We start from the raw sequence: 143,784 nt of genomic DNA on the forward strand, positions 1-143,784 counted from the left end.
CAGGATCAGATCAGCATTTCTACATCATCCAAGCAAGGAGTTTTCAATTGTGGTTACTGGCACTTGTGTAAGAGCGTGCAGTGATAAAATGAGCCTTTGTTTTAAACATACCAACTTCTTATTCTCTTTCAACCTCAGAACATTTTTTTTCCTGATGGGTCATTGTTACAGTGCTACATGGATTAGCTTCTGTCTGAATAAAATGCAGTAGTTTTTTTTAATTATACACCACAAACTGCATACGTACATAGAAAGAGGAATGTGGCTCATGACTGTCTTAGTGGCCTCCAGACCTTCACTATGGTTTTTCTGACTAAATCATAACAAAGAACAGGAAAAAGAAAGAACAATGTCCAACCTATAGACAAATCCTGATTCTATTCTGAACTAGATACAGAATTTTTGCCCCCAAATACAGGGCTAAAATGATATTGCTGTATTTTGGTTCGCTCTTCTGATGGGACTGTTTTAATACTACATGGTAGAATGGGGATGGGACTCAATGGAGTGCAATTTAGATGGGACTCTGAACAACCTGGTCTACTGGAAAGTGCCTCTGTCTACATCAGGGAGGTTGGAACTAGGTGGTCTTTAAGGTCCCTTCCAACTCCAAACCATTCCATTATTCTATGCTACAAATATTTTCTGCACACAGAGGAGCTCTAACATAAAATCCACATCTGATTCAGTAACAAGGAAGGAAAGGAAATTGATAGCTCAAAAAAAGAAACACTTCTGAACATGTTCAGGTTTTAATCTTTGATTTGCAGTGTGTCTGGCCCCTGTTAAGAGCAACAGGAGGATTTGCTGGGAAGGCGTGTAAGGACGGTGGAAGGTGCAAGGTCCCAGTGAAAGCAGAGCCCATCTCCCAGCTCATTGATATCTCACCCTGATCACTTTTCCAGTGACAGTGAGTACAGCTCTGTCTTATCTCATGACACTGCACAGAAGGCATTAAAACTACTAGTCTTCAATGGGAAAAAATGCAGTAGGCAGAGTGCAATTCATATCCATTTCTCTTTTTGTCTGCTCTTGGGAGACAACCTCAGAAAGAAAATTGCAAATGGATCCCTATGCCTACTCATGTATGTTCCTGAAGCTGGAAACCTGATTTACAATGATTACTTTCAACAGTATCAATAATCTCTTGTCTTGTTCTCTGAGATTTTCTAGTCTCCTTTCCACAGGGCTGTATTATAAGGAGGTTTTGAGTTTTCTAAATACAACCATAGAATGGTTTGGGTTGGACAAGACCTTAAAGATCATCTATTCCCATCCCCCATTCCATGGGCAGGGACACCCTCCACTAGACCAGGTTGCTCCAAGCCCCATCCAATCTGTCCTTGAACACTTCACAGATGGGGCAGCCACGACTTCTCTGAGCAACCTGTGCCAGTGCCTCACTACCCTCACAGTAAAGAATTTCTTCCCAATAGCTAATCTAAATCTACTCTCTTTCTGTTTAAATAACGTAATAATAACATAGAGACTTTGGAATTCATTTCTACTCAATAGGTGTCATTTTGGTCTCCCTCTAGTTGCTTCTGCCAACACATTCAAATATAAAATCCATAGAAATTACATGCAATATGCTAACTGTCACATATATTTTATCTCAACCATTAATTTCTGTGTAGTAAATTGTATACTCCAACAGAATATTCAAGTGTGCACAATTTAGAAATTGCAGTATCGTATGATACGGCCACATGAAATGGCAACATTTGGGACACTTATCAGACAAAACCAATAAATGGTTTAAAATATGTAGTTACACATTTAAATATAATACAGAACATCATATATATAAAACTAGACCTAATAGAATAACAAAAATTTCTCCTCTTTATATACACACATGCATTCCCTACAGTTTCCATAAAATTAACTGTATAAAAACTAAAATTCTCATTGAGTGGCAGTGGGGATTTTAAAAAGGTTTTAATGATTTTGCTGAATCAGAAAATTCTCCTTTAATGTAAAAACAACACATGGATAAAAGTGTGTCAAACAAAAATTCGCCGTTAAGATTTTATTTTAATACTTAAGGTCATGATTTTGAAGTACAGAATACATTTTCCTTGAAAATATCACTTTGATAACAAATTGCAAATTGGTTCTAATAAAAGACCACAGAAACATGTTGAAAAAAGAAGTGAGCAGCAAAAAATAAACATAAAACATATGCTATCTCCCTTACAAGCATTCAAGCCTTTCTGTTAAGGACCTGCATATCGCTTTCAGATATAATTGGGTGTTTATTTTCATTTGGGTTACATGTAGTGCTACTTAGACTTGTTATCAGTCTGTTCACAACACTTAATTTAGTGTACTAGTCTGACTTCTCTGCCACATGACAACTACCTCAGTTAAACTGGCAGCTGATGCAATCTGAAACAGTTCCAATACTGCCAAGTACTACAGGTTCTAAGTGATCAGTAGGGTCCAGGAGCTGTACATGAGGGAAGGGTTGTCCTCTCTTTAGCAGCCTCTGCTGCCAGGCAATCAGTTACATTTGCAGGCTGGGATTTGTCCCAGGGCACAGCATGTGGCATCCTGGTCTCTACTCTTCCTTTTCTGCTCGGTAATCTTCTCCCATGGACCCCTTTCTTATGGGGCTCCTACTTTGGCACAATCCACTGCCTCATTCAGTCCTAAAACCCAAAGATTTGACTCACTATCCCACAGGCATCACTGAAGAGCCTAAGGAGTATTTGCTGACTGAGGACAGGGGACCATGTCTAACAACTTCAGCAGCATTCCTCACTATATTTCAGTGGTACTGGTATACTGTCAGCCACCAGTGAGCATTCCTGTTGCACAGACACATACAGGTGCAAAATCTGAATGCAGAAGTGAATTAGAACTTAAAGACTGGTTGATACCACAGCAAAGAATGTTACAATAATGGGATTGGTTTTTTGAGAATAATTTGTTGAACTTTCAAAACTGTACATAACTCAAGAAATCATTATTCTGGAATAATAAGTGGCATTAGAACTTTAGCGGTATTTATTATAAATGTATAAGGTACATGTGTCTACATTTTAATGTATTTATATAATGTAAGCTACTTCATATACATATTAAAATGACACAGATATACTCAGCTATACAGGTAGATAGACAAGAAGGATAAAAAGCACAATACTGCAACTCTACATGTTTTCAGAATCTGGAAAGATTTTTGTTCAGATTTTGCAAGACAGGCATGTTTTCCATTAACCTAAATACTGTTAGCTCCAACAGAAAACACACTGCTAAGAAAATTATTTCATCATGCACCATTCAAAACCATCATCCTACACATCTGCTTAGGGACCTGTGTATTGTAACCTGTTAATGTTAAAATACCAGCCTAATTACTTTTTAGAGTTATTTGTTTGTTCTGGAAAACTAATCCACAGATTCATGTTAATTCATAGACAGTAAATCTGAGATCCACGTGACAGTCTTGAACCAGAGCATATTAAAGTCAGCGAAAGTTCATTGACATCAAAGGATTTCAGATCAGTAACTAAAATAAGGTATTATTTTAGTAATAAATATTTTAGTATTTTAACACAGCATGGAATAACACTTTTGTTAGCCCTTTGTTCATCTTGGTGGATGAGGGGAGGAAATTGTCTCTCTCTTTTTCTCTTTCTTGCTCTTTCTCTTTTTCTTCTTATTCCTCCTTGTGTGTTTCTTCAACCCAACTGTTGTGAAAATCCAGTGACATCTGAAAACAAAATGTTTAATTTTTCCAACTCAATTCTTTAAATACAAAGTTAAGGACAAAAGTTAAGGACTTTGTGTTAGGGGGTTACACTTCTTTGGCTTGTTTTACTGCAGATGTAAAGGACATTTTGCATCTAAACCAGTTAGGTTTTACCTAGAATTTGAGTACCCCTTCACAGGATACAGCATTATTGCCTGAGAACCAAGCAAAGTCATTCCTTTGAGGTATCCAGAATACTTTTATTTCCAACATGCAGTGAATAGTCCTGAGACTATTCCAACATGCAGTGAATAGTCCTATTTTGAGTCACGTGAAATGAATGGCATCAGTCTATAAACAACCTCCCCAGCAAGTAGCGACACTTTGTGAACTGAGCCAACTCCACCCTCCTCCCCATGATCCTCTTTTTCATCCATTTCTTGCCTTTCTATTGGAAGGAGTTTCAATATAGGGAGTCTGATAGAGACTTTGTTCCTTTCTGCTGGAAGGAGTTCCAATATAGAGAGTCTGACAGAGACTTTGTTCTTGTGCATGCCCAGTCACTGTGCCTGGGAGGAGCATTTGCTTGACCATTGGACTGGTCTATAGTGGACACTCATTGCTGTTTTCCCTGGATACTTAAAGACATTGACAAGGTCTCTTCTCAAGGCTGAACAGGCCCAGGTTCCTCAGCCTTTCCTCATAAGAGAGATGTTCCAGCCCCTTAATCATCTCTGTAGCCCTCTGCTGGGCTCACTCCAGGAGCTCCGTGTCTATCTTGTCCTTAAGGAACCCAGAACTGGACAGAAATACTGTTTGTGGAAACACTCCTAGAGCTCCAATCATAATGCTCTTTCTCGTGTTCTTTTGGTGGGAATCAGAGGGGGCTTTTAGTCTAAGCATATAAGATAAAAGCAGGCTACCATGAGCACAACTTGCCTCCATTGAAATGGATTGGAGTTGTGTTATGAAGTAGAAGTAGAAATACCTCAATAGAAGTAGAAATACTTCAAATATTACAAGCTCCCAAGCATCTTGATGGTACAATCTAAATTCCAGCTGATACCAAGTGTTGTGTTACCCTTAAACAAACACCCTTGGCTGATTGGAATTCCTCATAGGCTGCAAAGCAGAAGAGTTCAGACACCAAGGGCTGAATTTCTCTGCAACAACACACCTAAAGAGATATTTGTATATTTAAAGCAAAACCATAGCCCTCATTAAATCCTCAGCAATTCCAAGGAAAACATTTGAGTTTATGCAATCCTGACATTATACTCCACTATACAATGCAAAGAGGGTCCAAAAATATCTAAAATAATGAAAATATTAGCTACAAGGTCCAGAGTGGATCTTGTAGCCTACATTCAGATGTTTGTAGTGTAGCCCGGGTGACTTTTAGGTCCAGGAATATTTCTCAGCACAGATTTGGCACAGTGCAGCCCTTTCCTAATACCATCCTGCAAAAATTGTTGATTGTAAAAGAAGAATAATATTTTACCCTTTTGTATTCATCTTACAACTGGTAAAATTGCCCTTGGCCTTCAAAGAAGTCTCTTTGCTTTGAACACGTGAGTAGATATACTGCCTTTTCTATCCTCTTTCAGTGGCTCAGTTGTCTGACAATCCTGTATTCCTAAATAGCATTGAATATCTAAACCACTGTCTTTCAAAACTCATAAATTTAGGTTTTTTCAATAACTCCCTCTGTGAAGAAACAAATATTCTCCTAATTACCTCTTCTGATGCATTAACATCCAGTTATTAAAATTATTAGAAATGCCTCTACCTGAATTAAGGTGTAAACGAGACCAGATGCCAAAGTCAATAGTATGGATTTTATGTCATGGTAAATGTGAGGCAGAGAAAGAGAGAAAGAAACAGGAAAAAGGACAAGGGGGGAAGAAAGAGACAGAGAGAGATGAAATTAGAAAATGTATCACCACTGTGGAACCCAGCAGCATCCCGTCAATCTGATTCTTCTGGTCTTCTTGGTGGTGAGGGTCCCACAAAACATGGAGTCCAGTGGATTAATATATGTTCAGGAGATGCCAGGCACCACTCCTGGAGAGGGAGGGAAGCTTTGCAGCCTCTTGAGACAGGCTCTGGAATTGTTGCATCACTTGGATCACATGCAATCCTCTGGTGGTGGAAGGTCCCAGGAATGGGGGGGGCTTGGAGAGGGGCTTCGGGGGTTGCAGCAGTTTGACAAAAAGTCGTTCTACGATTTTGACAACGTTTAAGACATTACTGGCATTTCAGTCCATCACACCACCCCCCGGCTTAAACATTGGAACAACTGTTGCTTTCCTAGGGCCCTTAGTTCATGTGTTGTCCACAGGGGTGATATGTGCTCAGCAGACAGAGGAGAAAAGAGAGAACCAGCAGAAGTATTAATGCAAGTAATCACACAGCATACAAAAGCTATCCCAATCATCAAGAATGTAAACTCAATTGCAATCACCAACCCAATCCTCGTTAGCCATTGCCCCACGCCGTGAGTCCCGGGGACTGGAGTATGGACATCAGTCAGGAACTGGGGTTCCTCAATTGATCCTGTTGCATTATGAATGGTAATACAACATTCAATTTCAGTATTTCAATTTCAATTTCAATACAATATTCAATTTCCATATACACTTTGTTCTTTTAACAATAACATATCTAATGCTGAATAATTTGTAAGCCCATTTTTGACACTTGTTGGACTTGCAAGTTAAGCTCTTCGAATGTATACCGGGTCCAATGACCAAGGGAACCCCAGAGCTATCTTTTGCCCCACTGTATGATAATCTAGGGCATGTATATCACTGATCCATTCTCAGCTTTGTCCAGGAGAACTTAGTTTTCACTGTGTCCTTCTCGCAAAGTGAATAATGAAAGACATGTTTTGAGCAAATGGATGGGAGCACTATACTTTTAGACTAGCATGTTGAATCAGAAGCATCCTCAAGCTAAATTAAGTGGTGCAGTATAGCTCCTTGTCTTGCAAGTCCAAATGTAGTTTTAGGATACAAAGTTTTATACAAAATACAAAAAAATTATCATGCAAAAGGTTTTCATACAAATGCATATACAAAGCAAAACTGTGGATTTACTGTTGGTGAGGTTATAACTAAAATTAATTCACTTTCAAATTTAGTTGTATTATCCCAGGTTGCTTCTTCTGTTTTTTTCTCTGGGCAAATTACCTTCATCACATTCCTTTACAATTACTGCTACAGTAAGTTGCACCCACAGCTGAGAAGTATGTGTGGTACAGAATGTACTACAGTTACCATACAGATTAGCATAAATAAAAGTATTGATGTAAAGTTAAAACCATCTTAGGACACATGGTAGGAAACTTAATAGCACATAATACAAGTATTTCAAGAAATGGTTACAAGTTTTGAGAGCCGGTAAAAGGTTTTCTTGTATTTTATCCATGTCCCATTTGCAGTTTAGAGCTGCAGCTTCTTCTGGTTCAGGAAGGGAATATTTTCCCTTATTTTGTTAAGAGCATTTATTTCACTCATCGATATATCTGGAAAATGTAGCCAAATCATCATAATGAATCCAAAGCCTTTTGAGGAAGAACTGGGAAGGTTAATACATATTTGTATGATTTCAAATATGTATAAATTCTTATACCAACTCCCAAGTTAAATTTCACTGAATTTTTAAATTTTCAGTTTGTTGAAACAAAATTATATCCCATAAGGTAAGAGTAAAAGCTTTTTCCACTCTTTTGTTTTGTAAAAAGACGAAATTAATTTAGCAAAATTAAACCAACAGTACATAAAATCCTTATATAGTCCTGCTGGTATTTTTCTCCCTACAAATCATTCTTGATGAAAACATAAACAAGGCACAAGAATTAATAAACTGATAATACAAGCAATTATGATGGCAATTAAAAGTTTTGTTGGTTCCACACAGCTCCATCTCGTCTGTTGGCAGGTTCCTATAAAAGATAAGTGAAAATTCAGCCCAATACGGACCAATTATTAAAAGGAAGGCTGGCATAATGCTACTAAAGCAGTACCTTGAGTTTGAAATGCTGACAATCACAAGGGTGACAGATCCTAAGGGAAAAGTCATTATCACATCTTGGCTGTTTTCAGCCTTCTCCTGCAGATCTGCTGGCAGATCCCCCAGTCTGGAATGGTTCCTTTCATCTACAGTGGGGGGGTGTTGGTTGTTTGCTGAGGCAGTTATAGATAAGTTTTGCTTATATATTTCCTGCTGACATCAGAGTACAATCCAAAACTTATCAAATTATTAAATGCATGGTATGACACCTTTCACCAGATAGGAATCTATACCTCCTCTTGACAGAGGCTGAACACTGAGTTAAAAGAAATGACCACCAATAAGGAAAATACAGTGATTCTTTCATCTGCCTAGGGCCCACAATGCAAATCACTGCTGTGTCCACGTGTGATGCTTACCAGGCTCCAAAAGGTGCCCTTCCAGCAGTGGGGAAATGCTGATCAAAAAAATACACCAACCAGCCAGTTCCACGGCTTTCATGTCTTGGAAGCTGTAAGCCACTAATACTTAGATTTCCAGGTCTTACTGTGAGTCTGTATGGGTTTTTCAGTTTTGAAGAGTGTGACTAACTGGTAAATGATCTCCTGTGGCCTCAGAAAGCAAACTGAAATCAACATGTAGGGGATTTAGACCATTTCCATAAATACATTTAAAAACAAAATTGACGTGAGTTTTCAAACAGGCCTTGAATGAAAAAAATATTTTGAAGGCCTGTACAATCTCTTCAGCTGATATCTTCTCCATATGTGCCTGAACTGCACTCCAGCCAAGAAGCTCTCTGAGAGCTCAAGCTGCTCTGACGGAATCTTGCAATGGGCCTCTGAACTGGATGGAGAGCACAGCTAAAATTCCTGGCTAGGAAATACATCACTTAAAAACAAATGTGGTCCAGGAAAAAAGTCATGGAAAGCACTGAAAACAGTCATATGGGAGTGCGAGATGTCAGCAAATGTCTTTCTTTTTACCCAAAAACCTGGAAGTCAGCATGACTGAATGTCTCATGCCTGCTTTCTTATCAGAAATGTTTTTTTCTGGACAATTATGTGAAAAAGTACTATACCAAATTTAAAAAAAAAAAACCTACAAAAAAAACCAAAAAAAACCAAACAAACAAACAAACAAAAAAAAACAAGCCTACTCTCACTGTGCTAAATCACTGAATCAACTGCAAATTCATCATTGAATGTACTCCCAAGCCAGGACCCCACCAGGTTTGAATGTTCAGCAATCACAGTCATATTTATAATGGGCATTGCGGAAACAAGGGAACTTTGTTTTACACAACTGGGTTGTTACTGATCCCCTACATCCCATGATATGAATTTGAAATTATTTACCTACAATTTATTCATTTGAAAGAAAAATAGCCTCAGGATAGAACTTCATCCACTGTAAACTCTTCTTTCCTGCCCTTAAAAAAAAGCAAGCTCAGAATGGGCCTGCAGAAAGCAGGCCAGAAGTACATATGCCACAGATAACACATTTCCCTCCCCATTCCAAGAAATTTTCTTCATTCTTTAAAGCTGCTCTGCTGTCCATAGAGTATTACTCTGGCAAGTTAAAGGACTCTACACTGACTTCTGCAGAGCTGTTTCAGTCATCCTACCGGGAATTGGATTTTTTTTGTCCGTAAGACCCCAAGGGAGTAAACATTGGCACCTCTGGCATTGACTTAACCTTCTGGATCCCCCTGAGGCTGGGTCTGCACATGAGGTGGACAAGAAGCCAACAGAATGGAGAGCATAAAGGAAACAGTCCTCTCTCTGTTCTACCAGAATTTCCCTAATCTTCAAAGGGGACATTGTCCTGTCAAGGGATCACAGCCCCATGGGTTGTGCTTCTGCGATCTGACTCCTTCTGCCTCACAGGGTACCAGGATTAGCACACATCCTACTCACCCCTCCAGGGCCAGGGCCCCCCACTCCTCTCAGCACCTTCAAACTGCTCTGCAGTGGAGGAAGGAGCTGATAAAACAGATCTATTAGTTGCTATGCACATGATTTATTCAGCTCCTCCAAGTCCTAAAGCAGATCACCATCCTCAGCTGCTAAGACAAGGAGAAATAGCTGGGAATGGGAATGGATTAGCTGGGACAGGGTTGGGCTTGTGTGAGGCATCAGTCAATGCCTCCCATTCTGCTCCTCCAGCTCCAGAGAAAACTGATGCAGCCTAGATCAGGTTAAAGCACATGCTAATAACTGCAGGTGAACATGTCCATACCACGAAGCAGGGTGCAATAATGGAGACATCAATGTATGAGCTGTCTGTTCTTAATTCAGCAGGTTTTTCTTGCCTGAATTACGTTTTTTGAAGGTCGTGACTCAACAGAGCGATTTTAATACAAGTTCCCAGCAAACTCTTCCTGGTTCCTGCTGTCTGCTGCCATACTCCACACGTAGTTCATATCCACTAGTTTAAGGTGTTGGGAATAGCTGTTTCAGGTCAAGCAGGTCAGGGAGTTTATAGCTTTTTTCTAAAATCTGTTCAGTCAATCCAGCTTCTTTGTATCAGCAGAATGAGTCTTTAAAGCTGCTTCAGTATCATCCTGAGAAGGAAGAAGGTCAGTTGTTAATAGCCATCAAAGTCTCAAAAAAAAGTTTACAGTGACAATTTTGACTGAAAATGAAGCAGGTTTCTTACACAAGGAACAAAAATTGTTTTGGGAAAAGTGAACAATGCATTTGTCAAACCACACATAAGGCACACATGCATGTGCCTTTCCAGGGATTATGTGAGGTGTTTTAATGAAGTGTAGTTTGGAATACTCAAAATTTTCCAAAAGAGGGGAGGAACTGGAAAAGTGTTCAGTTGAAACCTTTACAGGCAGACGGAAGAGAAGAAAATGGATTTTATCAAATCAAGAGGGCACATTTTATAGCTTCCTTCCAGATTCAGTTGATAATTATAATGAGTTTGCACAGTTCAAGGCAATCAAAGGCCACTGTAACTCATAATCAGTCCAGGAAAATGCTTTTCTTAGTGCAATTTGGACAATATGCTTGCAGTTCACCTATTTCTTTCATGTACTATATAGTTTACATACAGGATCATTTTCCTAATGCCATCTGTACATTTTGACTGTAAACTCCCTCCTACATAAAGACCACCTATATCCTGCCTACCGCAATTTCATGAGCTATTTATTTCTTAAAGAAAAAAAACAAAACCGCCCGTTTCATAGAATGGTTTAGGTTTGAAGAGACCTTAAAGATCATCTAGTTTCACCCCCTGCCATAGGCAAAGGACACCTTTCACTACACCAAGTTGCTCAGACCTCTGTCCAACCTGGCCTTAAACACTTCCAGGAATGGGGCAACCACAGCTTCTCTGAGCAACATGTGCCAGGGCCTCACCACCCTCACAGGGAAGAATTTCTTCCCAATAGCCAATCTAAACCCACTCTCTGTCAGTTTGAAGCCATTCCCCCTTGTTCTCTCACTACAGGTCCTTGTAAATAGTCTCTCTCCATCTTTCTTAGAGGCTCTCTTCAGGTACTGGAAAGCCACAATTAGGTCACCCCAAAGTCTTCTCCAGACTGAGCAAATCCAATTCTCTTGGCCTTTCTTTATAGGAAAGGAATTCCTTCATCCCTCTAATCATCTTAGTGACCTCTTCAGGACTCGCTCCAAAGGTCGGTGTCCTTCCTGTGCTGGGGACTCCAGAGCTGGAGGTAGCACTGCAGGTGAGGTCTCACCAGAGCAGCAAAATCCCCTCCCTTACCTGTTGCCCACACTGTTTTGGATGTAGCCCAGGATACAATTCGCTTTCTGACCAGCAAACGTGGCCAGGTCATGTCCAGCCTCTCATCCACCAGCACCCCAAGTCCTTCTTGGTAGGGCTGCTCTTGACCTGTTCAACCCCCAGCACGATATGTAAGTGTGTTATCATAGCTGTACATGTGTTTTCCAATCTGTGAAAGCCTGAAGACAGCACAGCACTGTACAGATGTAATTAAGAAGGTGTCCTTTCCCTACAGTGGAAAACCAACGCTCTGCAAAGATTCAAATCTCATTTGCTTTTTTTTTTTCAGCTTTTAAGATTGCAGTCCTGGAAGACTGAGTTGCCTGAATGGCATGAACGAAAACATGATTTTTTTAACCCTCCCCACCATTGGTCTGACTCTAGATACGGCCAGTAGCAATCCAAAGCTATCTAGTAGCTGTTTAGAAACCTGCATGCCATGAGTTAGTGGCCCCATGCCAGGCACTTGGTCAGGTATTGCTTACCAGTGATCCCTGAAGGACAAAGTGATGGCGCATTGATGAGGAAACACCTGAAGCTTGTTCAACTGCAGGACCTGCTTGTTGGATAAACAGAGGACTTTGCACTCACAGCCCTGAACTTTGGATCTTCTCACATCTGGGCATTTGTTCAGATGTGGTAGTCTTTGTCAATATTTGAATTTTTACCATGTCTACCAACCATTCCATTTCTCTGTTACATTGCATATGGATCAGGGTGAATTTAAAGGCGCACTCATGATCCATCCACAGTACAGGCTTTTCAGTGCTATTCCAGCACTGAGTGCACCTCTAACACTAATTTGGCTTCTGATTTAGATTAAAATAACACAACAGGCACACATTTCAGCCTATTTCCAGCCTAAGGATACAGGCACGTCCTCCCTGACTACACTGGGAGTGATAATGTCAACATGGCCAGGCTCCTGGGTGAGGCACAGAGACACCATCATCTCCACTTTACCAACAGGAAGCCGAGGCATGAAGAAATGAAGACCTGGACCCACAGAGACTGAAGCACAAATGGTTGATAGATGCCTTCTGCTTGTGACAAACCAGCCTGAAGCTTTTACCACACCCCCTGCCCTGGATGTAGCCATGCTCCTGTCCCCAGCTGCTCTCCTTCTCCCCTCTTCAAAGCCTGACAACCACTCATGTCTGCCAGAATAACTGCATGTGTAACCTCCCGCTCACACAGCTCATGGAAATCAGCAAAGGCGAGCAAGGATGTGCTACTCACAGTGCTGAAGATCCAGGAAACCAAGTCAGAGAGCAGTGACCCTGGCAGAGCAGAGGTGATGGCAATCACTGGTGGAGGGTACAAGGTACTGAGGGGGTGTGAGGCATGGTTATTGGAAGGGACTCATCTTGCTCAGCACAACTACCCTCTACACCAGCTCCAGACTGAGCAAAGCAGAGACCACCTGCAGCAAAGGGGTAAAACATCCCCAGCCTCCACCCTGCCTGATTCACCTCTGCTGAGGCCTACCAAGAAACACCTTTGAGGTCTGTGGGTGAAGGCACTACTGCAACACCTGCAGTGAATCTGGCCTCCTGAGGACTTTCTCTTCTTCCCCTTCCCTCCTCCCAGAATGCTCTGCTGCTTAGAATTTCACCCAGGGTCCAGTCCCATGCCCCAGGGTCACATGGGGAAGGAGCATGGGACATAATCCTGACTCCCCTAAACCCCAGGCTGTTGTCCCTCCTTCTGCTTGTAGCAGTAAGAGCAGGGGAGAAATCTACTGATCTGCTGCTAATCTCCCAAGAGTCTCCTCCAAACCACATGATACTGCCTCTCACTTCACAAAAATCTTCCAACCCGGCAAAAGGGAGACTTCTCCGACATTTCTGACATTTACAGTCAGAAGCAGTGCGGTTTCTCATAGGTGGAGGCACAGTCAAACACTTGGCATGCTGCCTTTCTGGCCTTCCCAAGACCTGTGGGAAGCACCTCAGGAAATGCAGAGCACCTGGTGCTAATGACATAATTGCACTGGCCAAGGGGGCCACACATCCGCAGCACAAAATCTTCATAGGGTGCATATACTTTTGTGTCAAGCATGGCAGGTACGATCCCTCTCCCTGCTTTCAGCAGCAAAACATCAGATGTCACACACACAGATTCTTGGACAGAAAGTGAATTTATCTCTTGTTGCCAGTCCTACTAGAAACAAATAATCAGCATTCCAAGACTTTTGCAGTTCCTGCAGCCTCTCTCCAAGAGTCTTGCTTTCTGTTACTGCTCACTGCCCTGTTCAAAGGTCACAGAAAGAAGTCTATTAAAGAACTGGAGTTCAAATCCATGTCTCTTAAATATCAAATCGGCTATAATCCTATAATTAATTTATTCTATGGAACAAAAATGTTATGCATCTTATTTTATTATTTGGAAGTAGAGCATTCTGGTTTTTATATTTCATCATAGACATCAGTTCCATAAATAGTTTCTACATGTGACTAATCCTACACAGCATCTGAACTCAGACTACTAAAACACGACTGCAAGATCAGGGCCTAGATTTGTTCTCAATCATTCTTTTAAGAAATTATTTAGCTTCTGAACAGCTAAGCCACATCTCAGAAGGTTTTTAGGAGGAAACCCAGAGGTCTGACAGATCCTGGACACATACTTGCCCTCTCTTCTTTTCAAAGTCTCCCAACATGCTATGCTAAAGCAACAGTATATTAGCCCCAGAGAAAACGAGTGAAAATAGTCAGAAATATGAGCACATGGATCAGTGGTACCCCTAAGTAAAAAATGTAAATTTCTCTTTATATCTGCTCCTAGAGTACATTATTCTTTTCAGTTGTCGTAATTTGTTACACTTGTTGGACTACATTTGGAAGAAGAACTGTCATGTGAGGTAAAATTACGTGCAGTACAGTCAACTGAGTGAGCACAACCAGCAGCAAGCCTGGATTACTGTACAGTTTCGTCATAAGTAGCGAAGAGTGAATAACGTAGCTACAAAACTGGATCAAACCCAATTTCTGTGATATACCATCTATCCATCTACAGTCCTGCACTGCTGTCTGCAGCCACCTGATAATATTTAGATTTCTCAACCCACAGGCTCACATCAACATTAACAACACTTGGAGTGTACAGTGGCAGACAGATGTGTTTTTTCCCATAAATATTATCATGTTAAAATAATCAAAATATTCCTCTTTTTCAAGATGATGTTTGCTCTTTTTCCAGCTTTTCTTTTACTTTCTGCCTTATCTCACTTCTCAGCTGTCTTTGCTAACTGAAGTTGAGTGTCAGAGAGAAAATGCCACATTTTAATAACCTGGAAGAATTGTAATATGCTGACAAATAAGAGTGTTTTAAAAGTCATTCAGGGTGTCTTAGCTGCATATAGAAATAGTTTTAAATTTAGGTAATTATAGTTACAGCATTAAAATTTGGTTTTAATTGAATATATCCCCTAACATCTATTACCAGGGAAACATAGATATATTTTCTAGTATGCAAAAATTGCCTTAGGGGTTGTTGAAACAAATGAGTTTAACTCAGGTGTGCTCCAGGCACTACATCCTGGCAAGGCACCCTGTCTCTTCTGACATGCAATAATTTTGTAAGCTGTGGTAACTAGTTCATATGACTGATCCCTCAGCTCTTTTGGAATGAATTTCTTTGCTGGTGATTGTAAAGCAGGGAGTTAACATGGTGTTTGCAGAGACAGAGTTGCTGCTAGACTAGGAATGTTATAGGATAATCATAAAAATCTTTTCTCAGACAAAAAATGTCCTGCATTAAGAAGATAAAATAGGCATGGAAAAGTGGTTTGGAAAGAATTGCCTATTTTATAGTAACAAGATAAATTAAGAGTACCTACTGGCTGTCAAAGAGCAAATAAGGCACCTCAGAATATCAAGTCTGCCGTGAAGGGAGCAGCTCAGCTGCACCATTTACCATAATGCCTCTAAGAGCTGGTGTAACTTGAGTGTAAGTCAAATGTAGACTATGAGTGACCAATGGGTGCCTTGACACTGGTTTTGCAGATCTTGTCCCTCTGTTGCTAGGAGGCAGCACATTGGTCAGTGGGTGTTGATCACAGTGTAGGTGCACAATGCAAAACAAACTGCTACTCCTTAGGAAGAACAAGGCTGACTGCAGAACAGCCCTGCAGCACTGGGAACATTGCAATGGTTGGGAACAGAGCTATCTAAGGAGGCCATCCTTTCCCAAATCAGGCATTAGGTATGCTGTTGGGAGCTCAGTGGGAGTCAGGGGGATTCTAGGTGTTAGAAGGGTAAGATGCCAGGTACTGTCAGCAGTACCTCACCTCTGTGTAAGGCAGCAGCTCCCAGCTCTCACTGTGTTCAAAAGTCAGCAGAGGAAGGAGCTATGAGGTGCTGTCCTACAAAGATACCTTTCTTGAGCTGCTGCAGCATCAAGATCCTGGCCCTACCTCTGCCCTGCTCCTTGGTAATTTCTAATCCACCCACAAACTGCCTTGGGAACTCATGCTTCCGACACTAACCTTGGCTCAGCACCAAATTTGTAAAAATTTCAATACTGCTAGTATAATATAAAGATTTGGTAGGCTTTGATGTGAAATAAAGAACGAGCCTGAAAAGATACATAATCTAGAGAAATTTATTCAGGGTGATTGTCATGTTCTGAAAGATTTAGCATTGTTTCATTAGCAGCACATGGGCCAGGTCCTGCCTTCTGCCATCCTGCTAAAGTCCTCATGATGCAGAGGGGGAATAGCTTTACCTTAAGAGACAAATGCTTCCTTCAGTACATCATAGTGCCTAGTAATAGTCCCTTAGGAGGAAGGGGTTGAGCTAGAGACATATCTTACACAGGCACCTGGCCAGAAGAAATGTCACCTGGAGGAAACCAAAAAGAAGGATTCCAAAAGTGGGATCCAGCCCCATAGCTGATGAGGTTAGGCAACCTGAACTAAGCACTTGCAGTTCCCCAGATACCAATGACACACACAAAAAAATCATAGAATCATAGAATGGTTTGGGTTGGACAGGACCTCAAAGATCATCTAGTTCAAATCCCCCTGCCATGGGCAGGGACACCTTCCACGAGACAAGGTTGCTACAAGCTCCATCCAACCTGGTCTTGAACACTTCCAGGGATGGGGCATCCACAGCTTCACTGGGCAACTTGTGCCGGGGCCTCACCACCCTCATGGAAAGAATTTCTTCCTAATATCCAGTCTAAACCTACTCTCTTTCAGTTTAGAGCCATTACCCCTTGTCCTATCACTCAATGCCCTTTTCCAAAGTCCCTCTCTAGCTCTCTTGAAGCCCCTTTAGGTGCTGGAAGGAGCTCAAAGGTCTCCCTGAAGCCTTCTCCAGGCTGAACAACTGCAACTATCTCTCAGCTGGTCTTCATTGGAGAGATGCTCCAGCCCTCAGATCATCTTTGTGGCCTCCTCTGGACTTGCTCCATTTAATTGCCAGAGTAAAGGTATTAGAGAATGCATTTGAAATTTAAACTGTACTGCAGGGATTAGTCAAATAGGGAAACATGGAGAGAAAGGGACCCGTGACTTTTTCAATATCTAAAGTGCTTTCTGCACAAACTGCTTCAAGGAAATTATTTGTAACAGTACAACTAATCCCTGCTGCCAGTATGTGTCCTAGCAAGTGTTAGCATAGCAAAATGCTAGTGAAAGCATAAAGATCAAAGACACAGCAATGTTAAAAACTGCTTTTAAAAAGAGACAAATTACGTTCCTTGGCATCATTTTTTGTCTTCAATATATTGCCCTATGTGGAAAAGCCACTGCACAGAGAAAGGAGATTTATGGCTGTATGGGAGAAAGCACAGGACAAATTGTAGAGGTAAATTAAGAGATGTTGCCAGAGATAGCAGAGTTTAAAATCATACTGTATGAATCTGTGCAGAACTGTGCTTGAATTTTCATGTAGCCAGACTGACATCTTGTGTTTGTGCAGAACATTTAAACATGCATCTGAGGGAAATTAACTTGTAAATTCTTACAGCATTGTAAAGTTATACACTTTTCTTTCAGCAGAACAGTACAGACGAACATGAATATAGATTGGCCGAAATAAAATTGAAAAACCTGACTAATCTTCACTTCTCCAGCCTTAATGAGACACTATCCTCACAACAGTTTTAATCCAGGAATCTTTTGGTTTTTTCAGCCTACAAGGCAAAGAGGGTGGAGAGATCAAGGATGATGTTAGAGCAAGGGCAAGGAAGGATTGCTGGAAATCTGTACAAGAAAGGTTAGATGAAAGAGTATGTGCAGAGACAGTCGAAGGGCTCATCCATACTGTGCCATGGGAGCTGGCCCAGATTTACAAGACACTGGCAGCCAAGACAGCAGCACGTGAAGCCTCCTAACTCCATTGACTGCAGGGCTGGGGAATCTAGGCATAGTGTCAAGCTCACCCATTTGCTCAGTTCTGGTCTTGGAGCTATGTCGTGTCCAGCCAGCCACCCAACACCAGGGGGCTCCAGATGAGCTCTGCAATCTTTGCACTGCACTCCATGGTGTAGGCTCACTCCAAGCCACTGTTATAGGAAGTCTTCCAGGGGCAAAGAGGAGTTAGGAGATGGGGTTAAATAAAATGGTGAAAATCGAAAAGAAGGAAGACAAAATCTGCCAGAAGAAAAGCTAATCATCTCCTTCCTGCTTTCCATATGTCTATGAAGAAAAGTTCTCAGGGTCTGACACTCAACACAGTGCTGAACGTGCCCTGTATCTGCAACATGAATTCTTAAAGCACTGGAGAAAAACTAATGCTCCTATTATGGATAAGTCACAGTTGCTAATGCTGAAAATACTGTGCACTCCCAAAGAACAATTCAAAGCGAGAACATACCTAAAGCTGTAAAGTATCCAAAGTCATCATCTCTCTCTCCATGGGATGAAGAAGGAGTGAGACGTGTCTCCTAACCCAGGACACTTGGGTGGGTGACCCAAACTAAAGGCCAAATGTTCCAACAGTACTTGCAAGACCTTGCAAGCCTGATCCCAGGCCAAATACTTCCTCTGTACATGCTCAGGCTTGCCCACACCCAGGAGCTGGAAGTTCAGTGTGGATGTAGCCCCCCAAAGACAAGTGGCACAAGCAGAACATTCTGCCAATAAAAGCTAGACTTCTTTCCTCTCTGTTTTTAACATGAAAGAATAGAAGGGGAGGAATTAAGGTCACCAGGCTAGGAGAGGTATTTCTGAGGGCAGAATGGAGCCACATGCCCAAGCACATCAAATTACTACAGCTGAAGTTACAGAGAAACAGCTTGAGACAGCCTGGAGCAATAAATTCAGCCAAGTGTCTCCCACACAGTTCCACTCATGTACCTCAAACAGAGCCTGCATGCAATGTCCTTGCTGTCCCAGCTGGGATCTGCTTTTTGTCAACAGCTGACATTCACGCCAAATCGTAGAGTTTAATACTTATCCCTAAACACATAAAACTTGCTCATAAAAAATGAGCAGGAGCTATTTGGTTCCTATTACTGGGGCATCGATAGGCAGCAGTGGGAGTTCACATCTCTGAGCCCCAGGTTGTTCCCATCCTCCCCGACATGCTGCTTCCATGCTATTTCACAGACACCTGCCTAGATGGGAAATGTTCGGTCTTCCAGTCTGTCAAGTCAACACATTTCACGTCTGGTAACAACAACAGAAAATAATTGTGAGCAGTGACAATGTAATTAATAACTAATTTCTGGACCACTTGGTTCCAATAACAGCAGCTGGCACACAGGTGTGTGCTTACACAAATCCTCCCCGCAAGCCTTCACAGCTCACCGTATTCAGAGGTATCAAATGACTGCAGATGGCATCAGCTCATCGTTAACTATGGTTGCAAGAAATTCTTGAGGTGTTAACCAAGTTTAGGGATGTACATATTGTATGTATTGAGATCTCTGAACTTCTTTAAAACCGGAGCAGCCATCCCAACCACAGCTGTCAGCACTGGTGCTGCTGAAGCCTAGATGAGGTCATGCTCACAGCACTTCTTCATCCTAGGGCTTGAAGCAGCATAGGATAAATAGTCCTGAAGTATTATTGAAGTTGCTTGGAACTATAGATGCAAACACAGCAAGGTTTTCTGAGTGAGACAATACCTTACATTAGACCTATGCTATAGCTGGAATAAACAGGAAGGCTACGAGGCACACAGCTGAAGACTTTTCTGAGCCAAAAGGGGCTTGTGTGTCCCAAAGCTTGTCCAGGTTTTCCCACATGCATGAGCTAGCCCAACAGTGCATCATACTTCTCCCTAGAAACCTTCCCTCACTTAGGAGAGACCATCATAGCCACACAATTACTGCTAGTGGCACAAACACAACTCAAGATCTGAAAAATCAGACGAGCTAGCAGACACACAGGCTCTTTTTCAGAAAGATGACTCCAAAAGAATCTTCTACGCATCTTTCTCTTGCAGTGTTTTCAGTTATTGTAACAGGGAATAGAACCTCTCACCACAGGCACCATCTTGCCTAATTAGGCCAGTTTGTGGTAAAGCTTTGTCTTCTTTGGCTCCCTTGTTAAATACTACAGCACCATGTGGTAGAGATCATCATTTTTAACTGTCTAAACCCATACTATAATTATCTGCAAAAAGACAATGTTATTGAGAACTGGCCGTGTCAGTAAGGCCAGTGCCTGTACCTTCCCTAGGAGGCAAAACAGTCCAAGGAAGAGGACAAAGCCTGGTAAGTCTGAACTTGGGAATCGCTGGCTCTCAGGGCTTCAGGAAAGAGTTTAGATAGGCTTTGCAGGCTATGAGAAGCAAGCTAATGGCTGCTGCATCCAACACTTGTCAAGTCTGATTGTTGTGCAGTATTGCCTCAGTGAATTCTATGTTTTCTTTGAGACACCACAAGCTGTACCTGAGACCCTAAGTGATGGCATACTGGATTTTTGATCAATGAATCATCCAACCAGGTGAGGCTATCCTCTTCCTTATGAATCATCTGATCAGATGAGGTTATCCTCTTCCTTGTACTATAAACATGTACACATTTTTCCTTAGATGGACTTGCAGAACTTAATCTCACATTGGGTCTGGACAAGCGAAGAGGCAAAACGAGGATCTTCAGCTTCCTCCTGCATCAAAATATTATGTGTTCTTGGGGAGATCCACCAGCATCACCTCCACGCAGCTGAAGGAAATACTTTCAGGGCTGTATTCTTTACAAGCAAGGCCTTAGGAGTCAGCCACAGCCTCCTCTACACCCCCCAGGTAAGTGGCATTGATATTTGAGTAGGTTTCCAGCAGCATACACATGGTGTTAATTATGCAGCACACACTGCTATTAATGACCGTCAAAACCCTTATTGAATTTTCATTCTCTGTCCAGGAGTATTCAAATCTCTCCAGCAGCAACCCATTAATGAATCTTAGGAGGCTGTGGTGTACTTAGGATGCTCTGGTGAACCTGTGAAAAGAAGCAATTCACTTCTGAACTTGGCACTAGGCACAGCGTGTCTTGTAAATGTCAATTTATGTATGTGTAAGCATCTGACACTACTCAGCAACACATGGCTGAGGCCAAGAATTTGACTGACTCTGGCTGATTTGCAAGCCTAAAAATATTCTCTTTTATCAATATTCATTTTTCCGTGTTTATTTGCATTCTAACAAAATTCTGTGCAGGCAGTGGTTTCATGGACAATCCACAACAGCTCTGTGGAGATCAAGTACGTGATGACCTGCCATGTGATGACACAGTTAGCATCACTGCATAAGAAGTAGCCCATATATGGGCATATTTTGATTTTTACTGTTTGTCTGTTCTAATTCAACTGGAATTAGAGACATTTTAATCTCTTTCATTGTTTTGTCTTCATTTACATGCAGTGCCCAAAGGCCATTGGCAAGCAAAGTGATGGCTAAATAAGTCAAATGCATTGTTATTACTACTGTAGTTCATATCATGGGCCCAATTTTCTTCCCATTGACGTCAATAGTAAATCTTCCAGTACTTTCAGTGAGAGCCAAAAATCTATAATCATACCCTGTTATATTTTATACCAGCAGTATTGTGGGCTCCAGATGAAAATTGTAGCATTTATTACAATATAGGAAACACAGGGGGCTTTAAAATAAGTTTTGATGATAAATGCATGCATTTACATGACAAGCTTCTTCATTATTCATCAGAACATGACAAAGGTGAGTGCCAAAATAAAATCTTCAGAAATACGAAGGAAAAAGTGCAAATTTCTAAACTTCTGACTTTTCTTAGTACAACCTGATAATAGTGCAGCATGATAAATTAGTAGAATACTCAAATGAAACCATAAGTTTGCAGCTTGGATATCCCAATTTTTTCATTTCATCCATGCACACAGAATAAGTTTCTCACCCAATAGGCATCCCAAAACTGGGGAAGGGGGAAGACAGGATCAGCTCATCAGGCAAACCCAGAAGTCAGATCTTCCTCTGACTTCTCTCCATTTTCAACTTACTTTTATACTATTTCTTTGAGTTTAGGTGGAGGTTGAGTGAATCTAGTCATAAATACTTCATTGGGTATTTGTTCTTGGCATCTATCTTTCTTGGTGGACAGACACAGCACAGTCTTTGAACTATGAAGTGTCACCATGTTCCCCTTCCTGCAGGATGTTTGTGGAGGGAGGCTGTAGCACCTTCATGTTATTCCACCCTCTGTTGCATCCCCCATAACAGGTGCTTATCAGTATTTTGGGGAACTTTCATAGGGCATCGTGACCATGCTCCATCCAGGAAGCAGCAGCTGGGTCTCCTCTGTAATTCTCATTCTCCTTTAACTTTTATTCCTATCCATTATTCCACAAGCCACATCATGCTTTTAACAGGTAAAACTCAACAGAATAAAGATTATTTGGCATTATATAGGTGTATAACAAGCTTAACAAACTCAGTTATTGTGATCCATTTAGGATGTGCTTATCCCAAGTATTGCTTATATTCTGTGAATGTGATGTGAATCACAAAATGAATTGTGAATCCCAAAGAATTTAAGTGACTTCAGCCTGGAGAAGATAAGGCTTCCTGGGTGACCTAATTGCACGCTTCCAGTACCTGAAGAGCCTAGAAGAAAGATGGAGAGAAACTACTTACAAGTGCATGTACAGGAGAAGGGGGAATGGCTTCAGACAAAGAATAGGTTTAGATTGGATATTAGGAAGAAATTCTTTGTTGTGAGAGTGGTGAAACACTGGAACAGGTTATCCAATGGAATTGTGGATGCCCCAACCCCGAAAGTGTTCAAGGCCCGCAAGGCTTGGAGCGACCTGGTCTAGTGGAAGGTGTCCCTGACCATGGTAGAAGGGTTGGAATGAGATGATCTATAAGGTTCCTTCCAATTCAAACCATTCTATGATTCTATGACTTGCTTAAATGAAATTAAAGAGAAACTTGAACCCATTCAAGTCCTATGCTACCCATCCTATGGACCACCTTACCGTAGCCTCTAAATTACAAGTGATATCAACTCTAGCATGTAACAAGAGTTGGACTCGTGTTCTGGAAAGCATATCTATAAAATTAATATACTTCTGCTGATATTAAGAGTCATAAAACTTTTTTCTTCCTGAGGTAGATATTTGTCCTTATTTCTGCCCCTTCTGAGTACTGCAAAGTCATATCCTTTAAGGAACAATGAGTGCAACTCTGCTCAGCATCATGTTTCAGTATGTTTTACTGTTCTGCATCATGAGACAATATGTTCCAAAACCAAGGCCATGATCTTGTCTCTCCAGACACCCTCTGGAAGACAAGAAATGAAAAAGATTAACTAGAAACAGAATTTTAAGAACGTGTGCTTACATAAATACAACACAAAACACGGTTTGGCTGGTGGAAAGTTATCGTGACAAGAAGTCAAGGAGAATTCAGCTTGGATTTCGAGATCAGAAGCCTGCAGAGCTGGCAGATGGACAAATATGTCTTGTGAACTCAACAAAATGCCATAAAAGCTGCTGTTACGTAGACGCGAAACTATATCATGCCATATTTTCTGTGCTGTTGTTCACAGTATGAGCTCAATAGTGTAGAAGGCTTTTCAGCATGTATTTTGTACTTTTTTTTATTTCTTGTAAAAAAAAAAAAAAGGCAGAGAAAGGAGAAATATTGTGCATGTAAATTTTTAATTTATCCTTTCAATGTTAGGGAATAAATTCACACTTTCACAGTTGCAGGTTTTGGGCCAGAGATTTTCTTTCTGCATGGCTGAACTTTTAGGACAGCTGCATATCCGAAAACCCACTGCAGACGGATACCAGCAGTGGGCAGAGATGGAAAATTACATCTGAAAGGGTCATGTACTACTGGCACAACATCAGACCCATGAGAAAGTCAGAAAAATAAGCCCAAGTGTTAATAAAAGATAAAAAAATAACAGGAGAAAGCACAGACATTTACCCCAAAAGCTGTATTGACCTTGAGGCCAACTCCTCTATTAGGAGCACTTCAGTTTTATGTCAGTGAGAGATGGGGGGGTGGAAGAAATAAATATTTATTTGTATTAACATGCAAAGTATGTTGATGACATTTACATCCTTTTTTTCTTTATGAAAACAGTAGGAAACCACAGTACACACTCTTCAGCTTATGGTAACTGCAAGTAGACTATAAATGGCAATAAACATGAAGTTAGGGGCTTAGTCACAGGGTCTTATGGCAGATGCTTAGAGCAAGAGACATTTCAAATACTGCATAGTCTGGGAGAGATGGAGTTCCCAGCTCCCACACCAAGAGTAAAGGTTTGCTGTTTTTACAAACTAATCAAACTCCAGTAATTTTTTATAAAGATAGCACAGCAATACGGTAAATTATGTGGAGGTTTTCTTCTGCAAGTAAGCACAAATTGCTACACACTACAAGTAACCCCAAATTTTAAGTACTGTTTCAGGTACTTACAGTACCAGTAGTTCATTAGACTAAAGAACATTGGGATAATAATAGTCAAAGATAATCTGTCTTTTGAGAAGAAGGAAAAATAATCACTGGACTCAGCCTACAGACACCTAATGTTTTATTACATTTTAATCAAAGCCTAATTAGTCATAAGATAACTTTAAACAGACTTCAGCAATAAAATGGTTGTCTCAGGCTTGTCTTATGCAATGAAGAGAAAAATAATAAGGTATTTTTTAATGGAAAACAGTTTTGTTTGAGTTAAAGAACATTTATAAAATTAGCTGCCAAATCACAGTCTTTGCAAAGGAAAAATATTTTAATTGGCTTTGAAATTTTTTCTGATGAGGCAAATTTGTTATCTTTTCCATCCACACATCTAAAAGCATCCTCTGACTGAAAAGAGTTCTTCAGGTACTATGTTAGTGCTGTCATTATTATTCTTAATAAAATATCTGGACTATTGTTGTAGCTCTATAAAGTGTTTTCCTGATGGCACACAAATCTTGTCAGCAAGTGTACTTTAGTCCTTTCTTAGCTGGCGTGCAATAAAGATAAATAAGTAGGGAATTATACATGTGACTTTATTTAATATTCTTGGTAAATTATTTATTATGTCTGTGGCTATACACTGCCTTTGCTCTGTCTCCCACTCTTCACTTTGCACAATTTAGAGATTAATGGTTGAAAAGGAAAACACCCATGCCAGTTAGAACAAAAAGTTCTGGGACTCAATACAGCCGGGCACGATGCCAAATTCGAGGAGGTGCCAGTAAACCAATGCAAAATGTTACTGATCTGCTCTCACCATGCCAGATCAGGATTTCATCTTGTACAAACTATGCAGAGTCAAACACAGTCAGCATCTGGCTCAGGAGTCATCAGGATGCTGGTGGTTCACCAAGTCTGATCCAGTGTCTCAGCTTGCTCCTAAGGAAGCACCATGATGGTAGGTGTGATACTCTACTCACAGGTTTTTGAATCCTCAAGATGAATAAAAATTCCTCTGGTATATTTTTTTTGTGAGATGAGCTCTGTGCTGGATAGATTCTATCTATGAATAATTTATGTCTGCTTAAGTGACTTAAACCTTAAGTATATGGTTTTATTCTTTGCTTCCAGCACAGGGGCTGGATCCAGGAGCTCCAGACGACTGAGAGGCACAGGGATCTACCAACACAGCTGATAAATACAGTGTTATGTGAATCAAAGCAAGAGATTTCTTCTGCAGCCTAGGGACAACCAAGTCTCAGTGGGTTTGCAAAGGGTGAGGGATGACAATTTCTGCAGCCAACAGTATATCTACAAGTGACAGTCAGCTGGGACTGTTCAGTTTGGAAAAGAGATGTCTGAAAGTGAATGTGATAGAGGCCCACAAAACCATGGTATGATATGGTAGGTTTGCTTTCTCTTCCAGTGTAAGTATAGAGCATTAAATGAACCTCTTACAATCCAGGTTTTGAGCAAACTAATGGGTGTGTTTTGCCACACCATAGATCTGTTTCCTGCAGGAGGCAGATGCTGTGGATGCTAAAATTTTACATGAAGCAATGGGCAGCTAAAGCAAATGCATAGATCAAGGGTTTTCTAAATTTTACATGAATCTCATAGGATTCAGAAAGTTGGAGGCTGAGAAAATATTAGGGAGAAACACCATACATATGAGCTTCTCTTCACGCTTTTCTCCAGGCTCTTTAGACTCCATCAGAGCCAGAAAAACTGAGAAAGCTTCATCTATGGCTTGACCATGTTGTTACTGCCATAACTACCACTTCTGATCTGGAAAATAAAACTCCCTTCTGCAATTAGTGGTGCAACCCATCTCTGCCCGGTTGCAGCATCTGGGGCAGGTGAGCACAAGGTTAAAATTCCTCTCTACTATCCTACCTTGCTTATCTGAATTTAATAAAACTCCACTAAATCAGAAGCAGTACTAGTGAGGATAGTAAAAATCTAAATCTTAAAGCTTTAATATTATTATTCATGATGAATCATCAAATAGACACCTGTAAGAGACAGTTTCAGTGGAACAATGTGATACATTTCAATGACCTGCTGATACTGGCATGTAATCTATTTTATTTTCTACCAGATAGGACACTCTGATAAGACTCTTCACCTGTTTGGCAGCAAACATAATTGGATATCTAAACAATTATTGGTACATACACCTTCTTCCATTGCCTTGCTGAGGCCTTCAGCAATACCTGTCACATTGTTTTTTACATATCATCAGTAGGTCAATAAAAGTTTGTTTTTCAAGCACAGTGTTGGGCACCTCTGTTCTGTGAGAGCTGCTAGCTGCAGCTGCCAAGGGAGTCTTTAGGATGGTAGTTTTTGCCCTAAAAATGTGCAGCTTAAATGCAGTGGAAAAGGGGATGTGAAAAGGTATTAAAAATTAACATTGTCAATGGTATACAGACAGAACATTCAAGGTTTATAGATTTCTTTTATTTAATGTAAAACTGAAACCTCTCTAAATCAAAATCATCAACGGAAGTTATTTTCTAATGAAAAGGTATTGTGGTGTACCCCAAGGTTCAATACTGGGCCCAGTATTGTTTAAGTTATTCATCAATGACTTGAATGAAGGGGCAGACGCCTCCTCAGCAAGTTCCTCGATGACAGAGCTCAAAGGAGCAGCCAAACCCAAGAGTGCTGTGCAGCCCTTCAGAAGGACCTCAACAGGCTGGTGAGATGGGCAGAGAAGAATTGTCTGAAGTTCAGCAAAGGCAAATGAAGAGTCCTGCATCTGAGGAGCTCCATACACCAGTGCAGGCTGCTGGAAAGCAGCTCTGCAGAGACGAACAGGGGGGTCCTGGTTGACAACAAGCTGAGTTGAGGCCAAGAAGGCAAAATGGGATCCTAGGGTGCATTAGGAAGAGCACTGCCAGCAGGTCAAGGGAGATGATTCTGCCTCTCTTCTCAGCCCTAGTGAGGCACGTCTGGAGTGCTGTGTCCGGTTCTGGGCTCCTCAGTACAAGAGAGACATGGACCTCCTGGAACTGGTCCAGCAGAGGACTACAAACATGTTTAAGGGACTGGAGCATCTCTCCTACAAGGACAGGCTGAGGGAGCTGGGCCTGTTCAGCCCGGAAAAGAGACAGCTGAGAGGGGAGCTCATCAATGTCTGTCAGTATCTGCAGAGAGGGTGTCAGAGGATGGATCAGGTTCTGCTCAGTGGTGCTGAGCAATGGGGTGAGGCAAAGGGTAGAAGCTGATGCACAGAAAGCTCCACCTAAACATGAGGAAGAACTTCTTTAATGTGCCGGTGATCACACATTGGAACAGATTGCCCAGAGAGGCTGTGGATTCTCCCTCACTGGAGATATTCAAAAACTGTCTGGATGCAATCCTGTGCCATGTGCTCTAGGATGACCTTGCTTGAGCAGGGAGGCTGGACCAGATGATCCCCTGTGAGCCTTTCCAACATTACCCACTCTGTGATTCTGTAGGCATCATTTGCTAGGGCCCCAGTACAGCAAAAGGTTTTTGCAGGTGGTTAATACATGTTTGCTGAAGGTTCCTCTGTGCAACACAAAGCACAGCTACTTGGTTGGGATGAGCAATAAACCTTCTCTACAGCAGGAGACATTGTGATAAACTGCAGACAAAGTCAAAGACACTATTACATCTGCAGGATACCACTGCGTGGTTTTTATTCAACCTGTGTGAGATGAACACTTAATTCGCAAAAGCAAATCCTCTTCTTATGCACATGTAAGTGAAATGTGGAACTTCTTTGCAGTCTTTCATGTACTGCAAATGAGATGTGGATCAGAATACTTGCAGAACTGAATCATAATTCAGAGGTATTGAGATTGGCCAGAAAATCTTATGACTGGAACTTCCTAAATCAGGTGCTTGATTTTGCAATTGATGTCTTACGACTTTTATAAACAACAGGAAATGCTTCAGGGAACTTGTTTAGTTGATTTGGACTCTTTGCCATTTTCATAAGAAATATGAAATATAAATTGCTTTCTTGTAAGCCTGCAGAATTTTCTGCCTGTTCAGCTGATGCTAAATTCTAGATCCACCCAGACATATCCTGGTTTCAAGTTTGTTTCACTCATCAGTTCTGAAACCATCCATGCCTCTTTGCACTGAACCTTGTGTGATGGCACTGGGCCTGAGGAGCTGCAGCACCCTCACAGGGCAACCGAAAGAACAAAACACTTCCAGGCTTCTCTGGTGGATGTTTAGCATATCTTCAGGGCTCTCACTACATCCTTACTGTACTTTTGTGCTGGTTTGAACACGTCTGGAGGTCAGGCGCCCTCCAAAGCCACTCTTCCAGTGCCCTCCTCAACTGGACGATCAAGAAAAGAACAGGTAGAGGTCACAATTACTGTCACAGGCAAAACAGATTTGACTTAGGGAAATTAGTTAAATTTATTACCAATCAAAATCAGAGCAGAATAATGAGAAGTAAAACAACTCTTAGAAACGCCTTCCCCCCACACCTCCCTCCTTCCTGGGCTTAACTTGATTTCACATGCTCTACCTTCTCTTCAGCAGCACAGGGGGATGTGGGGAATGGGGGTTACATCAGTTCATCACACGTTGTTTCTGCCACCACTTCCTCCTCAAGGAGAGGAGTCCTTACCTTGCTCCAGCATGGGGTCCCTCCTATGGGAGACAGTCCTCCATCAACTTTTCCAGTGTGAGTCCTTCACACAGGCTGCAGTTCCTCATGAACTGCTCCAGTGTGGAACCCATTTTTCCGTGGGGTGCAGTCCTTGAGGAACAGACTGCTTCAGCATGTATCCCACACAGAGTCACAAGTCCTGCCAGCAAACCTGTTCCAGCATGGTCTCCTCTCTCCACAGATCCACAGGTTTTGTCAGGAGCCTGCTCCAGCGTGGGATTCCCATGGGGTCACAGACTTCTTTTAGGCATGCACCTGCTCTGGCATGGAGTTTTTCAGGGGCTGCAGATGACTCTCTGCTCCTCTGCAGTCCCCCCTGGGCTGCAGGGGCACAGATGCCTCACTATGGGGTGCAAGGAATCTCTGCTATGGCACCTGGAATACATCCTACCCCTCCTACTTCACTAGCCTTGATGCCTGCAGGGCTGTTTCTCTCACATATTCTCACTTCCCTCTTCTCTTGTCCAATTATGTCTGCACAATAACTTTTTTCCCCTTCTTAAATATCCCAGGGGTGACACCACCATCCCCGATGGGGTTGCCCTTGGCCAGCAGCAGGTCTGTGTTGGAGCCAGTGGCATTGGCTCTGTTGGGCATGGGGGAAGCTTCCAGCAGCTTCTCACAGAAGCCACCCCTGTAGCTCCCACCACTTCCAAAACCTTACCATGCAAATTCAGTACAACTTTGTCTTTTGTTATGAAGTGTCCCACCCCAACTCACCGCAGTGCAGGGGCAGCTCATAGCACGGAAGTGAACGCAGTGTAACATGCAGGCAGAAACAGGGAGAAGAGCAGCATTGAAATTATAAGAGCCAGCAGCTTTCCAAAGACAGGCCAAGGAATAATAGAAAAATAGAAATGAAATATAGTCTTTCTCAGAAGACATAACTCAAACAAAGAACAAGCAAAGGCCTTTTATATGAGTTTGAATGCACAAGGGTGTAGCACTTTCTGTTGGAAAACCCTAGTCTGTGCAAATTTTGTTGTGATTTTATGTCTGCTGTTCATGAGTTGTCAATCCCTTGCTTTGGTAGGGTGACAAAAACAAAGGAGGATAAAGATTAAACCAGGTAGAAGGGGAGCAGAAGTACTAGGGGTGAAAAATTAGAATAAAGGGTAGGCCACTCTGAGGGACCAGGTATGCATGTGGGACTGAATATATCAGCAAGCAAAGCAGCACAGGAGGTACAAATCAGAGACATTGATGCTGAGGCCCCCATTAGTGAGGTATTAATGAGTTAAGAGGGCTGCAAGTTGGCTGAGCTTTCTTAACTAGGGAACTTACTGCCCCAGAAGCATGGTCTAGAGTGGAGTCTCTCCATGACACCTCTTGCAGAGGAAGTAGGTTCAAACCCCATGAGGCAGAGAGGTGCATCAAGAATACACGTGCCCTTGTTATCAGATGCCTGCATGAAAGGCACTAGCGCTGCCAACAAGCCCACCTCCACAAGTTCTACAGGCTGGCTCCCTCATTTCCTTGGTTCCTGTTAGAGGCAGTCCTGGTAGGAATATGTTGCTACAATTTTGTTGAAATTTCCACAAAACACCTTCTGAGTTTTTTCAGCTCGGAAAACAAATCAAAGAACTTTGCGTTCAGCACAACCCAAATGATGTTGGCTTCTGACTCCTCACTTTGCTTCACTGAACCATACACTCCAATATAATCCCTCTAACGTCATGAAACTCTTAGAACAAGGCCAGATCTCTTTGTTGTATAACCACCTCAGTAGCTAGTAATGGAGGCAACTTCACAATCCACTCGAAATGAACAGCATCAGTGTCCTCTACTTACTTCAGAAAACTGTAATTTGCCTCCTGTGCATCATCTGCTCAGGGATGTATGTGGTTCAGCCCTGATTAATATCTGAAGAGAATCTTGTAACTTAGCAGAAACCCAGATCAGCTCTACTTAGAAATATGTGGATGAACTACTCTAAACATTGTATAAACAAAAGCAGCATTCTTACAGATTTGAGGCAAGAACTCTTGGTAACATATTTTTGTAGGAATTTAAATCTTCAGTTATTCCTGGAATTCTTACAGCACTGCCAATAAAATTCACAATTCGACAAATATCAAATTATGCCTATTAATTAAAGACTACAGGTCATTCTGTTGGTATCCTCAGTTTAAAGAGTTGAACTAAAACATTTACTTTGGATGCCTTTTTTGAAGCTTGTTTTCCAACATAAGCAATCAACTGCTAACAAATCTGAACAGCATTTTAAACAAAAGTGAAGAAAAGAAAATAAACAGTTTAACAAAAAATAAATGAATGCCCAATCATAGAGAGGAAAGTCCCTACTTTAACTAAATACAGTAAATAAAATACCAACCAGAGAATCATAGAATTTTGGGGGTTAGAAGGGATCTTAAAGATTCTCTGGATCAAACCCCCTGCCATGGGCAGGGACACCTTTCACTAGACCAGGTTTCTTCAAGTCCCATCCAACCTGGCCTTAAACACTCCGAGGAATGGGGCTGCCACAGCTTCTCCAGGCAACCTGGGCCAGTGTCTCACCACCCTCACAGGGAAGAATTTCTTCCCAACAGCCAATCTAAACCCACTTTCTGTCAGTTTGAAGCCATTCCCTCTTGTTCTCGCTCTACAGGTCCTTGTAAATAGTCTCTCTCCATCTTTCTTGCAGGCTCTCTTCAGATACTGGAAGACCACAATTAAATCACCCCTAAGCCTTCTCCAGGCTGAGCAAATCCCAGTTTTCTCATTTCCTTTCCTCATTCCTTTTCTCATCTTCCTTTTCTTATAGGAAAGATGCTGCATCCCTTTAATCATCTTGGTGGTCTCCTCTGGACTCACTCCAACAGGTCCATGTCCTTCCTGTACTGGGAACCCCAGAGCTGGATGCAGTACTCCAGGTGGGGTCTCACCAGAGCAGAGCAGAGGGAAAGAATCCCCTCCCTCCCCTGCTGCCCACACTGCTTTGGATGCAGCCCAGGACACGGGGGGTTTCTGGGCTGCAAGTCCACATTGCTGGCTCATTCCCAGTCTCTCACCCACCAGTACTCTCAGATCCTTCTCAGCAGGACTGCTCTCTATCTGTTCAACCCCCAGCCTGTAGTAATACCAGCAATTGCCCTGACCAAGGTGCAGGACCTTGCACTTGGTCTTCTTAAACTGCATGAGATTCCCATGGTCCCACTTCTCAAGCTTGTTCGGGTCCTTCTGGATGACATCCCATCCTTTAGGTGTATCACCTCACCACTCAGCTTGGTGTCATCTTCAAATTTGTTGGGGATGCACTTCATCCCTTTGTCTTTGTCATTGATGAAGATATTAAATAGCAGTGGATGAAGATACTAAATAATGGACCTCTGAGGGGCACTACTTGTCACAGATATCCATCATGACTCTGAGCTGTTGACAACAAGCACAAATACTAGCAAAGAGGGAAAGGCATTAGTTCAGCATCCCCTCTGCAGTGGGCAGGATAAGACAGTGCTACCTCTATTTTGCAGATGTTATAAAGTGCAATGCAGCTGTATGCATTTTTGAAATTCAAATGGTGCCACCAGAGTAGAGGTGAATGTCCAGAACTGTCTGTATCCTCATTGTTGGGCTGACTGTGCTACTATTTAAGATTCACGGCACTGTCAAAGACCCCTAGAGAAAGAGGACCTTACTGTTCATAGAGATAGGTATTTGCAGCCATGCTGCTGCCCACCAGTAGCCAAAACCTGAGCATGTCCTGGCATGGAACTCACTGCTTATTCAGCCAACGTGGCATCTTCCAAAACCACTGTGTAGGATCAAAGGCATGAGGGGAAGGTGCAGCTGTAAGCACACATCCTCTCAAGAACTAGAATAATGCTGTCAAATTCTTTCCCTTAAATGACTAAGAGCTACCAGAACTTATGGCTCCTATTAAATATGCACTGATTTGGGACCCAGAAATATGTATCAAACCTCACCAACTATCAAACTTAACTACCTGTACATGTGATTTTGAATACTGTTGGGCATGACTTTTTCATTTGTCCTGGGAAAGCTATTGCTAATTTATTACAGATTACATGCTGATGTTTACCTGGCAGCAGTCCCACTACCTCTGTTGACTTTGTTTCAAAGGGAGACCAGGTTATCATCCCTGCAGCCAGGAAGTGGGTACCTAAAGACAGCAGATTATATTTCCCAAATGGCCCCTAAAAAGCAGGTGCACCTTGAGTGCCTGCATATAGAAAGACATTACCTGGCAGCACTGGGTTCCTCTGCCACACTGTCCTGTCTCTCACCATAGCCAAAACCAGAAGTCTTGCAAAGAGCAGAAGTAGGTGCTTTAAGATATCCATTTTTAAACAGAGTGAATCACCCAATTGATTTTAAACTAAGATTGTTACTTTAGCTTTTTAAAATTCTTGGGGGGTTTCTTCTGAGTTTAATGAACTTTGCAGTGCTTTTACAGAGTAAGTGTTTAACATGTGTTGACCATACAACCAGCAGGATAAGGTCCACTGAAGAAAATTATTTAAAGTTCCATAAATCAGAGGAGAATTTACAGTGTTCTTCTCTAATTGCTGGGAATAGTTTGAATGCAAGAGGAGAACAAAAATACATTAAAATAAAAAGCATATTTTAATATATTGCAAACAAAAACTCTACTGTATTATTGTAGTGACATCAATCTACTCTCTCTCAGATTCCATGTGAGTCCTAAACCCAGATGTTATATGTGGTAGTTACTGCAAGTTGATTGAGCCTATTGAGTGAAAATGAATAGGGAGGTACAGAAGAGCATCCCACAGCATGCTTGCACAATCCTAATGTCCAGATCAGAAATAAAATTACCAGGCTTCTTACAGCTTGTCATAAATTCTTTCCTATAAGAACGTACATAAGACCTATATAGGTGAAGACTGCTGGGGTTTCAAGAGATTCATGAAGAATGTTTCTTGTAATGCCAAGGTAACCTACAAAATACACACGTGAGAATTAAAAATCTGCTGAAGTAGCACAGCATCACTGGAATAGGTACAATCACCCATCCTAAAACAACTGTTGTTCCATTAGCATCTGGAAGCTTAACCAGAACTTAAACTCCGGAAAAGCCTGACTGCAAAACGAGCAAAATAAATAAATCTTCAGACTAGGAGCACGGTGGAGAAATAAATCTCCATTGCTTACAAGTGTTAAAAATCAAAATGACATTCCACATCCAATGCTTTTGCTTGGAAATCTGTCATGAGACAAAGCTTCACATTTTTTACAGATTAATTTATTACTCATTTTGCAATCACTTGCTGCATGCCACATGCAGTGTTCTATGACATAAGCTAACTAATTACAAGGTCCTGAAGTAGAAATACCCAAGTCCAGCACGAAATAAACTTCCGTCTTCTCTTGCACTTTAAAGCAAGATTTGGAAAACAGAAACGGAATACACCAAACCTGGATTTCTGCAAGACATCAGAGGACTTTCAAACTTATATCCAGAGCTTCCATATGTGAAGGTTTAAAGCCTGCCCAGCTTTTGAGATATCTTAATTATCTCATCAATGCCCTCAGAGGTCACCCTTCACACTGCAAAAATATTGCCCAATGAAACATGGCTGGCAGGTTTTATTCATAAGAAAGTTGGATATGAGGTCTAAGGGAGTGCTGGACATCAGGATCCATGACACAAATGTGTGCAGGGCTTACATAATGCTTGCATTCTCCTGACTTTTGTTTACCTCTGATTGGTATAAGTAGTTACATCTCTTCATAATAAATCACTGTGTGAGGTTTGAAAAGGCTAATGAATCTTACTTAAACTCCTCTGTCTGGTGCTTCCTCCCCTCTCTCATGCTGGTGCTAGGACAGGATGCAGACTCAAAGCACCAGAACTACACTTGTCACCCAGATACCAGAATGACAAAAGGTCATTTTCAAAAATAGGAGGAGTATGCTGCAAGCACAAAGAAGGCCTAACACCAGCTGCAAACGTAGCAAAGACAACAGTCTGAGCAGTGTGGCTCTAGAGAATGCAGCATCATGGAGCAGCTGCACCAAAACCTCTGCATCAGACAGGGTTGAGAGAAGCACGAAGATCAAGAAAAGGAAAATGCCTTGTGACTTGGCAACTGCACCTAGTAACATTTATGCTCTCAACTGTCTGCCCATTTGCCAAAAATCCATCTAAGAAAAAAACCACACTGGCTATTTTCCCTGAATGATGATTTGTCCTCTAATGGATATCTGTTGTGGAGAGCAAGATGGTTGGTGGAACGTGAGATCCATTTAAGGAGCGAATTGTGTGAAGATGACACATGGGAAAAAGCAAATGGAAACTGTATTGCGACCGTGGGTATGCACTGGTCCCTACTGGTCCTGTCTCTAACACAGCAGAGGCCAATGCCCTGTCACAGTGCAGTGCATCATTTGCAAAACTCATGCTGCTTTAAGCATGAACATAATCTAGTTGAAGGCCTCCCTGCCTGTGGCAAGGTGGTTGGAACTAGATGATCCTTAAGGCCTTTTCCAACCCAAACCATCCTGTAATTCTATGATCCTATGATAACTTAAACCACCAGAAGATACAAGTGCAGTGACTATACTTGTAACAAGTATAGTTGAATTTTAGAGACAGGAATGATTCTCCAGGTGAATTTTTCATTTTACCTGTCACATTTTGCCTGTTCAAACATTCTGCCAAACACAGCATCAGGATATCTGGTGGTACAGTTTGAGGATGTGTGGGTTATTGTGCCATCTTAAAGGCCAAAACTATTAAAGGGATAATATCTGTGTATTCTGCAGAACAACAGGGCAGTTTGTTTAGGGAAATACGTGTTGAATCTGGAATTCTGTGCCTTGCAATGCACCAATGTTTTCTTCAGAAACAACCAACTAGACATGTGATCATGTAATTCTACATTTCCTTTTTTTCTTCTTTTCATTTAATTTTTTTCGTGGAAACTTTTTGGTACAACTTTTCAGTCGTCTCTAATGAGCACAACATTTAGAACATGAATGCAAATAAACTCACTCTTCCTTCCCACCTCAAAACCACAAAGCACAGCTGGACCCCACAGCTGCTGTCATTTCCACTGATTCGTCTGCAAGGGCTTTGAGCAGATGGCAATGAATGCAGAAGCACTAGACAGGGATGATAGCATGAGCACTAAAAGAAGTGGATGCTCTCAGCTCCTCGCAAAGTGGAGTGGACATGCTGTTTGGCTGGCAATTTCTTCAGACAGGGACTCATCTTAAACTATAAAAATCCATAGAAGGGACTGACTTACAGAACAACGCTAGTAGTATTGGTATACTGATACTAAGATGTGAGTGAAAACACACAGGAGTTTCCAGTACATAGTGAGAATTAAAACAGTGGAGTGCCTTCCTCTAGCAAGTAACAGCTTGTTGTTTTAAGTCTTGAAGGGACAAATTGAAATTCATCCAGTAATGTCTAAAGAAAAACGTTTACATCTTTTTCAAATGTTCCAGCTAACTTAGCATGTGTTACTTATCTGTTTCTCTTCCATAAATCTCATTCTCTGAGTGCTGAGATCAATGTCCCAACCACTGGGACCAGAAACCATCAACAACTGTCCAGCTGCAAGCTTTTTTTCTCACTTGCATGCTTGGTTCTACCTAGCAATATGAAAGGGCTTGGAAAGTGAAGGCTTTTTTGTAGGTGCAATGCTCAGGTAAGAACATGCTCTCAGCTACCAGACAGGGTGCTAAAACAATTGAAAAACAGTTGAGTTTCCTTCCATCATCATTAGCAGCTACTCAGGAAAAAGTGCAGCTCCCATTTTTGAAGACTGCAGGCATAGATTTCCAAACATCTGACACTGTGAAGCAGTAAAAAAATGCTTCACGCCAATCTATCCTAATGGATATACAGAAAAACCATACTTAGTAGAAATTAACTTCTCTACTCTATTTAACAGATATATTCTGCACCGTCAGAGTTGTCAGAACTTCCAGGGCTGAACGATAAGCCAGGTGTCCTAGACAGAGGACTTGAGAAAGTGAGCAAAAGCAATGAGGCAAGTCCCCACACCACGAGGGAATTCTGTTGAAGAATTTATGGGAGGCTTCAACTTCTGGGAGAGTCAAGATAAGGTAGAAAAGACAGTAATAGTTGTGTTTTACAGGCAGATCTTATCAGACATTGGGTAGTGTTTGAGGAGAAGGGCTGGGCCAGTGGTTAAGTCCTACGGAAAAATCTAGGTGAGGTTAAGACATGAAATAAACTTTTGGAAAACTACTATCCAGTAACTGTAATCCCAGAAAACAGTGAGGAAATCCTACAAAACTTGCCTCTCAGGTACAGAGAACATAAGAGCTACGCCAACACTAGTGTTCCACGAAGGGCGTGCATGATACTGACCTTTATTTCCTTATTCCCATTCAAATCTCCCACACCATTCTTCATGCATAAAAGCCCATGCAATCCTAGCAAAAATAGGATATATTTATACAATTTAGAAATCTTTGTCTCAAGATACCCAAGAGATCAAGTGAAAATTTGAGCAATATAACTCTCTCTATACACTTCAATGTAACTAAATCTGGCCTTGCTTGATTAAAAACAATCACATTGTGCAATCATCTGGCTCCATGGCTTTTGAAACACAGGATGCCGTGCTACATGAGGGACAGGATGATTCTGAGCTCTAACTGGTCAAATCAAGCAACATCGTTTGCTGTTACAAGAGCACCTTCTACTGCCTGTGTAATGACACTGTGTTAGGAATGCTAAATCTTAAGGCAGGTCCCCTTGAACCTTCAGCCTGATCAGTGCCCTCCTAGGAACTTTTAAAGGACGATCTCTTATAGCCTGGCAAAGGAAATTATGTAGATTTCAGAGTACTCGTGTTTTAAAAAATAAATATTCTTTGAGCTTCAAATCAAAATCCCATATATTTCTATGCTTATACTCTCTGACCCATACAGATGCTTTCCCTGCTTTGTAATAGACTGCACTTATTTTTAATTTCTAGGTTGTATTTGAGTTTAAGTATAAACATTAGGACTATTTCCAGTTTTGCTGGAGGGGGGGTATGACATAACTCACAAACCACCCATCAATAAAGCAGTAATTTTAATTACAGTATGTTTCCAATGTTTAGGCATTTGAATTCTACACTCTCAAAGAACAACAGTGTACTGGTAAATTAGACACTAAAGGAACTCTAAACACTGTTTATCAAAACGCTACTACAACCATCAGATACATTTAGTCATTACAGATTTATTTGCTAGAGAATACTGGAACTTTTCCTTCCTTTTTTTTTTTTCTTTTTTTGTTTTTTTGGTCCTATATCCTCTTGATAAGTTTGCCCAAATTGATATTGAGTACCCTCACCTAAATATCTCTTTCAGGGGAAAGATATCCATTCATTAGCTGCATGTTAATTATTACATTAATCAATTTAATTGCAACATGACACCAGAAAGAAGCTCTGACCTTAATAAACCTTATGGACACTAAGAGAGATGACTCAGCAATTGCAATGCAGAACAATGGGCCATAGAAATCATCCATTAAATCATTCCATTCAATCCTTTGTGCCTTGCAAAAGACTTGTGAGCATCATGTTATTCCCAGCCTTTCCAAGAGTTAGTAACCTAGTTCTCCATTAATGGAACTAATGGAACCATTGCCACCAAAAACAGTGCATGTACCATGGGTAGTTTTACTAATGGTTAACACCCTTGCTGTTCCTTCAATCACTGAATTATTGTCACTAGGTAAAAGAGAGTTTGTATCCTCTTCAAAACCTGTTCAGGTGTTCTACTGTAGCTCATAACTTCCTCCAGTTTCATCCTGATGTATTTCTGCCTCTACTCTTGACATTTCCTGTGCAAGATCTCTCGAGTACACACACACACACATACCCACAAAGCAATTCTCCCCAAATACACCTGCTTTTCCCTTGTAATTTGTTCCTTAAGCATCCCCTCACCCACACAGGGTGACATCTTCCATGGGGAGGCTGATTTCAGCCCCCAGGGACATCAGACTTGCCAAATCTGCAAAGCCTGACTTTTCTATAGGGGACTGTGGGGAACTGCCAGACATTACTGAGCAGCAACCAAAGGCAGAGGAAGAGGATGCTGGGGTTTAGAAGAAGGGCCCAGCATCCTGAATCAGGAGACTTTATGAGGTAGCTCTTGAAGACAGATTTCCACTCATAGGAAATAATACTTTTAAAGACACTGATTTAATGGAATCATAGAGTATCCTGAGCTGGAAGGGATCCACAAGGATTATCAAGACCAACTCCTGGCCCTTCACAGGACAGGCCAAAGGATTCCACCATGTGCCTGAGAACATTTGTACAAACACTTCTTGAACGCTGGCAGGCTTGGTGCCATGACCACTTCTGTGGTGGAGAAACTTTGCCTTACCAAACGTTTTAGGAAACATTTCCACTATGTAACAGTGTCCCACGCTCTATGAGAAGGCTAACAAAATAATTTTCTGAAATGAATATTCAGCAGAAATCGTAGCACCTCGTTTTTGCATAATACTTTCCCTAAGCAAAATTCAGCACAGTTTAGCTTTTCTCATTTTTCTCATTTGGTGTTGTCTGGACAACACCAAATGCTTGTACTTAGGCTAATTCTGATTCATTTTGACACCATGATAAACTTGGCATTGGTTTTGGATACACACCAGTGGGGACAGGTGGAATTTCAATAATAACTCTTGTTTCCCTGGCTGTGTTACAAAACTAACCAGCAGAATCCAAGTAGATGAAGCAAAAGCGTGCTGAGGTAAATTGTATTTATAGAGCTTGAACTTTTTAATTATTATTGAATATATATCTTAAATCCTACAGACAACACTAGTTTTACCACTTTTCATTTCATTAGTCCAGCAGAATAGTGATCTGTTTTTACAACACTTATTTTCTTTACCTACTTCTAAAATCACGTTGCAAGAGCCTGGATATAACAAGAATTTTACAGAATATTTGTGATATAAAAAAATTTGAGGAATTCCTGCAGTTTGTTTATTTTTTTTTTTAAATTAACTGCAGTATAAAGCCAGTCACACTTGACTTCAAATTTTTCCCCATATGCTCTTATTAAGAAATGCTGCTGCACTACAGTGGTATGAAATGGATAAGAGTGATCATTTGGGGCCATTTCCCACACTGAGGGAAATGGCTGAATAATTTCACTATTTAACATGACTGTCATAACTAGCCAAGATGTAACACAGTCACATAATTGCTTCAAGTATAGACTTTCCGAGATTTCTAAGAGTTTGGCTGGGTGTTCTTAAAAATAGTTTCACTCCCTGCTCCCATGAGCAGCTTAGCAATACCAGCTAGTGACAGCTCTGCTCGGTCTATTTTTGCCCTTGTGTGTTTGGGCGTTCTGTGTTGACAACTGTAGCATGCTTGTACTACAAACCCTGCTTTGAACGAGGGCTTAAATCTGTTCAAGTTTTCTCATGTGAAAGGAATGTTGGCATGGCTAGAGAGAAAAAAAAGAAACCCTTTAAAAAAATCTTCCTGCATGAAGAAAGGAACTTTTTCTGCCCAGTAAATGTGATGTGAATAGAACAGAAGGACTAATTGTTTTCCTCTTGTTCTGGCCCATATATTGTGAATTGGTGTGATTGTATTTAACTGTGACCTATTCAAATAGGCAGCAAATAATGAAGCACTAAATTACAGTTTTATTTGGGAAGGAATTTCTGTACAGTCCTTGCTGTAGATTTTAACATGTACTCCTCAAGTGGAATGTGGTTTTTTTTGGAGATTATCCCTTAAGACATAATATACATACATGCACACACTCTGAGACAATTCAAAGGTAGGTGCCCTAAGTGGCAGACATGATAACAATCTTTCACTACAGGATACACTGCGAGGAGTAATCTTATTTCTCTGTGTCTTTGATGGAAACAACAAGGAGTCACAGACTTGGACTGAAATGAAAGCTGTTTGGGACAGGCATTTTGAATAGTCCTTTCTGGTTTCAAGAAAAATATAGATGTGGAGTAGAAAACTTAGAAAACTATGGAGCCTGGATCATGGATATCTTTAAGGACACACCATGTAGGCGTTTGTCAGGAATGACCACAGTGACACTGATCCTGCCTTGGATGGGAGGATGGATCCCCTTAGGGGATGGAATTGGGTGTAATGATAGATTTGAGCATCTTTGCTATTTCCTCATAAGAAAACAGGTCAGAGAAGAGACCTCTAGAGGCCTGTCCAAGACTCATCTGTGTCAAAGGCTCCATGTAGTTGGTTAGAGCATGGTGCTAATAACACCAAGGTCATGGATTTGATCCCTGTATGGGCCATTCACTCGAGGATCCCTGTGGGTTCCTTCCAACTCAGAATATTCCGTGATTCTGTGAATCATGTCAGCAGTGTGTGCAGCCCTTCCTCACTACTCCCTCCACCCTCCATGGCTCCTGTGCACCCACATTTCCAGGCTGTGAACCAGAGAGAGTCCAAAGCTGTCCTTTCCTGTACAACAGCAGTGATGGACCCACTCTCCTACTATCAGGAAGGGAAGGCTGGGGTACTTGCCCTGGATGGAAGTTGCTCAGGCCTTTGACAGGTAATTTTGGGAGAGTGGCTGACCAGAAAATAAAATATTTTCTTTGATCCCTTATATGAACTGAAAGACAGGGCAATGTAAAGGGAATATTCTTACATATCTGCTGAGTTCTTATGTTCTTGTCCAGGCATCTGCTCTTGTCCGCATCTAGAGACAGGGATTGAATTCGATCCAGGGAGTTAACAGTTCCTTCAAGCAAGGCCAGAGGCAGCTTATTAGGTAGCAGTGCCATGCTACCTCCATCCAAATAGAGGTATGGTCTTATGTGTTACAGGGGTGGCAGTGAAGACCACAGGCTGCCTGCCCACATGCTGACATGCAGTGCCCACATGCCAATCCCACCACTGCAGTGGAGGAGGGAGAGTGGTCAGCGTAGACCTCCAGGGGCAAAAATGACCCATCAGCCAAAGCAGCAACTCTCCCTGTCCCACTTGCTGGGAAGTTCCCCCTTGGTGGATCCTGTCTGTGGGGTGCTGCTTAAAGTGGGAAAGGAAGCAATACTGCAAAGCTCCTGTCCCTCAAAGCCAAGGGGCGAGCTCGGTGCCATGATGGTTCTCCATGGCAGAGGACATGGAGCAGCAGGCCCGCACCCCAGCTGCATGTGGCATCAGAGGCAGGCTGGTGGGAATGATAAAGATGGGGAGAAGAAAGTTCCCACACTGGCTGCTCCTCCATTTACTTGAGTGCTTCAGCCCAAGCTTGTGACATGGAACAGGGATAGGATCTGCACCGCACTCCTGCTGGCAGGGCACCTTTCCTGTGGTCATCACACACCACGTTCAGGTGAGAAGATCTCCATGCAGCATCTGTGCAGAGATGTCTATGGGGGCTGCATGAGCTTAGTCCACCAGGAGGGAGCTGGGTGCCCACGCTGCATGGCATATAGACTCACCAGATAGATCCCTTCTCTGGGGCTATGAGTTAAAGGTCCCAACTCCTCCATAATCCTCAAGCACTCCCTTCCCACTCCATCAGTTTTGCAGGTGAAGGGTACAAACACATAAAAAGCTGCACACTGGACAGGAGAGTGGTTGATGTGAGTGGCAGGGAGCAGAGATCTTCCAGAGGAATGCAACCCACACCATGATCCACAGTATCCCCATCAAGACCTGGCATGCAGCTGATGAGGAGCTGCTGGTTTGGTTTCCTCTAAAGCAATGCCCATTCACACATACCACAACCACTCCATATGTTGGCTCAATGCATGGTAAAACAGAGCCAAGCAGTTAATTTAAAAATCCCTCTACAGACCAAGGACAAATCGGTAGCGTAGATGCAGCCCTAATGCACAAGATTCCTTTGAATCTTGTTTTCTATCATACTTTTGCTTTTCTTTCTGTGAATTCCTCAGAGCAAACACATAAAGCAAGATGTCAATAAGGATCATGTGAAACTTATCTGTTTTGTTTGGAGCAAACTGTCAGAAGCTGTTATATCATTAACAATGCAGAAAAATACATCAAGAACTCCAGACAAACTGCTTTTATTGCAAAGATATCCATTAACCTTATGGCTGGTTTGGGGTTTTATTTAATTTTAGAGTACATTAATTTAGTCCTTCTTCTTCTTCCTTTACATGCACATTAGGCATTTTAAGTAACACTAAAAATAAATTCTAGTCCTAGAGTGAGGAATTTAAAAGTTAAGGAATATAAAATTTAAATTCACCTAGGCAATTTTAATTCAATACCCTTGATAATCTATTAAAAAGACTGTTATTCTGTCTTCTGTATCTTCTTCCCTCAATGTGGTTTTTTATGTAAACCATCAAATTTTTGCCATTAACAAATATTTATCCATAAAAATCCTTTAAGCAAGCATTTTCAGGTATTTTGGAAAATCTCAGCACTGAGATTTCTGTCAATACTGAATGCATGCACATCGTATATATTAGTAACCTGAGTGCTTCGTTAATATATAACTTTTTTTGCCAGGAGGAAAAAGAGAAATCTCTGTTGAAATATCAAAAATGTATTTCATTGCCTGCTTGTCTAAATAGCTTTCCATTTCTAGAAGTCTTTTCAAGCCAGCTGTTGCTAATCAATAGCCAAATATTTGAGGATGTTTGCCTCAGGAATGAGAAGTAGAGACAGACCTGGAAAAGTGCTGAGTGATGAGCCATGCATAATTTTTTGCTTTTAGTTAAATCATTAATGTTTATTACCTGCATTACTGACATTTCCAAAAGTATCACTCATATTCCAACATCACTGTGACACTAGAACAAATATTTGAAAAAAGAACTTTTAGATGAATTCATTTTACTGAAATGTCATAAGGTTAAAAGATATATGGAGAACCAAACATTTCAATTCATGTTGTGAATTGGCCAAAACAATCAAGTTCTGTTGTTTTCACATCTTCTTATTAAGTTCTTCCAATCTCTCTCAAAATAAGTAAAAATCTGCACTGTAGCTAGTAATCAAAGAGGTACATCAAGCTTCCTGGTATATTAAAATAGTGATGCAGGATATTTGAGATGGAGAGTGCCTAATATTGCATTCAAAAGACGTGTAGATGTGCCACTTGGGGATATTGTTTAGTGGTGAACACAGTGGTGCTGTGATAACAGTTGTACTCGATGCACTTAGGGGTCTTTTCCAATCTAAGTGATTCTATGACTCCATTCCTTCCTTGATTATTCATCCACTCTTCTTTTCTCAGCAGCCAGGCTGGCTGACCACTGGAAATCTTCAGCTTCTTGTCTCTTGTTATGGCTACCACTGCCAGCCCCTGCCACTGTGACCAGAACAGAAGTCCTTAGCTGAATTCAGCTGTTTTGCTGAATACCTTGCTGAGAATTTCCATCTTTACCTCATCAAAACCTGGGGCTTCAAAAGATACACCCCCTGGTCATTTCTGAGCTGTTGCCTTCCTTCTTTGCCTGCACTGCACGATACTACGCTTGCACTAAAAACAGAGCTTTGACTAACTTCTTAACTTATAATTTTATCTCAGTGAAATCCTCTTAGAACTAGAGAAAAGTCAAATTGTTTGTACTTTTGTGTTGTGAAAATGTAGTAGGGAAACTGTCAATAAAATGTTCATTTTTTAAAGATTTCAATGGATTTTTGGACGCAGCTTATGTTGCATGGGAATAGTTCGAATGGAGGGTTTACAAATTATATATAGTGTGTGAAGAAAGATGACTCTTCTTATTGTCATTAAAAAATGCTTTTGCCATCACAACAGTCCTTATAAAGTAACTGCATTTTTACGCTTTTTATTCTCTTGGGAAAACCACTCCCTCACTTGCTCCATCTGCACCTGCCCAGATCCAGAAATTGCACTGGAAATAAGACATTTAGTAGGTGTTTTATTTTTGTTGCTCAGGTATTTTGCCTCTCAGTCTGGCACACCTGTGAATGCTGGGAAGACACTGTGATCAACTGTGTGCAGGGCAATAAATTCCTGACATCTTTCACTGGTTATCTGTGCAGTTGGTTAAAATACTGCACTTCCACAGTTTCCATTCAATGTCCCTTAGGCACAACACTGCTGGTAAGTAATGCAGTGCCTAGGTTGGTAAAAAACTGGAGCAAGAAAGTCACAAAAAATGGAAGGTCTGACAAGGCCTTTAAAGCCAATAATTTGCAAGGAAAAGTGTCTTTGCTTAAATAAATTCTACGCACATTAACTGACACATCTAAGGCATTCTAGGATGACCTTCTACTCAGATGCCTGGTTTCTTGTTTGTTCATTTTTGGAGGGAAAAAGAAGTTTAGTTAGATCCAAATTTAACAGTAAGATTTTTGACACCATGAAGTATTTATGTCTGATTTCAGCCACATGTTTTGTGTAGTTTCTTTTTTTTTTTCCAGAACTACCAGTTCAAAAAGCTGTGGAAAGGAGTATCATAGCACTTATTTTAATTCCTCTGTGTTTCTGTATCTGAAACTTCGATGAAGTTCTTAATGATGGAAAGGTAACTGGTTTATACACCATAATCAGGTGTATAAAGATTGCATCCTTAGCACAGATAAGGGAAAAGGGTCTTCAGAAATGAACACTAACATCAATATTAACTAGAAAACTCACGTCTTCTCATTATAACTCCATACATTGCTTTTTTTAAGGTCTTAGGCAAATCCTGTCTCCTCTCATCATCTTTCTCCGTAAGCTGTCACCTAAGTGCAAGAGTTAACTATGTGCCTGGTGGGTAGTGAAAAAGAATTGATGAGCAAAACCTTCCCCCTCATTTTATACCTTCATAAAAGGTTCTGATTTGCACCATTTCCAGTGAAAGGAGAATGGATGGTACTTTAAAGAATTACATCGAGGCAAAATATTGTATTTGGCATTTAAATTCAAAGTTGATAGCAGTTTCAGAAATGCCTGAACTAGACAGTCAGTGCCAAGGGCTACATTTTTCATATTCCATAATGTTCTTCAGTAATTGCTCCAAGACTTATACAGAGAAAACAGTGCACAGTGAAGGCTGTTACTAATTTTTTGATCAAAATCATAAGATTCGCCTTTCTGATTTTTTTAAGTTTCAAAGCTGTTCTTGCTTTGGTTTCTGCCTTAAGAGTTCTCGATGCAAAGCACCACTTACATGTTTGCCACAGCTTCTGAGGCTTGTACACATGTGAGTAATAACAATCAAGATGCAATAAATTTCCTGAGGATTAATGGCTGGCTGGGAGGAGACAAAGGTCAGCAACACAGCCAAGGATCATTAACCCAAGCTGGTCATTAATCTCAAGAATTTACTTCCTGCCAAGGTCAGTATTGTTATTTTAAGCCAGCAATGAAAAAAATATGGCCATATGAATTTTTATTTGATAGGTTTAATGGTAACATCTAGCATATTTTAGAAAAAAATTAATTTTACTTGGAAGAATTACATTAGCTAATCAGACCACCAGCCCATCTTCCAGTGACTGATTAGTTTTGCTTTCTTTAACATATGTACTGTCAGAAGGGATTTATAGCATTTTTCTTCAATGTGCAATTGCTGTGGACCTATTAAATAGTGACCTTATTTGTGTATCTATTTACAAGTTTCTATTTCCTTCCCAAATTTTAACTCCTAGAGCTTCTTACATCTCTTTCAAAATATTTGTATGACTGAACATCTGCTCAAGTTATTAGTTTTTAAAGAGATGTTTCAAAAGACTGCTGTTTGAAAGTGAGGATGTTATAGCTAGCTAGGGGGTGTCTACAATGTAGGGAGCATTTACTCCCTTTAGAAGCAGTACTCCCCTTTAGTACTCTCCCTTTCTCAAATGTCCCCCAACTCTTCTGGCTCTTCCAAAGTACTATTGATATAGGCGACAGCTGAAGAAAACAAAGACTCAGCCAAAGGGGGGGGGGGGGAAATGCAATTTATCTTACACAATACAATAAATATTTAGATGTTTCTAAAGTAAACAGCATTTTTCATGTTTCAAAGTGGAGCTTGCCTTTTTTTCTATGTTTCTTCTTGCTAGGAAATTTGTCCCTGTGAGTTGCTCCTCATCCTTTGCAATTCAAATCCTCAGTTGACTATTTCCCTCTTTGCTCCCACGTGGGGAATTGCTACTGAAAGAGACAAAATCTTTGAGTTTAGTCCTCCAAGTTTACATGAAACTGTGCAGTAGACACAGATCCACAGAGCTCTGACTACATTTGACTCAACTCACCACAGATCACAAAATATTTTTCATCATTTCTTACAAAATTTAGCTCCATGCTAAGAGACCAAAATGAGAGAGTCATGTGCTACACAAAGAGAGCAAGAATGACAAGAATCCATCACAGCAATTTTACTTGCTCAGCTGCATCCTGGCTCCAGCTGAGGTCAATCTGCAACGCTTTAGAGCATGGCTCACCAACCAGGCACCTTGAAGACTTTAATACCTTTCTAAATCACCCCCCCATTTATTCTTACTGACATATGTTATGTCTCTACTTGTAACATATTTTTATTATTTCCTTTAAAATATATTAACAGGTGTGTGTGTGAAAAGTGGACAACCTAAGGAGGTGGTTGTTGCTGGATAAAGACTCAATTTGAGTGTAGTCCAATGAAAATGTTACACTATGCACTCTTACAAGCCAAAAAAAAAAGGCTTCCCAAATCTCACATTCTGATTGTAGATCAGGCTAACTCAGCCAGAAATATGTTATTATTCAGGTTCCTTCCCACAATATATTCAGTTTCTTCTTTCAGTCATGCTTTTTTGTATCTTTTTATTTTACTTTTCCTTAAAAAAAAAACCAAGATAATTAAAGTCTTGATATAAAGTTATGGAAAGTCATAGCAAACGTGGCCTCCCATCCATAGTCCTTGGCATTTATGTTGGTGGCAGTCTGCTCCTCACCTCTTGTACCGTCATAAGGTCCTTCATTATAGGCCAAATTTTGCTCTTCTATTTTTGGCTGAACAAAGTATGATTTCAGAACTTATTCTACAAAAATACCATTATGTGAATACTTGTGACTTGAACTTTTCAATGTACACTCATCAATCAGTACAATATACAAACCCACAGACAACGTATGCTTTGTATAATATTAGTGCCTTTTTTCTAACACTGTCAAGATGCTTTCTTTAGGCAACCCTCAAGAAAATTGTTCCTCTGAGGTGCTTAATGACATAAGCTTGCTACATCAACAGTTTGTGTTTTGGTAGACAACTGCCTATCCCCACACTCCTCCCCTCGGCCTTTGAAGCATGATGGTAACGGAACATCAAATGTCATTATTAAAGACATATTAAGGTTGTTTTGAAGTGAAAACCATTTTTAATATCCCTTTATTAGATTTTCACACTAAAATTCATACAGGGAAGTACATACAGGGAAAACCGCCATAATTTCATGCAGATTTTGTTTAGTTTCTTAGTAGTCATGCTTTTCTTTACTATATGAACATATTAAAATGGTCCGGGAAATAATAGAAGGTGCTGAAAAAATGTGCCTAATTTATCCAAATAGGGAGAGAGAGAAAATTCACTAATGTGAAAAGCACAGCCTGCCTAATCTAGTATCAGTATTAGTATAATCAGTATGACCAATGTCAGACAGGAGAAAGAACAGGGAATCTTTCCCATGGCAGGTGTTTCCCCTCATATTTTTACAAGAAAACTGTATTAGAATCATAGAATCATTAAGGTGAAAAAGACCTCCAACATCACCCAAATTCAACTTTTGTCCAAACACCATAGCACTGATTGCCATGTCCAATCATTCTTTTAATACTCCAAGGGATGGAGACACCACCATTTCCACGGGCAGCCAATTCCAATGATGAACCACCCTTTCACTGATGAAATTCCTCCTGATGCCCAACCTGAACCTCCCCTGATGCAGCTGGAGGGCATTTCCTCTTGTCCTGTTACTAGTTAAATGGGAAAAGGGCCCAATCCCCACCTGGCTACAATCTCCTTTCAGGTAGCTGTAGAGGTCTGAGGTCCCCGCTGAGCCTCCTTTTCTCCAGGCTGAGCCACCCCCAGATCCCTCAGCCACTCCTCACAGGACTTACACTCTAGACCCTCGCCCAGTCCATTATCCTACAATGGATGGACATAGAATGGACTCCCAAGCAAGTTTTCAGACAGAAACCTAGGAGGAGCAGTTCTGTAGTGAAACGACAAGAAGCCACGAACACAAGTTGAAACAAGCAAAGTTCAGGCTGGATGGGAAGGAAAACATTCTCACCCTGACTCTCACAGTCAAGCAGAGGAACAGTTGCTGGTTAGTTTGTGCAGGCTCCATCTTTGGAGGGTTTCAAAACCTGCCTGGAGAAAGCCCCAGGCAGCCTGGCCTAATCCCAGAGATGGCCCTGCTTTGGGCAGGAGGTTGGACCAGGACCAGAACCCTTTTCCTGCCTGAGTGCCACTTTGATCTGACAATTAGAGGCCTCTTACTAGAAATAGTAAAATTTAAAAAAATCTGCTCAAAGCTCCTCACTATGTTTGGTTGTTCTTAGGCCTCTTCCTTAGAGATGTTTCAGTTCAAACTGAATCATTTTTTGTAGTGAGTTTCTCTGGTATAACCTGCTTCAACAAGTCAACAGAAAATAACATTTTTTTTCTACTAAGAACTCACATAACTCACTTTTAATGTAGAGTAACCCCATCAGAATTAAAACTAAGTACATAATGTTTGAATAACCTGAGCATTTAATAAGTCCTACTCTAAATGCTCATTCGTGGACAGCTGTTTTTTATTTAAAGCAAAAGTGTTAGTGTATTTTATTGTCTGTTCCTTAAACAAATTGCTTGAAACTTTTGGCTTCATTTACATATTTTGAAAATTAGTTCTATTACTTGATGATATACTGTGGAACAAAGTATATTTCTTGCCTTTAAGTTTCATGAGTTCCTGAAAACTCTCTTATAGCTTCAATTTTTTCAGTTCATACAATGTAGTTGTCAACACTCACTGTTTTAAAAGCTTCAATCTCATTTTATTCTTACTCTTCCCTTGCCTCACATCCTAATATATTCTTCAGAAAGACAGTCTTTTCCTGGCTTCAGCAGCTTTCCATCACCCATTTATGAGCTTCTTTATAAAACAGCACACAAAAAATAGGATTATATAGATATTATAGATATATATAAATGTATATATACATTGCACATAATATATATTATGTATATACAATACTATTTTTATATAATGCCATTATAAATATATGTGTGCTTATATACCTTAACACCAATACATATAATAGGATAATAATATCGAGTTTTGTTTATCCTGTTCTAACCTAAGATATGCCTGTGGTATCTCTTGCCTTTGCTAAACAGATTTTCCCTGATTTTCCATGATAGTGATTTATTTTCTGATGAATGACAACAAATTTATTCTGAAATGTATAAGGACAATTATAATTGTTCTTTCTAGGTTTTCTGTCTTCTGTTTATGAACACTAGAGTAGCTACAGCTCTGATGAAGTCAATAAAGTTATAATTTAAAATAAGTAAAGAGTTGATCTGGTGCATTTATACCTACTCAGATGCTTATGATAAGACAAGACTGATGTTAATTATAGTTGTCTCTAACACTGACTAATTTAAATAACAAACTGACTGTGGTGTTCTTGCTTCTCTATAGAGTCCTGTATAGAACTTAATTTTTTCTAAGTTCTTGGGGAAATCAGACATCATTCCTGCCCCCTGAAGGAGGAAACATTGGTATCTCAATTATAAAAGAAAGTTCCACTATGACTCTGCTGCTTGAGGTGTTTTGGTTTAAGTTGTAAATGTAAACCAAAGAACTCGATCACTGGTGGCTGAAAAAAACCAATTCCATTTTTTTACATTAGCAGTAGGTTTTTCCCAGGTTTCTGGCCTCCATCCAGTTTAAAAAAGTATATATGACTACTCACTACACATTCTCTTTCTGCTCAGTTGATTATGGCATTATTCATTTTCTCTCCTGAAGTGTTGAAATACTTTTGTACACTATTAAAAAGTTCCTTGCCTTTTCCCTGAGGGAGCTGCATTTCAATGTTGAGTGATGTAATTCCTTCAATAGCTGGTAACTGGTTTTTAAAGTTTCACGTGCACTCTGAGATCTTTTCAGGAAGGGCTATAAACAAGTATCCATCATTCTTACTCTCTAATGTGTCATCCCTGGACCATTCCTTAGCAGGTCTAAAAATTCCACAGTGTGACTAAACCTTGCCATGCCATGATGTATTGCTGCAATGTCATGAGGTAAGGGCAAGAATTTTCATCGGTCAGGAGGGAAGCAAGGAGGTAAAAAAAGATTTGAGCTATTCACCTTAGAAATACAAAAGAATAGTGTATAAAACCAAGCATTGACTCATCTGACAGGATCTACAGAAGATGGGGAATTTTATTGCAGTATAAACTACAAGGTTTGGCTTTTGGTATGGTTTGGAAACTAAGGTACACAATTAGAATGGGTAAATGGAAAATGTGACACTTGGAAAAAGAAGTTAATTATCAAAAGACTAGAAATTAGTAACATCCAAGTGCTTTTCACATCAACAGCAGCAATAGTTCTTTGCTTAATAGTCAGGGAAACAGTAAAAAGATTATAGTATTTTGGTCTTAGCTAATTAATGAGCAGGTTATTTGAGGATGTCAGGGTCAAAAGGGGATGACAATATTTGATTGTGGTTAAAGATGGAAGCAAGGGAATGAATGAGTGCAGGAATAGGCTTCAAACCTGATTGGTTAAATAACCATCTCAAGCACGATATTATGAACATGCAGTGTCAAAATGAAATAGAATATAAGACTGATCAGTAAAAAAGCCATGTCTTGCAAGCTAGAATATACAATGTAACACAAGAAATGTTAAAATAAGTTTGAAATAGTCTTAATGAAGACTATTGCCCCATCCCTGGAAGTGTTCAAGCCCAGGTTGGATGGGGCTTGGACTAGTGAGAGGTGTCCCTGTCCATAGTAGGGGGGCTGGAACTAGATGAACTTTAACATCCCTTCTAACCCAAGCCATTTTATGATTCTAGAATTCTATCAAAGATATTAAATACTAGATCAAAATGGTTTGCACACGTGTTCAAAACGACAAGAAGGAAAGCAGCAGGACCTCTGTACTGCTGACCTGGAATAACAGTTAAAAACAACAGACAGATGATTTAGGTTGTGATGGCAGCGGCAGTGTATTACTGCAGTGTCTGCCTCCATTTTTAAACACAAAAATAATCTGCTTAGACTCCCATGCAGCTTTAGATGTGATGTTATGTGGAAAAGTATGAACTAAGCTGGAAATGATGGAATTGGCAGCAGAAACATAAAGCGAACAAGAAACTGAATAAAAGTTAGTCATATACCATACCAAAAATGAATAGTATGAGGTTCAAAGTCACTAATGGTTACTTCCTGAAATACCAGTCTTGGGGCTGATTTTACTAAAGTTTTTTTATCAGTATCCTTGGCATCACTATGATGACAACATGAAATCAGGAGACAACCTTTGGGGGGGTGAACAAAATGACCAGAATGTAAGCAATAGGCATGCAAAAAGGGAACTATTAAAAACAATAAAATGCTATGGAATTCTCACTTTATAGTCAGTTATTTGGAAACCATTGAGGAAAAACCAAGGAAAACCAGCTGATCACAAAATGGAAAGAAACTATTTCTGCAAAGAAAGTGCAACCGTGATCCTGGGATGTACCAGGAAAATCCCACATGAGATAATGAAGCTAGTAAATTCTTCAAAGCATCAATAAGGCATTACCTGCAGTCTTTGTACAAGTCACATTCAGTGTGAAGTCTGACTTGAATCCATACATGGAAAGTCTAGAAGTGCAGTAAGAGAAATTAAAATAATGTCTTACGGCAGGAAATTTTAAGAGCATTTCTTATTTAATCAAGCAAAACAAAGGCTGATGAGAACCTTTCTTTGTCTACAAATTCATCAAGGAAAAACTATGAAAAGAATCACCTAAGCTTGCATACTTGCTGGAAGAGTGAGTATAAAATCTATCACCTCTGCATTTAGGCCAGGAATTACAAGGTTTCTAATGATTAGAGCACCAAAGTGTTATAACAGCTTTTCATTAGAAATATTGTTGGCAAGAAGCCTATATACTTTCAAGAAGATACTTGCTCAGTTTGAGAAAGATATTATAAGATGAGGTTGCCTGTTGGACGACTTAGATAAAGAGATTTCTTCCAGACCTCAGATGCAGTGAAACAGGAGCATTCATAGGTCCAGCACAGGTCTACATTACTTCCAGGACACAGAGGGCCAGATGCAGCTGTGAAATGTTTGAGAATTTTATAATGGAGATCTCTGAGGGCTGACAGGCAGTTAGGAAATCATGGGTTAAGGATTCGCTGTGTGAGAAGTATGGCACTGAATTCCAAATGGGATGAAGCCATACATCTTAGCGCAAACAAATGGTTATGATTCCTGTCAAGAACAATTTTTCATCTCCATAAAGCCTACTTTAATAACATAGCACAGGCACCACTGAAAAACATATTCCCGTATTAGCCTTCCAACAACTTCCCAAAATTGAAATAGAATCTGTTTTGGCAAAACCAGTACAGTTACCTACCAAGAAAAACATTTTAGGTACGCAGTTATATAAGCAATAAAAATAAATGTTTTGTAAAATTCACCCAGAAGGACTTATAAGTATTAAAAAAGCCCAATAATAATTAACTAGATTTCATGAAGTATGAAACAGCCAAAAATAATAGCCAGTACAGCTGAAGATGGTGAAGTAATTTCTTCTACAGCACTCCAAAGCTTGACCACCTGTAGAGATTAAAAAAATATATCCAAAGAATTAATTTTCCCAATATGGACACAATGCAAAATTCTGTCTCTTAACATGACTTCATTTTGCCAAGGTAATGGAATTTTATGCAAGCTTAATATGTTTTACAAGTATTTGTTTCTCTGGCACAGCAGCAAATCTTTGGGAAGACAGATGAAATGAAGGAGTATCTACTGGGTTTCCTTTTAAGCTAAAAAACCAGTTATTGTCTCCTGTCAAGCCCCTGGCCCACAGAAGCAGTCTATTTTCCTCCACTGATGGTCCAGGTAAGAGCAGATTAACGTTAACCTCAGTCAGAACCCACCATTCTGACACAAATGTGATATTCCTGCTCTTTGTCAGCCAAGAGATTTCAAGTTAAGGAAACTATTATCTTCTCATAGGCTAAGATCTCATTTAGCCTGTATTTAGACACCATGCTGAATATCACAATAAATCTTATCAGAAAAGGATGATGAAAGGATATGATAAGGACATAAATTAGGAGGCAACAAGGACTAATTTAGTTGGCAAAATGAAGGTTGAGGTAGGTTATGATAACACTTAATGTGAGGGAATAAATGAAGAGAAAATAACATTTTAAACTAAAAGTAATACTAGTACAAGATCAGGTCCATGAATAAATTTACTCTGAAAACTGAAATTTTCTGAACTTCTCATTTTCTAGAATTGCTTTACACTCTAGATGGTGGACCAAGAAACCTGTTTTAAAATAAAAGTTGATGGTTTCATTTCCATGACAGGATAAAAATGATCCTTGAGTTAAAACCTCATTTTTGGATCTCTGAATATTTATCTCTGGATATCTGATTGCATTCACTTACCACAAAAGATTGGACATAAAGGACAGTTGCTTACTACAGGCTCATCATAATTCTTGTCACATATTTCTGGTATATTATTATTATTATTGATAATTTCTGGTTACTTGAAAAAGGTTGGCTTTCAGGATAAAGAGCAGCACGTTGATTTTACTTGGAAACGTGGGACACAGCTAAAGGCAGATGTAAGGCAGGATGTACTGAATAACACTGAATTTTCAGTTAAATCTTCCTGGCTGGTGAGCTGGCGTCCAACACTTGGGTCAGGCAACACTAGTTAGCTGTTCTTTTTTGTTATTGTTGGGTTTTTTTCTCCAGTGTGCAGGGATAGTCTTGTTTCTAAGAGAATTTACCCAAACAAATTTCTTGTTATGGCAAGAACTGAGTATAATGATGACACCATCGTTTTCTCACACCCATGTATGTGAAATAGATGAACAACAAACTTTCAGCACAAAGTATCTATTTCACAATTCTTTGCAATGGAGGGTAAAGGATGAGATCCTCACATGACATAGGAACTCCCTTTCTGTGTTTTCCTACATTTCAATGCAAAGCTGACCTTACAGTGGATACAGAAATAAAGAGAAAAAAAACTAGCTTCAAAATGAGTTTAGCAGCACTTATGAATTACAAGATGCTCAAAAATGAAGCTGTTCTTCTGTAGGAATGGCAGATATCCTCTGTTTTACAGAAGCCATTCACAGTTGCAAGTGAAAAGTGGCAATGGGTTATCTTTCCCGGGTTCCAGAAAAAAAACAAAATGGACGGTAGCAAACAAGACATACCTGACTTAGGTACATTTATGTACTTAAAGTACACAACATACTGTCATGGTTTAGTAATGGTATTCTCCAATTTAGTCTTCCTGTCCCCCTGCCCTTCTCCTGTGGCAGGCTGGAGAGGACAATTAGAGGCACAAAAGTTAAAGACCACAGGTTGAGATATGAACAATTTATTGGAAACAGCAATGAGACAAGAAAACAAACAGTAACAGCAACAATACTAATAACAGAATGTACAAGAAATGTTATTGTGGAAACCTTCAACCATACCTGACCGTGCCACACTACCCTGACCCAGAAGCAGGCATTTCCCTGTTCCCAGAAAATGAGGTGAAGTGGTATAGAATAACCTGCAGGTCCCAGCCATGTTCCCTCCTGGCTACTGCAAATATTAACCCTGTCCAGTCGGGAACCAGGCCACATACATACTTGTATTTTAAGTACATTTATATACATAAGTCAACAAAGATTAATCCACTGGGTTAGTTGTTTAGGTGCATTTTTTCCTTCTTCTGCCAAAACTCATGTTACTTGAAATTGCTATCAAAATAACATTTTAAGATTCTAACTTGTTTGTTAACATCACCTGTTTCCTTCATTGACCTAGACATTCATCTTACTGTCAGAATTTGAGTGTTCACTGCATTAATAATTGAACACAGACATTTAATGGGAATTAGAATTTGTCCACCTCTCTCTTCTGCTTTTGATCACAATTTGTTTGGGGTTTGTTGTGTAGAGAAAATTATTAGTCTGATCTGTGCCCTGAAATTTCCCCTCAATTCTTAGTTTTGCAGAGCCTCATTTTTGTTAGAGTACTGCATCCATCTTTGGGGTCCCCAGCACAGGAAGGACATCGACATGTGGGAGCAAGTCTGGAAGAGGACACCAGGATGACTGGAGTGAGCACCTCTCCTATGAAGAAAGGCTGAGAGAATCGGGATTGTTCATCCTAGAAAAGAGAAGGTTTCAGGGTGACCTAATTGAGGTCTTCCAGTACCCAAAAAGCCTAGAAGAAAGATGGACAGAGACTACTTACAGAGGTATGTAGTGAAAAGGGGTTAAGACTTCAAACTGAAAGTGAGTAGGTTTAGATTGGATATTAGGATGAAATTCTTTTAGTGTGAGTGTGGTGAGACAATGGAACAGCTTGCCCAGAGAAGCTGTGGCTGCCCCATCCCTGGAAGTGTTCAAGGCCAGGTTGGATGGGGCTCTGAGCAACCCGGTCTAGTGGAAGGTGTCCCTGCCCATGGCAGGGGGGTTTGATCTAGACGATCTTTAAGGTGCCTTCCAACCCAGGCCATTCTGTGATTCTACGACTCTGAAGTTCACAGGGTTGGTACATAAGCATGCGGTGAGGTGTTGTTGACTAAAAATCACAGAAACATAGTATTTTATAACTGGAAAATAGAGCTTCGTTTAAGTTGAGTGAGTATCAATGTAAGGGTTTCCCCTGTGTGCTTCGAGAACTTCCCTCAGCACCTCTTTCATTCGGTGCTCACGCCGACTCCCTGCGGTAGTTCTCACGGTGGAAACACAATCTGCGAAGCGGACACCAAAATTACGAGCAACACCAGCAGGGCTCTCTCCCATCAGCACTCACGGACACCCACGGCGGGATGGCCGCGCACACTGGGGTGTTTAATGCCGGCTCGGTGGGACCGCGGCGATGCCGCCCCGCCCGCCGCAGGCCCGGGCCGCGCAGTTCCCTCCCCCCGACCCGCCCCTTCCCCCCGCGCCGGAGGTGCCGCCATGGCGGGGCCGGCGCTGCCCACCCCGCGGTACGGACACCTGGGCCCGCGGGGGCCCTTCCGCGACGTGTACGAGCCGGCCGAGGACACCTTCCTGCTGCTGGATGCGCTGGAGCAGGACGCGGGCCGCCTGCGGGAGGCTCGGTAGGGGCGGCGCGGAGGGGCGGGACCGGCACCGGCCGCCAGGCACCCGAGGAGGGGGTTTATCTGCTGAGGGATTGCTGTCACAGAGGGACTGGGCGCCACAGCTTCAGAGGGGCCTTAAAGCTGTCAGTGTCCAGAGGAGGGCTGCGAAGATGGTGAAGGGTCTAGAGGGGCCATACGAGCAGCGGCTGCGGTCACTGGACTTGTTCAGCCTGGAGAAGAGGATACTGAGGGCAGACCCCATAGCTTCCCTCGTGAGGGGAAGTGGAGGGACAGACACTGGTCTTTGCTCTCTGTTTACCAGTGACAAGACCCGAGGGAACAGCATGAAGCTGTGTCAGGGAAGATTAAAGTTGGATATCAGGAAAACATTGTCCACCCAGAGGGTGGTTGGGCACTGGAACAGGCTCCCCAGGGAAGTGGTCACAGCCCCAAGCCTGACAGAGTTCAGGGAGGGTTTGGATGATGCTCTCAGGCACAGGGTGTTATTCTTGGGGTGTCGTGCACAGGGGCGGGAGTTGGACTTTGATGATCCTTGTGAGTCCCAGCTCAGAATATTCTACGATGCCATGCATTTGAGCCCTGCTTTCTTCGAGCAGCTTCACAGTGAACTTTCATAATTTCTGTTGCAGTTCAGCCTTGCTGCAATAAATGTACAATAAATGCTGTAGAAATGTAGCTTGTACTGTTGAGATTGCATAGTTAACAGAAACTTTCATGTTAGGCATAGGTGAAACATATGTGTTTCCAGAAGTGGCTTGTGATCACCAGGAATCATCTGTATGGGCACCAGGAGGCCTGGAAGCCACTATGGGAGAGGTGACATAATGTGAGCATTGAGGGCCATGTGACCAGCAAGTTCAGGAGCTGGAATTGATGATCCTTGTGGGTCCCTTCCAACTCAGGATATTCTATGATATTCTATGACTTTAGCACGTCTGGGAGGAGAGCATGTTTCATAACACTGTCTTGACTAATTCTATGTCTGTTGTGATGCTCTTATATGTTACAAATAAAAGTCATCCAGAGTTTTCTCTCTTTAGAGTTGAGATCTGCCTTGAAATAGGATCTGGATCTGGTGTGGTTTCAACATTTCTAGCTTCTTCCATTCTTGGATCCAGTGCACTGTACATGTAAGTATAACAGCATTACTGTTGCATGCAATAATAAAGAATGCTTAGCCCTCAAATATATATTTTTCATTTTCCCATTTTAAAAACTGTTTACAAAGAAATATTAGCTCAGTTCTACAGCTAAGGAAATTAAAGCAAAAAGAAAGCCTGTTGAGCATTTCTGAGATGTGGACTGAGGGCAAAAGGGGATGCACCACAACAGGTGCTGAACTATTTACTTCAGGTTCTGTAATTAAGTAGTGCTGTGACTACAATTCCATTTTTCCACACCTACACTTGTGTTTGCTGGGTTGAATCTTAAATTTTACCCACTGACTAGTCTTCCTGTGGTCTCGTGAGATTAGTTACCTGGGTGTTGGGAGTAACTGAATTTTATTAGAGACTTGTATGAATATATATATTTATGCAGAGCTAGCGTTGAAGTGGAAATCCTACACTTCAACTTTCAGACAACCATTAAAACTTACAGTGTAGCATTGAGTGGTTTAGCTGCTAATACAATGTGTGTATTTTACTAGGTGTTTTTTGCTATTTACTTGCAAAGTAAAGGATGCTGAAATGGATATTGTCTTTGAGAGTACATAAATTAGCATGTGGTTCATAGGGTTAAACTTCCATGTACGGTAGCCCATAACTTACACTTAGTAATATTTTGCTTTTAGATGTACAGATATCAACCCCATGGCAGCTTACTGTACACAGGAGACAGCTCGGCTTAACAATGTTCACCTTCAGCCAGTCATTACTGACTTGGTAAGATAGATGTTTCAATAATATCTTCTTTATAGTTTTTGTAATTTTTTAATACTTATTAGAGATCACAGAATCACACAATAGTTAAGAACATGTCCAGGTGGATTTTGAATGTCTCCAGAGAGGGAGAATCCATGACCTCCCTGGACAGCCTGTTCAAGTGCTCTGCCACCCTCAATGTAAAGTTCTTCCTCATGCTGAGGTGGAACTTGTTGTGTTTTAGTTTATGATCATTACTCCTTGTTTTGTTGTTGGGCACCACTGAAAAGAGTCTGGCACCATCCTCTTGGCACCCACCTTTGCGATATTTATATGCATTAATGAGATCCCCCCCCCCTCAGTCTTTTCTGCAGACTAAGCAGGCCCAGCTCCTGCAGTCTCTTCTCGTAAGAGAGATGCTCCAGACCTGTAATCATCTTTGTGGCCCTGATTCTGAAAAGTAACTAAAAAGCCTAGAACAAACCTTCTTTTTAAAAGCATGGATGGGGAAAAAGAAAACAAAATGTTTCTGAAAGAAGAGAAAACCACACTACTCAAGCTCTAAAATTCATAATTAAGCTCTAAAAAGTCATTGAGTTAATTTAAAAAATAAATTGTGTAGATACAGTTTGGGAAAATGCTGGACGAGGAATTCTGTAGTCACTTGACATTATCATACCCCTTCCTCTAAAGCTATACAGTTCTTAGTTCTCAGCCTTTTCTGATTTAATTAGGACCTGTGTATATTGTTACTTTTAGTTTCTTACAAAATTTGATATGGAGAAAACCTAATTTTCTCATCTTTTAACCCTGAATATATATGTTTACAGAAGACAATGTAGATAGGCAACAATAAATGGGATTTAAAATGGATGAACAACTGCTCATACCTGAGAACTGAACTGCAGTTGTCACAGATCAGTCATTTTGGCTAACAAATGTTAACCAATGAAAAATTCAACATTCTTTTATATCTAACTTAAATTCTGAACTGAGCAAGAATAAAGTACTACCCCTGTGCTTGCACATGTGTCTCTTGCTTTTCTACAACTTTTACATAACATAATCATAAGACTATCAAAATTGTTCTGCTCTGCATGGGTACTTCTTCTTGATGCTTCTCTTGCACATAGAAAGTAAAGGTTATTATTCCTAAGTCAGGATGAAATGCTTAGAATATCCAGCATTACATAACTGTATTTTTACAAAATATTTACAAAAAACCCACACAAAAGAATCATCAACTTCATCCACAGGTCAAAGGATTGTCTCCAAGACTAAATGGGAAGGTTGATCTGCTGCTGTTTAATCCACCATATGTGGTAACACCTTCCGAAGAGGTAAGAAAAACTTGAAATACACAATAAAAATAGTATTTTTACTGTCAGAGGAGAGACAGCAAATCAAAAAGACCCTGCTATGAAAACTGCAAGGGTTTTTTCAAATAGTAAAGGATGTTGTAGGACCAGCACTGATTTAGTGAAAATGCTGGAGTTCCCTATAAACTCTACAGGGGAATAAGGATTGCTAGCTGCTGCTTCTCAATACCTGCTTCCTCCATCAAGTATAAACCATGTAGGACTTCTGTTAGGCATGCTAAGGAATTCTTATAGAAGACTTTCAACTGAAAATGCATTTGTTTCCTGCAGAATAAAAATCCTCTGCTTCTGCAGACTCCTACTCTCAGAATTTGACCCATAAACACTTCAGGGGTTTTCTGACCACCTTTGACTTGGCAAACAAGCTCATAAAACATTACAAGAAAATACATACAAAGTATGTGACAATGTAGCTCTTTTAATTCAGTTTAAGAATAGAACTTGAAACAAAATAGTATGTTCATCCTGTAGAAAGTAGTCTTGAAGTAATTTGCTGCATAAACTAACCTGCTGAATCAGAATTGTCAGACTTCTAATGGCAGACACCCAAAGCTAGAGATTATAGTGATGTTTTTCTTACAAGTACCACTGACAATTCTATCATTCTATGTTATGACAGTCTTTGTTTTCATTCTTCCTAGGTGAAAGGCCATGGAATAGAGGTATCCTGGGCTGGTGGCAAACAGGGCAGAGAGGTAATGGATAGAGTTTTCCCTTTAGTACCAGACCTTCTTTCACCAGGAGGATTATTCTACTTGGTCACAATTAAAGAAAATAATCCAGGTGATCACTGTCCTTGGACATTTAAATGTGCCAAACCAGTTTTAACACTATTAATCAAAATACTGATCACAGCTAGACCAAAAATACAAGCAAATTTATCAAAACTAAGACCTCCCCAAGCTAATTTGGAAAATGGTAGTATGTAGGACCCCGGCAGCTCTGCAAGAGTTCAGTTCCAAGTCTGAGAGGTGACTGTAAATCTTCTGAACTAACTAACAAAGCCAGGCCAATCCTTCCTCATGGAAGGGAATGGTGGTGTTAACTTAAAAGGCAAAAGCCCTTAGCTGGAAATGTGATGTCTTTCATTTTAAAGGTGTAGGGAAAAGATTTGGGTTTGTTTCTTCTAATGCTAATGGCTACAAGTTATCAAGTAATTTTAAGAAGAAAGATTATTCTACACACCTGATTTATTAGGCAGCTTTTGGGAGATGATGCTGCAAAATCTCCTTTTTCCTTTCTCCTACAGTTTAGCTTCATACAGAATTTTTCTTTGTTATTAATAGCAAAATACTGAACTTCAGGTAGGAAATTGTAAGCTTTATTCTTGGTGGGAGATTATTTTGCATAAAAATTACTGTCTGAAAGAATAAGAGGACATAGTTTATAATCTTTGCTTTACAATTTATGTTTGACAGATACTTTATAACCAGTTTGTAATTCAGTTGTAAACACTGAACTTTCAATTACAGATGAAATTCTGGAAACAATGAAGAAAAGTGGCTTAGAAGGCATACAAGTACTTTCCAGGCAAGCAGGACAAGAGAAGCTGACTATCCTCAAATTTAGGAAGTCTTGATAATTTCTCTTCACCTTCCAGCTAGTAGGCATGCAGAAAGTTGAACATCTAGTTGTCAGCTGAACACTGAAGTTGTCAAATAATTTTTAAACCAAGATTTTGACCTTCTTGAGGTGTACTCTCACTTCCTGATTACTGCAGTGAGACTGATCAAGACTCTGTATTTATATTTATTCTGAATGTGAACCAGCTGTTGTCTGCTGGCAGAGGTACAGTTATCCTCTGGCTATCTGCAGGGCAGTTGTGGAGGAACCATGAAGTAACCCACCCTGCTGCATTTGCACTTAAGCACCAAAGGCTTTTTCCTCTATAAATAAGTATTTGTATATTTGTCATTGTGTCTTGTTATAATAATGTACTTGATGTAATTCCTCCTGGTTTTATAGCTAGTTTGTAGCTATGCTGGGTTTAAAGGAATACTTTGAATCCATGGTACTCCTTTTGATGTAGTATCAGGCACCTTTACAGGTCTAAGGCACAATGAGCAAGTTTGTTTCTGTCAGAAGGAAATGGTGTACTTCTGAACAGAAAGGAGAAGCAAGTGTCTTTCCTGTGCCACGTCCTGCCCTTGGGTCACCACAACCCCCTGCAGCGCTACAGGCTGGGGGCAGAGTGGCTGGAGAGCTGCCCAGCAGAAAAGAACCTGGGGGTGCAGGTTGACAGTGGCTGAACATGATCCAGTGTGTGTGCCCAGGTGGCCAAGAGGGCCAATGGCATCCTGGCCTGTGTCAGCAATAGTGTGGCCAGCAGGACCAGGGCCCCTGTGCTGGGCACTGGTGAGGCCACACCTCAAATCCTGGATTCAGTTTTGGGCCCCTTAGTTCAGGAAGAATGTTGAGGTGCGGAAGCATATCCAGGGAAGGGCAAGGGAGCTGGGGAAGGGTCTGGAGGGCAAGTCTGATGAGCAGCTGAGGGAGCTGGGGGTGTTTAGCCTGGAGAACAGGAGGCTCAGGGGACACTTTGTCACTCTACAACTCCCTGAAGGGAGGTTGCACCCAGGTGTGGGTTGGCCTCTTCTCACAGGTAACAAGTGACAGGATGAGAAGAAAAAGCCTCAAGTTGTGCCAGGGGAGGTTTAGATTAGGTATTAAAAAAAAAATAAATTCACACAGAGAGCTGTCAAGCTTTGGAATAGGCTTCCAGAGAAAGGTGGAGTCACCATCCCTGGAAATGTTCAAAAAACATGTGGATATAGCACTTGAGGACATGGTTTAACAGTGAACATGAAGTGGTGGTGGGTTGCTTGGACTTCATGATCTTAAAGGTCTTTTCAACCCTAACAATTCTATGATTCAAGGCATGCTATTCCTTTCCTGAAGTCTTCTGGGCAGTAACATGGTGATTGTGCTCCCTTTTATGCCATTTTACAAGGAGGATACTACTATGGAGTAATCTAGATGAAGAGTAGTCATCCATGAAAAGGTATTAAGGAGGAAAAAAGCATGCAGTTAAAAAAGTCTAGTTCCTGGGTAACTGAAAACAATGACTGCAAGGAAGTAGAGAAGTGGAATAAAAGTCCTTTCTCAAAATCACTATCCAAAATAGGAAGGTATTTCCTGACCAACAGACCCCAATGGAGAGCTTTCCTCTGCAGTGACCTAAAAAACTTCTCCAGGAGACTGAAAAAAGGAGGGTTTAGACAGGCAGAAGTGGAGGTGCTGTTAGCACAAACATGCCTTTCTATGCCACTTGAGGTATTTGACTGCAAAGAAGCTCATATAGGTCAAAAGTCAACTTAGGCCAGTCTGGCATAAAAATTATTCCTTAAATCATCCTGAAGAAGATAGAAAAAAGGACTGAATTGCAGGAAATGTGCAGTGGTGGTTGTTTTACACTCTTGACAGCTGCCGTTCCCCAGCTTAGCAGGCCACTGAAGAACAAGGCTGCAAGTCAATTCAACAGTTCAAACACAGCTAACAGCTCCCTTCAGTAGCTTTTCTGTCCATTTGTTTTTATATGAATGAACACGAATGTGAACACAAACACACAACAAGAGGGTTTAGAAGGAAGATGCAGTCATGATAAAGGTGTTGCTTAACATTTATACAATATACTAGAAATTACAGTTCTTGAAACTACTGAGGCTAAAAAAAAATTGCATTTCCTTGACCAAAGTGAGGCTTGACTCAGGACTTTGTTTTACCTTCTGAATAACTTGTTAAGAGAAACTTTGTGCCATATGTGATATGAAGTGTTTCCACACTGAAGATTTTAAGCAAAGTTTTGATTTTGTAGTGACCAGCTAGTCACTTCTGAGAAGCTATATTGCAATTTGCCTGCTTCCTACTTCTAGAACCTTTTTGACTTGATGACAGACCTTAGCAAAGCCACACTTTTTTTTTTGGCTTCAGTTTCCCCTTACAAAACTGTTAGAAGAGGTTTTATGCACAATTTTGTCTTTCTGTAGAATCATGGGATTTGATGTTATAGGCACAGGGCTGTTTGAATGAACCAAAATGCTGTCACAGCCATAGACCCCTCTAGAAGTTTTACGGTGTTGACCGCTTTGGCTAATCAAAAGATTTTAAGATGCCATCAAAACATGCAATAGAATTAAGCTACGTGTTTTAGGAAGTTTTAATTAAAAAGGAAGTTTTAATTAAACTGTCTAGATTTTAGTTATCACTAAAGAATTATTTTTAAAATAGGTAATCAAAGATAAAAAGAGAGCAGTCATCCGGCACATTAGATCACAACACTCAACAGTGTGTGCAGTTTTAAGTTATAAAGGACAGAATAATAAAAATCAGAACAGAAAGTGTAATAAAACAACATGCTTTGAACAAAAGAATGATTGCACTGAACTATCTAACAACTGGCTACTTGGAAAAGGAAATACATGCATCCACTTAAATAATTAATGAGGCAGTTCTCCTGGTGGAGAACCAATTCTCCAGTTGCTGCAGCTTTGGTGGAAGTACTTCTCGAAATGCACTCCAAATGAGAACGTAGGTGAGTTCTGCCAGAGGTGATCCCTGTTATGCTCCCATCATCCTGGTGAAGACTGGGAACTAGTGACACAACAGGTAATTTTTTTTTAATTTTGAAATTTGCCATCTACAGATGTGTGTATGTACACTTAGCATTTGTTAAGGTCTGCTAGAAGAGTCTAACATGGCTCGTTTCAAGCATTACCTGGTTTTTATCACACAGAGGAAGAGACAGCAATCCAGAGACTACAGAGATTGACAAAATTTATTTATTCCCCCCTTTTATTGACTTTTCAAAGAAATCCACCACAAATATCATCCAGGTTGGAATATATTAGTATGCTACCGCTGTTAAAAAAAAGAAGGCATGAAAAAATGTATAGTTGAAAGCTATTAAATTCAGATACATCTGTATATTCACTTATGAGTCCCTATTATTATAGGAGAGTGGAAGTACAGTGGACATTCAGCGACAGCTAATTTGCCAGCTAATGAAGATAAACAAAGACTGATAAGTGTCCATGCCTTCTCTTTAGAAGCCAATCAGCAATAAATAGATGGTGTTATTCATTGTCATGCAGGAATGATTGTGCTCTCTATACTTAGTTGGGCTTCTGAGTTTTCATGTTTTTAGGCTGCTGGATGGCTGAGGAGTTTTGGGAAAAAGAAACTGTTAAAGGGAAACTTCAGTTTATAAACGTTAATTTAGAACAGGCTATGTTTAAATTTTATGCTTTAACAGAAGATTATCACTGTAGTTTCATGCCTTAATGTCTAACAGCAACAACATTTTTTTTTCCTCCATAAGAGGGACTATTATGAATGCATCATAATCAAAAATCAAGTCTTTATACCACCTCTTTTATATTCACCTGTTATATTAAGAGGTATGATCTGGGTTAATTACATAACACCATGTTAGAATATGCCTAAAATAAGAGGTTTTAATCAACTATGCTGTGGCTTAAACACCACTTTCTCAGACATAACTCTGCATTATTTCTGAAATTTTTAACATATCTTAAAAATATACCAATTAAAATAAATTATTGTTATCTCTTTCTTTATATCAAAGAAGACTCTTCAAACTTACAAAAACAACAGTCCAGAGGTAAATATGTGTCATATTCCACTGGTGAAGAATTTAAAGTAACTGACATTATTTCCAAGGAGTTTGCTTCTTTCAACATACAGTTTATCGCCTGCTCTTCATGTTATTCAGCTCGCAGAAAGAAGAAAGGCAGTTTTATTTCAGAAGAATGTCTCTCGACAGAGTGGACACGTGGATTTGTTGCTGGATGTGAACCATTTGTACTGAAAAAAGAAATACAGCTGTTTAATATACAAATGCAAGCTGAATATCAGGAACGCTGTACATCAATAATAATCATTATTTGCCAATGAATATAACTACCAAAACATTAACTATACTTTAAAAAAAACCCTTTCCACTTGTGCATGTATGCATGTGTATATATACATATGTATTTGTATATACACATATTACAGACACACTCTGTAGGAGCCCCTCTCATTACATGCCCTTATATCTTAGTACAAAATCCAGAGATAATTTATGAGTTCAGTTAATCCCAGATACTCCAATGACAAAGTGGAAAATTGATGGTACTACACTAGAAGTTTAAACTAGATGGTTTAAACTATATGGATAGCCAGGTTGGATGGGGTTCTGGGCAACCTGGTCTAGTGGAAGTGTCCCTGCCTATGGCAGGGGGGTTGGAACTAGATGAGCTATAAGGTCCCTTCCAACCCAAACTGCTCTATGATTCCAGGATATTTTGCCTATTTAAAAAGATTTAGTCAAGGTACTTACCAAGCAAGCTGAATGAAACTTTTTCTTGCATGTTCTGCAAGCTTTTTTGGGAAGAGAATAGTTGGAGCCATGAATGACTGAAAAGCAGATCATGCAATCTTCAACGCCTTCAAAACGTTTATCAACGTTATTTTTCCACAAAGATAAGCCTTCCATAATACTTCCATTCTAACAGAGGAAAAAGAGCTGTTAACACTGTAGAATTCCTTCGGACTATTCCTACTATTATTTATCAACACATGAAGAAAAGAAAGCCTGAAGGCTTTATAATCTGAAATTATGTGCAATACACGCAGTGAGTAATTTATGATAGTCTACAGAAATGCGAGTATTCATCACAGAGGTAGAATGCATTTAGGAGCACTTAAAAGGGGATTTTAAATTTCAATAACTGCTTTGTTAAACCACAGACCATGCAACTTCAGCAACCACCAGTCTTTTAGAGAATTTTATGGACTGGGTTTTCAGGTTTGATTTTTTTGGGTTTTTTTTTTTCAAATTATAGTTGAGATGGCATTGCCACATGGGGCAAACACTGGCCCGTGTCTTAAGAGTGAATTTTCAACTCAGGCTATGGATTTAACGGGACTTAGCAGGCTGATCATTTTACCTCTGTTTAAGCATCTGGAAAAAAGCAGATGGCAAGAGTGACCTGAATCCTATGAAGTGCTTTGCGATCAACTGATGAGATCCATTATCCAGATCTATACAATATTGCATTACCAGGAATATTTTTCTATTAGATGGACTTTTAAGTTTTCAAAACTAGGAGCTTTCTTTAAACCCACCTGATGTGTAAGGTATGTGCTTAACTGTAGCATCCAATTACGCCACTGCTGAACAGCCACACCAACCCTCTTTCCACTCTCAACTGTTATGGATCCCAGTGGGTAATTTGGTGGAAGCTGTATTATTAGTTCAATAAAGATATCATCAACTGAATAGGTAGCAATGACTTCTCGTGCTGCAGACCGAGCTTTTACCTATGAAGAAAATTCACATATTAAAAAAACTCCAGAGAGATACTCACCATCTCTAGTCTTTAAACACAGATCATATAAACTATAAATACGTTACTGTATGTATTAAATAATTTTCTTAGACCAGGTAAACATTTTTCTCAAAGAAAACAAAAATCTACTTATATCTTGGCAAACTAAAAGGAAATTACCAGCCATTTTCCAATCTACTGATGGGTTACATTTTTTTTAAAAAGCAAAAAGTAGTATATTGATAACAGTATCTTCCACTTCCTCAACTTCTCCAACATCCTGAAACCCATTCTTTCATTTTTTTTCTAAACAGAATATTAATAAACATCAATTTAATATATTGATACCAAGCAAAACTATGTTTCATCAGTCATTTAGAACAACAAAAATGCAATCATATAAAACACTCATAACCACAGTCTGGTTATGAGAAGTCAGATTTCTTAAAATGTTTGCGAAAAACTGAAGTAAATAAAAAGAAAGGACAAAAAGCCTTACTAACCGTCATGCCATTAAACAACTGGGTGCTGGTCTGAACAGAAGATATTTCCTGGGAAGAAAGGACGCTGCTGACGTATTTGCTTGTAAATTTATCTACAACGTTGAAGACACGTTTTTCACAGCTATTCCACCAAAGCCTGACCATGGCCGGCAAGTCTTTCAGCGTTATGTGGTACACAGAGCAGGCCAAGTGCGGAATCTGGGATGACAGCACTCCTGTCCCGGGGAGGGAAAGAAAGGATGCTGAAATACTCTTAACACATTAGTCATGGATGTTGGTGCCTCCACACCACACACAAAAATTATGATCTCAAAAGAACTGTGGTAACCAGTATTTCAAATACATGTTCCTATTATTGCTGCTCTGAGGGCTTGTTTGACTCAGCTGTTCTTCCAGAGCTGGTTTCTTTGTTTATTAGCTTAATACTTCACACCTCAAAATTCACATGTGGACTACCATAAGTCAAGAGTAATTTTATATTATAGAAATTACAAAATGCTCACTTTAGAGCGAACAAGCAATAAGATGTTTGGAGAACAGCTGAGGTTTGCAGTGTTCATGCATAGAAATGGCCTCAAGGTGCACCAACAGAGGTTCAGATTAATATTAGGAAAAAATTCTCCACTGAAAGAGTGTTTGAGCATTGGAACAGGCAGCCCAGGGAAGTGGTGGAGTCACCATCCCTGGACATGTTCAAAAAACAAGCAGACAGGGCACTTAGTCATACAGTTTAATGGGCACAGTAGTGTTTGATCAAAGGTTGAACTTGGATGATCTTGGAGGTCTTTTCCACCTTACTGATTCTATGATGAGATATGGGAAATCTTTCCCTTGGGTTGTCATGGTAGTAATTCTTTCTTAACTGTCATCCAGATAAATTGTTTTGCAACATAGTGATGTTCAAGCAAAAAATTAAGAAATGAAACTCAGTTTCTTTGCTTATACCTACACAGGTACATAAAATAAAAACTTCAATGAAGTAACTTTAAAAACTAATACTCTTTTTCATGTTTCTCAGCTAAAAAAAAGCAATGTATCTTCTTTCATCATCACTGATTAACTGGGTCTTCAGAACAGCATGAAAAAAACAACACAGCGTCTCAAACATTTAAAATATATATATTAAAATATTTTTTAATTTTTTGTATTTATATATTGAAACACAAGAAAAAATGGAAATTCTATTTAGCATTAAAAAGATATATCTAGAAGCAATGGTCCCAGAATAGATCACACATTTTTAGTGTTTTGGAATCTTTACATTCAGATTTCAATAGTAGCAACATATTATTCCTGTTTTTTGTTGTCCTTGATTTTTCTGATAAACATTTCAACTTTGATAAAGTTTCAAATGGGGAGTGTTAGCCAAAGATTTCTAAACATATGTATATCTTTGTCTTTCTGTATCTGTTTTATAGGTAAGATTTTCTAAATAAGTATTTTTAAGCAAAAAAAAATCATATTTAAACTTCTGCAATATAACAGCTCTCTCAAATACACAAATACAATGTTTACTAACCTTTAACATCTAAATGAAGCTCTTCAGTAAAGAAGGTTTTTGTGTCCTTATTTGAAACTTCTGAAGTTGGCCCAGAAAAGACAGGGTTTTCAGGCATAAGCCTGAACAAGTGATAAAGCAGTTTGTTCAAGCTTTTAGTTCTTCTAAGGTATTGTGAGTAGAGAACTCGCAGCTGGTACCATTAAAAAAAATACACAAAAAATACAAAACACACTTTATAAATATAGCTTATTCTGTAAATGATACAAATATGTCCTTGCAGGGAGGAAAAGCAAGACTGTGATTCAGAACAAGTGTTCAGAAGAGCGATTTAGTTCTCTGCACCATTTTGAATGATTAGAAGATCGTAATATGTAGCAAGCTTGTTTGAAAACGCAAGAATCATCTATTACTGAATCTTAATTCTTCATTCCTCTTAATATTACCACCCTCAACTATAGCAGTGCAGAAATCTAAGTCCAGGGATGCTTTCAGAATTTCACTAATTCCACAAAAACAAGAGGTAGGATTACATAATTAATAACAAGGCTGGATGAAACTTCAAGATTCAAACTAAATAAGTAGTTTAAGAAATTCAGTTAAAATGAAAAGACTGAACATATACCTGAGAAGAAGCTGCTTTGAAGAAAGCCAATGTTAACTTCCAAGTGAGAAGATATCCCAGAACAAGGCAGAACTCATCACTCAGGGGCTGAATAACTGCAAATTCTCCAACTGGAATGCATTCCAGGATGTTTTCTAGCAAGAGTTCTTGAGTGGCCAGGATAGACATAAGAGCTGCTGGAGGTGATCTACAGAAAAAATGTTATCTGGAATAGTAAACTCCAATCTTGAGCACAGCATTAACTGAATTTATGTTCATAGCCTTCCTAGAAAGTCACGGTAGTAAAGCCACGCATGCAGAACATAAAAAGGGGCCTTTTATTACAGGAAAATTTACTTTCAAATTCACACACCAGTACTATATAGGGATTTTTTAATTGGTGTTTTTACCTTCTTACAAGACAAATTTAAACTGAATGCTGATTGCTTAATCTGGAAGGGGTCTATGGCTGAGATGATTTAACCTACATCATGGATAGCTGCTTTGCTTGCTTTCTTATCACACCAACAAAGGAGCAACTGAACAATGGATCTCCTGATCACTGTTGGGTTTGGATTAAAAAGCCTTTTGCAGCTCCACAGTTAGGAAAGGTATTAATCATTGGGCTGAGGTTATAAAACTAATTTTAACCAGTTACAGTACTCCCTCTTCAAAGCATAGATTTTATTGGATTCAAGCTGTATAAAACACTCACGTTGATTTTGGAGTTTCAAATACCTGAAGTTACCTGTGCAGATGGACACATTCTGAATAGAAGTAAAAATCTGTCAAGATTTTCCAAGATAAAGCATATCTATGGCACTTAGTCTAGTAACTTTACCCAAAAAAAATTGTAAATACTGTCTCCAGTTTTAGCAAAGGCGGATTTAACCAATTATATTGAATATTTTAAATATTTATGACCCTATTGTCATAGCCATGTAATTTTTTTCTTTTAACTTCTTCTGACAGATGACTACTCTACTGCATATTTCAATCTTAGAACACATTTTAAAAATATGGAAAACAGTCTTAAAAAAATGAGGGAAAAAATACCCACAATGCCAGTTCCTCCTCTTCATCACCATAGGATTTGAGATTTTCGTCATCAAATTTAGGCAATTCAGGCATTAATCTATAGAAATATGGAAATAAAGTCATATATAATTTTTAAATATTTTTTTAAAAATTATTTTAATATATGTGATGTGTAGTTCTTTGCTTGTCAATGTCAATATTACTGACAGGCAATAAAATAATGGCAATTATTCCTTAACAACAACACAGAATCTTTAAGAGACATGTCACCATTGCAAAGTTCATGAGTGACATGAATGAGCACGTAGCCTTGCTCAGTTCTTTTCCAGATCTCTTACATTTCCTGAGACATACTAAAATAAAATAAAATTCTCTATCAGAATAAAGCCTATTGCACATCCTATTTTTCAAATTCTGTATTCTCTCTTTAGGTATTAGAGATATCCAAGAAGTTCACAAGAATACTACCTATTTTTATTCACTTTCTTAATGCCTTATCTAAATTAGTGAAAATAAAAAGGTCATACTATTTAATGATCGTGTCAGATGCTGATCAAACCTGGAACACTTCAGTTTACATTTTAGGATACATTTTGGGGTAAAAATAAGTAGCTTTACAATTATGATACTTAGCATTCATGACTTTATATAATGTTCTCCAATATAGAACACAAATTGCCCAGTTAAGAATTTTTGCCCATAATGGTTTTGCTAAACATGCAGCTATAAGTGCACGTTCTACAGCACATTTAAAAAATAAAGGGTGGGGGTGGGGTGAGAGGTGAAGAAAGTGCAAAATTTGTTGATTCTTACTTATACAGCATGTGGTAGACAGAAATCTGTACAGGTCGAGCCCGAAAAAGCAACAATGGAGACAATGTATTCAGTAGAGTCTGGAGTTTATCTGGAAGATTTGTTTTCTGGCCTGCAACAAACTTCGGTGGCAGTTTATGGTTTAACAACTGGTCCTTCGATATGTAAGTTAGAGCTTCACCCAAAGATATTAACACAGAGTTCTGAAAAGAACCTTCTGATGCATTTTTGGTTTCTCCTATATAAAACAAGACAAGCCGTGATGCAAAACGTGTGGATGATATCACAAACAAGCATTGCTAGAAATAACTCAGGACTGCACTTAGCAGCACCCATCTAATCTTAAGAATCAGTAGGTTAAGTGCAATTACTTTCCTAATTAGCACGTAAGTGTTAAAAAATCTGAGTTTTTATAAACTATATTGACATAACATTCCTATAAATTCAAAAATACAGCCCATTCAGTTCTATTTCAGAACAGCCTGGCTATTGCCCTCTTTGCCATTTACTTGCCTGTGATTTTCACCAACAAAGGTAACAGCAAATTGTGGATTCCCTCAGAAAAGAATTCTTTCCATTCACTGATCAAGTTCTTAGGGAGATTTTCAGTAGTTTCAGGAGCTGCAGCTTCAAAGTGAGCACTAAGGGCAGATGCCAAGTCACAACTAACACAAGCAAAAATCTGCACAAGTGGGACATGATAAAGGGAACGGTTTTCACTTGTTGTCTAGGAAGAAATAGACAAAGAGAAAGATTTCTTAACCATAAATTTGCTTTAAAGTATGTTTCACATTCCCTGTTTACACCAGAAAGCATAAGTTCAAAGAAGATTCAATTGCAAGGACCATTTGAAAATTATTTGGGGTGGCGGGCTGTGTTTAAAAATGTAAATTATACTCTAGTAAGACTTCCTGAAATTAATTTCAAAGTCTCACCAACATTTAGAATCCTGTATTGCTTCCGTTATATAACCTTCTTTATAATGACAGAAAGAAAATTCAAACAGGAATGTACCAGGAATGTACCACACCTGGAACACTTGTGCAGTCCAATGAGACAAAACTGGTCTGTGAAGTGCTTTCACTATTCTCTCTCAAACATAAAAGCTTTACCAATATCATATTTGCATTTCCAAATTGCAAAAGGGAATTGACAACATGCTATTAAAAACTAGAAAATATTGAAGTGGCTGTTAGAAGAATATTTCTTTTCCCCCAACATTTCTTCTTTTTTTTATTTTTCTTCTTACTAGTTCCCCCAAAAAGGAATATCATTATAAATTAAAAATATTCCCAAGCACTTAATCTACACAAGATTTTCACACAAGTTTATTATTTGTTTTTTAAATTTAAAAAAAAAAAAAAAAAGATAGTTTTGAGGCACATGCAAGAATGGTCACATGGAAGTTTCCAGCCTGCCCTTCTAAGTGCATAATAACAGAGTGAGAGATTCTGTATCTTTATTTTCTTAATCAGGAAGTAGTCAGCTGACTACTGACCTGTTTCCTAGCAGCGCTAGAATATAATTTTGATATTTCATGTGATTAGTTAGACATTGAAATGCAGATACTGCTTTTTATTCAGTTAATTTTTATGTATCATGTTAGACTTTGGTCTTAAAGGAATATTATTTTCCAACACAGAGATCTACAACATCTGTCGTAGCCAGGTGGGCGTCAGTCTCTTCTCCCAGGCAACCAGCAGCAGGACAAGAGGGTACGTTCTTAAGCTGTGCCAGGGCAGGTTTAGGTTGGATATTAGGAAAAAATTTTTTACAGAGAGAGTAATCAGACATTGGAATGGGCTGCCCAGGGAGGTGGTGGATTCACCATTCCTGGAGGCTTTTAAGATGAGACTGGATGTGGCACTTAGTGCCATGGTCTAGTAACCACGGCGGTGTTGGATAAAGGGTTGGACTTGATGATCTCGGAGTTCGCTTCCAACAAGATCGATTCTATGATTCTATGAACAGACATATTTCAAAATTATTCTCCAATTACCAGTGACATTATTAAATATCATATTACTTGAAGAGTTAGCTGATTTCATCTCAATATACAATAAGAAACAGGAAAGTATAGCTTTTAAACTACACGTGACCTTTGTCAAAGCCCAACACACACAGGACTTTATGCAATTCTTTTTAACATTGTGTCAAATTTTTGTTAAACTGAGATTACAAGTGTCCCTGCCATATGCAGGGAATTATTAAAAAGGTAACCACATCAAAAGTGAGGATGCTTTCACATTACCTCTAACCAAGCCAGCATGGAGCACATGATGAAGTCCCACTCGTTATCGGCCAAAGGAGCTGTGGAATACTTCAGCAACAAGGGAAAGTAACGGATCATCTCAATGTTCAAACCAAGCAACTGAGCACTTGTTTCTTTCAGATTGCTGTAATAAAAATACAGCCAAAGCTTACGTACCTTCATGTTGCAGACATGAGTATCTATATCCTTGCCTTCACTCCTCCTCTCATGACAAATTAGTCTGGCACCACCACACTCTGCCCTATGTGCTTTTGATACTCTGCCTATCAAAGGCTGAGTGCTACATTAACTGCCAAGACTACATAAGATTCCTAAATTACAGATTCATAAATTTCTAAAATTTACACATTTGCTCGAGTAATAGATTTACATAACCTATGAAATTTAGCAATTTCAATTAAATCAATGCAAGGAAAATAATAATAATTTTAAGTTAATAATTTAAGAAAAAAATATAAGTCCTCAAGTCTTCAAATACTGTACATTATAAGTGTCCAAATATTGTACATTATAAGTTTAGATTAGATATTGGTGAGGCCTTGGCCCAGGTTGCCCAGAGAGGCTGTGGCTGCCCCATCCCTGGAAGTGTTCAAAGCCAGGTTGGACGGAGCTCTGAGCAACCTGGTGCAGTGGAAGGTGTCCCTGCCTCTGGCAGCGGCGTAGAATGAGACGAACTTTACAATGCCCTCCAACCCAGGTCACTCTATGGTTCTATGATTATTCTGAGACTTCGTTGTCAGGACTTTTCTCACTATAGTCAAGACAAATGAATGTTAGTATATCTTCACTCCTTGCTGGAAGCTTTTCAAGTTACATTTTTGGGTCCAGAATTTTAAAAGACAGACATCTAAGTCTGGTATCCAGGTTTTCTTCCTGCTACTGAAATAAGCAATCAGAATTTAGAACTGATATCCAGCAACACTTACAAAAGTTGGTCAGTTCTAAATGCTTTTGAAAACAGTTGACACCTAGGTGCATTTAAATAACTCCTTAGTTTCCCAGTCTTCAACCATCCAGGTAATTTTCTGCAGTGTGAGTTATTAAATACCTAAAGACAGGTATATGAAACCACGGAATGCAGTTCTACAAAAGTTTAAATATGTAATAATAGAACAGTGGATGGCAGTTGTAATGTACAGATTGATTTTGTCTGAGTTAATAACTAGTCTGTATTTTTAAATGCTTGTCTTAGAAATGAAAAAAAGTGAAATTATCTCCAAGTTACACCCACCAGCTAAAGAGAAAGCTGTCCTCATTATCATTTTTCCAAGATATTATTATTTTCAGTATTCCAGGTAGTAGGTGATCACAATCAACACTTCTATCATTCAGGCAGGAGTTCAAAATGGCAAGACACCCAAATGCTCCTATAATACAGTAAAAATACATATTCAATAGTCTTAATTATCAAGACAAAACAAATGTTAAAATGTGTGTCAAATGACTGAATCATTTTATTTGAATGTAACATTAACATCATAAGACAGTTTAGATAATACCTAAGCTTTCTTCTTTGAACATGTAACCCACAGATGCCATTGTTAAATCAGAAATACCATATCCAACGCAAACTTTAAAAAAAAAAAAAACACAAACCACCTTCTAGAAGATTAATTGATAGTTTATACAATTAAAAAAAAGGAAAAATACCTGCTAAGATTGAAATCTCTTTGCGCTACTGAAAATGTAGTATGCTAAGCAATAATTTGGACAGATGGTGAAGGAAATGCAACTGCGAGTTGTGAATTCTGGTATTAATGGCGTGTTAATTGGAGTTCTCGTTGGAATGTTAATTTTTACTTTCAGAGTGAAAGTTGCAATAGTACTGTTTTCCATTCTTAAGAAAAACTGCATTTATCTCGATTTCTTGGAGAAAATGAACATTTCCTACAAGCGCGATGACAAAGAAATAAGGCAACGTACCACAAAGGCATAGCTAAACCAACCAAACAAACCCCTGCTTCACTTAAACAGCTGAGCAACAATTTACAACAACTTTACCAGCACTTTTCTGACCTGAAAAGAAAAAGACTATTGGAATGGTAAGCCAACAGCCTATGTCTCATTTAATGTGAATTTGGATATATGTGGTCTGCTCAGGAATCCCTAGAAAACTGTGAAGCAGCAGAAAGGAAATGCAGATTACAAATAGGAGCACTCCACAGCACATGAGGAGTGAGGATTCTTTTTCCCATTTTCTTCTGTTTAGAGTTTCACAGACACAATTTTTGCCTCACTGGTTCACTTAGAAAGCCAAGAAGGCTTAACTAAGTTCAAAGAGTAAGAGTTAGGGAAACTACCATAGCAGAAGGATTTTTAAGATTCTTCTCAATTGCTGCATGACACTAACACTGATAATTTTCACACTTTAAGGACATCCATTTGAAGAATTCATCTGAAATCCTGAGGACACTGCCAAGGGACAGATATCCACAGTTTAAAGTCACCAAAGATAGGGTGTTTTTTCAATTTAAGGAAGCACAGTCCCGTTAAAAAAGACAAAACCTATATTTCAGTTTTTATACAGACTGATCAATAACAGTATGTGCAAAAACATATAAAAGCAGTACTGGAAAAAACCAGAAAGTACTTTTAAATTACATCTAATTCATAAATGTGTGTGACCATTTCTAAATAAATTTCTTGAAAAGCAACTAGTTTGTGAAAATATAGACCCAAATTAAGTGGGTATATTCAAAGCAATAGTATAACACATCTCAATCACCTCTTAAGTAATTTTTCCACAGTTGCTGTAGGTGTATGTAGAGCAGTTCTGCCTGAGCACACTGCATGCCATGCACTGGAGGAACTACTCAAAAATTGTATGTAAACCGTGAAAGAGTTCTTGCCAAAGCATCTGAAGACAATGATGACACTGCCAGTTGACAACAGTAATATTTTTGCATACTGTGTAAAGCCTAAATGGTTAACTGAAAACTTTGATATTTACAGATGTGTTTAAATAAGATAGACCACACAAGAAGTACAACAATATCAAAATGCTTTTAACAATTCAGCCTAAGTCCTTTAGTTCCAATTTTGTACCAGGCAGTATAGCTTATACTTTCTGAATAAGGCAGAAAACTGTCTGAAAGAAATATGCAACAGAGAAAACATTTCTTTCTAGAAAAAATAATTTTATTATAGTTAAAACATTTTACCTAAAAGCAAACATTATTACAAAATAGTGTTCTTAAATTCTAATGAACTAGACTGAGGGAGGTAAGAACATACCATCAGTGCTGGAAAGATCTGTCTGTGTGCATGTCATAAGTTTAGCCACACAGTGGAAGACAAGTTCTCTCTTTTCTTCCTCAATTAAGAAAGGTGATAAACACTGAAGTGTATGCAATCTGCCCTCTGTTAATGGCAGAAACCTATTAATACAAGCAAAACATCAAGAATGAAATGAACCCAAAAATTTAACTAGGAAACAAAATGTAAATTGTTTCATAATGATCTAATATCCTCTGATGTAACTAATCCCACACACTAAAACGCAGTCTCACTTTCACATGCCACACACATATAGCACTTAATTTTCAGTCCTCAGTAGTCATTTGTCAGAATAAGAATTATTTAACATTATCAACATTCACAACAAACTGGAAGTTTAGAGGCAGCAGTATTAAGATACCCTTCTGTTGTCTTAAAAAGTTCTCTCCTCTCCCAGGATACAGTGTTTTCTGCACGGATCACTTTAGCCACAGTTAAGGACCACAGTCTTCCATGTTCCTCTGATCTTCAAAGAAGAGGAAAGACCCTGGTTAATATATACAGATGCTCAGAGCACCACAAAAGCATTTGGATGAAGTTTGAATCAACACAGAGAAGGAAATATAGTGGCACTTTATACAACACAAAATGTGAAGACAGAGTTGTTTTACTTGTACTCACCTATCAAATATAGTTTGCTGAAGACTAACTGTATTACTTAGTGTACTGAACTTCTTGTATGTGATGTGCATCTCTTCTAACATATGAAGATATTCTAGAAGCAGGGAAGGAGGATTCTCTAGTTCTTCAATCCATTGTAAGGAGTACAACAGTTCTGCAACTAATTAAACAACAGAAACTGTTGTTTACAAATGACTGCTGAATATATTCAGTGCATAAGCAAGATGTTTCAAGTCAAGTTTTTGTTGTTTTTTTTAATGTTTTTAATGCATTAAAAGTATTATATTTACACACAATCTCAGGTGCTTCAGAGCATGAACTGGATATTTACCATTGTACCATAAAATACAAGAAAACAAAAAGCTACAGTAATCTGTTCTAGATATTCAAGAAATTTGAAAGCAAATCAAGCAAGCATGACACAAATTACAACTCCTCTCTATTCTCCTCTTTTTTTTTGACATATACTTCTTGCAGACAAGACAATCAAGATCTAAGTCCAGAATAAAACCAAAAAAATTTGATGACAAGAGCTAGCATGTGGTTCCTTCATTAGCTTACAAAGACCCACACTAAGCAATTACACTTCTCATCATGGTGAGATTTTTGGAGATAGAATTATTAATTTCATTTGAGCACTCTAAAAATAAAAAGAAACTACATTCCACCTGATGCAATTAAGAAAAATTGCTGCCTCAAGCTATATTTACATTATGGCTAAACCCTCAGGGCAGGGATACAGTTCCTATTGACCACTCATGCCAATGCACTGTGTGTTTTGGCAATGAACAAATCTGAAGCTCATTAAAAATTCAAACATCTCCCAGTTGAAAGTTCTGTTGAGGTAGGATTTGTATAATCAAAAAAGGTCCCAAGGATATAAACACTACACTTGTACATACTTACACTTTTAAAGGAGACTTGAAGAAAAAAAACAAAACAAAATGAAACAAAACAATAACAAAAGGTAAAAGGATAATTTCTCATACCTGTATGCCAGTCTTTAACTATGTATTTCTAATTATCAATCCAGGTTACAACTACTATAAGATAAAATTCCTTTAAGTTTTACCATTGTAACTTACTTATATTGTCAATTTTCTTTCTTTCAGCATCATCATTTCCATGGACTGCAGCATTTTCCAATACAAGAAGAACCATTTTACTTAATAAGGCTGAAGTACACAAATGGCCTGGAAGTTTAGTTGTGTCACACAGCTTGACACTTGATCCCAGAGGTTCACAATTCATACTAAGCCTTCCTTCCAAAAGAGGTTTGTGTATCCACTGTAATATGTGCATAAAAAGAGTGTGAACAAATAACTGGCATTTTAATAATGCACAGAAGAGCTATGATCTCTTTAATCTTGAAAATTCAGAATTAATAAAAAATAACCACGAAACATATAAATTGACAGCAAAAGCACAACAGTGAGGATGACCCACTCCAGCATATTAAAAAACCTAAATGCACAGCAGTAATTTGAAACTGCCTTGCTGCTTCAGAAACAAATATGTTTCTTTAGAATTATACATATTTTACAAGAAATACTAGGTTTACTGAAGCTGGGTGGTTGGATAGGAAATTTATGTCCTTCCCCACTCTCTACTATATGTATGTCAGCATTTTGTTGATAGTCAGCACACCATGTTCCTCTGCAGATATTGGCATCTTTCACAAAATTAATCTTTTTGAAGAATTAAAGTACATCTTCACAACGTACATTTTGCCAGAAAAAAATCCAGAATTTTTGAGCAAGTTGCTGGTGTTTCATGCAGAAAAGGGTAATTTTGATTTTCTCCAGTAGTACTGGATGCATCCATAGACATAGAGATTTTGTCTTTTTCACGGATAGAGGCTGAAAAGAACCTCTGCACAGACATATGGGTATTCATAACTGCAGTGCCATGTCAGAAGAAAGAATGCTTACCACCCTAAGGGAGAGAGGCTTGAGGAAAGATTGACTACCCCAGGTAAGCCCATTATCTCAGTATTCCATACCTCAGTAGACAGAGACTGATGCAACTTCCCCCACTCGGTTTTGTTCGGTGTGACATGCTCAACAAAAGCTCTCACAAGGTATCCAGATTGTCCCTCAGCTTCCATGAGCTTCGACAACAAATCACTAACTGCAGAGATCAACACCTGAAGACTGAGAAAAGGAGAAAACACTGCAAACAAGTCTGGCACTCTCCAGTAAAAGCAAGCTGTGTATTTTACATTGATACAGTGCTCTATATGTCGTACCAATGCTCTATACCTGCTGTACCAGTGGTGGTTTTCTGCTCTGCCCACCGCCTTCAACAGGCTGAAAAGTCTCTCAGCAACACAAATTACCGTTAAATAAAAAATAGTATAGCACAGATCTTTGTTTTAGAGAACATATTATGAAGCAGACATGTGCATCCCAATTACCTTTTAACGTCCAAAGAGGAAGACTGAATTTGATTCTTGACCCACAGTGCAGCTTTAATCAAAAAGGTACTCTGTTGGTGTGTGCTCTGAAGCTGATGCACAAGTGAATTTACACCAGACATCCAAGTGTGTTTTAATTTGCATACAAGTAAATCTATTGTAGGGAAAAGAAAAAAGAAAACAAAACAATAACAAATGGACAAGAAGACCACCACAAACAGGTAAACTCTAATTACAATCTACATGGACAGCATGTCTAAAGGTCCTTGAGTAGGAAAACAATTCTCTTTTCTATGTGGTTACATGGAAAAACTATCAAGGGCAAATATACAGCTCTCTTGTTGCAGAGCAATTTTAAATTAACTATGACACACAGGTAAAATTTAATTTAATGAAGAATAAGCGATGTTCCTGTTGTCTACTACAATATGTCCACATGGTCTTCAAAAAACACAGATCTTTTTACTGAAATACTGAACATTCATGGCATCAAAAGTCACTTGCAAAGCAGCAGTGGTTCTCAAGCTAGTATTGTCCTACTTCATTTCTATGACAACTCTGAAACATTGTATTTATTTGTGTTGATGTCAATAAATGCATGTACAAATTTATCACTCAAATTCCGCCTTCAAAGAATATAAATGAGGATCTCAGTCTGAACATGAGATGCTGCTAAAGAGGTATGGATCACAATTTGTCTGGTCAACTTAACCAATACAAATGGTTTCAGAATAAATACATGTGTCTGAAGTGATTGCACACATTTTTTCATAGAATCCCTACACTAAAAAATGAACCAAAAAAATGCTTGTTTCTTGTATTTCATAGACTTTAAATAACTTACATAACACTCCGAAAAGTGTGCAATATCACAGCCTCAAAGTTAACATCAAAGAAGTTTAAAAATCCTTGTAAAGAGATGTACAGGACTTGATGTTTAGTAGTAACTATGGGCACTGTAAATTAAAGCATAAATTTTTGTATCAGTTACAGCTGCAAGTGCTCAATGTATGTGAATTCAGTATTCTATCACATACTTGAATCCGTTTCATGAAAAAGAAGAATTCAGATGTAATCATCACCTGTGAGAAAGTTTGGTTGAAGTTCTTTTTCTAGATTACCTGTTAAGTGTGTTGCCTCCTGCCTCTGAGCACACAGCTGGAAGATGGTAAGCAGCAGGTCTTCTGAGGATGGCATCAGTAAACACCCTTTAACGGAGCTGAAAAAGCTTGAGGCTACATCACAGATGAAAGATACTGATGGCTCAGTATTTCCAGCTTCAGAAAGATCCTTTGCTTTAGATAGAGCTGCTTGAAGTTTATCAATAATCCTTTCAATAAAAGTTTCATCAATCAATGATTCTATTGGGGAGAGGAAAACAAAAGCATGCTTTGATTTCTTGATAAACATGGTCATTCAAAGACATCATATTAATATGGACCAATTTGGTTAATATTTACTGATTCTGAAACCAAAATAAAGTGCAAAGCAGTTTCACTCTAATGTATACATAAACTCTCTTATTTCACAGACATCAAGGATCACCCAGCCAAAGTTTCACACTGCCAATTATCTCCTCTCTAAACCAGCTGAAGCAACTTCAAAAAAGGTATATAAAATAGAGCAAGTGCAGACTGATCTCTCCCCCTTTTATGCCTTCCTAGCTTCTGACAATCAACTATGAGCCCAAGATTACACTTGGACTGCATATAATTACCCCAAGCAGACCAGTCTTCTGTGAACATGCTTGGTTCCTTTTTTGTGGGATCCAACCAGGCCAATCCCATTTATCCTCAAACTCCACAACACCCTGTGGCAATGAGTTCCATTATTTAAATCTAAACTGGATGAAGAAGTGTACTTTTCCCTCAAGACTGTTATCTAAACATCTGTTAGCAACTCAGGTTCTTCCACTGAAAGAAACAATGAAAAGTTTCTTCCTATTTGTATTTTCCATACAAATTATGATTTTATAGCTCTTTAGCACAACCTCATCCCTAATCACTTTCACTGCAATATGGACCAAAAAAAACGGCTCAGGTATAAAAAAAGAAAGCCCAAAAGAAATAAACAAAAACTTCAAACCAACAAATGAACCACAAGAAGAAAGCCTGAATGTTCCAAATTAAGTATTCTGGAAGATTTCAAATTCATTTCAACCTTATGCAAAGCATAAGTGCACTTCACTTACGCTTCACACTTCACAAACTCCAAGGATTGGAGTATTTACAGTTCACAAACTCCAAGGATTATACATGCTTACCACTTTTAATATGCTGTGACAACACCAAGCTCAGGAGGGTCCACCTTTCTGAAGAGGCTGAGTCTGATGAGGCTGTGCTAGGTTTTAAACACAGGTGGCACAGATCATCTGCCAGCATCACCAGTCTTTCTCCAAGTGTATCTCCCTTCAGCCAGTCAGAGACTAAGGAAAGTTTTGTTGTGCTTGAGCATGCCTGAATCACGAGAAAATAATTCTAAGAATCTTTTAAGAGTATAGAATCATAGAATAGTTTGGCTTGGAAAGGACCTTAAAGATCATCTTCCATGTTCCCATTTAAGCACCAACCCCCCCTGCCACAGACAGGGATACCTTCCACTAGACCAAATTGCTTCATGCCCCATCCAACCAGGCCTTGAACACTTCCAGGGATGTGGCATCTACAGCTTTCTGGGCAACTTGTTTTTAACTATTATTACTAAGTAAGCATAAGATTACTATGTCAAACCTACACATAGAGTGGGAATCATATCATCTGTCACAAACAATAAGTCTTTAGGTGTTTACATCTGCAAGAATCCCCCCAGCTTTCTTTTTGGTCAGAGACAGCAGCTTATGGCTAGGTCAGACCTCTGCTGTAGAGCAAAAAAAGTCACCTTCTGAAAATGCTTTGTTTTCCTTTTCTTCAACTATAGAGCCCAGGGAATTCCTACATTGGAATTACAAAAATAACTTTCGGATGACCAAGTTGGCTGAAATAAAACCTACTTACAACATAAAATCCATTTACAGCACCTGAATTTCTTTAAAAAGAAATGGAGGGTCACAAATCAAAAACATTATTTTGGTGATGAGGCACTCTAAGTTACAAAATCAAAAAAATTGAGTCCTAAAATACACAGCATGTGTGAGGGAAGATACTGTGGTCTACGTACTGGATTATAAATCCAGTGCAATGAGTTTTTGTCCAAAAGTTTGTCATACACTTCCTATTGCATCCCATGCAATTACTTAAATGTCAGTCTCAATACTGGGTGGGAAAAAATGGAATACTACCTTTTCCTTGTAAGCATCATGTAAGGGTGATGATATAAATGATCATTTAAGTTATTGGTCTAATCCCCAGCTCCATTCTCTCTAGCTTAGCACAGATAACCAACAAATCAGGAATCCCTCTTGCTCAAAAAGCAAACTGACCAAAAATAGAAGGGACAAAGATTCTTTTGTTTTGGTATCATCATTTAATTTTTAAAACTGTCTCCAGATTTAAATGCATTTAAAACAAACACTAATCTGAAACTATTAATGTAAGATTTTCAAACTATGGAAATTATCACTATGTAGGTAAAAAAAAAAAGTCATTCAAACACATGTGAGTCTCAAAGCTAACACCAGAGAAATATTCAAAACTACACATAACAAGAACAAAAAAAATTAAATATTAAGGGGTACCTTTTGAATTATCTGGAGAAAAATAATCCATTTCAGATCCATCTGAAAAGAAAATCAAAATTCCACAATATTTAACAAATTTTTTTGATGAATAAGAAGCATTAATACCATTTTAACTGTTCTGCAGGGATTAAGTAGAAGTTGCTAAATTTCAGTAACAAAATCAATAAGGGATTTCATTTAAAAGAAGGGCCACCAATGACTAGTATAAAACCACACTGTATAGAGAAGTAAAAGTAGAGAAATTCTGATGTTCCTTTTTTTAAATGATTTTTACCATACAGAAAGGAACAGATGTCGTAACCTTTCACTCCAACACTGTCATGTCAAGCTTTCCTAAATCTACCTTTCTTAAACTGATCTTACCCAAGTTCATGTAGAATTTTTTCTATATGGTAGTGCCAGTAGAAGATTATTAATGAACAACAGCCCACAAAAACAGCCATGACTTTGATAAAAATTAATGACATAATGTACAAGTCATACCTTTGCTAAATCATCAAGAATGATTTTCCTTTCTTCATTACTGTTGCAACAACGAAGCACACTGTATAAAATATCAACTAGGAAACGGGTGTCTTTTCTCCAGTCTTCTTTCAGCCAAGTTATTAAATTCATATACAGAAATTGTACAGATGGACTTCTGTTATGAGCTTTCATTTTGTTTTGGGATTCAGCTTGAGCATGGCTTGCATCATTTCCCTGCTCTAAAAGTACTTGGAAAACTCTGTTTGAGGAAAAAGAGTTGAGCAGGGCAGAGAGAAATTTCAAATGCTGTTCTGACTTCTGTTCATTGACATACACAATGCTCAGCTCAGCAAGGTTGCAGACTAAGTTCTCTAAAGGTTCTTTCCTTAGATGTGAACTATGCTGCAAGTCAGCCTGTATTTCAGAGTCACCTTTTCTCACTTCTGTGAGCTTTCCATTCTCTGTGTTTCTTTCAGATTCATCCTCGTCTGTAAATCTGATTTTCAGAAATTTTTTGTTGTTTGGTTTGGTAGCACTCTTTGGATTCTGAAGAATTTCTAGCATACCAGATATGGCAAACAATGATTTCTCATCAGCATCCAACCTATCAACATGAAGTACACACATTTTTAAAAGATGGTCCCAAAAATTTGACAACAGTTTCTGGAAAACTTCATCTGTGCCATCATCACTGGAGAGTTCTGCTTTAGCTTCCCAGGAGCTCAGCATTTCTGCTATTTGATAAAATAATGGTCCACTTTGTAACATGGGCTCCTTAAGAACAGCACTGGTGAAAGGAATTAGCTATAAAGGAAAAAAAATTATTAAAGAACAGCGATCCAGTTAAAAAATAATTTTATTCTTTGTCATGCCACAAAATTATATAATTTTGAAAAACATTGCAGAAGCAATTCTAAAAATACCGGAATTACTCAAGCTCGAACACTTGAACACTCATGCTTGAAAATATACAGGATGGCTTTTTTTTCCTTAAATATAATTTAAACTGCACAGTTAAAAGGATGATTTTATAGGAAGAAAAAAAAATTACTAAATTCAGCAGCGTTATTTTTGTTACTCATGGCTCTCTACAACTGCCTAAAAGGAGGTTGTAGCAAGGTGAGGGTCAGTCTCTTCTGCCACGTCTCAAATAAAAGGATGAGAGGAAACGGTCTTTAACGGCACCGGAGGAGGGTCAGACCAGACATAAGAAAAAAAAAATTCACTGAAAGAGTGGCCAGGCATTGGAATACATTGCCCACCATCTCTACAAGTGTTCAAGAGGTGTCTGGACGTGGCACTTGGGGATGTGGTTATGGGGTAGTTATGGTGGTACTGGGCTGACGGTGGAACTAGATGATCTTGAAGGTCTCTTCCAACCTGGGTGATTTTGTGTGATTTTTTTTTTTTTTTTTAAATCTAGGGAAACTTTCAACAGAGAAGTAAATCCTCACCTAAATTTCACATTTTTCTTTAACGTTATTAAGATATTAATAACGTTAATTAATAATAACGGTAATTATTAAATGTGCACACAAAAATATTCAATATTTCTAATAAATACCTGCTCAGATATAAGCATTTGATGAATTTGGGTTTGGTCATCCTCTTCTACTTTCTGTAGTACAGCAAAGCACAGACACTCCATAAATGCAGTTATAATTGCTGAACTTTCTGAAGGGCTGGCTATTGCCCGCTCACTTGACAACCTGTGAGAGGCAACATCAGAGGGAGGGCACACTCAGGCAACTGTGCTTCCAAGAAACCCCATATGAATGCCATGAATATACCCTCTGTTATGTTGTTCTGATCCAGACAACACCAATATGAGAATATAGGATCATAGATTCATTTACAGGAGTCAGATGAAAATAAATTCAAATTGAAGAGTCAATAAACCGAGGCAATTAATATAACTTATACTAAAATAACTTCTTCATCCAGTCTTAGCATTCACAAAGAAATACCTATGTAAATAGAGGAACCAGATCCAGTCAAGCATACTTCACATGCTTCAGCTGGCTGTCAAAACTCCTTTGCAATTTTCTACACATGCCACAAAGGTTCAGAAAGTGTCACTTTCTGTCATTACAGGTAAGAAAAAGAAAACAAAGCCACCTAAAGCCAGTTTCCCAGTAACCAGTTTGAGCTTGAAAAACTGGAATTCATTTGCTTTTTAACGAAAATCAGATCACACAAATTACCAGAGAAATATTACAATCACAGAATATTCTGAGTTGGAAGGGACCCACGAGGATCACCAAGTCCAGCTCTTGAGTGAATGGCCCATATGGGTATCAAATTCACAACCTTGGTGGCTCTAACCAACTCACAACCTGAGATTGGCTCTAACCAACTGAGCCAATCTCAGTCATCATTTTACTACCTGTAATAACTTTTGATACACTTTTCAAAACCAACCCATACATAACTCTCTTCTCCAAGAGCTCTGATACAGGCCACACCAACATCAGTTGAGAACTGATTTTTGTTTAAATAAATGGCATTTTAGTCTTTCATAAAATAATTTCTCTATGCTTTTGAGTACACAATGCACATGTATCTACTTAAATGAGATTTGACAGAAGGTTGGTTTTGATGCATTTTAAAGGCAAAAAGTGATAGCAGCTTCAATCCTTTAAAAATCAGTATCATAAGAATTAAGGTTCCTGCAAATTCCAAGAAATTTCACTATCACAATGCTAATCCCCAATAACCTCTGTAAAAATTATACACTGGTGAGAAGAGTCTGATTCTTAAGAGTCACTCTTAATTTTAAATTAATTTCTCATTTTAAAATTTGTCACGGAATAAACACAAAGTTTTGACAAGGAAAGATAAGAATGCTTTATATAAGGAAGATGTAATAAAATCAAAAGGAAAGCTGAAGGTTTCCGATGACAGGAACAGGCACAAAGGACTGACTCTAGTTTTAGATATTTAAAAGAACTTTTAAAATATTATTTTCATTCCTTTTTAAAAGCTTGAAGAAGACTAGTTCTCTTATTTCCAAATGTAAAAGAGATTGATTCCAAATAAATAAATTTGTGGTTCATACCCTTGAATTAAAGAGCCGAAAAAAGTTCTGAAATATTCCAGCTTCGGTTTCATAACAGCAGGAGGTACCTTGCTAATGAAGGGCAAGAGGTTGGGGTATATAACAGTAGCCAGCCCTCGTCCACCTTCTCGAAGCACTGTCCACAGCTTTGGCAGAACTCCCTTTTTGGCATTTACATGACTCCAACAGTCCTATGGAAAGAAATTCACTTTCTGTAAATCAAACAAGAATGTGTAGCCTCGGAAGAACTCCCAAGCTAGACATTTAACCTACCTCCCCATATTGTAGCTGAAACAAGTTATCATAAAATTTAAATTCTCTTCAGTTACTCTCTTTCCAGTATTTTTTAAAATCACTTTCTCCCTATTTCAGCTTGTGAATTTAAGAAGTTAACACGACAAAAATATTTCTGCACTGCTTAAAATCAACTGACCTTCCTTATTAGCCAGCTGGAATCAAAGGCTTCTCTTTAATAATGCTTTCACGATGCTTCATAAAAGTCATCATTGTAATTAGCCCAGGATTTAATTTTAAGTTCTCATTATGAAGTGATACTGACTTTAGAAGCATCACCCACTTCAAAACTCTCTTCAAAAATTTCCTGATGGTTACAAAATACTTTGGCACTTTCTCCTCCCCAAAATTTTTTGCCATCTGATCTATTATATTTATTATAATACTCAGTATCGTTCCAGATACCTATATTTATAAAAGGCTGAGCAAAGATTGTTTGGGGGTTTTTTTCCACACAAATTGTTACAGTTCATACTAGCAGTTACAAAAGAGATCTTCATTATTAAGGTCTCAAAACATCCCAGTCTATGGCAACACCTCATCCTGCTAATAAATTCAAATCTGGTATTTGACTTAAAATTCAGTAAAAAAAAAAAAAAGGAAAAGCTATAGAACCCTTAAACTTGAAGGGGAAACAAACAAACCAAAAATGCACTGCAGGTCATTTTTTTTAACTGTCTTTAACCAAGAAAAAGGTTTTAAACATTATTTGACTTACTAGTAACTACATTCAATGAAAGGGATTCAGGTTAATTCAATTAAACTCATAAAACAATTTAATTTTCAAATACGCTGGACACAAAAAAGTTACACTGAAACCCTAAGGGGAAGAAGGAGTATGTAGCCTTGAGGAGTCCATGTTATTAATCACAAAGAAAACCCAGTCAAGCCCTTCTTCCAAATTCTATACAGAGAACTTGGTGAAAAGTTAAGTTTGAGGAAAATATCTGCCTCTTAGTTTTCCCCATTACCTCAATAGTGGTGATAGCATAAAGCACAGCTTCCCAAAGAGCAGGACACACCACTGCATCGCTGTCATCAATGCTCAGAAGAACAGCAGGACAAACTCTTGGTGCTTCAGCTCTCACCAGCTCAGGCAAGTGCTGGCAAAAAGCAGAAATCAGCTCAAAGAAAGCTGAGCGAACCTGACAGAGACCACAGGAAAAAAAACAAAATTTGTCACTACGTGTAGTTTATAACATTCCTTTTAAAGTCAACATAACTTACAACATCTGGTCCCCATATTTCATTATATCAGCAAAAGTTTAAATAGTATTAAAGAAAAATAAAGCAATTATTAAACAGGCTTATCAAATGTTTTACAGCAATTCGTTCAGCTGTATTTTAATATACTTCTCAAAAGGCATTTTTTCCCAAAAGCAACTTGAAACTTGTTAAAAAATACTACCTCATCAGTTCATCACTCTGTGCACTACTGGTCTTAGCAGATTAAAGACCAATAAAATGGTTTAAAAACTGAAAATTCCAAAGCACTAAGAACACAATCAGTAAGCTGACAGAGTTTGTATCTTTTAGATGAATTTTAAATGATGGCAGATTGCCAAGAAGTAGATCATGATGATATAGAAATAACAATTTGATCTGCTGGGTAAATTTTAGAGCAATATTGTCTATTTAAGGTCTAGAAACCTGAAGGCTGTTTCAAATATAAGCAAAGTGCAAAGTTCATTCCTGTAGAATACAAGCAACTAATACTTCCTTAGGTTAAGTGTATCACCTTTAACTAAAACCAACCAAAATAAAGAAGAAATTAAAAAGTCACCTGTGGTATGTTGTGTTTGCTGTATTTCCAAAATTTGTTTTGGGATAGAAGCGACATTAACTTTTCCTCTAACGAATGCATCTCTTTTTTGGGCAACATGTTAAGCAACTTTTTTAAAGCTAACAAGGAACAGGTCAGAATCCGAAAAAATTTGGCTTCCCTTTCTTCTTCTGGAACAGTTCTCAGAAGGCAAAACAAACAAAAAAATTAAAGTGAACAACAAATAAATCAGTAGGCTTCCCAAGTTCTTCTAAACTAAACTGTCTTCAGTTTTTTTGTGTTCTTCTTTTGATTTCAGGTGCTAGCAATGTAAATACATAAACCTTCCATAGGTTCTAAATTACATTATGAAGTGTTTGAAAGAGTTTCGAGTCATCTCATATTCTGCCTAAGCACAAATGCTACTCCTAAAACAGCTGAAACAAGAATTAGATAACTGGTAACACTTTCAAAAGCGTTTAAACTTAAGTCCCAAAGAAAGTCACTAGGAACTGGACTCAAATAAATACTCTGCCTCTTGAAACAAAACTAAATCCACTACCTCCAGGGACAGAGAACCCAATACAGACCAAAATTTAAATCACACACATTAAAGCAGGCAAACATACTGGGGGTCACTGAGTGTATCAGCTGTCTCTTTCAGAAGGTGATCTTGAAGTACCTAGGGGGAAAAAACCCAACACACATAAACACAAAGAAATGCAATATTTATATGTGAACAATATAGTCCATACATTATTCAGAAACAGCTCTACAATAAAATTTCCCAACCTCTGAGCTGTCTATTTTAGACAAGCTAGTGAAAAAGAAAATAATTTAATTGATTCATGATCAACATAGTAGCTGTTTGAATTAAAGCTCCATAACACTTTGTAAGTTGCAGCCCTGTGCCAGTGTGCTTCTGCTACAAAGAAGCCAAACTGAGGAAAATAAAAATAGTTCTGTTTGTGTATATGGGCCAGCAATGCAATCTTTTACTTTTTTAATCCAGTCAATTCAGTTTCATGTAAGACTGGCATAAGAGCATTAACCTTAGTCATTACTAAACTTGTAGAGGCTGAAACACTGCTCAGCATTCTTTATTCCTTTTTCACTGCAGCTGAAGTACTCCAGCATCTTTATTCCATCTGTCAGTAACATTAAGTGTTGACTGAGCATCATTACATAGAAATGCACACAAGAAAATTCACTATTCATTCCTCTGTGTTCATCACAGTGTTCTTATTACCATATTCTTTTATATTTATTTATAGAAGTTCTTCCCTGTGAGGGTGGTAAGGCCCTGGCATTGGTTGCCCAGAGAAGCTGTGGCTGCCCCACCCCTGGAAGTGTGCAAGGCCAGGTTAGAGGGGGCTTGGAGCAGCCTGGGATAGTGAAAGGTAACCCTGCCCATGGTAGGGGGGTGCAACTGGATGATCATTAAGGTCCCTTCCAACTCACACTGTTCTATATTCTCTTCACAGGATCAAAGTTTCAGGTGAGAAAGAAATTTAACAGTGAAGAATGGATGGGAGCAGGATGAGTTTTAAATCTACAATAATAGTTGATATACACAAAGCCTTAAAGAAACATAAAAGTATAAACTCACATTAAGAATTTCATCTTTACAAAACACTAAGGCTTCAGGCTGTTTGCTTGAAGGAAAAGCTTTTTCAAAAGCTACTTTTGCAGCAGAAGCAGCAGGAGAGTAAGTGTCACACTGAGCAATCAGCCAGTATCCCATGATACTTTTTAAGTAAGGAGCTAAGTGTTTTTTTACTTTAAGAATCAGTTGCTCAAAAGATTGCTGAGTTGCTTCTCGAACACGGCGATCATGATCCTGTCAGAATAAAAAAGAAAGGAAAGTTAATGTTTGCTGGTTTAAAAAATGCACCTTTGATGCCAGATACTTCAAAGCAGAGGTGATGATTAAAAAGCCATTTTTGTGATTAACTGGGCTACCTAGATTTGAAAATAGACACCAATGACAATAAAGTCTTGATATCCCTAGATATGGGGAGAGCCACAACTTAGTAGCATCATATTCCCAAAAATGTTGGACACTCACAGTTGTAACCTTTTCCCAATATCCCTAACTACAGTATCTGTTTCCAATTTATACAAACATTTAACAGAAAGACAAGAGGCAAGAGAAACAGGAAACCTTGAAGACATCTTTTGAATTAGAACTACCATAAGTCTACAGAAACACTGCATCATTATTGTTTATTTGCATATGAATTTACAACATTATGACTTTCTAGGCTCTTGGCTCTTGAAAGAAACACTAAGAATTGCTCTAATGGATAAGAATAGTGACCCTCTGTCCCATATCATGTTTTCAAGAGTAGCCAGTCCAGAGAGTTTAAAATGTATTAAATATATCAAAAAATTAGTTATTATCTGGCTATCCATGGTCCTCCATGTTTGGGTTTGGTTTTGGGCGTTTTTTTATTTTAAGTCTGGTCAGATATTAGTCCCAGGTCAAAAAGATTTATAATTATATTAACTAAACAGTCTCTTTAGCCATTAGAATGCACATAAAAGAACTTTTCCTGAGAAGAAATATCCTACCATATTTTAAACATAAAGATCTAACAACAGATATCTCCATCTATGAAATAAAGGCCAGACACCCAAAAGTTCAAGACTCCATGCACTGCCAAAACTGAAATATCTCCACAATTAAGAACAATAATTTCCTTCAACTTCATGTTTTTCCTAGAACAAGTCAGTAATTCCAACAAAGGTAGATAACATCAATAAAGACCACCTTGGAGGTTGTTCCAGAGAGAGGAAGTATACAGAGAAGTTTCTAATTTAAATACTTCAGTACTTACTAGTGAAATTTTACAATAAATTCTTGGCCAGTAAGGAAGAACACCTTTAACAACTTCTGCTTCTCTTTCCTTGCACATTGTCCCAAACTCTTGCATAGCCTAAAATCAAAATATCAAGAGAATGACTTAAGAAGTCAGACAGATATTTTCTGTAATTTACCAGCTTATATCTGAAACTGCAACTCTCTTTTTAAAAAATCAATTCATCTCCTGCAATTGAGCATCTATAGAGATAACTGCACGATGGACCTTCCTAGAGGTTATCCAAGATAACTTCTGGATTGCAATTCTAGCACATCTATCAATATGAAATTAATATTAGTTATGTTCACATATTCCTCTCCCATCCTTAAGAAAAGTGTATTGTCTTCCAATAAAAAAAAGAATTATGGGAGACAAATGTCAGAGACTGAAATGGTTAATGATTTATGCATTCTAGGAGACTTTTGCAGGCTTCTGACTTGCATGATACCTCTGATGAGCAGTCAGGCCCCCCCCTCCCTCCAGTGCTGAAGGTGTGAAGCCCTGAAAAGACAAGAGCTGAGCTTGCAGGCTTTTGACTGTTGATACATCATCTGATGAGCAATCAGGCCCCTCCCTTCCTCTGCTAATCTTGAAAGGCGGGAACCAGGCGAGACACAAAAAAACTCAGCACACAGACCTAGGAGATGCTGGAGGCTCGAGGCATGGCCCGTGACACTAACCATGGATATAATTCATAACTTCTTGGAGTATGGGGGCTTCCCTCCTTCACCCCCAGCAGATCAAGGCCACCACTTCAACTGACAGACATGGAAGCATCGCTGGACCCCGTGGGCGGTGACTATAGACATCTGTCCACTCTCAGCTTTTCTTTCCCTTACTCTCCCTTGCTCTTATCCTGCCTTTCTCTCCCCTATGCATTTTCTTTCCCCCCCCAAAAGGTTATCTCTGTGTCACATTGTTGTATGACAGCACCCAAACAGCTAGCATACCTGTTGATACAGAATTGTTAAAATAAACCCTGCCAGTATATGTTTTCAGACACCAATTATTTAGTGTCGTTTTACTTTAATCCGCCCCAAGGGAATTATTGATAAAAACCTGAGTTACCCCCTCTCCCCTTTTCCTGGGGCGGGTCGTAACAACAAAGGACACACTTACTTTTAATTTTGTTGTGATGTCCCTTTTAGAAAGTTTTCGCAACACCATTCGGAAATCGGCATCCACAAGGCTGTCTATTTCCTCTGCTCCCTGAATTGCAGGAACATATCCTAGATCACTCTGAGATGTTCCAAAGCCAATAAACCCAGGCACTGTTCCACGTTCTTTGGCAAGGAGCTCTGCAGCTCGGCCGCTGCTAGAAGGCTGACAAAAAACAGGGACAGCGGTCAATTATGTATTTAATTTTATTTTGCATGCATCATGCATTTGACATGATGATCCTATTTATATTGTATGATTAACCTTCTAATTAAGATAAAGTCTCACAAACAAAAGGCCACCTATGCTTTAAACATAGAAGTTTGACCTAGAAAATTATTCTTCGCTTTAGAATCAAGCTGAGAAAGTTGAGGTTGTTCATCCGGGAAAAGAGAAGGCTCTGGGGAGACTTTCAGTATCTGAAGGGAGCCTACAAGGAAGCCAGAGAGGGACTCTTCGTCAGGAACTACAGTGATAGGACAAGGGGGAATGGCTTCAAACCGAGAGTAGGTTTAAATGACATATGAGGAAGAAATTCTTCCCTGTGAGAGTGGTGAGGCACTGGCACAGGTAGCCCAGAGAAACTGTGGATGCTCCATCCCTGGAAGTGTTCAAGGCCAGGCTGGATGGAGCTCAGAGCAACCTTGCTCATGGCAGACAGTTGGAACTAGATGGCCTTAAGGTCCCTTCCAACCCAAGCCATTCTGTGATTCTATTCTCTGATTCTATCAATCAGCATTTCCTTTTCTCATAATCCATGATAACTTATGGAAAGTTTTATTGGATTTATACACACACAAAACAGCGTAACAGGAAAGTCCTTCTGTAAGCAAACAATTTATTAAGAAACTATTTATCCTCCTTCAATACTTTCATTTTTCCTAGTTCTTCTCATGGGCTAATAAGGGCTCCCAGGAAATGCTATCTGTATCACTGGGAAAAATAAAAGCAGATACACAAAGCATTCTCCCAGTAACAAAGTGGCCAAAAAGGATTTAGAGGAATGGAGTAAAGGGTGCATATGTAAAACAGGATAATACCAGTTAGTATTACAGCGTGTGTTTTCGAATTTAGCATCTCTTCCAGTTTGCCCCAGTTGCTCACTGTACCCACTGGCTCACGTTTATTTCAACCATACTGCTTTGGAAAGACCTCCCCACAACCGACTGATGCTTTAGTGTTCTCTCCGATACCTCATATTCCAAACACCTTTTACTTCCTACCGGCAGTTGCAGTTTTGTGAGCTTGTGGGGTTTAAGTAATCTTTTCTGAATGTGATCCCTCAACTATTAAGGACATGCTGTGCTGTGTTCCCTAGTCTTCTCTAAATCCACGGAGGAATTACAGAACCTGAACACAAGGTTTCGCACACATCCTGAGAGAGTACCACATAGGACAGATTTCACACCACCACTGGCCTGGTGGCAAGACAGAGACACCAAAACAGGTGAATTCTAAGACTCTCCGCAGAAAACCACGCTGAGTTTTGCTGAACTTAGCCCCGCGGTGATTTTGTAGTTACGTGCCCCTACCGCCGCCCCCCTCCGTACAAACACCACGGCGACAGCGGTCACACACCCCTAAGCACGCCCCAGGCCCAGAGGTGGCCCCGGCCCCGGCTACCGCCACCGGACCCGCCGACCGCGCCGCCTCCCGCCGGAGCTGGGCCTCGGCGGCCCAGGGCAGCCGGAGGGGCCGGCCCCCGAGCCCCCGAGGCCCGGGCCGCACCGCCCTTCCCGGCCCCGCCGAGCGAGGACCCCGGGGGCGGCCGTTCCCCGTCCCACGGCCCGCGCTCACCCGCAGGTTGCCCTTGGTTCGCTGCTTGTTCTTGCCCCCCATGGCGGCGGCGGCGGCACCGGGACGGGCCGGCAGCGACAGGGACCGAGCGGCACTTCCGGGGCGGGGCCGGGGCTGACGGGGACACCCCGGAGCTCAAAAAATCCATCGGAGAATAAAAATCCATCGATCTTAAACGCGCGGAGACTTCGAGCCTCCCGTGGCGCTTTTACGGAGCTGCGGCCTCCTCGCACGCTTAAAGGGACTCGGGATTTGGGAATTTCATCCAGAGGGAAAACCGCGCTTGCCGAATGACGTCACTCCGAAGTATCGCTACAAATTTTACTGGATCTGTACAGAAATATTTAATCAATATTTATTAAAAATATTTAATCCAAAGCGACCAATTTGTGCTTTTTCAGACGTGGGATTTAGATACAGTATCGATAAAATTAGGATTAATTGGTACAACTTTGTTGAAACTGGACTCAAAAACACATGCAGCATAATGCACTTTATATTACAGGAATGAAAACTTGTGAACTCAGAAGGCTGAGGATCATTTCACAGTTTTGGAGTGCGCTGTAAGGGAGCCCATCCTTGATTCTTCATCCTTGTTGCTTCTACACAAATAAAAATAAACTCTTCAGCTACAGATGTAGTGAAGCCACCGTGGTATTTCTCTTACCTGCATACACACTTGTACCTACAAAAAACTCTTACACCTTAGAGTAGGCATCCTAGCTCAGCTTTTTAGCATATGCAAGACTCTTGTAAATTTGCTCCCTCCTTTTGTTTGTTTTTAAATAAAATATTGATCTCATGGCTTAATAAATTTTCATGTAGGAAGTAGAAGATTGTTAAAAAAAGTCTTTGTGTAGTGTATGTAAACAGTAGCAATTAATGTAAACATAACATTTCCCCTCCTGAGACATCCACACTGCATTTTTGTAACTTCTTATTCATATATTCATTCCCTATATTCCATCTATTCATTCATCTGTAATTCCATAACTGCCCAGTTGGTTATCAAATGCATTAGGTATGTACCCTAAATCTCCTTAAAATCAGAAAGTAAATGAAGTAATAAAGTATTCGTGTAGTCATTTTCATTATTCAGGATTTCAATGGATATTTGTTTTCATTGAAAACTGTATTCATCACATAAACCATGAATTATTAATTCCCTCTCTGATCAACTGTTGCAGAACAGCTAAGGAATCTGTTATGAGGATTAAATTCCAATCGTAAGTGCTGGGGCCTGCGCTGATCTTCAAACCCTTCAATGCCCTTCAACCCCAAAGTACATTTGAAAAATGTCAGCACATCCTTTTTCTTCTAAAAAATGATAGAGTTGCCCCAAATCCATATGATTTCCCCTGGCACCATGTGCATCAAAACATTTTTCTTCCAAAGTGGAAAACTTCCGTTGGTTCTGAATCTCAGCATGTCCTCCACCTTCCAAAGAAACATCTTCTCTGTGCCGAATGAGAATTCTTTTCCACGTTAGTCTTCTTACTCTGAAAGCAATTGGAGAAATACTAATCTATCTATAAAATAAAGACTGTTTTAGGAAATACTATGGAATAACTATTATCACAAGAGTCAAAAAATTCTGTTTGTGTATATATATATATATACATACACAGACAGAGATAATGGTTCATGAGCTGGTCATAGAAATACTGCTCACATGCAAACACTCTCATAAGGAGGAGCTGGAGCTTGGTTTTTTATATCTCCTCAGGATTCCAAAACCTTAATGTTATTCCTCACAAAATAATTAATGAAGATGTGGTTTTTATTTCAGTGCTCACTTCTGCCTTCCCCATGCTAAGAATTCTCATACTCTCTTAGCTGTTATAATCAAATTACAATGTTCATTTAGTCTGCATTGCCCAGAAGTATAAGTGATGGAAGCAGAATAAAACACGAATGTAAAGTGATATAAGAGCACACATATCTAACACAACTGGGGCACTGTTGCCCATCCCTAGAAAAGTGACACACAGAGGAAAATAAAACAGAAATAAATGTGCACCATGGTTGCTTTGATTGCTGCAACCAACAGTACAGTGGATATTCAGAGTTGTAAATACATTATTATAAATACAGTACTTGGCAGATCTTTAATCTTGGAAAGTGACTGGATTTCCCACCTTCTGGGGAAGAATATAACATGAAAAAATGTTATATTCTAACTGCTAATGGCATTTAAGTACAAAGAAAAACTAACCTTGACCAGAACTCTTCACAATTACTTTGTAAACCTTCTACACAAACAACACCTGGTTTCCCTGGCATGCAAAACCCTGAAAGAGAGAGCTCCTTAGCCCAGTCAATAATATTCTTTCTTTTTTGCTTGTTGTAAATGTGATGACTGTACATCCACAATCGAGTGAATGTAGTGACTTCTGGCTGAATGGCACTTGCAGTTGTCACTGAGGAAGATGAAAGCTCTTTGTCAATGTAAGCAGCTGCGTAGTCTTTAACCCATTGCCTTGCACTCAACATGCAGGGCTCACCACTGCAGTTTTGCATCAAATATGTTTTTAGATCAGAGTTCAGGTGAATCTGCTGAGAGCGGCTTAATAACGACGACCTAAAGGAAAGTACAAATGCAGTTATTGTGTGCTTACAATTCAGCATGTTTTTAGAATCACAGAATCATAGAATCGTTAAGGTTGGAAAAGACTTCCAAGATCATTGAGCCCAACCTTTGACCAATCACCACCTTGTCAATTAGACCAGAGCACTGAGTGCCACATCCACTCATTTCTTGGAGCACCTCCAGGAACGCTGACTCCACCACCTCTCTGGGAAGCCTGTTCCAATACTTGACAACCCTTTCCATGAAGAAATTCTTCCTTGTGTCCAACCTGAACCTTCCCTGGTGCAGCTTAAAGCCATTTCCTCTCATCCTGTCACTGGTTGCCTGGGAGTAGAGTCCAACCCCCACCTTGCTGCAATGTCCTTTCAGATAGCTGTAGGGAGAGGTCTCCCCTGAGCCTCCTTTACTCCAGACTAAACAACCTCAGCTCCCTCAGCCACTCTTTATACAACTTACTCTCTAGACCCCTCCCAAGCTTCTTAACTTTTGAAAAGTTTTACTTCAAGCTGCCAAGAAAATCAGGCATGTTTACATGATATGCACTTGCTACTGATATTTAAGTCACATTAGCTGTGAAAATGTCTCAATTAGTATTTAATTGGTGTGCTAACTCTTAAATTCACACACAGTACTACCAATCTGTAAATCAAAATCAAGAAAAAGGCACTTCAAAAGTAAGTATGGTGGCTGGACTAATTTCCCATAATATGCAAGGCTACTTCTTTAAACAGAAGTAAAAAATATCAGAAGGCTGGGAGCAACAGCATTGTGACAGGGGAAAAAAAAGACCACTGGCTACTCATTCCTTTAGTTAGTGTTAAGCTTTGTCACAACAGGCAACGGTCTCTCTTCTTGAGCATGAGACCTATGAACAATATCTACAGTAACCTTTCTGTACAGATGATGGCACTCCTATACACTTTTTCCCTTTTCTTCGCTTATTTGCTGAGCACACCAGAGAAATCATAACCTTTTAAGATTTGATTTTCTTCAACACTTGTCCACCCAGCCTGATCTGGCAGTAAACCATCAAAAAAAGAGGACTGCTTTCTCTTATTATAACTGTATTTTTGTAACACACAATAACTTTTAAATGCTTTTATGAGCTGCCATACCTCACAGTGATTTCCGGTAGAACAGTTGGATATTTAAATGGCAAAGCACAGGCCATAGAGAATTCCACCTAAAAACAAAGGAGCAAATGCTTAGTTCAAGTAAGCCCTAAAATCCCACAAAAAATAAAATAAAATAAAGCAAAAAAAAATATATGTTCACAGTACCACAGAGGCATTAGGGACCTCAGCCTTTACATTCAGTACAAACTGAACTTTCGAAGACGGCACCTCTGCAGACTCATTTTCAGCATAGTGTTTCAGTTCAGCTAGAGCCAGCTGGTCTGTCACAGCAAACTCCTCCTCATAAGGAAACATGCTAGACAGTAAATCTAACTCTGAAATCTGCATCTCTGCTTCTTCTTGGTTAGTCATTTCTGTTGTCCCCTGAGCAAAGAAAAATTTAGGGAAGAAAAATACAGCTTGAATGTGGGACAGATTTCATTAACTATCCCTATGTAAATCATATTATAGAATGACAGAATATTCTAAGTTGGAAGGGACCCACCAGCGGTATTGAGTCCGACTCTTAGCCCTGCACAGGACACTCACAAGAGTCACACCATGTGCCTGAAAGCATTGTCCAAACACTTCTTGAACTTCGTCAGGCTTGGTGCCACAACCACCGCCCCCGGGGAGAGTGTGCCAGTGCCCAACCACCTTCTGGGTGAAACACCTTTTCCTAATAAACAACCTAAATCTCCCCTGACACAGCTTCATGCCGTTCCCTCAGGTCCTGTCACTGTCTCTGCCCTGTCCCTACCCTGCCCCTGCCTTGTCCCTGTCCCGGTCCTTGCTCTTGCCCTTGCCCTTGCCCTTGCCCTTGCCCTTGCCCCTGTCCCTGTCCCTGTCCCTGTCCCGCTGCCCTCGCCCGGCGCTCACCAACATCACAACGGAGCCCGGAGCGGTGGCGCCCGCGCATGCGCGGACACGTCCCGCTCCCAGCCTCGTCACGGCCCCACAATGCAGCGCGCCGGAAGCGCCCATGGCAGCCGGTGACCGCTGCCCCGCCGCTGGGGGATGAGGTGAGGTTGCCGTCTGCCCCGAGACGGAGCCATGCACCACCGAGTTGTTCGCCCCTCGGCACCGGCAGGTGAGGGACGGGAGCCCCGCGCTGCTAACGCTGCGCTCCTACCGCCGCGCTCTTACGGCCGCGGCCTCTCTCCTCCTCCCAGCGCGGAGCTCTCTCCGAAGCCACCGCTCCGGCCGGGACACGCGGCGCTCTCGATTGGCTGCGGTGCCTGTCAGTGATGGCGCGGGAGGCGGGCGCGGGCCAATGGGAAGCGGGCGGGGCGGGGCAGCGGCGCGCGGCGTGGGGGCGGCGTGCACGTGGGGTGGGGGCGCGGGGCGGCCCCGGGGCTGCGGAACGGGACGGGCGGAGCGGCCGCCTGAGAGCCCACCTGAGTACGGAGCGACCACCTGAGTACGGAGCGACCATCTGGGCACCCTCCTGAGAGCCCACCTGAGTACGGGGCGCCCACCTGAGTACAGGGCGCCCATCTGGGCACCCTCCTGAGAGCCCAACTGAGTACGGAGCGCCCATCTGGGCACCCTCCTGAGAGCCCAACTGAGTATGGAGCGCCCATCTCAGCGCCCTCCTGAGCGCCCACCTCAGTGCCAAGTGCCCACCTGAGCGCCCACCTAAATACCGAGTGCTCACCTGAGCGCCCACTTGAGTACCAAGTGCCCACCTGAGCACTCACCTGAGTGCCGAGTGCCCACCTGAGCACTCACCTGAGTGCCGAGTGCCCACCTGAGCACCCACCGAGTGCCCAGGTGAATGCCCAGCCGGGCTGTGCCCATCCACAAGGCACACCTGCTCCCCGTCGTGGCGGGCTGTCCCTGCTCCCCTCAGGACCGGGCTGTCGGCTGGCGACAGGAGGCCGGCAGAGCCATTGGAGCCCAGCCTGCTCCCCGCCACACCCCGGTGGCTCCCAGGTGAGCCTCTGAGGGCGTTTTGCCAGGGTGTCAGGTACAGGTGCGCATTTGCAGACTGCTCTATCTTATCTCAAAAAATACTAAATAAAATACCAAAAACAACGACTAAATTAGTCGTTTAGGCGGTGCAGCGTGTTTCCTGGTGAGGGCTGTGCCCTGGAAAGGCTAGTGCAGAGCCTGTCAGAGAAGTCTGCCCAGGCACAGCGTGGGTTAAATTAATAGCTACACGTGTTCCTGCTGTCCTACCTTCCTGGCAGGAGCAAGGACAATTTGGAAAAGAATTTTAACAATTAAAAGTTGTTCCTATAAGGTACGTATTGTAGTTTTTGCAGAAAAATGCGGTCTAGGGAAGGGTTGTTGGATGAACTGTCATTTCTTTTTGTGAACTAATCGAATGCTAAGTTGCAAAAGTTGATAATTCTGCCCTTAATGAAATGTCTGTCAAGCTTCCATCAGCAACTGGGTCATCTGCCCTAAGAGCATGCTCACATACACATGCTCATGCAAACGTGTTTGTAAAAGGCTTTTCATTAAAAAAGTCGTCTGTGAGTATCATGCCTAAGCTCTTCCCCGCTTAGTTTCTCCCTGATTCTTTTGGTGTGGTTTCATTTTTGGCTGCGACCGCCGCGAGCAGGCAGCTGGGCTCTGTGGCTGGTGTGCTGCCGAGTACGAGCTGAGAAAGGGGTTTGAAAGGACGGGCTGATACAGGTCAGATTTAGTGCTGACTGTGTTTAAGTGAAGGGTGGACTGCAAAGACTGCAGAGACTTGATTTGGAACCCTTTTACCTTCCTTGTTGTCATTGTATAGAATATGTCGAGTTTTAAGTTTACCTGAGCTTTTTGGATGATCTTTAGTACAGGGGCTACAGACTAAAATGTCCTACCATATGTGCAGTAGCCACCTTTTTGAAGCCAAGTATTTGGTTTAGGTTTCTGTAGTGGTAGATCACTCTTGTCGAGAAGAGTCTACAGGCATAGCAAATAGCAGACCCATCTGAATTATTTGCTTGATGTGTGGGGAAGGTGATGATAAATCTTTCCCAGTGAAGAAATTAAAAAATTGGAACTCCCGTCATCTGTGTATTTTCAATTATATTAGAGTATTTGCATGTGTCAGACTTCATCAAAGACACAAGGAATTTGCAATAAACAAAACAGAAAGATTGTGATTGCAAATAACTTCAATTGGGGCAAAACTAATTCTTTTTCATAAAATCCCTGTGTTGTTATTAGTTAGAGTACAAATCCTAGCGAGTCATAGTATTTTTGATACTAAAGTTTCCAATCTTCTTGGTTTGTGCAATGCTTTTGACTTAAGATTTTAAATCATTTGGGTTTTGTAATTCACACTGTGATCTTGTCTGTACAACAGCTACAATTGTTTCATGTTAAAATATAATTACTGGTTTTTTTCTTTTGAAAATGTCAAATCAAGGCAAGTTAGTTCACCTCAAGGGACAGCTTAGCCATAGAAATAACTTGCGTAGCAATGAACAAGTAAAGCCAAAATTGCTTTCTAATTTTATTATTTTTTCTTTCCTAGGTCACTCTTCCTTTTAAGAACAATTACAGACTACAAACATGGGAAAGAAACGCATCAAAGGCAAAACAGCACAGTTTGATGAGTCTCCGGATATACTGAGTATGTTTCCCCAGAGAAGTCTGTGAACCTAATGTTTTTTTACCCTCAAAGAAGGCTTGAAAGCTGGTTAATATTAGAAGGCCCTTACACTAGTCACTGTCCTTGAAGTCTCATTTACAAAATGTGGATTTTTTAAATTGAAACTGAAGTCTAACAAGAAACGTGTTGCTACTTTTCTAAGTATGCTAGAAAATAATAATCTCATCTTGAAAACTAATATTGTTTTCTGGCTTTTAGGAAACTCAGACACACAGTTCTTTACTGATACACAGACTGTATAAAATTTCTCAAAATATAAAGGATTTGTAGGGTCAGCTGTTAAGCTTAAGGCTTAAGTAGCATTCTCCTAATGAAAATTTTGTTACAGAAGATTCTTGCTTTAGCAATAAGGGCTGTGATTGAAATATTTTCTGTGAAATAATTTGTCTTTATTGTAGCTGCTAATTTAGTACTGACCCTGGACAGTTCAGCTCTCTAGTCATAGAGAATTTTGGTTAAAATATCTTCCTTTCCTTCCGTTCGTAATAGTTCCTAATCCCAAATAGTAAATTTTATTCTAGCTCTACTTGATCTCACCCCATCTTGAAATTTAATTTATCTTGTTTACCCTGGTTATTGTAGGTTTTGTTTTTCCTTGTGCTGTGTAGCATTCTCTTCTACCACCTTGTCTACCAGGTCACAGAGTGCATCTTGCTCATCTGTTTCACTGATCCCGACTGGGGCAGTGAATTGAGCCATGCTGATTTATCTGTGAGAGAGTGCACTTACAAGTTCAGCCAGGAGGCTTGGTGTGATGGCCTGTTTGAATTCAAGTCTACTGTACTTTGTGTTCCTCGGTGTCCTGGTCTTCTTTGGATAGCTTCTGTCTCCTAGGCTTTTTTAGCTGCTTTTGTCTGGTTTGGTTGTTTGGGTTTCTGGGGGGTGTTGGTTTGGGGTTTTGGGTTTTTTTATTTGTTTCCTGGAGTCTAGGTCCATGTGTGCTGTAACGGTTCCTCTTCTTCTCCAGCAGAGAGATCAGTTATGGTGTCTTTGCTGAGGGCATTTCACCTCTTTGGCTATAAATAGCTTATTTTACCATGACAGAGTTCTGTAAAGCCACAAAAGAAACTAAGACTTATTATGAATAATTCAACTGTAATAGTAGTTGGCAAAATACAAAAGTTTTGGATTTCTTTTTAAAAAATTTGAAGTTGTAGATGAAGCTTGTGTTTTTTTTAAAGGCTTAAAGAATGCATCTAAATATCTGTATTTGTCTTTTGTTGGCTAGCATTTGCACTGTGCTAAAATCCTGTAATCTTGGACAGGAACAGAACTGTAGGTCCAAAATTTGCACCAGTTTGCTATCTTGAGGCTGTAATCTTGCATGGGATCCTCAACAAAGATGGATTCAGAGCTGTTACACTATCTGAGCAATAAAAATACCTCAAAGTACAGGACTTAAGACAGCTTAATTATGCAAACAGTGGTATAATTCTTGTCAATAGCTGTTTTGCAGAAATGTAACCAACAACTTGAAAAATTAAACAAGAAGAAATAAGATAGTTAAATTCCTGAAAGTGGCTCTTAGCAACAGATGCCTGTTCTTGGTGTAATCATTCTTAGCAAAGTTTGGTTAAATAGATGGAGTTCACACCAGGCCCAGAAGGTGCAGTTAGGTTGTAGTATCTCAGTGCAAAGTGATAACAGCACGAGAACTATGACTGCCATTCTTTTTTTACCATAATCTGCTGCATAATTTCACTGAGGCAGCTCAGCTGGAAGCAGAGACTCCATAATCTCCACTTCTGTAAGACAGGCAGTTGCAGCCTTGGTGATGGGAAACTGTGGTAGTGGGCTGTGGCTGGTTTGGGAATCATAACACCACAGTAATAAAAGCCTGACATACTAGGTAAGTGTGTATCCAAAAGTTCTGTCAACTCCTCTAACTAGATGTAACTCTGAGGGAAATACTTTTAGCAATACAATAGTTTGGGATGCAGCAACAGTATCCCCAGATTCTGAATGAGGATAATAAAGGGTTTCTTTCTGATACATCTGATAAATTGTCAATGTTTCTTTGACTCTAGAAAGACTATCCTAACTTCTGGATTGCTGCCTGTGTCCTTAACATTTGCATTTGTTATGATACCTACATCCTTCTTGTGCTTTTTATTTTGTAGAACCTACATGCAAGCATATTCGTAAAGGATTGGACCAAGGTCATCTGAAAAAGGCACTGCTGAACGTGGAATGGCATGTTTGTCAGGACTGCAAGGCAGACAATAAGACACAAGAGAAGTCTGAGGAGGAGGAGACTGATGAAGGCCCTTCGATATGGTTATGCCTAAAATGTGGACATAGGGTATCTTTTGTTGTTAATGTGTCTTAATATCTTTCAGGGTCTCATAACATAGTAGAACAAGAGAGCTTCTAATTAAACTCTAATATTCTTTCTTTTTTTATTTTAAAGGTGTTGCTACCTAAATGATTTTGTATGCTGTAGTGTAGTTAAAAAAATGTCTGCTCCAAATGTCAAATGAAGTACTTGAAAGCTTGGCACAAAGGCATTTAGCAAGCTTAAGGCTAAAACACCATCTTGAGGACTTGTTTTCCTAGAAAGCTCAAATTATTTTGCTGAGAAAGTAAAAATGCTCCTAATTTGTGATTTTTTTACAGTAAGATCTTAATGCTCACATTAAGTCATTAAACTTAGAACTCTGCATGCTGACGAGGGTTTTGTTCTGTTTTGTTCTTTCAGGTGTTCTAACTGAAATTTGTAAATTAAATGTTCAGTCCCAGAGCAGCTTTATAGTTATTCTGCACCCAGTAAATTGCCTTTCTATCTGCAGAAATAACTCATAGAGACCCATCTGTTGATCCTATTTAGTTTAACATAATTAAACAGTATTAATTTTGAACTCTGTTTGTACTGTGACTTTATGTATGTTTCATTGATTGTCAGCTGGATTTTGTGACACTTCTGGTTGTCAACATTGTAGGGTTGTGACAGAAATTCTCCAGACCAGCATGCTTTAAAGCATTATGAAAAGCCAAGATCAGATCCTCACTGTTTGGTTCTCAGTTTGGACAACTGGAGTGTGTGGTGAGTTTGTCAGGTGACACTTAAAAGACATAGCTGAAGGACAACAGAGGCTGGGTTATAATTTGTCTTTTTTTTTGTGAATTCTAGGACTTACCTCTAGGTGTATATTAAAGTATTTCCATACGCATAAGTCCCAGCAGTCTTTGCTGAGATTTGCAGAATAAATGTTATTTTCTTGTAAAATTTATAATTAGAAAATTTTCATAATCAAGGCTGAAATAGACCAATTAGTAAATGTGGTTGACTTCATATTTTACTGCTTTTACTTGGTCAGAATCCTGACGAATGGAAACAAATGTTGATATGTAGCTCTAAATCATAACTTTAGACCTTGGGAGAAGGTTCTTTCTGATATGCACTTACTGAGAAACTTACTTTTATTTTCTCAGTAAATATGATTTTTTGATATCACATGTAGTCAGGAAGCACAGCTGTAGAATTAGAAAATGCTACTGAATCAAGCAATACAAAATCCATCTCCCTGGCAGTATTTCCTTCTCTTAAAAGGAATTATACGTTACTATATGGAAGGAGGAACCCTAATTTTCTAAACTATGCTACAGAAGTACTGTACCTGATGTAAAGAGTTTTCATTTTGCTTAGTAACTTTGTTTGATGATTTAGTGTCTGTCATTATGTTCATTTTATATAACATTACCTGTTTTACTTGATCATATTTAGCACTTACGTGTATTGAACTTTGGAATGAAAATGGACATTATTAATAATGTGTATTACTAATGAACTACTGAATTCTTTTTGTGAATTTAAATTAGTGTTAAAATTGTGGGGCTTTAAGTGCTTTTTTTTCCCTGTTTTTAATCAAAGTATTTGTGAATGAGAGGAAGTTGTCAAAAGAGGACGTTTTTGCTTCCTCCTAGAATTTCTTGGTTGTACAAAGTTGCCCAAGAAATTATTCAGAGATTGATATATTGGCTATAAATTATTGTTATAAATCAAAACAGTCAAAAACTATATTACACACAGTGGGCCTAGTACATAAATTCTGATCAAAACTGCTTTTGCTTTTATTAATGATATGAGTATGTGAATAAATCTCTCTATGGTGTGCATGCATACGTGGTTCAAATTGGATACGAATAATACCTATAAACAGTTAAAAGAAATGTTTTAAGTTTGTAGAGGAAGAGGAGTATGCTGCTCTTTTGCATTTATAAGTGCTGTTGTACACATTTTCAGTGCTAGTATGGCACAGCAGTCGGATCTACTTGTGTTTTTGCCCCGTTGGTCAAGCAGCCATTGCTAACAAAACTTTTTCCAATCCCTCGATTCTTTCAAGGTTGCCTACAAATTTTTTGACAGATCAAGGCTTATGATGTTAAAACTGCCCATGGAAGTAACATATCATTTGTTATTCCAGGAGTGAGAATGCCTATTTTTATGGTTAACCAGACAATAGATATACAATCAGGGATCCACAAGTTGAGCCACTTTTTTTTAATGAGATGTGAAGAAATATGACAATTGCAGCTAATGCCAGGGATGCTAGAGATTGCAGCTAATGCTAGGGAAGCACTTTGCTGCAGACTTCTTCTGCTTTTTATATCAGAAAATTGAATCTGATATAGGTAATCCTGAAATCTGCTGAATGATTTGTACCTAAGAACTGTGAGTGGTGTGTTCCAAAGTGCAGAAGTATTTGTAGTCTCTTCAGTACTTTTTTTTACCTCCTCAAAGAGCTGAACTACAAAATTGATATATGTAAAACTCCTTCAGCTGTGTGTGTTCTGGCAGAATTTTACCCTTCTTGAGTCTTTATCACTGCAGCTTGTCTCACAATTTTGTTTGAAGCAAATTACTGACCTAACCATGCACTTCTTTGCTCACAAAGAGACAAATAGGGTTTGTATCAGCAACAGAAGAGCAAATAAAAGTCCACTGGTCTAGTGGTGGACACTGATTTATTTCTGATCCAATTTAAATATAACTAAGTACTTGCTTGGCTAGAATACTCAGAATATTTTTCCATGCCGTAACATTCGTAAGTCATTTCCTTTAGGGACCGATATCTTAGTTTCTTGATTTGGGGCAAAATTTATTTTCCTTTAAGTTTTCTGGCAGTGAGGTTTCTAAGCATGTCTCTTCAGAGTCTAGTTTATATTTGTAAATTGCAACCACCAGTCACCAAAATAATTTACTACAGATAATTTTTAAACATTTTATTTTCATGATCAGAAGTAGATTGAACTCTTCTCTAAGACTTCTAAATCTGAAACTAAATCTTCTAATTTTATAACTTTGTATAATGAATCACATCAAACAAGCAAATAGTTCAGGATTTTTAAATAACAGAAAAAAATAGCATTAATTGTTTTTCTTTTGGGGGCGGCGGAGGCAGGTGCTACATATGTGATAATGAAGTTCCGTATAAAACTTCAACCCAATTGGGCCAGACTGTGGATTTTGTTAGAAAACAAGTTTGTATTGACTCATCACGTCCAGGTAAGTCATTGTAGTATAGATACAGTAAATCAGAAAGTCTGCTAAATGTAGGAGACAGTACTGTAAATCCAGAATTTACACTAAATTAGATGTAGCACCTTAGGTTAAAGGAAGAAGTTTTTTCTCCCTTTTTTTACCCCTTTTTCATCACAATTCTGATAGTGTAAGTTATGTCCTAGCTCATGGACCTGATTGGATCAGGATTTTGCTCAGTGTCCCCTAAACTTTTATAGATAAGACATACAAGAACAGGAGGAAAAAAAGACAGTTTTACTGTGACTTTTTAAAGAATGACATTCACTTTTTCTGTGAATATGGAATTGACTTCCAGTACTTAACCATGCTGTGTTTATTCATCAGTGTCACTCAGTCTCTCTTGAGATCTAAAGGAAAATTGTCATTGCTTAAGGATAATTTGATTTGATTTTTCTTAAGTATTTTTCTAGGTACTTGTGAATGTATCAGCTAGAATGACTAAGTCTCCACCTGTTGCAGCACATTTCCCAATGGAAGGAGTACTCAAGAGGTTTTTTCACAGGGTCTGTACATTTAGAATAGGCAACTGCAGTGCTTTCAGAACTATTAAATACTGTGTTTAGCCTGCAGTCTTTCTGTAAAACATGGTGATTTAAAAGCAAACAAACCCAGCAAAACCCCACAGTTTCCACAATGGCAAAAAAAAAATGGTTTTGTACAACTTCCCACTAGAAAACTTGGAAGAATTTGCATATAAAAATAAATGCTGTAAAAAATGGCTTTTAAAAATTCCAACACCATCTTACACTTGGGTGAAATCACAGGCCCCTTGGGAAATGGATCACAAACATCCAGCAATGCCAACATGGCTGTCTCCAAATTCAATTTGTTCAGAAAGCAGCTGAGATTTTCCCACAGGAAGCAGAATCTTTTGAGTGGTCAGTCTTTCCCACACACGTAGTTTCTCTACATCTAATATTTGAACTTCCTTTCAGTTGCCAAAATTTTCTTCTCAGGTTTGAACTGGAAAATGGATGAATACCAACAGGCAGTTGTTGTCCATTTCACATGTTCCATCTGTTGTTGTCCAGCCATCTCTTCATTGTCCAAAGATTGTATTGTCAGTTTTCCTTGCTTTCTCTGAGCTGGCATTACTTGATTTTAAAGTTAATATTAACTCATAGCCCTGTTTATCAGAAATCTAATCAATCACTGACTGCCAAGCTGGCAGAACAAGTGTGGGTGTTACTGTGGAAATTGCCTGAAATCCCCTTGTGTTTTTATTAAACAGGTCATTGAAACTTTGAGCAATACACTAAAGTAATTTGGGGGGTAATATTTGTAACGTGTCTTAAAAATATAAACCTTCTGTGTATATAAAATGAACATGAGAATGCTTTGACGGCGGGAGCTGGTTGGATGTTGTAGAAAGCCCTAACATAGGTGATTTTGACACAGGAATGAAAATTGAGACAACACTTGCAGAGCTTCAGAGGTTGGCATGAATGGCTCGTGGGCCAAGAGGCATGTTCAATTTGCATGCTAATCTGAAATGGCATTTCAGGTGGATCTTGATTTGTATTTGTTGTTGTTGTTTCGTTCTGTTTATTTTTTAACTTCTGTTACCTAGACAGTTTAAGAACCTAAACCAGCATTGTTACACTTATACAATTACAGAATTAATTGTCATATGTGTAAGTTTTAAACATTGTAGATTGCTGCTGTCTATAATAACCTTTTCCTAGCCTATTCCCTGTTAGTGAGTTAATATGTGATATGTTTTTTTTAATTATTTCAGTAGAAAAACAGCAAGAGAACGAAGAACTTGAAAATAAAAAATTAGAAAAAGACAGCAAAAATGAGCAAGAAAAAGAAGTCTCGCTTAAAGAAGAGAATTCCCATTCAACTACTAACTTGGAAGTCACTGTGAAAGGACTTAGTAACTTGGGGAATACATGTTTCTTTAATGCAGTGATGCAGGTACAGAAGTTATTGGTATTTAAAAAAAAAAAAACAACTTTGAATAGAAAAAAAAGCTCTAAACAAAATGAAAAAGGCCACAACAACCTCCCCACCTCAGCATTTTACAGCGACACAATTAGACTGTGATTTTTTTCAGCTGCCAAGAATGATGGGTTCTTTCTAAAAATAGTGTGTTGGCCCAGAGAAATTCATAGAAATGGAGCTGCATGTTCAGACTTGCTCTAAGGGGAAGTAAAAAAACCTGCCTTGTCTGTGAGGGGACAGCATTTTTCACTGACGTAATTAAGCATGCCACCTTCCTAGTTTAATAAAAATATGAAATAGTCTGACACATCACCCTTGCTGACCTCTTAGAATATGAGATTAGTACTCCAAGAGCATGGGTGTTTACTGCAACAAAAATGTCTCTCTCAGCAACAGGAGATCAAAAGTAAATGTTAACGGGATGAGCATGTTGCATGCATTGCCATCTTGTGTCTTGTTCAGCTAAGATGTGTATTAAAACTCACATGTGATCTTGTGCTCTTAGGCCTTTGATACTGAAGCTTTACTGAAACAAAATCCCCACTGTACTTGCAGATTTTAGTAAAGTGTTTGCTTTTGATTTATTTTTAAACGCTTTTTAAACCACCCACACTGCATTTTATCTTTTGATTTTTAGAAACAGGCACTAGTAAATACACTTGTCAAAAGATCAATCTGTAGAAAAACAACAGATTTACGGTTTCTGCAATTTAAAGTAGTATTTATAGAAGGCACTTGGAAGTCTCATTAGCTGTATGGAAATTCCAGAGTAGTAGTTAACAATTCTAGTTCTGTGTTTGGGAAAAATAAATTGCTGCTAATCTAGTTGCTACAAATTCCATGACTAGTGGAATTCCTGTTGTCCCCAGTTAACAACCTCTTTCTGTCTTTTATGTTCTACAGAATTTATCACAAACTCCAGTCCTGAGGGAGCTGCTTAAAGAAGCTAAAATGCCTGGTACAACAGTTAAAATTGAGTCACCTGAGTTATCCATGGTAATATGCTTTGACCTCCATAGTGTTTGTCCCCACCTTCAAGTCTGTTAAGGGAAACAGCAATACTTATCTCTGGATTTTAAAGCTGTTTCAGCTAAATACTAACAAGATTAAGAGGTAAAATCAGCTGGAACTTCACCATTGACTTCTGTAAACCTGCTTCTGAATTCAGTGGAGGTTTTTTGTTCAGAGTGAAAGAGCAGTGATTCAGTAACTACTAGTTGTTGTAAAAGAAGTGCTTGCATTATGATTAAGTTATTTAAAGGATGACAATACGTGACTCTTACTGTAGTCTCATTTGTCTAAATGCAAAATAGGAAACTAGAGGATGTCTGTAGCACTAACTTAAATAATGCACCTGTCATTACAGTTAGGGATTTGGATGGGTACAGGTAGGGATTTGGATGGGAAAGAAAGGTCACACTTTTTTTTTAAGAAATTGGGGGTTTTTTTCCTAGTAAAAGCAAGAAATCCAGAGTTGGAACTAAGCAATACATAATTAATGATTTTTGGTATCATTTCATGATAAACCATGTGTTGTTTTTGTCAGGTTAACTTATTGCCATTTTGGAATTTTGTATATTCTATATTACAACGAAGTTTCCAAAAACTGAAGGGTTTACAAAAGGAAAAACTTACTATAGAAGAATCAGTCACTAAATTAAGGCAAACCAGCTCCTTTGCTTTTCTTTCAAACAGGAACCTCAGCTGATAAAACTAGATCAGCCATGTCCTTTGACATTAGCCATGCATCAGTTTCTGACAGAAATGCAAGAGACAAAAAAAGGGGTAGTCACTCCTAAGGAACTTTTTGCTCAGGTTTGTAAAAAGTGAGTATCTGTACAATTGCATGTCATAGTGACCATGAAAAGTTTGTTGTTTAAAAGACGGTCAGTTTTTCCCCTTTTTTTTAACACAAGCTCACATCACAGCATATAAAATTTGTAGAATACTTAAAAAGCTTTGACAGAAGAGAATAAAGTGCAAAATATAAATGAACAGCAGTAAAATGAAAGATATTCAGTGACATATAGTGATTATTTGGCTATGTATTTTTAGAAAATACCATATGTAGACATTTGTTTTTGTATACATACATTATGAAGACTTCGTCCTTGTGTGCCTGGTGTGAGTTGGTTTTGCTTTGTTTATCTCTGGGTTCAGTTACACTTTACAAGTAATGTTTCATTTAACAGAGCAATACGATTTAAAGGTTATCAGCAGCAAGACAGTCATGAATTGCTTCGTTACTTACTTGATGGAATGAGAGCAGAAGAAATCCAGGTGAGTGCTAATTTCACAGTTGTGCATACCTTTCTTCTCCATACCCCAGACCCAGACTTTCCCCTTTGCTGAGGGGAGAAAGAACCTTCTTAACTGAGATACATCAGCCTCTGTAGAGTGGTTGTGCTGCCTATAGCACTTATTTGAAGCAGATTAGCAAAGAGAACCCCCAGAAAAAGTGGGTTTGGAGTATGTGTGGTCACTGTAAAGAGTGTCTTTTTGTCTTAATTTCTGAAATGCACTTGTGGAAATTCCATAATTATTTTTTTTTTTTTGCCAGTTTTAGTTTGGGCAAGTATTTCATCCTTAGACTGATTTTCTTACATACTAATTGGAACATTATGGTTGCAAGCCAGATGATTATTTTTTTTAATATCTGCAGGAACTATTTTGTGTCTCTGCAGATATTTGTGGGGTTTGTATTGATTCTCTTAATTGGTGAAGATTATTATTTTTCCTCCCTCTGAAACATTTCGTAAAGTGAAGTGGTTAACTGAATAAATTTAGGAAATTTTACAGTGTGTATTTTTTTTTAAATTTCAGCAAATAAGTGTTGGAATACTGAAGGCATTGACTGAGTCTAACAAACAAAATGAAGAAGAACTTAAAAAGAAAATTAAAGGTAAAATAAATTATCACAACATCAGTAACATATAAAATCTTCTCTTTTGCTGAAGTATATAAAGTAACATTAATAGTATCAACTAAAAGATACATGTTTAATTGTATAACTTTATGCCTCCTGAATATGTGTGTATCTAGAATAAGAGGCTCAATATTTTCAGTCTATATTTAAGTCTCTTGCTGAAGTTGGTGGCATTTCCTTTGTGACAGGATAAGAGAGAGTTGATTCTGTAGACATCGTACATTATGTTTGGGTAGTGATTAATCATTAAATTAAAATATTAGCATGGGAATGTAATTTATGCAGCCCCTAATAACTGTTACTCAACAGTGGTATAAAAACCCCCGAACAGCAAACAGAAGAATTTTTAAACTTTTTTGACATGACTTAGGATGAAGAGAAAATTTAAATGCAGACTCTGTGCTACTCTGAAAATACAACTTGAGGAAATTGGTTTTGCTTGTCATGTGCCTATAGAGACAGAAGTTGGTGCTTGTTTTTTAAGTTCAGATAGTTGCTAACTCTTGAGAGAAAACGGGAATTCTTACTGGGATGGAGTACTTCTGAGAAAATAGGTAAATGCATCTAAAGTGGAGAAAGTGGTAAAGGTGTTGGTTTAACCAAGCTGTTTTCTGCAAATGTGTTCCCTCCCTTCCTTTGATATACAAAAGATGGTTAATTTAAGAATCTTGCTGTACTTGCTGTCCTGAGGAAACTAAAACAGGCCAACATGTTCCATTATACACATTGCATATTGTATTCTCTTTTTTTAATTTGGTATGCCATAATGAAATTGGTTGCCAATATATTGTATTAACTTTACTATATACTTTTTTAATTCTCAGAATATGAAAAGAAGAATGGAATACAAAGTTTTGTAGATCGAATCTTTGGTGGAGAATTAACCAGCACAATTATGTGTGAGGAATGCAGAACTGTAAGTAAACTGTCCACTTTGAAAAGCCTAGAGTATAATATTGTGTCATCTGCAGGAGAGCCTCAAAGTGACTGTCTGTAGAGATGAGAGCTGACTAGCTGCATGCTTTTCAAAAAGGGGCATGATTTGGCTGGAATCTTTCTTTCCTTCTGTTATAAAGCTAATCTTTCAGTTCTTTTCAAAAGCCTTCCAGAACAAGAGGTCAGCAACAACAGGCTGCCTCTGCCAGAAAAATTCCCTCTTAGATTCCCAGTGAACACTTTCCTGCCAGTACAAACTGTAGAGCAAATGAATTTTTCTGCTACCAGGAATATGCTGTCAGGAGCCCTTTCCTTTTTTTTCATCATTTCCCACCCTGAAATGACCGTGGGATTGGTGAACAGTTAAGAAGGCTTTACTGGGAGGATATACCCTGATAATTAAGTAATTGAGGGTATTAGCAAGTGGGCTGGGTAGATGTCATGATAGATTGCAGCTATCAATCTCTTAGACCCTAAGGTGCATTCTCACATTCTAGACCACTAGATCACTGAAATTTGTAAAAATACTTCTTGCTTATTTCTGTGGCAATGGAACTGCTAGATTTTGGTCATTTGTGAAGGTAGATGAGCTGTGTTTTACATTTGTCTGCACAAGTGAAAGCAGGACGTGAATGTGAATATGCACATAAGCCTATTGACAGCAAGCCAGCTGCTTCCAAACAAAATTAAATTGGATTCTTGATTATTCATTTAAAGGTATCCTTGGTCCGTGAGTCTTTCCTTGATTTGTCACTTCCTGTACTAGATGCTCAGGTAAGAAATTGTACATGTTTGCTTTTTGGCTTAGTTTTTTTTTGCTTATATGAAACACTTTTATTATACAATCATTAGGGAGTCAATTCAAGCATCTTTCTAGAAGTCTCTTTTGCAAACTAAAACTGCACAGAAAGATAGAGAATAAGATTTTTCATGAGAAAAACCTTGTAAGTGCTTGTAAGTGCCATGTAAATGCCTGTAAGATGTGGCTCATAAATTGTGTCTGGAAAATCACACAGGTTGCTTGAATGCTTTGAGGTTTTTTTCCACTTTTTTCATCCATTTTTCTCCACTGAGTCCAAGAACACTTCTCCTAATATTCAGGTTATGGAATAAAGTTAAGAAACGTTGGTAGGATAGTATGTGAATACTTATTTGATCAATATTATTTAATTTGATCAGTCTCCAGACACTCAAAAGACTTGATTTGCTTTGTGGTTTGCATTGATAATCTGTATATGTAATATTTCAGATTTGTTGTGTAGCACTTGCTCACACAGAAGTTAATGAGTAAATATTGAAATGAAACCCCCACAGCCAAAGGGATCACATGTCTTCTGCCACAAACAAATGTCACTTTTAGCAGAAGCAAACAAATTCTGTGGCAGGCACTTCAGCTGAAGATGTCTCCACTTGTGTAAAATGTTACTCTTCAGTTCTTTAACGACATCTGCCAGAGGCAAACATTATGTTGCCCCCATACAGGTTCAGAATTTGGCCTTTGATAGCCTTAATTATACATACTGTTTCATTCTGCAAGTCCTTGTTTCACATGGACCCCCTCTGGAGTGAGACACTCCTTCATAAACATTAGGGGGTGACTAAGTTGTATGTTATATCATTAAAATGTTGTATCTTGAGCTGAAAACTCACATAACATCTCATCCCTACAGTTTTCTTTGGAATAGTAGTTTGTTATTTGGGACAGTAACATCGCTAATTCTGTGGTTGTTTTGTGGCTTTTTGGGTTTTGTAGAAAGTAAAAATTACAAAGAGAGAAAACATCAAAAAAAACAAAGAAAAGGAATCTGAAGATGAAGAGGATAAAATCAATGACCATTACCTTAAGCAGAAAGATGAGCCCTCTGGTACAAGTAAGCACCTTCAGAAAAAAGCAAAGAAACAGGCCAAAAAACAAGCCAAGGTTGGTTTTGATGAGTATTTCACTTTGTGCTTGCAATTTCTGTTAAAACCAATTATTTTTGCTCCCTTAGTTTAGATGAAGGAGGAGACAACTTAGAATTTCTCCTCACTCAAATGCACAACTGAAAAGACCAATTATATCTACATCTTTGCTGTTAAGAAGTTATATGTTCTATTAGGGGTTGCTGTGCTAGGAATAAGCTAATATCCAGAGTAATGTTGGATTTGTTTGCCTGTATGAAGTAGCCTTAATTGGTATCAGACAGCTGTTTTCCAGTCATTGATTGTAAGAATATTCACAAAACTTTAGAATACAGACATAAGAAAGGATCAGGAAGATAGCAGGTGGCTCGTTATTTGTATTTTGATAATATTGTGTAAAAAGGAGCAGTGGGAACTATATCTCAGTGAGGATAAATTCAGTATTGGTGGAACTGATCACCTCTGATCATTAAATCATAGTTTATTCTCCCCTCCTCCTTCCTTGTGCATCTATGGCATGCCACTAAAAATTTGATAAAGAAGTGGTAAGAAAGGTTAAATATAATTTATACTTACTGTGGGTTTTGTACCCTTTTATATTATGTATTCAAATGTGCAGAGCCAGCGCCGCCAGCAAAAACTTCAAGGAAAGGTGCTTCACTTGACAGATCTGTGTGCAACTGGACAGTCAGAGAGAGATGTCGAGTATAACCAAGAATCAGAGACAGAAATTAACTCTGAAACTCTTGATATGAAGAAAGAAGAGGAATCGTCAGATGAGTGCAAAGATCACAGCTTAACTCAAAAAGAGTTGACTCTGCAGGGAAATAATACGGAAGTTCAGAGCATGCATGAAAATACGGGAAAGCCAGACCAAGAGTGTGTAGAAAATGAATGTCTCGTGGATCTCCCTATGGAAGGCTTGGATTCTCCTATAAAGTTCGTCAATGGCCTTGACAACCTGTCTTTGAAAGATAAGGATGATGACAATGCAGATGAGGAAGAGCTTGCTACTGACTTTGCAAAACTACACTTGGGTGCCAATGAATCTGATATGAGTACCTTAGATGACCTTCAGACTGTTCCCAACAAGACATGCAAAGTATCGACAGAAGATCCCGAAATGGCATTTTGTACTCTGGCAAACAGGGAAGACCTGAACCCAGAAGAAGGTTCAATCCATCACTGTTTGTATCAATTTACCCGTAATGAAACACTTACTGAGACCAATAAACTACTGTGTGATGTATGTACACAAAGACATTGTGGACCAAAGAACAACATAAAAAGTATGACAAACTGTTTTTTAAAAGAAAACTTTAAATATGTTCCTATCCGCTGTTTGGGTGGGTAAGGGTGGTGGGAATACCCCTAAAGTGGTGTCTTTATAACTTTGTCTACTTTCATTGTACAGTTCATCATGTTAAAGGGGAATGTTCAGCTTCTCAGTTGTTGTAGTAGATGACATTATAACAGTTTATATAGTGAAATTAAAGGAATTCTTGCTGTAACATTTGTTTTGATGTTAATCAATGGTGGTTTTTCTTTTCTGCAGGTGAAAAGAAATATGTTTATACTAATGCCAAAAAACAGATGCTAATCTCTCTTGCTCCTCCAATTTTAACTCTTCACTTAAAGAGATTTCAACACGTAAGTACCAGGCTGATGTAGGTATATAGTATCAGTTTAATATGTCTACATGCACGTAGTACTAGCTCAATTTGAAAATATGCTAACATCAGTTTTATTTCCCTAAACTTTTGGTCTTTTTCCCAGTTTGGAAGGCATTGGTGTGCAGCATTGGGTTTTATGGTCTCTGAGGTGTTAGGGTGTGTTTTCTTGAAAAATATTCCCTTAATTAACTGGAAAACACTGTTTTGTGAGCTTATTTACAACATATTTCCTCATTTTTCTTATTGCTTACTGTATCAAGCAGCATCTTAGCACTAATGGTTTCCTACTATTACAGCAATTCCTGGACTCTTACATTTCAGTAGGTATAGGTAGAATATGATCCCTTACTAAATAAGTGCAACAAATAAGTTGGCAGAAGTGGAAAAGAGAGGATTCTAAGCCTTGTAAGGGGCAGAGGGGAGAAGGAAAGGAAAGCAAAGCAACTTAAGTTTTATATACAGACACTGAAGTAAAGTGCCTTACCTCTTTATTCCCAAGTTGTAGAAAAAAATTTTAGAGTTTTAGCTTTTCAAGAGAGAAGGAGGAAAGGGAGACAGTACTGCCTCTTCTAAATTTAAAATCGTTTGGTGTTTAGGACAAGATAATTGAAAAATAGGGGAGGCAACTTTAATTAGATGAAAAACAATTTCATATAGATAATGGAAATGTGTAGCCTATTCCAAGAGACTGTAATATGAAGAAAATAACATTTGTCATCATCTATTTTGTTTTTCCAGTTTGATACTGAACCATTATTTGATTAAGGTGGGAGCACAAGTTGCATCACTTTTGATGCTGTAAGATTAGATCCTCAGGCACGTTACAGTATCTGAGAATCAAGAGTTACTCATAGTTACTGAAGTACATTGGAGCTGATTCTTTTTCCACTTTTGCTACCATTAAGTTAATGTAAGAGTGAGCTGAAGAGCCGTCTTAACTTGTGCTCCAGTGCAGCTTGTGGGGGCAAGGAGGTAATGCTGGAAAATTGGATGCTGGAGGAAAAAAAAATAAAAATGTTGCTTTTTCCCAGTTTTGTGTAATGTAAAACTAATTTTGTATTGTTGAAACGTTAACCTGAAACATATAGTAACTAAGCATGGTTTTAATATGCTCCATTTTAACATTATGGGGTTTTCCTCTACTTTGGCTGTTTAAGGCTGGATTTAATCTGCAGAAGGTTAACAGGCATATCAAGTTTCCAGAAGTGATAGACTTGGCTCCTTTCTGCACAGCTAAATGTAAAGTAAGTGGGAAAACAATCAGATTATCCTTTCACGTGTTCTAATGTGCTTTCACAATGAAGCTGATTAGCAGAATCTTTGTAGAATGCTTGTCAAGCTTGTTATTTTGTGTGATAATACCAGATAACTCGTACTCGAGTCGGTGTACTGCGCTGATCATGGCTGTCGTGCTTGCCTGAATCTGTAATGACCAGCTTCCATTTCATCAGCAAACAAATCAGTTTACATTCTTCAAAACCCAGTACCTGACCAACATAGCTAAACTTCTGCTTTTCTAGAACGTGGCTGAAGGGAATACAAAGGTATTGTACTCTCTCTATGGAGTTGTTGAACACAGCGGAACAATGAGGTCTGGGCACTACACTGCCTATGTTAAAATGAGAACTATGAACAACCACCTCTCTGATCTCGTCCTTCGAGGACAATCTCCTCAAGGTAAATCGTTAGAAATGTTTTACATATTCTTACTCACAGAATCACAGAAGGGTTGGAAGGAGCCCTAAAGATCATCTAGTTCCAATCCCCTGCCATGGCATGTACATGCTCCAAGAAGGGCAACAAAGCTGATGGAGTTGTATGAGGAACAGCTGAGGGAGCTGGGGCTGTTTAGCCTGGAGTAAAGGAGGCTCAGGGGAGACCTCATCACTCTACAACTGCCTGACAGGAGGTTGTAGCCAGGTGGGGGTCAGCCTCTACTCTCAGGCAACCAGCGACAGGACGAGAGGAAATGGCCTCAAGTTGCACCAGGGAAGGTTCAGATTCAATGGGGAAGAATTTCTTCACTGAATGGGTGGTTAATCGTTGGAGTGGGCTGCCCAGGGAGGTGGTGGAGTCACCATCCCTTGAAGTGATCCAAGAAATGACACTCTGTGCTGCATTCTAGCTGACAAGGCAATAATCAAAGGCTGGACTTGATGATCACAGAGGTGTTTTCCAACCTTAAAGATTCTGTAATTCTGCTCTACAATTCGTACTAATGAACCATAGTAGAATTGTTTTAATTCTTTGTAATAACTTTTTACTCCTTCATTTTTCCTTTCTCAGCTTTAGAAACTGAACCAGTCAAAGGGCAGTGGTTCCACATCAGCGATACCCACGTACAAGCTGTCTCTGCATCCAAAGTGCTGAGCTCACAAGCCTATCTTCTGTTCTATGAGCGGCTGCTGTAACTCAGCAGAAGAGCCTTCTTGTGCGTGCAGTCACCTTCTTCAGGTGGTCTGAGCGAAGGCAGAGACTTGCAAATCATGTTTTTAATGTGTTGGAGCTACTGTATACAACAGGAATTCACTTTATGCTTCTTAAACACACTGACAAGTGGTTAACTTATACTTTTTCCAGTGTTTTCACTACTTTTCAATAAAAGTTTTTCTCAAAATTACAGCTTTGAGCTTCCATTCAGTAATTTGGGTGTTGACTTAGACAAGCAACTGCTCCTTTTTGTTTCCTGCAGATGCTATAAATCTTGGTCAGCAGCTTTTTCATTTTAAAGTGACCAGCTATAATTTTGAACTATAGTTGTCTCGGCCATCATGTGTTCCCTGTGTTTTTCAGACCTGGGTTCCAAGCATAAGAAGCTGTTTCTTCCTACACATCTTAGAGAAAACTGGAGTGTCAGCTCCCTTTCCACTGTTGGTTTATGTCCAATGGAGGAGCCCTCAAGTTGCAAACTCTCTAAGAATTCTTGTGCTGGTGTTTGGGCAAGGCTCAGCACTTGCCTCTCTCTCCCTTTCAGTACAGTCCAGTGTAGCCCTTTCTGCACTGCAGGCTTAGGAAAACTAGTCCTGCAGTGACTTGTAACTTTCAAGTTCACTTCTCCACAAGCTAGGCTTCATGTTGACTTTCATGTAAATAAAATCTTGGCTCCTGCATGTTAGAACAGCAGCTGCTTACATTCAGTGCATTTTTCACAACGGCATTACTAGGAAAATGGGCAGTCTTATGTGTTCTTGTAACCCTTACAGCCATCAGCACTAGCACTCATGCAGCAGTATGCCAATCCCTCAGAAAACTAGCTGAGTTTATTTTGCAGCCATACTACCAACTGCCTAAAGCAAGCATAAGAGCTGTTGTATGGCAGCCTTATTTAGGCATATGACAGTTCCAGACTTGATTTAGCCTTCCACTCCTTTCTGGTTGTGAGACAGAGTAGCACTGGCAAGAGTAATAAAAGGATTAATTAGTGAAGTGGCTTGAATTTCAAGTGCAGTTCTTCTTTCAAGCTACTTGGAGACACACACGCTGTTAGTTTGCTTTCTAAGACAAATCTTAACAGGGGACTTCAGTTGAAAGATTCCAGTGCTCTGTGTCATGCCAGCTAGTGCTGTGCTCAGCATTTATTTTTAAGGTCATTAGAATGTGATGCAGTTCACTGCTGTCAAGCTCCTGTTTTGAGAGCATGGCAACTCTAAAAGGGTGAGGATATAGATGCATGTAACAAAAATGAATCACAGAATCACAAAATAGTTTGTGTTGGAAAGCCCCATCCAACATGGCCTTGAACACTTCTAGGGATGGGGCATCCATTCCTCTGAACACCCTGTTCAAGGGCCTCATCACCTCCACAGTAAAGAATTTCTTCCATATATCTAACCTAAATTTCCCCTCTTTTAGTTTGTACCCATTCCCCCTTGTCCTGTCACTACAGTTTCTGATGAAGAGTTCCTCTCTGGCTTCCTGTAGCGCCCTTCACAGACTGGAAGGTTGCTATGAGGTCTCCATGCAACCTTCTCTTCTCCAGGCTGAACAGCCCCAACTTTTTCAGCCTCTTCGTAAGGGAGGTTCTCTGGTCCCCTTATTGACTTGGTCACCCTCATCTGGACTTGCTTTAACAGTTCCATGCCCTTCTGATGTTGGGGGCACAAGAACTGTAAGCCATATGCCAGCGGGGGTCTCACGAGAGCAGAGTAGAGGGGCTACTGTGGCAGGGACCACAGACCTGCTACCCCACTTTCAATATTCATTTGAATGTTTACACTCAAAGTATTGGCTAAGGAGCACAAATAAGAGCACAAAGAGCTGCAACAAGTACAGATTATGAGCTCCCTGCAGCACGCTCATTTGGTGTCCCTGTATGTTGAGTTGGTTTTGCCTGGGACAGTCACTGGTATGTGATCTCCAGTCTTTTATCTCAGAGCCTGAGAAGTTGTCTCCTTCCTCCTTGGGAGAGGGTGTCAGGCAGCCAGTCAGGGTCAGCTCACCACACCCACACACTGTCATCCTACACATTCATGGATTGGGAACAACCATGTCATGCTAGGTCCAAATAAAATGAGTGTTAGCATTTTAACAGTGAGTATGTTTATTGAAGTGTTTGAAGTTCTGCACTCCATTGTACACTGTTCATAACTTAAAGGCAAAAGCAAAACATTGCAACAGGTTCCAACTGGGATATTAAAAACCTCACATAATCACGTCACTTAAGAAATACAGTTAAACTGTTCAATCATTTTGGTCTTCGTCCCAGTCTTTCTTTCCTGATGGAGGTTTAGGGCCACCAGCTGGTTTTGCCATAATGATCTTGAAGAGAATAGAGAAGTAGAAAAAGCTAACGTTAGAATCAGGCTTTTACCCTACTCTTACAGCCACTGATGCTGTTAGCATTCACTAAATTCATGCAGTTTCCCTACTCTGAGCCTAAGCCAGTGATTACTATTATCCACCTAATCAATATACTCACAACTTAGTTATTTTTTCTTTAAAAAGGCAGAAGCTGAATCCTGACACAACAAAAAAGGTATTTTACCTCATTTCTGCATGCAAATTCAGACCAGTTAGTCTACAGAAAGTGAGTGCCTAAACAGACCGGCAACAGACTAGTTTACAGGATGCACGCTACAGAAAGCAGCATTATCAGAGCTATTGTTCTGAATTATCACATCTAAATGTCACACTTTAAAACTGTGAAGTCCATTAGTCCTACCATGTTAAAGGCTCATTCTCTGCACTTGCTATAGTGACAAGTAAGGTAAAACTGAAACTGCATTTTTGTCATTCCTTCCATGAAAATTTGGGTTTAGGAGTAAAATTCATTTGCAAAGGCACAAACACGGGGTGTAGCCATCAGCACACAGCAGAAGGCAGCAGTGTTATGTGTCATCAACAAAGATACAACCTGCCACGTGCTGGTCAATGAACTCATGCATGCACTCACACACAGATACCTCTCTGCTAGAGAAAACAGAGCTTACTGCACACTATTTTTCAGGCTCATCTTTCCAGTCATCTTTATCCCAATGTCCTTGTTGTTTAGGGACTTTTGGACCGCCTGCTGTTTTTGCCATAATAATCTACAGAAATTTTACATGCAAATACATTTTTGCTAAAGTTTCACAAAATAAATAAAGACTTTTATCATTAAGATTGTGACCTCTATTATTCCTAAAAATTGGATTTTCGTGTAAAAACAATACATGAGAGAAGGTTTCTTCTCTTACATCTTGTTCCTAAAGAAGTCAGGACAACTTTCTGAATACAAGTATCAACTGTCCAATCTTTAAAAAACAAAACTCAAAACCAACAAACATTAATAGCACTGCCATAGAAGCAGCACCATTCCAGATTACAAGCTCTTGAACAAATTACTTCCTCACTATAAGAAATAAACAAACCACATTTTCAAGTACCATTAATTTTTACACCTTGCATTCCCAGAAGATTCACCTGCTTTGCATGAGGGTTCTGCAAGGTTTCAATTCAGCACCCAAATTACTGTAAGCTTACCTGATCAACCCTTAGGACAGTTACTGCCGCATTTGTAGCTAGCTTGATACCCCAGAATTTTCCAAGATATGTGTCTAATACACCAGCTTCCAACATATCCTTCACTGCAGCAGCTTCAGCCTATCAGATGGGGGAAAAACATCATTCAAAACTTTCTCAGGCTTTTACCTAGCAAGATATTATCACTTCTGTGATCTCATCCGTCTCCCTTCAGAACACCTTCATTCCTAATCCATTGGCAGGAAGACAAAACCAATAATTACTGAAGACTTATTTGCAGTCACATTAGTTCAGTATCCCACCTCACCTCCTACTGGCCTACAGGGCCACTACACTGTGCTGAATTTAACTGCTTGCTGATTAGAACACTTAAGTATTTCAATTCTAACAAGTTACTATTCCAGACTCTGCAATGCAGAGCTTCCAATGATTTAAAATAATCTATAAATACTTCATTCCAATAGAAGTACTTTTAAATATAATCCTGTGCTGCAGGACACCAAGTAACATGAGAGACTATTTACCTCGATATCAAATCCAACATTTTTCTTCCCTTCCTGATGCACAGCATAAAGTTTGGAGATGACCTCATTAGCTTTTACTCCGGAGTTTTCTGCCAGTGCTCGAGGAATGGATTCAAATGCCTCAGCAAACTTCTTGATGGCATATTGGTCGAGCCCAGGACAGGACTAAAGTGAAGTTGAAAACCATGTCAGCATTTCAAAAACCTTAGGACAGGATGGCATTTTCCCCTACATTTTTTATTAACACACACACATATATATATGTTTGTATGAAGTAATTTTTGTATTTTTTGTAAGAGATGTGAAAAACTGAGAAGTGAAGAAGCCCATTTGCTGTACCTCTCCGTAAGATGTAATCTGCTTGGCTAATTCGATCTCTGTCGCACCACCTCCAGGAACAAGACGTTTATCCTGTGAACAAGACCACACCAAAACAGTTTTTTTGCTTGAATCATCTATTAATTTTTACTTTTCAGGACTTTTATACTCCATCAAGAGTGCAACAGAACTTCATTCCACACAGACTTATTAAGAAACGGCTTCCGAACAAACGTGCATTATAAGGGAAATCTAACAGAATTTACTCATTCACTTTATAAAAAGCAAAATAATAATGCAGTGGGGTTTGTGTCTGGGATTGTTTGGCTTTTTTTAAACAATTTCAACTCTTGGCTAACTAATAATAGCATTCCTAGATTTTCTCATCTTTTCTATTATTTTGGTGGGAAATATCATGCAGAAAGCCAATCCACTGTACACTAAGTTTAATATGTCAACAGGTATCACAAGGTGTTGGGAGTTTCTGTTTTCTTTCATTTTAAATTAGGCATTTACCTATTAACTCTGGTCTTTTAAACCAAAAAGTAATCATCATAAATTGTAAGCCATGAAAACTCCTGGAGACAATCATAAACGCACAGCGTTTCTGTGCTCTAAATTAATGTGCATGTCTTGGTATGTACAGGAGATTAAGGGTCAAACAGTTTTAACAATTTTTGCATGCCTTTTTCCAAGTAAATACAGAAACCTCCTATGTATTAAAAAAAAAAAAAAAAAAAAGAAAGAATAATAGCCAAGTCCACAAAAGATGCTCAGAAAAAAAAACCTGTACGACTGAGTTCTTTCCATAAAAGCATATCTGTATCACGTGGAGGAAGCATGTCTTCATACAAATGAATTAGAAATTTAGTCTGCAACCAATCAGTTCCTCCTGATCCTGAATGACAAAGCTATCTAGATTTTCTTCTGTGCCTGGTCTCATTACAAAACATTACAAAACATTTAGAGTGTAAATCAAGAAAGAGCTGACTGTCATTAAAAAGTGACAAAACTAATCTACCTTCAAGCATTCACTCATTACTGGAAAAAATGAGTGCAGTACATGCTGAGCACCACCTTTTACGTATCCTATATTCACAACAGCGTTGGCAGCAATCTTCTCTAGAGAGCTCTCTACACCTCAGTACAGCACAGCCTTCTCTACAACTCCAGAAGGCTCCTAAGCAGGTAACATATATACCTGCTACAGCCTTTGTAGCAAATGAGCACAAAGCAGGCACAAGTCTTGCCTCAAACTGACCCCCTGCTCACTTTTGATAACTTGCGTGTTCTCGCTACTTACCCTTGTGAGTACTTTGAAAGTATTGACACCATCGTCCACTGCTCTCTCTATGTCATCCATCAGATTGTCTGTAGATCCACGAATGAGGATAGTGGAAATGGCACCATCCTCCTTTTCTGTTCAGACATATGCATTACTGAATTAACTCTCTTACAGATAAAACACATACGAACATCACACTTTCTAGAAGAGCAGTGCTAGCAGTTCTACAGAACATACATACCATGCTTAAACACAACAACTTGTGTATCCCCAACCTCTGATAAATACACACTGCTGCAGTGACCCATTTCTTCAAGAGTAGGGGGAGTCTGGAAAGAAAAACAAGAGTTAAGAGGTGAAACTGCTCATCATTTCTCACCCTCCTGCTCCTCATTTGAAAAGTCCATACCAGTCTGGGTAGGGCTGTTGCACCAACAGTTTTGCAGAGTCTCCTCAGATCCCACTTGGAGTTCAATCTTTAAAAACAAGTTTCCAGAACAACATTAATACATAAGAATATTCTCTTAACTCAGCAGCATTTTGTAAACCAGTGACAAGATCAAAATTTACTGCATCAAGTTATTAATCCATTCAACTACTTTTTGAGTTATAATTATCTACTTTCAGTGATGCTGTGCAAAGACTATTTTCTAAGAATTTAAAAACAAGTAAGAGGTTCAAACACATGGAAATTATCAAACTTCCTCCTCTAATGCAAAAAACTTGAATTGATCTTTACAATGCCTCTGTAATAATCCTTTGTTATACAAGACATTACAGAACCACATCCCATTTCCAGAAGTGCAAATGTTTTGGACACCGCCAATAAATTTACAGCTTTCAACAAAGCACCACCTATTTTTGTGAGACGTTGAGAGCTGCTGCTGGTAAATCTGACTTTATGTTATGCAGACTATATTTTGAGGATCTACAAATATGCTTTATTTATAAGTAAGAAGACAAACAGAACAGAAAAAAGACACACAGTTATTAAGAATTGCCATCTATAAACACATTAGTGATGCACGAAGGCATTCTCATCATTGCTAAATCATCACAAGAAGACTGTGACGAGGAGAAAACATTATGGAATAGTCTCACATGCCTTTGAGGTCACATCCCTCTTTACTAGATCTAGAAATTTTGATGTTCTTGATTTCAGTGTGCTATAGAAACACTTAAAGCACATTAACTATCCTATACACAAATTACTCCTCCATTAGCTGTCATACAAAGATGAAATTCTACCAAGAAACTTAAGCTGTGAAACAACCCAATTGTAGGTCAGATTTTGACTCAGTAGAAAAACAACTAATCTGCAGTATTTTTTTGGTAATTCGTTTGAGAGCTAAGCGACAAGATGGTGAGTGCATTTCATAAATCTGGCAGACCAAACGTTTTTATGCTCTTCTAGTACTTACCTGACTAACATAAGGTTGTATTTATTGGCGTAATGAAGAGCCATGTCTGCCACTTTGCCACCCGTTACTACTACGTTTGCACCACTGTCAGCAATAGCTTTGACTTGCAAATCCATAAGATTTTCTTCTCCTTTACTGAAGTTCATCAGCTCCTCAGCATTCTTTATGAGGACAGTGCCCTAGTGAAACACATACATAGTTATCATCTCAGCACTAAACCACAGGCCTACGAGTCTCTGACAAACCATTCTGTCTCCCAGTCTATCCATAAACCTCAAGTCATCTTATTTTGTAATACCGATACCTTTCATAGGCAACAAAGTAAAACAAGTCAAAAAAAAAAAAAACCAAAGGGGCAATTCTGGTATTTCTAGACAACCTTGAGGTTCAGACATTCAAGCATGCAGTTTGGCTCAAATAACCCAAAAAAACCAACATTACTTCCCCACTCTCAAAAACCCTGTGAAGCAAAATTAGGTTCAAACATTTTCTGTGAACTTTTTTAAACTAATAAATCAATATTAACCAAAATATCTCAATCACCAAGTGTCAAGAATATAAATATTAAAGTCTATGTTTATGTGCTCTTATTTTTAGAGAGGTAACTTATTTTGAGCTTCAACATACCTTAGTTTCAGTTATCATCCCATCAAAAGGGCAGGAATACACGGCTATTTTTGCATCTTTGACAGAAGTAACATCTCCTTCAGTTTCTTTTTTAAAAACCATGCCATGCAGTACTGAGGAAGCAGAAATACCAGCACCCTGAAAGGAAATAAATGGAATCTGAGACTTTTTACAAGGGCATGTAGCAATAGGGCAAGGGAGAATGGCTTTAAACTGAAAGAGAGTAGGTTTAGATTAAATATTAGGAAGAAATTCTTTAATGTGAAGGTGGTGAGGCACTAGAGCAGGTTGCCAGAGAAGCTGTGGCTGCCCCACCCCTGGAAGTGTTTTAGCCCTGGTTGGACAGGGCTTGGAGCAACCTGGGATACTGGAAGGTGTCCCTGCCCATGGCAGAGGCCTAGATGGATTTAAGGTCTCTCCCAACCCAAATCATTCTGTGATTCTATGATTCTGTAAATGAGGGAACATCATATTTTCAGAATGCTGCACTACACTGCATGAAAAGCAGATCTTACAATCATTTGCATGTAACACACTAAGTTATCATTGCAGCTTAAAGAAATAAGACTTTAGCTTATTCAGCAACAACAAACAGTCTTACACTGTCCCCATTTGAGATTACTTTCAATACCAATGATTTTTGTTTCTGAAAGCTGCTACTGGGCACTAAACAAGGAAAATAAAGACCCATTTTCAAAATCTACTATGCATGCCACAACACAACAGAAATTAGAAAAGGCTCTTTCAAAGTTCAGAGATTAACCTTCATTAAACTGTGTACAGTTAATAATACAGTAAAGCTAGCTACTTCAAACTTACCACAATTTTGCACACTCTGATATTATCAACGTTGAAATGACCAGAATCAGGAAGAATGGAAACTGTTTGGGAAAAAAAAAAAAAAATAATTCGTGCTGCTTAATGAATAAAGTAGAGCAATGGCATCATAAAAAATCCCTGGAATTTTTCTGAAGTACTAAATTTCAATGGTTTAAGATGCCTACCTAAATTCAAGACAATTATCACCTGCTAACAACTGACATCAAGAGAAACAGAAACTTTGGTTTTTTACAAGGTAGTAATCAATAAACAACACTTATTCAAGCTGCTCAGTAACTGAGTTCAAATATTGATTCATACATGTACATTCAAGAGAAAAGTCTGACTATAAATATTTGAGAAAACACTGGAACTAAACATGAAGGCTTTTTCTTGAAAATCTAAAGGGAAAGAACAACTCAACAGAACTACAGTCTTGCTTCCATTGTTCTGTGGCTGAGACTACTAACAGCTTATCTGAAGAGCAATACATCTTCCTAATTATAAAAAAAAGAGGGAGAAAGAGGGGTTTCTGCATTAAAAAGACCACAAAGCTATTTCTATAAACGTTTAGTGGGAAACACAAACCTTTTCTGAGCCACAATGCCAATGAAGAGTTAAACAGGAGAAAGGTTAGCCCTATTTCAGAGGCTAAAGCATTCCACCCAATCCAATCTGTTAGACTAACCATACTTTCTGTCTTACATGCAGCTGTAACGACCATAAGCAAACCTACCCAGATTTTTAGATGCATGCACACATCTATTCTTGTCCACTTACCACAGGCCTGAGCAATAAGCTTTGCCAAGAAATGTTCATTGCCATATTGTTTGCTCATCACTGAAGTGTGCAACAAAGATGCCACTTCTTCAACATCTCGAAGGTTCTTTGCAGAACAGCACACCAAGTCTGGAAGAATTTCTAGGGCTTTCTTGCAAGCCTTTTCATATCCTTCAATCACCTGTGCATCAAACAATAAATATTCACTACATTGCTTCATACAGCTTTTCTCTCCTTTTCAAACAGCCATAGAACATCAGCAAATGCAGAAGTTTTCAAGGGAAGCTAGCGATCACAAGCAGCAAAACAGTTCTCCTTCAAACATCTTTATCTAAAAAAATTAGTTCATAAGAAAACAGGTGACTCACAATATTACAACCTAGAAATACTGACCAGTGGTAATCTAGATTCAAGCTACGTGAATTGCAAAAACAATACAACTTGCCTCTGAGACAGATAACCCCATCCTCAGAAGGTCTTCTGCTAATTCCAGAAGAACTCCAGCAAAAACAAGGACAAAGTTTGTTCCATCTCCAACTTCTTGTTCTTGCATGTGGGAAGCCATAACAAGCATTTTTGCTGCAGGATGCTGGACCTTTAAAAGAAAGTATACATCTTGGTTACTAACATCCCACCTAAGAATGCAGCTCCAGGCTTTTCTGCACATCCAGTATAAGCTCTTTTATTTCAAATTGTATCTAGAGATACTAAGAACATACAAAATTGGAAAAGAAAGCAGCACAGATTACCTTAATTGGCTGACTTCCCTAATAAGAAAAAGTACAAACTTATATTAAAACAAAATCAGAGAACTGAACACTGCCCCTACAACATGAATCATACATCTCTGATATTGGTTCTCTGCTATTTTTACAGGATGCAGTGGCTTCACAACTAAGCTCTGCAACAAGAAAGCACTCTAGAGTTTAGATCTTCAGGCTGAATTCATGTGTAACAAAGCAGACATCTAAATTACAACTTTAGTGGGGGTTTTTTCTGCTAAAAGATTGCGCTGCTTCCCCTTTCTTTCAAATAAATGCAACAAAACGCTGTATTCTTGAATAAAATCAGAGCAGTTGTCATTTTATACCAGAAAGTAACATGCAAAACTCATCAGATAAGGTCACTAGTATGCAGATTATTTTTTAAAAACAGAACTGAGACTTCCAGTTATTCTACTCATACTGAACACTAACGCAACGCATTCAGTAAGGAAATACTTAATATTTGCACAGTTTCTGTCAGTAAGTATAGAATTCAGGAAAATATTATTTGTGCTGTGTCACAAATATGAATTTGACAGTACGAGGAAAAGTTAGGACAGAACAGCCTTTTTATGCTTTCACAGTATTTACAGGAGGATGCTGCTATACCCACAGCTTCTTAAATTCTCCTGACGGATTCTAAGCAGACAGGAGAACATGGCAACCAACAACACTGGGAGATTAACACACAACAACTATTTCATTCAGACTTTTCCAGAACACTGTATTTCTAGACATACCCTCTTCTAAGTCTACACAGTGGTTTGGGGAAAAGTAGGGAATTATTAAGCTTCTCCTACAACTATTTAATGCTGCTTTACAGAGTTATATTCCTCACTGTGGATCTCAAATTCAGTGAAAAAGGTAAATTATTTACAAAGTGGCATATGTAAATAATCTGCCACAGTGACATGCATTTCCCTATTGACAGTCAGAATCATAGCAACCCAGGAACAGAAACACCAGTTCACAGCTGACGTCTTCTGAAGCAAGAAAACTTACTTCCAGCTCTCTCAGGATAGTAGCAGCATCATTTGTTACAAAAAGCTTCTCCAGATGATTGATAACCATTTTGTTCATTCCTAATGAGGGAAACAAAAAAAATTTTTAAAATAATTCGTTATGCAAATATTTTTTACGCAGACAGTTTTAAAACTTTCAGGTATATCCTGCATATTAAAATGCTGGCCCTATTTATAATTTAAGAACTTAAAATATTTTTCCAAATAACATTGGAAATGTGTTACATGAAGGAAAAACCAATAATTTCTGAATAAGCAGTTCTCTCTTCAGAAATACTAGCATGTTGTTTAATTAACCAATCCAGGAGAACGCACTTTGTTTTCGTATATCTGACTGGCCATGGTTATGGTTAAGTTCACTACCTGCCGTGTTATCATCTTTCCTTTAGTTTTTGTGCTCTTTCATATGGCAGTAGGGCAGCAAAGAGAACACAGTAACTGCTACAAAACCACGGCAAAGGCAGATACACTGCACTTAACTCAAGAGCTAACAAAACAAAATCTGATTTGTATAGTCACAAGGATATATTTACAGTTCTACAGCAATTCCAGTGTGTTTCCTCAAGAAACAAACAGCTGCTTCTTTGTCAAGGTATGTTTAGTCTCCAAACACAGTATTTGTCTCAAAAAAGTGGCAACAATTTTAGGAATTATTTACCATTTGGTCCATAAGCTGTACGGGTGGTCTGAGCAAGTTCTTTGCACGCCTGGATGTTCCTATAGACAGCTTCTTCTAGTCCTGAATAATGCTAAACAGAAAAATGATCTGATCAGAATTAGGCTAACAAAAAAAAAAAGTCATGAGCTAGTAACTTCTCATCAAAGCAGCATCAATCTAGTGAGGCCCTGAAAATTTTTTATTCATTTAAATTGATGTCACTTACAGTTTAAATGGAAACCAAACCTTACCCAAAGACGGCGAGAAAAGAACTACTTTTCTCCTTCTCAACTAGGCAGCTCAGCAGGCACAAAAAGCTTCTGAACAGAAAATCTGAACAGTGACTCAACTTTCAATACAGTTTGCACCCCCTCAGTCTTCCAAAAAAGTTTGTGACATGACAAAGGAAAACAGAAAACAACCAAGACAAGACTGGAGAAGGGTAAGGGGGTTTTTGTTAGCAGAGATTTTTGTACGTGCTTTTTTATTCACAGCTCTGTATTCCACAAAAATCATTTAACTCAGTTCTATGTTCAAACATGTGCATTTTGAAAATTCAGAAGAATCATTAGTAAAATATTTGTGTTTAAGGCTGTGATCAGCCTGGCTTCAGTTTTGAAACCTTAAGAAAAGACAGGATCCCCAGAAAGGGCCTTAAGAAAGAAGAAAGAGTAGGACAAAACATACTGTGTGGCCCATAAGAGAGAAAGGTACTCTCCAATGTATACTCTCTAAATACAAAAACATCTCAGAATGCCAGCTGACTCCTTTGTTTTGCAGAAGAAGACAGCTCTTGCTATTTAGGCCTTGAATTCTCCTTTAGTGAACCAGCAGGAAGGCCACTTTGTTTCCCTGTTCTGCCCCTGCCCTTGAGTATGCCATTGACTCCAACGATTCTAAAAAAAAACACAGAGGGCTTTCAGAACTGCTAACTTCACTCTTCTTCCTATTAAGTAGCAGCAAACAGAAATTTTCTTATTTTTTCCCCATAATAGAAGTCTCTTGCTTGGAAAGAGGGACTTTCCACAGGACAAGGGAGAATGGCTTTACACTGAAAGAAAGCAGGTTTAGATTAAACATCAGGAAGAAATTCCTCCCTGTGAGGATGGTGAGGTTCTGACACAGGTTGCCCAGAGAAGCTGTGGATGCCCCTTCCCTAGAAATGTTTCTGGCCAGGTTGGATGGGATTTGGAGCAACCTGCTCTAGTGGAAGGTATCCCTGCCAGTGGCAGGGGGGTGGAAGCTAAATGATCTTTAAGGTCCCTTCCAATCCAAAGCCTTCGGTTGATTCTGTGAATAATAAGAAAAAAACCTACACCTGCCTGCTTTCTGTTCTTTTCAAAGAAAGCTGTTGCTTCATTAAGGCACAGTCCTTCCATAACACCAAAATCCCCATTATGCTAACATTAAATACAATGAATATGGATTTATGGAAAAGAATTATATGGAAAATATTGCACTGATCTGCAGCGCTGACAAAGGTCCTTCTCTTAAAGACACAGGGAGAGTCAAGCAGTTCCTATAAAAAGTGGGACTCTTCTGAACAGCTTCAACGACAGGGCCCGGCTGAATGCTGCTGTAAAAGGATCCAAACCGCGCGGGCACGAGTGGGGCACACAGCTCGAAAGGGCGCATCGGCGCCCGGCCCCTCCGGGCCCGGCAGAGCTTTCTCGAAGGCTGCGTGCGCCAGGCGCCACCCTCCAGCAGCGCGGGGCCGGGCCGGAGCCCATCCCCACGGCGGAGGGGCCCGGGTCGGGCGGGGGGCAGTGCGCGAACCGCCGGGCCCCCGCCCCGCGGGGCACGTGGTACCGCCGGGCCCCGCCGGCCCTCCAGCGCCTTCCCCGCGCCACCGCCCCGAGACTCCTCCTGCACCCACCCACCCTTCCATTCACCCATCCATCCATCCATCCATCCATCCATCCATCCATCCATAGATGATCTCACCTTCGCCCCCTCCTTGAGCATCTGGGCGAAGCCCGGGGCCTTGGGGACGTGCAGCGCCATCTCCGCTCCGCTGCGGGGCCGCGGCGCGCAGGGCACGGCGGGAGCGCGGGGCGGCGCAGGCGCGCGGCGGGGCCGGGCCGTCCTTCCGCCCCTCAGAGCGGGAGGGAGGGAGGCATAGAGGGAAGGAGGTGGGCCTTGGGCCGCCCGGGGGCGGAGGGCGCCGCAGCGGGAAGAGCGTCGGGAAAGGCGCGCCCGCCAATACAGGGCTGGGGCCGGCTCCCTCGGAGTCTTCCTTTCCTTGTCGAGCTCAGCATGCCATTCCCAAGGCGTTCCTCAGGACACTTGGTAATACAAGTCCCAGAAGCAGTGTAGAGTCTTCCTTGGGCACCAGTGGCAAGCACTGGTCATAAAACTTAGCAGATTCCAGTCAAGTGTTTTGCTTAGTTCTTATCTGACTTGTCCAAGTGGAAGCGCAATGCACAGATACGAAAAATAAGTATCCTAGAACCACAGGACCGTTTGAGTTGAAAGGGACCCTAAAGATCACCTGGTCCCAACCCCCTGCCGTGGGCAGGGACACTTTCCACTTAGACCAGGTTGCTCAGAGCTCCATCCAACCTCACCTTGGAACACTGCCAGGGATGGGGCAGCCACAGCTTCTCTAGACAACCTGTGCCAGTGCCTGACCGCCCTCACAGTAAAGACTTTCTTCTTAATATCAGATATAAACCTACTTACTTTCAGTTTGAAGCCATTCCCTCTTGCCCCATTGTTGTCCACAAGAATCGAATTCATTACCTGGTGTGCAACAAGCCAATTTATACGCACTTGAGAGAGGTATTGATTATTTATTTCAGAGTTGTGAAAGCCTGGGTGCTCGGTGTTATTCCAAAAATCAAGGCAACAAATAGTATGTAGGATAATAAAGAAATGGGATTTTACTATTAAAAACACTTCTCAAGTTTACATTCATTACAATCTTTCCATAACATGAAAGGCTGAATATTTATCTTTCCATAACTTCTGACCTATATTCTCTGATTTTTCAGGGATGATCTCTCCAAAGCACTTGTTTCATCAGAACCTTAGTAAGTGTTAGCTCAGAAATTAAATCAAGGATTGTTGTTGTCTGACAATTGTGAGCATTCATCAGACTAGGAAGCTGACATTCCGTTACTGACTCTGATAATTAAAATGCTGTTATTTAATTAGTCTCTGAAGTGAGTTATATACAGAAAATTTAACTTGTGTAATGTTGGAACTACAGCAAAAAGCAAAGTCAGTTCACTCAGGCCAGTAGTAACTATCACAGCATTGCATGGTGCTTTTCAATAACTCAGCTCCACTTGAGTAAAATAAGCAACTTGGGGGTGAAAGACTCAACTCTTCTCATTCAGCATTTCAGCTGTCCAGTTCTCACCAGTTTAGGATTCTTCCTAAGAGTCAGTTTTGCTTGGAGAATTAAATTTACCCATGTGTGTTTCTGCTCATAATATTGCAGCCATGAATTTGGTGTTGCCCAGCAATTCTACACTCAAAGTCCATTATTTTAAGCAGGGACAGTGGCCATAAAGCCAGTCCCATCTAAGGCTGTTTGTCTCACCTCTGCATTCTCCTTCCTCTTCTCTCAAATCCTCTCTTGTCAAATATTTGTGCATCCATGTGATGAATCAGATTAGGGAACTGATCTGCATTAAGACTAACCCCAAAGCAGCCTGGTCAGCTTTCAGCTTTCCCGCTCACTACATAGCTGTGCAAAACTTTGCACTGGCACAAGGAGAGACAGAGACAGGGCAGCAGTGTTTATGCGTCTTATGCTGTCTCCAGATATTTGTATGAAGTTTAACAAAGACAAGCGCAGATTCTGCACCTGGGATGTCGCAGCCCTGGATTTACAGACAGACTGGGGAATGAGATGCTGGAGAGCAGGCAGCATCATGGAAAGGGACCTGGGGTCCCAGTCAATGGCAAGTTGAATATGAGTCAGCAGTGCCCTGGCAGCCAGAAGCACAAACCACGTCCTGGGGTGCATTAAGTACATCCTCACCAGCCAGTCAAAGGAGGTCATTGTCCTGCTCTACTCTGTGCTGGGTGGCCTCACCTCAAGTCTGTGTGCAGTTTTGGGCACCACAATATCGGAAGGATATAAAACTGTTAGAGAACATCCAAAGGACAGCTACAAAGACGGTGAAGGGTCTCGAGGGGGACTCATATGATGAGCGGTTGAGATCACTTGGCTTGTTCAGCCTGGAGAGGATGAGACTGAGCAGTGTTCTGGTTTAGGAATAGTACTCCCTAGTTAAGTGCTCCCACTGAAACCATGCACCACTCACTACCTTCCACCCCCAGTCTGCCTGCAGCAGGCTGGAGAGGAGAACTGGAGGCACAAAAGGTAAAGATCACAGGTTGAGATAAGAACAATTTACTGAAAATGGGAATGAGATAAGAAAGGAAACAGTAATAGCAACAATACTAATGACAGAGGGTAAAAGAAATAATGATTCACACAGAAACCCCCTGACAGTAGACAATACCCAACTGCCCCCCTCCACTGCACTTACTTGACTAAAAGAGACCCCTTCTCTACTGAAGAGATTCCCTTAACCCTGCCTCTGGCAATGGTGCAAGGTAGTATAGAATAATTTCCAGGTCCTGGCCATGCCCCCTCCTGCAAAAACTAACCTTTCCCTGACCAGAACTAAGACAGAGGAGACCTCACAGCAGTCTACAGCTTCCTCACAAGGGGAAGCAGAGGGGCTGGCACTATGCTTTTTAGTGATCAGTGACAGGACCCAAGGGAATGGCATGATGCTGTGTCAGGGCAGGTCTAGGTTGGATATTAGGAAAAGGCTCCTCACTCGGATGGTGGTTGGGCACTGGAACAGGCTCCCCATGGAAGTGGTCACAGCCCCAAGCCTTCCAGAATTCAAGAAGCATTTGGACAGCTCTCTCAGGCACCTGGTGGGATTCTTGTGTCTGTCCTGTGAAGCGCTAGGAGTTGGACTTTGATGATCCTTGTGGGTCCCTTCCAACCCAGAACATTCTATAATTCTATTATTTCTGGAACTGCCCTCTTCGTACAGTGCTTTTATTGAAGCTTATGCTAGCTACTTTTTTAAAGTCAGAATACCACTAAAGTCAAAATATACATATATGTTTGTGACTATGAATATAGGCAATATACATATGTACTAATCTGTATTCAATTATCACTAGAACATTTCTTTGTGTTATAACCAGCAGTTATTTTGGACTCGCTGTCTAATCATGGCTTTAATTTGGCCTTGATCTTTTTTTAGCTATGCATCTACACCATTTATATTCTGCACAGACATTGCCATGTTAAAGGACCATCCAAAGGTCAGAGGGTTGGCTATTAGCAGTTGGCTGCACTTTCATCAGCTAAAATCTATTACTGTACACATGGAAATCCCCAGTTTATCTGTAGGCACTTGTTTGTTAAATTCTAGGGTGGTAAAATTTTAACAGGATCTCAGGAAGTTCATAAAAAGGACAGAAGGTTAATTTCTGTTTATTTAGTTTATTCAGCTGTGGGAACTCAAGCAATGGAAAATGAGGGATAGAAAAGTTTCTGCTGAAGTGTGAGTATAACAACTGTGTTTGTCCAATAACACTGACACCTGGCCAGTGAAAAATATGTGCATGGCATCTTGAGGGAAGGCTGAGGACCATACCTAGTTTACAGAGAATCATGCTTATCTGTGAAACAGAAAACTGTGAACCATGTAGCACCAAACATTCAGAATAATTCTCTTAGTAACAGCAACTGCAGTTACATCAGCTTTCCCCAGATTGTATTTATTTCACTTGTGTCATAATGAGAAGAAACAGTCTAATCAACTAGAGTAAGCCTAATCAACTAAGTACTGCTTAGGTCATTGCTCTACAAGTCCTGGGTTAAACACTACCCTCATCCTGGGCTTCTCTCACTTGTGCAGAGGATTGCAAGGTGATCAGGAAAGAAAGATTTCCATACCATTTGGTATTCTTATCTCAGTGTATGCTCTCTCTGCTGTAGCTAATCCAGTTAGCTTGAGTCAATGGAAAGCACTTCTGGGGATTTTAGAGGAGTATTGCCTTTCCATGGAAGCAGTAGATTAAATTGTTTGACAATGTTGACATATTAAAGTAGTGAAGCCAGTCCCCAGCTGAGTTAAGGATCCAGGATGTTTGTGAAGCATCTGGAGCACAAGCCTGATGAGGAACAGCTGAGGGAGCTGGAGGTGTTTAGCCTGCAGAAAAGGAGGCTCAGGAGGGACCTACTACAACTACCTGAAAGGAGGTAGCCAGGTATAAGTCAGTCTCTTCTCCCAGATAACGAGCAATAGGATGAGAGGAAATGGCCTCAAGTTGCACCAGGGGAGGTTTAGGTTAGATATTAGGAAAAATTTCTTCATAACAGGGGTTATCAAGCATTGGAACAGGCTGCCCAGGGAAGTGGTGGAGTCACCATCTCTGAAGGTATTTAAAAGATATGTAGATGAGCAGTGGGCTGGGTGGTGCTGGGAGAACAGTTGGACTCAGTCAATTGGTCTTAGAGGTCTTTTGTGACCTAAACAATTCTGTGATTCTACCTGCACAAGCGACAAGAATTCAGAAGTTCCTCTAAACAAGCAAATTGGAAAGGATGATAGTCCCAGAAAGGTATCAGTGCAGTTTATATTGATTTTGTGTTGCAGGTACAGTCAAGCTATAAAATCATGTTGTGACATTGGTACAGTACACACCAAAATACGATTCAACAGCCTCTACTCCGTGAGTGAAAGCAAAGTTGTTGAGATCCTTCTTGTTTTGACATCATAAGAAAAAAAATACAATAGGGCAAAAATGACAAGTCTTCTAGATGGTGAATTCTGTTTTCCATGAGGAGGCGAAATCCAGGATCAGATAGGGGCTAGAGAAACACCTCTTTTCAATTTTCAGCTTGGTCATATAGGAACTTTTTTCCAGTACAGTGCACAGGAGCCTGGAAATACCTGGAAATCCAAGCTGACTGCTATTGAAAGTTCAGCTGTTCTTGTAGGGTGGGAAGAACTTATCAGTACCTATGTGGTTGTGGAAACTTGGAGAACACTAATTTGGAGAGTGAGGGAAATAGGAATTTTAGGCTGTAATTAGAAAGCACAGGAAATAGTGGAAGAGAGTGGCAGGCTCAGCATTGAATAGACTTCTGCAGAAATAGTATCCAAATGAAGTAATGAAGAGTAGAATAAATAACAACTGTCTGCAGACTCCTGGAAACAAGCTACTACCACACCTGATTTGAATTTCTCTCAGCTCTGCAGACACTAAGCAGAAAGAAAAATATAGCTGAAAAGGTACGATTCTGAGGTCAAGACCGCAACTTATGATGGCTGGTTTCTGGGCTACTGAGATCTGTAGTCTCCTCTCTTCAATGTGTCATGTCTTGACTTAGATTCCCAATTTGGAATTTTCTAAGGATGGTCTAAACCAGTACTAGATCTTCAGGACAAAACACAGAGTCCAGTGAATTAATGCTTTGTCTTATGTAGTCCTGCTAATATTTTTCTCCCAACAAATCGTTCTTGATGGAAACACGAACAAATCACAAGAATTAATAAACTGATAATACAAGCAATTATAGGATGGTTAAAAGTTTTGTTGGTTCCACACAGCTCCATCTCCTCTGTTGGCAGGTTCCTATAAAAGAGAAGTGAAAATTTGGCTTAATACAGATTGATTATTAAAAGGAAGGCTGGTATAATGCTTGAGTTTGAAATGCTGACTTTCACAAATGTGACTGATCGAAACGAAAAGTGGTTATCAGATCTCAGCTGCTTTCTGTGAGCTTTCTCCTGTAAATCTGCTGGCAGTTCCCCCAGTCCAAACTGCTTCCTTTGACCTTCAGTGGGGGAGTGCTGACATTCCTAGGAAAAGAGAATAACACAAACTTCTCTGACAAGTTACTTGTTAGTGGATCAAGTTGTTTAACTGCATGAACCTGGTATCTCTCAGGTGAAGTTTTAACTTCTATTTCATGAAGTGCTTGCTGCACTGCTATTGTTGCTTGCCCCATCTTTTCGGGAGAGTCTCCTCCAATTAATTTCATGTTTGGAGGGAGTGAGACTGCTTGTAAAAATTTGACAAGCACTGCCACTTGGTCTAGGTTTCTTTTAGGGTTTTTAGGAGGCTTCTGCTTCTCACTCTTATCAATTCGTGAGATAACACTTGTTCTGTTTACTCCAGTGGTTTTAACTTTTTGCCATCTGGGAAGAGGATCCAGCTTCTTGACATCCCACTGCATTAATATTGACTGGATTTCAATCTTGCCTGATTTATGGCCAGGCTTTGATATCTCAGTAGCCATCCATGGCACCATTTTAGTAGCAGTTTGCTGACCCTTGTCAGTTTTAATGAAGGGTCAACATGCTACTTCCTCGTCATCAGATGTCAATGCAAACACTAGGTTTTTCTCCTTATCAGAAAAACAGACTGGCTTACTGTCTCTCAGTTCCTCCACTGGGCACAGTAAGTTTGAGTTACAAGACCTTGTTTCAGAGAATATTGTGAGTTCTGCGTCCTGCAAATCTTCCCGTAAGATTCTCTGCCTCTCATGCACATTCCAGAGCTCCACCTGAAGCTTTTGGACATGATCATGCTTGGCAGCAAGCAATGCCAAGCAATGCCTCTGCTTGCAGCCTTTTTTTGCTTTTCCTCATTTATCTGAAAATACAATTCTTTAACTGAATCTAGTAAAGACAATATTATTTCAGTTTTCTATGTAACCACTCCTTCATTATCCAAATTTTCTCCCGCCTTCTCCACTCCAGGGGCAGAAAGGTGATTAAGAAATTTTTCAGTGAAGGACAACAAAATGTTTTCTTTACACTCCCCACCCAGGACAGACATTTTCTCCAAAAGTTCCTACAGAAGGATCCTCACAACCTCCCTCAGAGGGAAGCTGAGGCAAAGTTTTCAAAAGTTCAGGTCTCTGCAGAAGAGACCTCAATCTCCTCAACTCTCTCAGAGGGAGCTGTGTCAGACTTACCAAGAGTTCCTACAGAAGGAAACCACACAAAACAACCACACAGCCCCCTCAGAGGAGACCATGCTACTATCAAAGGCACTTCAGGTCAGAGGAGATTACCCTGCTTTCGCTGCACCAAAATAATGTTATGATCCAGTTATTAAAATTATTAGAAATGCCTCTGCCCAAATTAAGATGCAAACAAGACCAGATGCCAAAGTCAATAGTATGGGTTTTATTTAATGGTTACTGTGAGGCAGACAAAGAGAGAGAGAAAGAAATAGGAAAAAGCAGGGGGGGAAGAAAGAAAGTGACAGAGATTAAAATAGAAAATGTATCACCACTGTGGAACCTGGTGGTGTCCCATCGGTCCAGTTCTTCTGGTCTTCTCAGTGGTGAGGGTCCCACAAAACACAGAGCCCAGTGGATTAATATATGTTCAGGAGATGCCAGACACTTCACCTGGAGGGGGAGGGAAGCTTTGCAGTCTTTTGTGACAGGCTCTGGATTTGTTGCCTCACTTGGATCACCGTGCAGTCCTCTGGTGGTAGAAGGCCTCAGGAATCAGTTGAGGGGGAGTTGCTTTGGGGGTCTTTGATGGTTTATGACCCCTTCTCAGCTGCCTCTCACGTGAATATCCCGTGTGTACATGGTCTTCCCAGAGCAGGGTGGTGTGTAGTGATTTCACCATCACACACCTAAAACCCTTCTCCTCCACCACCCTCTGAGCCCAGCCAGGGCAGATTCTTAACACAGATGCATTCTTCTTTCTGAGACTTGTTTACTTCTCCTCAGACTAGAGATGATTAGATAATAGTATCTTAAGCCCCCAGTCACAGTCCAAATTCCAGTCAGGAGGCACTGGGAGGGGAAGCTGCCTCAGTGGTCACACACAGGCAGTTGCTTCTTTGCAGTTTGACAAAAAGTCTTTCTACGATTTTGACAATCTTTGAGACATTACTGACATTTCAGTCCATCACACCACAGCAGAGGAAAAATAAAGTGACATATATATACAAATAAAATCATTATGGGCATCATTTAAGCAGTGCAACACAGTTTACATACAAGGAATAAGCAAAGAACATTTTCTAATAAACAACTTCAAAAGAAATAATTGCAAATGTACCAGTGTTGTGGTATATACAATAAAAAAAAAAAGAAAGTTAAAGTCCTGGCAATTTATTTAATAAGAAAATCACCCCGATGGACATCTAATCAAGAGAAACAAATGTTTGTACCATGCTGTAATGATATACAAAGCTACTGAAACACTTGTTCACTCAGATTTCAGTGAATTTGTTATTTGATCTGCGAATGCTTTGCATACTACAAAAGGAATGGGTGAAATGAGAATGAGGCTGAGGGAAGCTACAGGATATTACCAGACATTGGAATTCCAAGATGAAGGTGTCACGGTGGTGTTCGCTCAAAGGTGGGACTCAATGATCTTGGAGGTGTTTTCCAACCTTAATGATTCTATGAACACCACATCCGTGACTCAGTAGTAGTAGTAGTAGTTTTCCCTGTTGGCTATCAGGCAGATGTAATTTCAAACCCTGTAATGGGGCTAAAATTCTTGAAACTGTAATCAAGCTGTAAAGAAATCTCTGCCTTTTTTTGCTTTTGAAGGATAATTGTCCAAACTGCTTTTCATCATCCGTATTGCTTATCTTACTAACTTGCAGACTAGGTGTTCATTGCTTATCAAAATAAATTTTATCTGTGATGCATTTGAACTTCTTAATTTCTTTTTTTTTAACATAGTACAGTGAAATGAATGTCCAAATGTTCATTATGCATTTTTATGGTCCAAATTCTGAGTTCTATTGACTAAAATATGGACATCAAAGAGGAGACTGAGGGGAACCTCATCACATTCTACAACTTCCTCTTGAGGGAAAGTGGAGGAGCAGGCACCAATCTCTTCTCTCTGACCAGGGAGAGGACTCGAGGGAACAGCATGAAGCTGTGTCAGAGAAGGTTTAGATTGGATATTAGGAAAAGATTCTTCACTCAGAGGATGGTTGGGGGCGATGGAACAGGCTCCCCATGGAAATGGTTATGGCACCAAGTCTGCCAGAGCTCAAGAAGCATTATCCAATAACTCAGAATATTCTATGATTCTACCTGTGAGATTCACAACAGATTCTCTGCTAATCATTCTCTTGCATGAAAATGGTCCAAAATATCTACTACAGCATTATGTCAGTTATTTTGATCCACTAACGGATATTCTTGTTGTCAGCGAAGTGGCAAGGAGATGGCAGAAGTCATTAAATCAGTTTTGAAATGGGACAGTATGTGGCAGCGAGCCATACCATCACTCTTACTTTGAACATCAGCATGCTGCAGCTTTAGGAAGCAGTCATGTGCGTTCCCCAACACTGCAGAAACTCTGCAAGAGTATTTGTCTTGTTTGATCACTCACAAACACTTTGGATAAGTTGCCCCAGAAGACACCACCT

General features: G+C 39.6%; 5 protein-coding genes and 1 long non-coding RNA gene across 12 annotated transcripts; 2 read left to right on the forward strand and 4 right to left on the reverse strand.

The window, feature by feature from the left end:
* Positions 1 to 55,503: 55,503 nt before the first annotated feature.
* On the reverse strand, positions 55,504 to 57,249 carry LOC135409041 (uncharacterized). The gene is made up of 2 exons (XR_010427994.1): positions 57,141 to 57,249; positions 55,504 to 56,890 (listed from the first exon to the last, which is right to left on the reverse strand). It is a non-coding gene; the product is annotated as an uncharacterized LOC135409041 (long non-coding RNA).
* On the forward strand, positions 57,064 to 64,635 carry N6AMT1 (N-6 adenine-specific DNA methyltransferase 1). Its single transcript, XM_064644036.1, has 6 exons — positions 57,064 to 57,244; positions 58,288 to 58,377; positions 59,040 to 59,130; positions 60,366 to 60,449; positions 61,130 to 61,271; positions 61,961 to 64,635. Exons 1-6 carry the CDS (start codon positions 57,102 to 57,104, stop codon positions 62,065 to 62,067), a joined length of 657 nt encoding a protein of 218 aa, XP_064500106.1. The 5' UTR covers positions 57,064 to 57,101; the 3' UTR covers positions 62,068 to 64,635.
* Positions 64,636 to 65,244: 609 nt separating this feature from the next.
* LTN1 (listerin E3 ubiquitin protein ligase 1) lies at positions 65,245 to 96,120 on the reverse strand. Of its 2 annotated transcripts, XM_064644025.1 has the most exons (30): positions 95,938 to 96,120; positions 94,102 to 94,305; positions 92,959 to 93,057; positions 91,728 to 91,958; positions 90,748 to 90,800; positions 90,140 to 90,320; positions 89,328 to 89,501; positions 88,063 to 88,253; positions 86,569 to 86,713; positions 85,023 to 85,808; positions 84,537 to 84,578; positions 83,127 to 83,319; positions 81,985 to 82,224; positions 80,864 to 81,017; positions 80,450 to 80,600; positions 79,533 to 79,734; positions 78,448 to 78,607; positions 78,188 to 78,292; positions 77,785 to 77,927; positions 75,782 to 75,917; positions 74,530 to 74,674; positions 72,792 to 73,005; positions 72,279 to 72,516; positions 71,488 to 71,562; positions 70,449 to 70,635; positions 69,845 to 70,016; positions 68,326 to 68,540; positions 67,620 to 67,814; positions 66,832 to 66,999; positions 65,245 to 66,311 (listed from the first exon to the last, which is right to left on the reverse strand). In XM_064644025.1, exons 1-30 carry the CDS (start codon positions 95,977 to 95,979, stop codon positions 66,249 to 66,251), a joined length of 5,304 nt encoding a protein of 1,767 aa, XP_064500095.1. In that variant the 5' UTR covers positions 95,980 to 96,120; the 3' UTR covers positions 65,245 to 66,248. The 2 variants fall into 2 exon arrangements, with proteins under 2 accessions (XP_064500095.1, XP_064500096.1); XM_064644026.1 differs by lacking the exons at positions 91,728 to 91,958; positions 92,959 to 93,057; positions 94,102 to 94,305; positions 95,938 to 96,120 and having other exon boundaries at positions 90,140 to 90,309.
* A 136-nt stretch (positions 96,121 to 96,256) lies between these two features.
* Positions 96,257 to 100,829, reverse strand: RWDD2B (RWD domain containing 2B). 2 transcript variants are annotated; one of them, XM_064644035.1, is made up of 5 exons: positions 100,775 to 100,829; positions 99,808 to 100,026; positions 99,643 to 99,710; positions 98,153 to 98,518; positions 96,257 to 97,436 (listed from the first exon to the last, which is right to left on the reverse strand). In XM_064644035.1, exons 2-5 carry the CDS (start codon positions 100,012 to 100,014, stop codon positions 97,199 to 97,201), a joined length of 879 nt encoding a protein of 292 aa, XP_064500105.1. In that variant the 5' UTR covers positions 100,015 to 100,026; positions 100,775 to 100,829; the 3' UTR covers positions 96,257 to 97,198. The 2 variants fall into 2 exon arrangements, with proteins under 2 accessions (XP_064500105.1, XP_064500104.1); XM_064644034.1 differs by lacking the exon at positions 100,775 to 100,829 and adding an exon at positions 100,522 to 100,628.
* Positions 100,601 to 120,804, forward strand: USP16 (ubiquitin specific peptidase 16). Of its 4 annotated transcripts, none has more exons than XM_064644027.1 (18): positions 100,601 to 100,732; positions 103,121 to 103,219; positions 105,379 to 105,560; positions 106,198 to 106,301; positions 108,661 to 108,764; positions 110,539 to 110,720; positions 111,651 to 111,743; positions 112,443 to 112,573; positions 112,940 to 113,027; positions 113,571 to 113,649; positions 114,498 to 114,589; positions 115,327 to 115,383; positions 116,363 to 116,530; positions 117,131 to 117,800; positions 118,067 to 118,161; positions 119,342 to 119,428; positions 119,705 to 119,861; positions 120,471 to 120,804. In XM_064644027.1, the coding sequence occupies exons 2-18, from the start codon at positions 103,159 to 103,161 to the stop codon at positions 120,593 to 120,595; spliced, it is 2,475 nt and encodes an 824-aa protein (XP_064500097.1). In that variant the 5' UTR covers positions 100,601 to 100,732; positions 103,121 to 103,158; the 3' UTR covers positions 120,596 to 120,804. The 4 variants fall into 4 exon arrangements, with proteins under 4 accessions (XP_064500097.1, XP_064500100.1, XP_064500101.1 ...); XM_064644030.1 differs by having other exon boundaries at positions 110,542 to 110,720; XM_064644028.1 differs by lacking the exon at positions 100,601 to 100,732 and adding an exon at positions 101,827 to 101,887.
* Positions 120,805 to 122,700: 1,896 nt separating this feature from the next.
* CCT8 (chaperonin containing TCP1 subunit 8) lies at positions 122,701 to 134,449 on the reverse strand. Of its 2 annotated transcripts, XM_064644032.1 has the most exons (16): positions 134,308 to 134,449; positions 132,364 to 132,454; positions 131,686 to 131,765; positions 130,365 to 130,514; positions 129,920 to 130,100; positions 129,140 to 129,201; positions 128,321 to 128,458; positions 127,694 to 127,872; positions 126,682 to 126,748; positions 126,514 to 126,601; positions 126,291 to 126,406; positions 125,009 to 125,080; positions 124,670 to 124,834; positions 124,146 to 124,265; positions 123,614 to 123,712; positions 122,701 to 122,942 (listed from the first exon to the last, which is right to left on the reverse strand). In XM_064644032.1, the coding sequence occupies exons 1-15, from the start codon at positions 134,365 to 134,367 to the stop codon at positions 123,620 to 123,622; spliced, it is 1,662 nt and encodes a 553-aa protein (XP_064500102.1). In that variant the 5' UTR covers positions 134,368 to 134,449; the 3' UTR covers positions 122,701 to 122,942; positions 123,614 to 123,619. The 2 variants fall into 2 exon arrangements, with proteins under 2 accessions (XP_064500102.1, XP_064500103.1); XM_064644033.1 differs by lacking the exon at positions 123,614 to 123,712.
* Positions 134,450 to 143,784: the final 9,335 nt, after the last annotated feature.

Source organism: Pseudopipra pipra, chromosome 2 (assembly GCF_036250125.1).
Source record: "Pseudopipra pipra isolate bDixPip1 chromosome 2, bDixPip1.hap1, whole genome shotgun sequence".
Lineage (NCBI taxonomy): Eukaryota > Metazoa > Chordata > Aves > Passeriformes > Pipridae > Pseudopipra > Pseudopipra pipra.

Coding starts and splice junctions, on each gene's coding strand:
- RWDD2B (XM_064644034.1), bottom strand. CDS start 100,626: ATGGGCGCTTCCGGCGCGCTGCATTGTGGGGCCGTGACGAGGCTGGGA. Junction 98,519..99,642: donor CTACCGGAAATCACTGTGAG/GTATGGCAGCTC, acceptor ACTTTCCTTTAG/GTCGTCGTTATTAAGCCGCT. Junction 97,437..98,152: donor TGTGAAGAGTTCTGGTCAAG/GTTAGTTTTTCT, acceptor AATTGCTTTCAG/AGTAAGAAGACTAACGTGGA.
- LTN1 (XM_064644025.1), bottom strand. CDS start 95,979: ATGGGGGGCAAGAACAAGCAGCGAACCAAGGGCAACCTGCGG. Junction 67,815..68,325: donor AGTTGTTTAATGGCATGACG/GTTAGTAAGGCT, acceptor TTTTCTTCATAG/GTAAAAGCTCGGTCTGCAGC. Junction 66,312..66,831: donor AGTTTCATTCAGCTTGCTTG/GTAAGTACCTTG, acceptor TTCTTTTTTCAG/TACAAATGGTTCACATCCAG.
- CCT8 (XM_064644032.1), bottom strand. CDS start 134,367: ATGGCGCTGCACGTCCCCAAGGCCCCGGGCTTCGCCCAGATGCTCAAG. Junction 126,407..126,513: donor AGTTGTTGTGTTTAAGCATG/GTATGTATGTTC, acceptor ATGTCTGAACAG/AAAAGGAGGATGGTGCCATT. Junction 124,835..125,008: donor AGATTACATCTTACGGAGAG/GTACAGCAAATG, acceptor ACTTCACTTTAG/TCCTGTCCTGGGCTCGACCA.
- N6AMT1 (XM_064644036.1), top strand. CDS start 57,102: ATGGCGGGGCCGGCGCTGCCCACCCCGCGGTACGGACACCTGGGCCCG. Junction 60,450..61,129: donor TGGTAACACCTTCCGAAGAG/GTAAGAAAAACT, acceptor CATTCTTCCTAG/GTGAAAGGCCATGGAATAGA. Junction 61,272..61,960: donor AATTAAAGAAAATAATCCAG/GTGATCACTGTC, acceptor TTTCAATTACAG/ATGAAATTCTGGAAACAATG.
- USP16 (XM_064644027.1), top strand. CDS start 103,159: ATGGGAAAGAAACGCATCAAAGGCAAAACAGCACAGTTTGATGAGTCT. Junction 106,302..108,660: donor TTGGACAACTGGAGTGTGTG/GTGAGTTTGTCA, acceptor CGGCGGAGGCAG/GTGCTACATATGTGATAATG. Junction 117,801..118,066: donor ACCAAAGAACAACATAAAAA/GTATGACAAACT, acceptor TCTTTTCTGCAG/GTGAAAAGAAATATGTTTAT.